The sequence below is a fragment of the Myxine glutinosa genome, chromosome 4, assembly GCF_964187855.1.
Source record: "Myxine glutinosa chromosome 4, kmMyxGlut1.1, whole genome shotgun sequence".
Classification (NCBI taxonomy): Eukaryota; Metazoa; Chordata; class Myxini; order Myxiniformes; family Myxinidae; genus Myxine; species Myxine glutinosa.
The window spans coordinates 200,553,382-200,677,854 of record NC_136264.1 but is presented as its reverse complement, the minus strand read 5'-3'; the positions used below and the strand labels follow the sequence as shown (position 1 = coordinate 200,677,854).

The following is a 124,473-nucleotide window of genomic DNA, read 5'->3' as shown; positions in this document are numbered from 1 at the left end:
ACGGGTCCGATATACTTGAAACTTGCCAGGTATATTGCTGGGGACCCGAGGATGTGCCTTTTCAAGGTTTCATATTAATCGGACAAGTAGTTACCGAGCTATGGCGATTTCTTTACCAAACTCCGCAAGCCGTTCGCTTTGGACCAAACCATTGCATGTAAATAGAGGGGGGGGATTGTCACCGTACTCGCAAGCCGTTCGCTTTGAACCAAACCATTTCATGTAAATAGAGGGGGGGGATTGTCACCGTACTCGCAAGCCGTTCGCTTTGGACCAAACCATTTCATGTAAATAGAGGGGGGGGGATTGTCACCGTACTCGCAGGCCGTTCGCTTTGGACCAAACCATTTCATGTAAATAGAGGGGGGGGATATAATTTTAGATATATATATAGTACGGGCATGCCCTAGTCTATCTATAATTCCAGTAATCTCTGTGTTTGTGTGTGTGTGTGTGTATGTGTGTATGTCTGTGTGTTTGTCTGTGACCGCTGTTTCTCGACAACCACGGGTCCGATATACTTGAAACTTGCCAGGTATATTGCTGGGGACCCGAGGATGTGCCTTTTCAAGGTTTGAAATTAATCGGACAAGTAGTTACCGAGCTATGGCGATTTAGCCGTTCGCCGTTCGCTTTGGCGTTGCGAATGGACCAAACCATTTCATGTAAATAGAGGGGGGGGGGGGGGGTTCTGTGGTCGTTGCGAATGGACCAAACCATTTCATGTAAATAGAGGGGGGGGATTGTCACCGTACTCGCAAGCCGTTCGCTTTGGCTTTGCGAATGGACCAAACCATTTCATGTAAATAGAGGGGGGGGATATAATTTTAGATATATATATAGTACGGGCATGCCCTAGTCTATCTATAATTCCAGTAATCTCTGTGTGTTTGTTTGTCTGTGACCGCTGTTTCTCGACAACCACGGGTCCGATATACTTTAAACTTGCCAGGTATATTGCTGGGGACCCGAGGATGTGCCTTTTCAAGGTTTCATATTAATCGGACAAGTAGTTACCGAGCTATGTCCAAAAAACGATTCAACCAATCAGAGAGCAGCGAGCTATCACGTGTGCCGAACGTGCCGAACAGACTCTGCCTCGGACGGCACATTTGAGAGCGTATTCATTTATTTCATGTTGGCAAACTATGTTGGCGTTAAACTATGTTTTAAAACTAATTAAAACTAATTTGCGATTCTTTCGCTTTCCTGCGCGTTTGTGCACGCTATGGCGATTTCTTTACCAAACTCCGCAAGCCGTTCGCTTTGGACCAAACCATTTCATGTAAATAGAGGGGGGGGGGGATTGTCACCGTACTCGCAAGCCGTTCGCTTTGGACCAAACCATTTCATGTAAATAGAGGGGGGGGATTGTCACCGTACTCGCAAGCCGTTCGCTTTGGACCAAACCATTTCATGTAAATAGAGGGGGGGGATTGTCACCGTACTCGCAAGCCGTTCGCTTTGGACCAAACCATTTCATGTAAATAGAGGGGGGGGATTGTCACCGTACTCGCAAGCCGTTCGCTTTGGACCAAACCATTTCATGTAAATAGAGGGGGGGATATAATTTTAGATATATATATAGTACGGGCATGCCCTAGTATTATAAATGCAGGTAGATATGCCAGGTGGGTCACAAAAGTAAACAAAACAGGGGCTTCGCCCACGGACTAATTGCTTAAACTTCGACATTTTCTACAAAAGCACCTGACGTCGTGTGTGTGTGGAGATGTGCGTGCATGAAGGAGATGTGTGTGTGTGTGTGTGTGTGTGTGTGTGTGTGTGTGTGTGTGTGTGTGTGCGCGCATGTGTGTGTGTGTGTTTGTGTGTGTGTGTGTGTGTGTGTGTGTGTGTGTGTGTGTGTGTGTGTGTGTGTGTGAAGGAGATATGTGTGTGCGTGAAGGAGATGTGTGTGTGTGTGTGTGTGTGTGTGTGTGTGTGTGTGTGTGTGTGTGTGTGTGTGTGTGTGTGTGTGTGTGTGTGTGTGTGTGAAGGAGATATGTGTGTGTGTGTGTAGACGTGCGTGCGTGAAGGAGATATGTATGTGTGTGTGTGTGGAGATGTGCGTGCGTGAAGGAGATATGTATGTGTGTGTGTGTGTGGAGATGTGCGTGCGTGAAGGATATATGTATGTATGTGTGTGTGTGTGTGTGTGTGTGTGTGTGTGTGTGTGTGTGTGTGGAGATGTGCATGCGTGAAGGAGATGTGTGTGTGTGTGTGTGTGTGTGTGTGTGTGTGTGTGTGTGTGTGTGTGTGTGTGTGTGTAGATGTGCGTGCGTGAAGGCGATGTGTGTGTGTGTGTGTGTGTGTGTGTGTGTAGATGTGCGTGCGTGAAGGAGATATGTATGTGTGTGTGTGTGTAGATGTGCGTGCGTGAAGGAGATATGTGTGTGTGTGCGTGCGTGTGTGTGTGTTTGTGTAGATGTGCGTGCGTGAAGGAGATATGTGTGTGTATGTGTGTGTGTGTGTGTGTAGATGTGCATGCGTGAATGATGTGTGTGTGTGTGTGTGTGTGTGTGTGTGTGTGTGTGTGTGTGTGTGTGTGTGTGTGTGTGTGCGCGTGAAGGAGATGTGTGTGTGTGTGTGTGTGTGTGTGTGTGTAGATGTGCGTGCGTGAAGGATATGTGTGTGTGTGTGTGTGTGTGTGTGTGTGTGTGTGTGTGTTTCTACAGGAGATGGGACCAGTGAGATATGACTCAGCGGGTTCATAATGGACCGCATTCTCCACCAAAAACATTTCAATCCCATAAAAGGAAGTCATTTACCACACTGCAGCTTGAAATAAATAACTGACAAAGTTTAATTCGATATGTTCACTTGAATGATTTTGCTGCAATCATTCACAAAAGAGATTGGTTGTGGGAGAGAAGTGTAAAACATGGAGAGAAATAGCAATGACTATGAAAACAGAAAATAAAGCATTTTTTGCAATTCATGTAACATGTAGCATGACGTGACCATTTAGCAAAAGGACTATGAGCGACAAAGAAACAGCCATGTTAACTCTGACCCAAACACCGACCAATGACTTGTCTTGCTCAATCTACTTACTACGTTTCAGTCAAGCATCGGTCACATTTCAATATGATACTTTCAGCACATAATGTACAAATTCTAGACAAGGAACTCGAACCTGTTGTTGTTTGAGAATGGATGCCGGCAGTCTAATATTTCCCACCATGAGAAGGTTAACATTTCGCAAAAGGGATTCACACACAGGTGTAAGCAGATACACGAGTCCTTGTTCGACATCGATCCCACGTATCAAACCTGTACACAAAGGGAAAGAGTATTTTGACTCGCGGATCGAGGTGAAGCTCAATGATAATTGGTTTATCACAGAGCCGAGCCGGATGGGATTACCACCCTCTCCGATTTATCCTTCAGTATAAAACAGGCAATATTAATTAATACCACGCTTTCTTTCTTTCCTTGTTCCTTCCTTCTGAGAGGCAAACTCAAAATTGGTTCCATCCCAGCAAGTAATTTGAACAAACAAAAATAAAATCGACTGCATTTAATTACATGAAGGTCCACATCACCATAGCATCTTGTTAACTTCAAGTTATCCCAAAAAGCCTCCCCATGATGTGTGTGTTCTTCCAGTAACCCAGCCGGCCCTCCTGCTCCTGCCTCAACGTTCAAAATCCAGGATGACTGCACACCTCGACCCTTTTAATCCCCGCACCTCCCGTCTATGGAACTGCCTTCCAGAGACTATTTTTTTCTCTCTCCCTCCCTCCCTCCCTCCCTTTTTTTCTCTCTCTCTCTCTCCCTCCCTCCCTCCCTTTTTTTTCTCTCTCCCTCCCTCCCTCCCTTTTTTTTCTCTCTCCCTCCCTCCCTCCCTTTTTTTCTCTCTCTCTCCCTCCCTCCCTCCCTTTTTTTTTCTCTCTCTCTCCCTCCCTCCCTCCCTCCCTTTTTTTTCTCTCTCCCTCCCTCCCTCCCTGTTTTTTCTCTCTCCCTCCCTCCCTCCCTGTTTTTTCTCTCTCCCTCCCTCCCTCCCTCCCTTTTTTTTTCTCTCTCCCTCCCTCCCTCCCTGTTTTTTCTCTCTCCCTCCCTCCCTCCCTCCCTGTTTTTTCTCTCTCCCTCCCTCCCTTTTTTTCTCCCTTCCTCCCTCCCTCCCTTTTTTTCTCCCTTCCTCCCTCCCTCCCTTTTTTTCTCCCTTCCTCCCTCCCTCCCTTTTTTTTTCTCCCTTCCTCCCTCCCTCCCTTTTTTTCTCCCTTCCTCCCTCCCTCCCTTTTTTTCTCCCTTCCTCCCTCCCTCCCTTTTTTTCTCCCTTCCTCCCTCCCTCCCTTTTTTTCTCCCTTCCTCCCTCCCTCCCTTTTTTTCTCCCTTCCTCCCTCCCTCCCTTTTTTTCTCCCTTTCTCTCTCCCTCCCTTTTTTTCTCCCTCCCTTGGTTGTACCCAATTGCTTCCTTGCTACCCCACTGTCAAGTTATCCTTGCTCTTGCTCGAGCCTCACTCTTGAAGAGAAAACAAAAGTCATTTTCCAGCATTGTCCAGTCACATGGATATCCAATACGATCTTCTATCGGACCAAACCTCTCGCCGCATGCCGGAGACTAGATCACAACTGTTATTGTTTCTGCAAACTACATAACTGTTCTTTCACCAGTTGTTTTTCCACTGCTATTAGTAGAGTCCAGGATTCGCCGATCATTGCTACGGTTTCTGCTTGATGACAAACGTACCAGTTCCTTCACCACCTGTTTTCACTACCATTAGCTTTGGGTTATGCCCATTAATTAAATAAACTTATTATACTGGGCATGTGGACTTACTAGCAGGATATCCATAATGATTAGATTTTAATGAAGATCTCGATCAAATAATTTTTTAAGTGATCCTTCACCATTTAGAGATGATGCAGAAAAAAGATATATGGCATGATATCTCAAAGGTTGTGGACACATTTGGATGAAACTTGGTGGCTAGGTTGGGTGGGTGACAAGGAAGAACCGATTCAATTTTGGTGAAAATTATTCCAATCCAGATCCGGATCAGATAATTTTGTAAGTGATTATTCACCATTGAGTGATAGGACTAAAACCGATATACAGTAAACCCGAAAATATCACGGGTTTCGACCAATCGCGGTGTTTGAGCTGAGACGAGTCATTGTTTGCGTCCGTGTGTACGATTGCCTACCATTACGAGCCTTTTGTTGTTTCTCGCGCACTGTTAATTGTAGTAATCAGGCCAACAAAGCTTAGTTTAAACGATGAACAGCACAATTGGGAAACACATTCAATGTGCTATTAAAGCACTCTTAAGAATGAATAATCATCAAACCGGAAATGACATACGAAAATCCTGTCATCCCAGATCTACAAGATCTAGTAGCCTCACAACAGTTAGTAATGGTGCCCAAAATGTAAAATTATGGACAAAATTAATTTTGCCAAAAGGCAGAGAAAGGTTATGACATTGTGTGAAAGAATCGAGTTGTTAGATACGTTCGCAAGAGATGAAAGTGCGGTATCTGTGGGCCGCCACTATGGGATCAATGAATAGACTGTGCAGTGAACGCGAGTCAAATATCCGTGCAAGTGTTCCCTCCAGCAAAGTGCAAAAGGCTCATTCCAGTCCTGTGATCCCCATATTGAAAGGATGGAAAAAGCGCTTAATGTTTGAATCGAGGAGCGAAGAGAAAAAGTGTTTTTGAGCGGACCGGTGATTCGGGAGCAACCATTGCGGACTAACAAACGTTTCCACGAGGCACCCGGGGGCTGAAGGCTCGGGTTCAACCATGACACCGAGCAAAACTACCCACCACAACTCACGAAACTCATCAAGATGAAGGGATTTATGCCAGAGCAGGTTTTCAACGCAAAACAGATGGGATTTTTCTGGCAGAGAACACCATGTTGTACCTTCTTGTCCAAAGGGAGGGCGGGGAGGGGAGGTCTGCTCCAGGGTTCAAGGTGGCTCATGATCGTGTTACCTTTCCATGTGGCAATGCAGCAGGTGGCTTTGTGGTGCTAACGATGATCCAACAGCCATCATCATCCCAAGCTCAGTTTTGTGTTTTCTATTTACGGCAGAATACTACGTAATATGTTTACCCTCACTGACCTCGCTGTTTTGTAAAAATCACCTCAGCGTTTTTTAATATATTTAAAACGTAAAACTCTTGTGTTTTTGTTTATTCTTATACCGTATTTATTTTATTTATACGTTTATTTGAATGTTAACATGCTTTGTATATACAGTATATATATACAGTATATATATATATATATATATATATATATATATATATATATATACACAGTATATTACATGTTTATGTCAATGGTGATATGTTTATTTCTAGCTGCCACTGATTTTCCAGGAAACAAGTCCAGGAACCAAACACACGTTTTCCCATTGGCCCTTGGTATCCACCATTGTGTTTTTTTCAGGAACTTAACTCCCACGACATTGGAAGGTTTACTGTCTAGCACGAGATCTCAAAAAGTTATGGACGGATTTGGACGAAACTTGGTGGACAGGTTATGTGCGTGACAAGAACAAATTGATTCGATTTTGAATACGGACCCGGATATGATAATTTTTTAATTTTTAGGTGATTCTTCACCATTGAGTGATTGGGCCAAAAACGATATATGTAGCATGATATTTCAAAAGGCTGTGAACCACTTGTGACAAAACGAGGTGGACGAGTTGTTTAGGCGACAAGAACAAACCGATTAGATTTTGGTTCAGGTCCGAATCCAGATCTGGCCTACACAACAACAACAACAACAACATGCATTTTAAAGGCCATTTCCCCTACTAGAGCGGGGGGTTAGCCTTGCGGTCCCCATGACAATCTTCTCCATTTTGCCCTATTTTCTGCATCTCCCCTTGTTAACCCCCTTGCCCGCATTTCTTCTTCCACCATCTTTAGCCAAGTCTTTCTCGGTCTTCCCCGTCCTCTACTTCCTTCTACATTCATTTCCATCACTCTTCTCAACCAGTCACTTTCATCCTTCCTCAACACATGACCAAACCATCTCAACCTGTTCCTCTTCCTCTTCACATCGGGTGCAAAACGTAAACTGTTCAGACTGGTGGAGGTATGCTCTCTAACGAGTGCCGTTCTAATATTTTAAATGTTTTTTATTTATTTGCAAAGCATCGTTTCACTTGCCAAGTGAACAAATAATGCCATGAAGCAACCCAACTCACCAAGTCCAAAACTAATGCAGGTTGGCGTCTCCTCAAGCAGTAGAGGACCTCCCTGCACATCTTGATCTAAATGGCAAAGGCCAACGAGAGCAAGGTCCAGTGCATACAATATGTGTGGTGGAGGGACGTCGCAGTGAGCAATGTGCAATGCGATGTCAGCCAGCTTTACCTGCAGTGAACAGACCACACAAAATCACAACACAAAACAAAAATAAACACAAAAACGATGTAGATAATGCACGTTACACAGAGTACAAGTTCAGTTTGTGCAGTACCTTAGGCCATTGTTAGGAAATGCTATCTTGCTCCCTCCACTGCTCTTTAAAAATAAACATGCTAAATGTGAAAATGATTACATATGGATTACTCACACAACACCACTGACGAGCGGGGGGGGTATGCTGGATACACATAGAATATTCCAAACTCATCATATTTGAAACAATATTTAATTCACACGGAATAAGTGTTTACCACACCAAACCACTTCGAAACACAGAAGCAGAGACACCAAACTCATCACCATGACATCGCAAGTGTAAAAAAAAAAAATTTGTTAAAAATTTGTTCATGGTGACGGCGATAGCTCGCCAACTGTTCGCGAAGGACACCATGGGATCTTTAACATCTACCAACTAACACCAGAAGATGGGACACCCAGCTTACAGTCCATCCGAGGGACAGTGCACACATGGATGGATCGCCCTACCTGCAAAACACCAGGATGGCAATTTATAGCTGGGTCGAGATTCCAACCAAGGTTAGACAGCTCAGAGGCGAGTGCACATACCTCTAGCTAAGTGATCCTGTCAGCCAAATGCAATAATAGATTGATTATGGATTACTTACACAATACCATTAATAATAGTGGAAGGCTGTATTTGGATTCTCATGTACCATACTATGTTACAGAGCGGTGGTGCTGCAGAAGCAGTTTCTTGGCAAGGGTTATACTGGGTGGTTTGCCATTGTCTTCACAGTGTCATTTGTCCGTGCTCCATCCTTTGAAGTGCTCGAGTGACAAACAAGCAAGCAGCACGTACCAATTTTAAAAAGTTGTTGGAACGACTCAGCCGGGGTTTGATCCACCGACCTCCCAGACTCAGAGGACACTCTACTCATTACACCAGGTAGGCTATAGTGTATACACAAAGAGCATCCAGAAACTCTTCATATTTTGAAGAATAAAGAACAGTTCTCTGTTCTACAGATGCTACATTCATGAATTATACGTTTCTGATGAACAAAACTTCAAAGTAGAATGTTTTGTCTTTTCTATCAGTTTTCGTGATAGTATTAGAAAGAAGTCATAAACATATTAGTTTATTTTATTTATTTTTTTGATCAGGATATGACCAAGTGTTCAATTTACTCCCAGTCCGTGTGATCAGTAATATATATTCTTCCATTTCAGAACAAGTCGCTGTATGGCCGAGTGAACACGAGCGGGAAACCCCCGTTACAGACCAATTTCATCTCATTCCTCACTTTGAAATGAAGGGAATCCCAATATTGTGTGCTGAATCTCAGTTAGGTCAAAGAAAGAAAGAAAAGAAAAAAACAGTGAAACTAACAAACGCATTTTTAACATAAAAAACATCGACTTGTCTTCGTCGGCTCCTAGACATACGGAATTATTTTGTCACCAGTAAATAGATTCCAGAAACTTGGGCGGATTGGAGAGGGAGGGCCAAAAGTGCAAAGGGAATACAACCTGATGAGAGGCAATAATGAAAATAAATAAATAAATAAATAAATAAAGATAGATAATGCAGAGCTTACCAAACTGTCTGCAATTAGAAAGCAGCAGGCCTTGTGCTTCTGCTCCTTTGTGGGAGTTGCCAATGATGCCCTATTTGATACTTCTGATTCTTCCCTCATGATCATCAACAGAAGATGATCATCAACAAGGCGTTATCAAATGGCATCAACCATCAGGGTGTGTAGAACTATTTTGGAATCAAGACCAAAGGCAGATGGCAAATGGAACCACTGTTGCATTCACAGGGAATGGTCACAGACAGTAGGCCTAAGATGGTCGGAATTGTGGCCTGGCGATAGCTTCGTCCAGCAGGTGGAATCCAACCAAGTCAGCGACGTGTGTCATCAGGAGTGGGCGGTCAAACCAACAGATGTGCCAGACAGAAGTGGTGAGCTAACAGTGTTTACAGCTCAAGCAAAGCCGTGATTAAGAGCTGCAGGCCCGCACAGCGACAAGCTAGCGTTATCAGGTAAAAGCCATGGGAAAGAGGCCTGAACAGTTGCACAGTCATCAATCAGCAAGTTTAAGTTTTTAAGTCCAAAATCGAAGTCGAGCAAGCACAAAGTATTGACCTTCGCCCGCCAAGAAGTGTGCGTCAAGTATGAAGATCGAAACCACATCTTCAATACAACATATGGACATTATACCAGTCAATACCAGAGGAAACATTTAAGCGGCTACCCTGATTACAAGCGAATTACAAACCAGAGCTTAAACCAGAACGGCACTCTTCGACATCGTGACGTCAACTGAAATGCCTCCACACATATTATTACATCATTATACATATTTGTCCCAAGTTTGATTTAAATCCCTTCAGCTGTTCTTAAGTATCACATCTTTACCTGACATGACCTCTGACATTTGACACCGAAATCTAATCATTTCATCTTTGCATCATAATATATACTATTACATGTGTGGGGGTAGGTAATGAAATACCTTAGTCGAGATAAAATTGCATAGATTAGCGTGCCCCGAATGGCGCGAAGGAAAATAATCTTCATGTATCTAAGTTAGGCCGAATGTCCGGTAAGATCGTATATGTGTCTCCATACGAGAGGTGGAGCTATGCTAATTAGGTAGGGCTTAAGAATAATCCCCAGTGTGTAATTGCCCCTGTGGTGTTTCCCTTTGTTCTTATAAAATTCACTCGGCCAGCCATGCAATCGCCACATTGCCACAACCACACCGACAAGCCCGACAGAAACCCAGCACATTGGCCAATCAGCCAGGGAGCCCCGCCCCCGAACATTCTTAAAGGGTGGACAAGAATGGCTGTGAGGTCATGCCCCAAATGAGGATTGGTTGAGGAACAATGGGGTGATTGGATCACGCTTGGTGATTGGAGCGAGCGTGACGTCAGAGGGAACAATGGAGAATGGAAGAAGAAAAGCGAAGGGATCGCAATTGTTCTCGTTCTCTCTCTCTCGTTCTCTCTCTCTCGTGGGATTAGTGCCGAGCGGCGGCCTTTTTAATCGCCCTCTCTAGTGGTTCTGTCTTGGTCGGAGGCGGTCTCTCTCTTGCTCTCTAGCCCTCTTCATGCCTCGTCGCCGACGAGGGAGGATGCGATCATGTTGCGCTTCGTGCTGGGTGTGCCTGAGAGATGGCTGGAGCTCGGTGCAGCCGAACGTGCAGGACCGAGGGAGGCAATCCGACCCGCTGCCTCGCGCGGGCAACTGGCTGCGGCGTGACTTCGAGCCATCGTGCGTTTTCCCGTGCAGTGACTCGGGGGGCGGGGGAGGGTGACCCATTCGATGACCACCAGGTTTGAGGGCTGTTTGAGGGCGCCAGGCTGAGTACCGGCCAACGCACCACACAAACACATTTTCTTTTATTTATTTCTCCCTGTGTCTGTATACGAGTCCATGGGGAGGGTCCCTCATTTAGGAATTTAGCTTACCTTTCTTTCCTTGTTACTTTGCATTATTTTAATAAACCCTGTATTTATTGCATTTGGTTGTCGTGCCTGTCTTGTTCGTTTTTGTGTTCGTGGGTTCGGATAAACCCCCGTCGCGTCCGTCCGTTCAGCATCACCACGGGACCTCCGTTTCCCTCGTGCGCCATACAAAGGAATCGCCAGAGATTTGGCTCATATGCCTCGGAGTTGAGGCTCGTTTGGTCATGCGTCGCCCTGAGGTCTTCACTACAGGGTCGACACGACAATACTGATACCAAGTTCAAAATCCCATCACTGGTTCACATGTTAGCTGGGGGTTTTTTTTTTGTATACTAGGTTGAGGCTCATGGAAGAGCTAACACATAGAACATATAATAAAGGGTGTGGGAGAAAAGAGGAGGAGAGGGAAGTACAACAACAGTAGAGAACAGGGACATCGGGACATCTGTGGAAGGGAGAGGGCTGGTGCGGGGTACACGGGATAAAAAAGATGGACACGACAAGGACTTTCAGGAAAGAAAACGGAATTTGAAGGAGGTGGATTTCGGGTGGATCAACGGGGATAGAAAAGATCAAGGTTTTGGATGGAGAAAGATATGAGAAGGTGCTGAACAGATGTTTTAAAGACCTGGAGGGAGGAGAGGGATTGAAGAGAGTGTGGGAGTTTGTTCCAGCGGGGGGAAAAAGAGGAATGAAAGAGTGAAGGTGAGTGAAAGAGTGAAACAGGAACTCAGGTTCATGAAATGGATGACTTCCTTGTTGAAGAGGGCCAAAAGGTGAGACCCAAAAGCTTGAGTGACAGAACTTCTTGGAGTGGATTGCTGAGAAAGTAGATGGGAGGGTTTTCCAGACGGTCTTTACGGAGAGACATCGTGAGTGTGAAACATCAGTAACAGAATTTTTACCGAACGGAACTTCTGACTTTTGATCTCTTGGTCCCACAATCAAATCAGTTCATCTTTGCATCATTACACAAACTTGTACCAATTTGACTTGGATCTCTTCAGCTGTTCTTAAGTTATTGCGTTAACGAAAACCTATCACGGACCGACAGACGGATGCACAGGTGGAGGGACAGACAGCTCTCTTCAGCTGTTCTTAAGTTATTGCGGTAACGAAAACCTATCACGGACCGACAGACGGATGCACAGGTGGAGGGACAGACAGCCAAATGGACACCCTGGAAAAACTAATTGGGGGTATGGAGAGGGGGGGGGGGGCGGTTGGGGGGAGGTTGTTAACTTGCCTATACCTAGAACATAATGTAACCAGTGGTTTTCAATTGTATCAAAAATGACTTGGATGTGTTAGAAACAGGAACTCAGGTTCATGTTCCCCAAAATAAAGTTTCCTTGTTTAATTAAAGCCTCTTACACCCCTTACCTCTTCCTCCACCAAACCCCAAACTTAATACTTCCTATGCATAAAATAAAAGATAACTTTGGCCTTCATACGAGTTTTCAAATGCAAGAAATCTAGGAAGGAGTGTGTGTGTGTGTGTGTGTGTGTGTGTGTGTGTGTGTGTGTGTGTGTGTGTGTGTGTGTGTGTGTGTGTGTGTGTGTGCGCGCGCATTGAGGCCTTCACCTGGTATGGAGGTAAACAATAGGCGAGCAGTGGTTGAGGTGGAAGGGATGGTGGCAGAAGCTGGCTCAGGTATGACACGACAGCAAGGTCTCGATAAACCGAGCTTGGCTGCAGCCTGCCGACAACAATCACAAGGCTGGCAGTGACAAAATATCAAGCATTTAAATCAATGTGAACCTGCAAAGGGTGTGGGGTGAATTGCGGAGAATTCTGGAGCCATATATTTTTTTGTAGCCAAAGTGGAGGCTAGTGGAAGAGCTAGGCTGCTAGAACATGGAATGGACCCAGACATAACAGAACAAAAAACAACAGTAGAAAGAGAGGGGAGGGGGGGGGGGTAATCTATCAACAGCAGAGTAGAGGGAAATAATAGAGGGAGATTCAGACAAAAAAGGGATGTGAGGAAGAATGAGGGATAGGGAAGAACACAGGGGTGAACAAGATGGATACAGCTGGAAACTGTCAGGAAGGAATATCTGATAATTATTTATTAACTTGTTTTAATCCAACTTTTGAAAAGATCCGTATTGCTCATTGATTTTGGCCTTCACAGTTGTTTATATCCGCATTTCTGTAATGTTTTGCACCAATTTATTTTTTGAAATTCTCCTTCCCCAGCATTTCATGCTCTCCTAACGTGTTCTATCACCCCAAATACTTTGATTAGCCTCCGCATGACCCACATGATGACAGAAGTTTCACTGCGAGAGAAAGAGCTGGTGACGTTCAGAAGTCGGTGCTCCGATTGTGGTTCCATCTCAAAGTTCACAGAAACTGGAGCGCGATGTGTAATCCAGCCCTCAGCCGATTGTAGAAAAGAAGATGAAATAGCATTCATGGGTGAGCTGAAAGATAATCCAGCAAGCTGGATCACATGCGTTGGCCTGACAATCCGGCAAATATCCGCTAGCACCATAAGACCTGGCCCTGTCACAGCAGAAACACATCATACCATGAGCGTTAGCAATTTTGTGGCACCACTTAATACAGAAAGTTTATTTAATGAAAATGAAGGTGGAAATTTAATCTGAGAATCTGGAAAAAATCTGTGAATTTCATGAAAATCGGAGAAACCTTTGCTCATATAGATTGTCTTTTGCATGCATGTTGGGATATTTTGATCTCGTGCATTCTGCCTCGGCTGGTTAGGCATATCCATTTAACCTCTTACTCGCACAACAGCTCGTTATTCTTTCCCCCCATCATCTCTCACTATCCCCACATATTTCCACCCTTGCTCCACTCCTTCTTTGTACTTCCTATACAAAGAATAAAAAGCCCTCTTACCACATATTTTGATAGTCCGTTTCATGCTTTGTTGGTCACGTGTCTGCCACGTCTGCTTCCTCATTCCCTACCCTTTTCATTCTGTCACATTCGTCCTTTGGACCTTTGTTTCCATTACTTCCCCCAATTGCTGGGTGTCCCATTTGTTGGCATTAGTTTGTGAACATTAAAGATTGCACGGTATATGAATGAATGAATGAATGAATGAATGAATGAATGAATGATCGTTTTAAGGCCATTTTCCCCGCTTGAGCGTGGTTCCCTGTTTGAGGCAATGTTTTTATGGCCGGATGCCCTTCCTGACACACGGTATCATTCACAAAATGTAGGTGTGTTATCACTGGCACGATGAACAATTTCCAAATTCCTGTGCTGACTACCACTGGGGTAGGCGAAGGCAAACCGCCCATAGCAATCCTTGCCAGGAGGTGGACTGCTTTAGCAGCACTAAATATCTGCCTTCGGGCAGAACACCAGAATGAAATAATGTTTATCTTACGATTTATCCATCGTGCTTGCCTTTATCACCTTGAAAAATCATCCTCCCCCCATCCCATTTCAGTTATTGGAGCTTTATCCCTTCTATGTTTACTCCATCATTCACAACAACGTTTTGAGCTGCAATGGATAAAAAATACATGAGTGAAAAACATAAAACCTATATAGTAGGAAGAACCGAAAGTAATAAATAATAGCATTAGAAAAATGCTCACCTTTCACCCAGCCATTAGTATTCACCAACAGGGGACAGGCAGGGTGGGCCCTCATTTCTTCCATGACCAGACGTATGGCTGCTACATAACGATCCAAATCATGATCAGGTGACACATCACCATAGTAGACTGCACAGAGTGGTGCTGCCTGATGTGTAAATGGTGGACCTGTATAAGTAAGAATGGTATTGAAAGATAAATTGTGAAAGGATGGCAAGCTAAAGAACAACGTGCTGAGGGGAAACTAGGGATGGCAGAACAATACAATTATTGGACAACAAGCATATGAAACAAGAAGAAGAAGACATAAAATGTCATAGCCCCTGCCGTGGTTTCAGTTATTTTGCTGTACAGAATTAAAGGCCGTCAGTCAGCCATCTTTGGTCGGACGACAAAACAAAATCTTCTCCATATGTATCGTCATGTCTTGTCTTTGTGCCAAGTTTGAACAAAATCGGACCATGCATGTCCGATAAATTGTTGGAGACACGTTTAAGTAACAAAATGGCCACCAGTCGGCCATCTTGGATCTGACCCAAAACAAAATGACATGCGTATGCAAGCCATAATTCATTATCTGTGTGCCAAGTTTGAACAACATCAGCAATTGCAGGTCCAATAAATAGTTGAGGATGTGTTCAACATCGGGTTTTTTACAACTAAAATGGCCGCCAGTCGGCCATCTTTTTTTCTTTTTCTTTTTTGTATATGAGATCGAGGCTCGTGAAAGAGCTAACATCAATCACAAAAAAAGACATACGGACGCACAAAACATACAATAAAGGCAGCGGAAGACAAGATGGGGGGGGGGGGGGGGGAGAGAGGGAAACACACAAGTATAACAGCAGAGAACAGGGACAACTGAAGATCTATGGGAGGGAGAGCGCTTTGGGGGAGGAGGCATGGGAAGGCGGGGGAGCGGGGTGGGAAAGGTATAAAACACATGGACACTGCTAGAACTTCCAGGAAAGAAAGAAGTCGGGATTTCAAAAAAAAAAGTGGATCTGGGGTGAATTAACGGGGGTAGAAGAGACCAAGGTTTTGGATGGGGGAAGATAAGAGATGGTGGAAATCTTTGATCGTATTTCAAAATAAAATGATGTGCATATGCATACCATCATGCATTGTCTTTGTGCCAAGTATGAACAAAATTGGTCCATATATCTCAGAGACATGGTTGCCGGCGCACCGATGGAGGACGAGATCAAATCCATGAGCCCCCGTTTCGACTAAGTCCAACGGGGGCTGATAACTACAAGGCCGAGGTCATTCTTTGTATTACAGAGAAATAACTAGAAGAGGACTCAGCAGAGTGCATACCTCTGGCAGGCTGAACAGGTTACGTTTTGTATCCCACTGATTGAATGGATCTGGATCCGGACCTAAACCACAATTGAACATACGTATGAGAACGGTGAATTGCCCCATGTTTACAATACGAATACGTCATGCACAAGGATCAATCCTCATGTTCTAGTTCCATCAAGTTGTGTCTGACTTCTGATGACATTCATGATCAGGTTTCTCCAAACATCCCTATTTTGCTTTGTTTCCTGACGCTCTGGCAGAGACAGCTTGGTGGCAGCCTTTACCCCACCCATCCAGCAGATACACGTTCTGCCTCTTCCTCTTCTCCACTCAACCATACCCACGTATGGTTGATTTGCCAGACTTTCGTTTTCTGCATGCATGATGTGTCCAAAGTATAACAGTTTCTGTTTCAGCATCAGTGCTTCTAATGTGCTCTTCATGTTCAGGGACGTAAAATTGTTAAAGAATCTGCTTAAATGTAGAGGATCGCTATGTCTTAAAATTAAAGATTTGGAGGGAGGTAGATTTGGTGTGATTGGTGATTTAAATCTTTATTTTTTTGAAAAAGCCTCGTCAGCTGTGGTTAACTGGATGAAAAAAAACCAAGCTTCATGGGAATGTCAATCAAGAGAATTGCTGCCTGCCCTTCCAGACATTACAGATAGTGGACAAAAAATATGTAAACACCATGATACATGGGATCATACAATGTATGGGGCCACCAAACATCCATGACCAGCTTGTGAAACATGCAAATCTCTTCCTGGCAGTCCACTCATCATTCATGTATGTGTTTGTATTATATTTAAAAAAAAAATTTAAAAATAAAAAATAAAATAAAAATAATATATAGTCATGTGAAAAAGTAAGTACACCCCATGTAAAGTTTTCACTTTTTCAATATATTTCAACATACAGCAATTTGGTCTTCATTTCAACAATATTGATAGATAAAGGTGATATAATATCACAAATATCATGAAACATTTACATTTTGTAGTCCATTGTCCAGGTGAAGAGGAAGATGTGGAAGAGGAAGAAGAAGAAGAGGAAGACGTTCAAGGAGTGGCAGAAGGCGAAGGGTATGGGAGCAGAAAAGGCAGAGCATGAAAGTTATAAGGCGGCCAGGAAGGCTGCAGGGAAAGAGGTAGCAAAGGCACGGGAGGCATGTAGGAAAATTTCGGAGAGCGCTTGGATTCGGAAGAGGGTCAGAAAGCAGTATTCAGGATTGCAGGGCAGATAGCGAGAGAGAGGTGTGATGTGATGGGGGTGAGTTGCTTGAAGGATGAAGTGGGACCAATATTTGTGGACCCAGATGGAATTAAAGGAAGATGGAAGAGATATATGGAAATACTGTTGAATGCAGAGAATGAATGGGATGGCAACATAGAGAGTAACCCAGTTTTAGGACCGGCAGAGAAGATAACCGAGAAGGAAGTTGAGGAAGCGATAAAAGCAATGAAGAGCAGAAAAGCTGGAGGGCCGACGGGAGTTGTGGGAGATATGTTGAAGGCAGCGGGAAATTGGGGTGTGAAGAGAATGACAGAGATCTGCAATCTGGTGGTGAAAGAAGGCCGCATTCCAGTGGACTGGGAACTGAGTACCCTCGTCCCTCTATACAAGGGGAAAGGTGACCCTCTGAAATGTGGCTCGTATCGAGCGATAAAGCTATTGGAGCATGGAATGAAGGTATTGGAAAGGGTGTTGGAGAGGAGGATAAGGAAGAAAGTGAAGATTGACGAAATGCACTTTGGATTTATGCCAGGAAGAGGAACGACAGATGCGCTTTTTATTGTGAGGCAGTTGCAGGAGAAGTATATGGAGAAGAGGAAGAAGTTGTTTCTTGGGTTTGTAAATCTGGAGAAAGCATTCGATAGGGTTCCACGTGAAGTAGTGACATGGGCATTGAGGAAGTTAGGAGTGGAGGAATGGTTGATCAGAGTCGTGATGGCAATGTACAAAAGAGCGCCCACAGCTGTAAGGACGAAGGACGGGAACAGTGGTGAGTTTGAGGTGAAGGTGGGAGTGCATCAAGGGTCGGTACTAAGTCCACCACTATTTGTAGCTGTGATGGATGTAGTGAAATCGTATTCGTACTGAACCCGGGGTGATGCTCGCTGCTCGTTGACACCGCCAGGGGCGTGACTATAAGACCCGCTGCTGCGGACGGTGCTCCGAGACTTCTCCTGTGACACGTTACATCTGGTAGACTCGCTAACGGTACGCCAGCATAGAATATTCAGCTTGCTTGCATTGAATGTTATGAATGGTCCCATGTGATGCCACATCGTATACTTATTGCATTTCCTGCATTACAGGATGATGTCATGATCTAAATGGAATTAAACCACAAGTTGGACTAAAGTTGTGTGGACCTGATTGGTTTTCCACAACACTTAATTCCATTTATATCTACCGACATGGCTGGCAACAAGACGCTGGCGGTTGCCGTATTCTGCACCGACCCGCAAGCCCCGGATGGTGGCTTGCAACTGAAGCACTGGCTCAGAACATTGGAGAATCATTTCGAGGAGCCTGAGACCGCGCCGACGGCTGCCGCGAAGCTAGCAACGCTTCATTCAAAAATCGACTACAAGGTGTACAATTCCATCGCTCAATTCGCGACGTATGACCTCTCGATCGCGGAGCTCAAACGGCTGTACATAAAGGAAAAAAGCCCGGTGTATGCACGATATTTGCTGCTAACGCGACGTCAGCAACCCAACGAGGCGATGGACCACTACGCCCAGGAGCTCCGACAGCTCTTGCTGGACAGCATCAAGGAGCCACGGACTCCCGCGCAGTCTCAGGATGATCTTCTTTTAGATGCCTTTATTGCAGGGGTCTCCTCCCAGGAACTAAGGCTCAAGCTCCTAGAGAAGACCGACCTGACCTTCGCTACGGCACTCGAGCAAGGGAAAGTATACACCGAAGCGCGGATGCAATCGAACACCTATGATCGCACGCGCCTCTTGGCGGGCACTACACTACACGCCCGGCCGGAGAGTGCTACCGCCGAGGACGCGGACCTGCTCGCGGAACTCCGGGATGTTCCGGAGGAAGACCCAGTCCTGACGGCTGCCGCTACGGCCAGACCCAAGGCCTTACGCGGGGCCGCATGCTTTTTCTGTGGGGGGCCACGTCATGCCCGGCCCGTGTGTCCGGCACGAGACGCTATATGCCATTTGTGCTCGCAAAAGGGACATTACGCGAAAGTGTGCAGGAAAACGGCACGCGGCTCGCGGCTCATTGAATCGCGCGGTCGCGGTCGCGGCGACCTTGAATGGGCTCATTGCGGAGCCTGCGAGCCGAGCCCGAAACCAGGCGCCTTACCCGTCTTCGAAGGGGAGGGCCCCTCTCTGCGGGCCCCTGGGCGCTCAGACGTCCTTGGCGGGCGTCACCGGACAGCCACCACAGTCTCATCCTCAATCGGGCACGAAGTACGTGTCCTTGACCAAACTCCGGGCCACGCAAGGGGCTTTGAAGCCTCGCCAAGCCCCAGCGGAACGTTCTCGTCGTGTCGTCCACGAGCTAACGGTGGCCCTCACCCCGGAAAAGGCGATTTCGAATACTACGGAGGCCTTTTCCTGCCAAAAGTGTCAAAAGGCGTTCTCAAATACTACGGAGGCCTTTTCCCGTCAGAATTGTCAGATTTTGAATCGCGAAACACCGGAATGCTTGGGAAAGCCCTCTGATGGCATTAATGGATTCCCCATGGACAACGCATACTCCGGCCACGACCGCAAAACTGCTGCTGGCATAGGATCCACCCGCGAGGATTGTCCGACCCATTCGGGGGGTTCAGTCCCACTCCCAGCAGCCTCGTCTGGCCTGGCTCAAGCCCTTATTCCCCTCATGGTCGAAGGCCATTGTGTTCGGGCCTTGGTGGATACAGGGTCTACGGATAGTTTTATCGACCAGCGACTTGTGCTCAGGCATGGATGGCGGATCTGGAGGTCTACGAGACGGATCTTCATGGCTTCCCAGGGGCTTCGACTCAGCACGAAGGGGGAATGCCGATTGAAACTCGTGCTAAAGGGACGGGTTTTTCCTGATGTACACCTTATGGTTTTACCCGCTTTATGTGCTGATATTCTGTTAGGACACGATTTTCTTAAACTGCATGGACGTCTGGTAATGGAGTTTGGTGGGCCTGACACGCTTGTTGTGGGGGCGGACGACACGCTTGTTGTGGGGGCGGACGACGCGCTTGCGGTGTGCGCCCTAGCGAAAATGGACATCCAGCCGCTTTCGCTGTTCCCCAATCTAACCTCCGACTGTACCCCTGTTGCGGTGAAATCACGGCGCTACTCTCGCGCAGACATGCAATTCATTGCGGACGAAACGGCTCAGCTCTTGAAAGACGGCATCATAGAACCTAGCAGGTCGCCGTGGCGCGCCCAGGTCTTGGTGGTGCGCAGCGAGGCCCACCGCAGACGCATGGTAATCGACTATTCCCAAACGATTAACCGCTTTACACAGCTGGATGCCTACCCCCTTCCGGGGATGGACGCGCTGGTGCAACAGGTGTCCCAGTATTCGGTCGATAGCACTCTCGATCTCCGTAGTGCGTACCACCAGATCCCTATCTCTAGGGCGGATCGTATCTATACCGTTTTTGAGTCGGGGCAGCGGTTGTACCAATTTACGCGATTGCCTTTTGGGGTAACGAACGGGGTCGCTTGTTTCTAGAGGGCCATGGATGACCTCATTGCGCGGGAGCACTTAACCGATGTTTTCGTCTACCTCGATAATCTTACGGTTTGTGGATATGACCAAGGGCACCATGATGCTAATCTGAAGCGCTTCCTTGAGGTCGCGCAGAGGTATCACTTAACTATGAACGAGGATAAGTGCCAATACTCCCTACGCACGATAGATCTTCTGGGGTACACCGTGACCCATGGCTCTGTCGCTCCGGATAAGGAGCGTCTGCGACCTTTGCTTGACATGGCCCCTCCCTGTGATCGGGCGTCCCTGAAGCGCGCCCTCGGGCTATTCGCCCATTACTCCAAATGGGTGCAAAAGTTCTCCGCGAAACTTCGCCCCCTCGTGGCCTGCGACACCTTCCCACTGAGTCCGGCCGCATTGGCGGCCTTTGAAGGCCTTAAGGCCGACATCGCCCGAGCCGCCGTGGCGACAATCGACGAGAGCGGATCTTTCGTCCTCGAAAGTGACGCCTCGGATCAGGCCATCGCGGCGACCCTCTCCCAAGGGGGGCGTCCCGTGGCTTTCTTTTCACGGACTCTTACCACCGCTGAGCGGAGACACTCGTCCGTCGAAAAGGAAGCGTATGCGATCGTCGAGTCTATTTGGTGATGGCGCCCGTACTTACTCGGGCGGAGCTTCCAAATCATCACGGACCAGCAAAGCGTGGCGTTCATGTACGACACCTTACACGCCCAGCGCATTAAGAATGAGAAAATCACTCGCTGGCATATCGAACTCGCCGACTTCTGTTACACCATCAAATATCGCCCGGGGAAGGATAACCGGGCCGCCGATGCCTTATCATGACCGGCTACATGCGCGGGTATCACCTCTTTGGAGGGCCTACGTGTGCTGCATGCCACTGCGGGCCATCCCGGCGTAACGCGTTTCGCTCATTTTGTGCGGCGTGGCAATCTCCCATACTCGATTGACGATATCCGCCGTATCTGTCGCGACTGCGCTATCTGCGCGGAAATCAAACCGCGTTTCTATAACCCTCCCATGGGGACTCTGGTTAAGGCTACGCGACCGTGGGAACGCTTGGCGATGGATTTCAAGGGCCCATTGCCGGTGTCGAGCGGCTCTCGCTATCTGCTCACTATCGTCGATGAGTACTCGCGATTCGCCTTTGCTTATACGTGCGCGGACATGACTGCTGCCACGGTGATGCGATGCTTACAGAACTTGTTCTCAATGTTCGGGTACCCGGCCTATGTCCATACCGACCGGGGTGCGGTCTTCTTGTCTCAGGAGGTGCGCGGCTATCTGCTCCAAAATAACATTGCTTCTAGTTACACCACGCCGTACAGACCCCAGGCTAATGGGCAGATCGAACGCTTCAACGGGATTATCTGGAGGGCCGTCATGCTCAACCTCCGGACCCTCGGCCGGGGCCTCGATAAATGGGCTTGGTCGCTACCTGCGGCGTTGAACTCGATCAGGGCTCTCCTGTGTATGGCAACCAACCAAACTCCCCACGAGCGACTTTTCCACCACCCCAGGAGCACGGGGTGTATACGGTCTTTGCCCAGTTGGCTCGCTGGGCCCGGGCCGGCCTACCTTAAACGGGCGGTTCGCGCGAGCAAATACGACCCTCTAGTGGACAAAGTGCAGATTCTCCAGGCTAATCCTGAGCATGCTCGTGTGATGACGGCTGATGGCCGTGAGACTACTGTCTCCGTCCGTCACCTTGCCCCTTGCGGGGTCGCCGACCTGAGTAGGGAATCGGACGGACCGAACGAACCCATCTATGAGACTATGGCCTCTCCCGACGCTCCCATCGCCGAAAGTCTACCGACTCTCCCCTCGCCGGGTCTACCTGGGCCCGACGACTTGGAGTTACCCCCTTCGTCACCCGACCCTGATGGCGCCTCCGACGCCGGGGACACAGGGATACGTGATGCCGTACCCGGGGAATTTCGGACGCGTGCTGGCAGAGAAATCCGCCGCCCGGCCCGATACGGTTGGGTCGACTGATGTTCCACACCCTGTTCGTGCTGACGCTCGCTCGCTTCTAGCCGCACCGCCGTATAATTCTGACGGGGGAGAGAATGTAGTGAAATCGTATTCGTACTGAACCCGGGGTGATGCTCGCTGCTCGTTGACACCGCTAGGGGCGTGACTATAAGACCCGCTGCTGCGGACGGTGCTCCGAGACTTCTCCTGTGACACGTTACATCTGGTAGACTCGCTAACGGTACGCCAGCATAGAATATTCAGCTTGCTTGCATTGAATGTTATGAATGGTCCCATGTGATGCCACATCGTATACTTATTGCATTTCCTGCATTACAGGATGATGTCATGATCTAAATGGAATTAAACCACAAGTTGGACTAAAGTTGTGTGGACCTGATTGGTTTTCCACAACAATGGAGGTGCTGGCTCAGAACGTAAAGGAGGGTCTACGGTGGGAGTTGTTGTATGCAGATGATCTGGTATTGATTGCAGAAAGTATGGATGGACTGAAGGAGAAGATGAACAAGTGGAAGGAATGTATGGAGACAAAAGGTCTGAAGGTGAATATCGGAAAAACGAAGGTGATGGCAAGTGGTAAAGCATGTGGTGAGCTGGAAAGAACTGGGAAGTGGCCGTGTGCTGTGTGCAGGAAGGGTGTCGGAGTAAATTCCATTCAATGTACAATGTGCGCTGAGTGGGTTCATCAAAAATGTAGTGGTTTAAGAGTGTCATAAACCAGTGTGGCAGCTACATTCAAGTGTAAGGTGTGCACAGAGGGAGCTGCAGATGGAGGAAATGTTGAGTTGGATCTTGGAGATGGCGTGAAGCTGGAAGGTGTGAAAACATTTTGTTACCTTGGAGACATGCTGAATGGAGAAGGTGGATCAGACTCGGCAACAGTTGCTCGAGTGAGGTGTGCATGGAAGAAGTTTCGGGAACTGAGTGGCGTGCTGACGAGGAGGGGAGTGTCATTGAAGCTGAAGGGAAAGGTGTATGCTGCATGTGTGAGAAGTGTTATGATTTATGGGAGTGAGACATGGGTAATGAATGTAGAGCAGCAACGAAGGCTGGGAAGGGTGGAAATGCTAATGGTTCGGTGGATGTGTGGAGTATCGTTGAGAGAGAGGAAGACAAATGATGAATTGCGAAAGATGATGGGAATAGAGCCTGTGATGGATGCTGTGAAGAGAAACAGGTTGAGATGGTTTGGTCATGTGTTGAGGAAGGATGAAAGTGACTGGTTGAAAAGAGTGATGGGAATGAATGTAGAAGGAAGTAGAGGACGGGGAAGACCGAGAAAGACTTGGCTAAAGATGGTCGAAGAAGAAATGCGGGCAAGGGGGTTAACAAGGGGAGATGCAGAAAATAGGGCAAAATGGAGAACATTGTCATGGGGACCGCAAGGCTAACCCCCGCTCTTGCAGGGAAAATGGCCTTAAAATGCCTGTTGTTGTTGTTGTAGTAGTCCATTGTACAGGTGGAGATCGGTTTCTGAGGTTTGGGACATGGAATGTAGGGACAATGACAGGAAGATCAGGAGAAGTGGTGGAAGTATTGGTCAGAAGAAGAGTGGACGTATGTTGTGTGCAAGAGACGAGATGGAAGGGAAGTGGTGTGAGAATGGTGAAGGGTAGGCAGGGACAGAAATACAAGTTTATGTGGCAAGGGTGCCTGGAGGGCGTGAATGGTGTTGGTGTCCTGTTTTCTGAGGAGTTTGTAGACAGTGTGGTGAGTGTGACTAGAGTGAGTGATAGGTTGATGATGGTGAAAATGATGATTGGAAAGCTCTTGGTGAACGTCATCTCAGGATATGCTCTGCAGGTTGGTCGAAGCGATGAAGAGAAGGACATGTTCTGGTGTGCGATAGAGAAGCTGATGGAAAACGTGAAATATGAGGAAGTTGTTGTGGTAGGAGGAGACCTAAATGGACATGTGGGAATGAGTATGGATGGTTTTGATGGAGTTCATGGGGGTTACGGATATGGTGTGAGAAATGGAGAAGGTGAAAGGATTTTGGAGTTTGCTGATGGAGCTGATTTGTTGATTTGTAATACTCAGTTCTAGAAAGAGGATAATAAGCTTGTTACATACACGTCAGGTGGGTCGACGACAACCGTCGACTACCTGATGGTGCGTAGGCGAGATAGGGGGCACCTCCGGGACACAAAGGTGATCCCGGGGGAGGAGGCTGTTTCACAGCACCACTTGGTTGTCTGCGACATAAGGGTGAAAGGTGCGAGGAGAGCTCGGCGGGTGAAGTACCAACCGAGAATGAAGGTGTGGACGTTGAAAGAGGTGACAGTAAGGGAGGCATTAAAAGAGAATCTGAGTAGGGTCGAGGATGATGTGGTTGAGCTTGAAAGTGGTTGGATGTCAATGAAAGCTAGTCTGTTGGGAGCCGTTGGTGAGGTATGTGGATGGACAAAAGGACCACCGAGGCACTCGGAAACATGGTGGTGGGATGATGAAGTTGGAAAGAGGATTGACAAGAAGAGGAAGAAGTTCAAGGAGTGGCAGAAGGCGAAGGGTAGGGAGCAGAAACAGCAGAGCATGAAAGTTATAAGGCAGCCAGGAAGGCTGCAAAGAAAGAGGTAGCAAAGGCGCAGAAAGCATGTAGGAAAATGTTCGGAGAACGCTTGGATTCGGAAGAGGGTCAGAAAGCAGTATTCAGGATTGCAAAGCAGATAGCGAAAGAGAGGTGTGATGTGATGGGGGTGAGTTGCTTGAAGGATGAAGTGGGACAAATCGTTGTCGACCCAGATGGAATTAAAGGAAGATGGAAAAGATATATGGAAATGCTGTTGAATACAGAGAATGAATGGGATGGCAACATAGAGAGTAACCCAGTTTTAGGACCGGCAGAGAAGATAACTGAGAAGGAAGTTGAGGAAGCGATAAAAGCAATAAAAAAAAAAACCCACCGTTTAGAGGCCATTTTTCCCCGCAAAGCGGAGGTTGGCCTTTTCGGGGACCGTGGTTGTTGTTGTTTTTTGGTCCCCTTTTTGAAACAATGTTTTACGGCCGGATGCCCTTCCTGCCGCCAACCCTGTTTGTCGCCTTTTTTACGATAAACAGGGAATTACCAGTGTACTGGTACTCAATTTGCTGACCTCGGAAGGATGACAGGCTGAGTCAACCCCCCTGGCGTTAATTCAGCGATCGACCGGGATTCGAACCCAGGATCCTTGGATCTTAAGCTGGCACCCTAGCCGCTAGCCCAACACCCCTAGCCGCTAGCCCAACACCGCTAGCCCAACACGATAAAAGCAATGAAGGGCAGAAAAGCGGGAGGGCCGACGGGAGTTGTGGGAGATATGTTGAAGCCAGCAGGAAGTTGGGGTGTGAAGAGAATGACAGAGATCTGTAATCTGGTGGTGAAAGAAGGCCGCATTCCAGTAGTTTGTGAACTGAGTACCCTCGTCCCTCTATACAAGGGGAAAGGTGACCCTCTGGAGTGTGGCTCGTACCAAGCGATAAAGTTATTGGAGCATGGAATGAAGGTATTGGAAAGGGTGTTGGAGAGGAGGATAAGGAAGAAAGTGAAGATCGACGAAATGCAGTTTGGATTTATGCCAGGAAGAGGAACGACAGACGCACTTTTCATTGTGAGGCAGTTGCAGGAGAAGTACATGGAGAAGAGGAAGAAGTTGTTTCTTGGGTTTGTTGATCTGGAGAAAGCATTCGATAGGGTTCCACGCAAAGTATTGACATGGGCATTGAGGAAGTTAGGAGTGGAGGAATGGTTGATCAGAATAGTGATGGCAATGTACAAAAGAGCGCGCACAGCTGTAAGGACGAAGGACGGGAACAGTGGTGAGTTTGAGGTGAAGGTGGAGTGCATCAGGGGCCGGTACTAAGTCCACTACTATTTGTAGCTGTAATGGAGGTGCTGGCTCAGAACGTAAAGGAGGGTTTACCGTGGGAGTTGTTGTATGCAGATGATCTGGTGTTGATTGTGGAAAGTATGGATGGACTGAAGGAAAAGATGAACAAGTGGAAGGAATGTATGGAGACAAAAGGTCTGAAGGTGAATATCGAAAAGACGAAGGTGATGGCAAGTGGTAAAGCATGTGGTGAGGTGGAAAGACCTGGGAAGTGGCCCTGTGCTGTGTGTAGGAAGGGTGTCGGAGTGAACTCCATTCAATGTACAATGTGCGCTGAGTGGGTTCATCAAAAATGTAGTGGTCTGAGGGTCATTAACCAGTGTGGCAGCTACATTCAAATGTAAGGTGTGCACAGAGGGAGCTGCAGATGGAGGAAATGTTGAGTTGGATCTTGGAGACGGCGTGAAGCTGGAAGGTGTGAAAACATTTTGCTACCTCAGAGACATTCTGAAACGGAGAAGGTGGATCAGACTCGGCAACGGTTGCTCGAGTGAGATGTGCATGGAAGAAGTTTCGGGAACTGAGTGGCGTGCTGATGATGAGGGGAGTGTCGTTGAAGCTGAAGGGAAAGGTGTATGCTGCATGTGTGAGAAGTGTTATGATTTATGGGAGCGAGACATGGGTAATGAACGTAGAGCAGCAACGAAGGTTGGAAAGGGTGGAAATGCGAATGGTTCGACGGATGTGCGGAGTATCGTTGAGAGAGAGGAAGACAAATGATGAATTGCGAAAGATGATGGGAATAGAGCCTGTGATTGATGCTGTGAAGAGGAACAGGTTGAGATGGTTTGGTCATGTGTTGAGGAAGGATGAAAGTGACTGGTTGAGAAGAATGATGGAAATGAATGTAGAAGGAAGGAGAGGACGGGGAAGACCGAGAAAGACTTGGCTAAAGATGGTGGAAGACGAAATGTGGGCAAGGGGGTTAACAAGGAGAGATGCAGAAAATAGGGCAAAATGGAGAAGATTGTCATGGGGACCGCAAGGCTAACCCCCGCTCTAGTAGGGAAAATGGCCTTTAAAATGCATGTTGTATGCAGCTATTTGATCTTCATTTCAACAATATTGATAGATAAAGGTGATATAATATAACAAATATCATGAAACATTTACATTTTGTAGTCCATTGTATAATTTAAATAAACATAAATGCAAATTTCGCATGTGGAAAAAGTAAGCACACCCTTGGCTCTAATAGATGGTATTGCCCCCTTTGGCAGAAACAACCTCAAGTAGGCGTTTCTTAAAACTGTCTACGAGTCTCTGACATCAACTGGGAGAAATTTTTGCCCACTCCTCCAGCAGAATTCTTTCAGCTGTGCGATGTTTGAGGGGTTTCCTGCATGCACAGCTCGTTTCAAATCCCCCCACAACATTTCGATGGGATTTAGATCCGGGCTTTGACTTGGCCATTCCAGAACCCTCCATTTCTTTCTTTTCAGCCATTCCTTGGTGGATTTACTGGTATGTTTAGGGTCATTGTCATGTTGCAAGGTCCACCTTCGGTTGAGCTTCAACTTTCCGACAGATGGCCTCACATTATCCTCAAGCACCCACTGCTACAATGAAGAATTCATAGTGGATTCTATGATGGTGAGCTGCCCAGGCACTGACGCAGTGAAGCTGCCCCAAACCATAATATTTCCACCACCGTGTGGTATCAGGTTCTTGTGGTCAAATGCTGTCTTTCGTTTTCGCCAAACATGTCTTTTGGTACTGTGGCCAAATAGCTCTCCCTTTGACTCATCTGCCCATTGCACATTGTTCCAGAAGTGCTGGTCTTTGCCTTGGTGTTCATTGGCAAACTTTCGTCTTGCCCTGATGTTCTTTCTGGACAGCAAAGGTTTCCTCCTGGCACACCTCCCATGTACATCAAATTTGTGCAGCCTCTTTCTAATGGTAGACTCGTGCACTTTGACATCAACAGTGGCAAGAGCTACCTGTAGGTCCCGTGATGACATTCTGGGGTCCTTAGAGACTTCTTTCAGCATCTTGCGGTCAACTCTCGGGCTGAACTTGCTGGGGCGGCCTGGCCTGAACAAGTTGGCAGTTGTTTGGAATCTTCTCCACTTGTAGATGATCTTCCGGACAGTCGAATGATTGATTTCAAATTGTTTGGGGATCTTTTAAAATCCCTTCCCAGACTCGTAGGCATCTATAACCTTCTTTCTGAAGGCCTCAGAAAGCTCTTTTGATCTAGGCATGGTGACGCCATACACACTTCAACAACAAAGAGCAAACCAAACTAAATGTCTCAGGTTTAAATGAGACAGGTTCCTCCAAGATCCTCTCTATCGATGTTCTCATCATGTGCACCTGAGCTGGTGCACCTGATTCTAATTTTAGGTATTTGAAGTAGTGATAAATGTAGGGGTGTACTTACGTTTTCCACATGCGAAATTTGCATTTATGTTTATTTAAATTATACAATGGACTACAAAATGTAAATGTTTCATGATATTTGTTATATTATATCACCTTTATCTATCAATATTGTTGAAATGAAGATCAAATAGCTGTATGTTGAAATATGTTGAAAAAGTCAAAACTTTACATGGGGTGTCCTTACTTTTTCACGTGACTGTATAGCAGTGGAGGAATGCGACATGGTCTCATGAGTCATCTTTCACAATGTTCTTGACGAATGGGTGTGTGCACGTGTGGCGACAGCCCAGGGAGCTCTACAATCCCGAGTGTCTGGATCCAACAGTAAAATGTTCTGGTGGTTCCATAATGGTGTGGGGTACGTTTTCCTGGCTTGGTCTGGGTTCATTCATCTATCTATAATTCCAGTAATCTCTGTGTGTGTGTGTGTGTGTCTGTCTGTGTGTTTGTCTGTGACCGCTGTTTCTCGACAACCACGGGTCCGATATACTTGAAACTTGCCAGGTATATTGCTGGGGACCCGAGGATGTGCCTTTTCAAGGTTTCATATTAATCGGACAATTACTTACCGAGCGATGTCCAAAAAACGCTTCAACCAATCAGAGAGCAGCGAACTAGCGCGTGTGCCGAACGTGGCGGACACACTCTGCCTCGGATGGCACATTTGAGAGCGTATTCATTTATTTCACGTTTGCAAACTATGTTGGCGCTATGTTGGCGTTAAACGATGTTTTAAAACTAATAAAAACGAATTTGCGATTCATTCGCTTTCCTGCGCGTTTGTGTACGCGATGGCGATTTCTTTACCAAACTCCGGAAGCCGTTCGCTTTGGACCGAACCATTTCATGTAAATAGAGGGGGGGGTTCTGTGGTCGTTGCGAATGGACCAAACCATTCATGTAAATAGAGGGGGGGGATTGTCACTGTACTCGCAAGCCGTTCGCCGTTCGCTTTGGCGTTGCGAATGGACCAAACCATTTCATGTAAATAGAGGGGGGGGATATAATTTTAGATAGATATATAGTACGGGCATATATATAGTACGGGCATGCCCTAGTCTATCTATAATTCCAGCAATCTCTGTGTGTCTGTCTGTGTGTCTGTGTGTCTGTGACCGCTGTTTCTCGACAACCACGGGTCCGATATACTTGAAACTTGCCAGGTATATTGCTGGGGACCCGAGGATGTGCCTTTTCAAGGTTTGTAATTAATCGGACAATTACTTACCGAGCTATGTCCAAAAAACGATTCAACCAATCAGAGGGCAGCGAGCTATCACGTGTGCCGAACGTGGCGATCGGACTCTGCCTCGGACGGCACATTTGACAGCGTATTCATTTATTTCACGTTGGAAAACTATGTTGCCGTTAAACTATGTTTTAAAACGAATTCAAACTGCGATTAAATTAAAACGATTCATCGTAACTGCGATTTGCGAACTTCCGGACAGTGACGACTGTCCGGCAGCACGCTTTCCGGCAGCCAATCACAGAACGCTTTGTTGCGTAGGCGTGGCCGATGTGAGACGAGCGGAGCTGAGCGCGTTACGAGCTGACCCTGACCGCCATTACGGTACGGTTCGTAATTCGATTTCTTCCGGAGAAAATAATAATTTCTCGATTTCATATGCGCATTATTTCTCCCAATTCAGTCAGAGCGAAGGGCGGAAGCGAAGAGCGTTGTTTTTTTTGTTTACGGGCGGGGTAGAGCGTACGGGTAGCGTTTTTTTTTTTTTTGGCAAGGAACGGGCACCCACGTACGGGCAATGCCCTAGTTCCATTAGAATGCAGAGTTGATGCAGTAGTGATATTAGTCCATGGGCTGAGTCGGGTTTACATGCACCGCCCCCACAACTTAACTTCCCGGGTATGTCCATGTACCCCCCACCCTAGGAGTTAGGAAAAACCATGTTAACAGAAAAAAAACTCATTCCCAAGGTACCTCCCACGCATATTTTGATGTTACCCCCCCTGTGTCAGTGATTTCCGAAAATTAGGGGTAGGCGAAATTCAAATGGCCATAACGTTTTACCTAGTCATCCTATGGTTGCATATGACCTCTCAAAATGTTTGTCCTGGGACACTCTTTACAATGATATGTGTTATATGCAAATGAGGTCACTAATGAAGTCACCAGAGGTCAAACTATGAGGGAATGAGTTTTTTTTCTGTTAACATGGTTTTTAGTCCATGGGCTGAGTAGGGTTTACATGCACCGCCCCCACAACTTAACTTCCCGGGTATGTCCATGTACCCCCCACCCTAGGAGTTAGGAAAAACCATGTTAACAGAAAAAAAAACTCATTCCCAAGGTACCTCCCACGCATATTTTGATGTTACCCCCCCCCTGTGTCAGTGATTTCCGAAAATTAGGGGTAGGCGAAATTCAAATGGCCATAACGTTTTACCTAGTCATCCTATGGTTGCATATGACCTCTCAAAATGTTTGTCCTGGGACACTCTTTACAATGATATGTGTTATATGCAAATGAGGTCACTAATGAAGTCACCAGAGGTCAAACTATGAGGGAATGAGTTTTTTTTCTGTTAACATGGTTTTTCCTAACCCCTAGGGTGGGGGGTACATGGACATACCCGGGAAGTTAAGTTGTGGGGGGGGTGCATGTAAACCCTACTCAGCCCACGGACTATATGTTATCCTCCTGAGTGATAATCTGCCACCCATGATGTAGCATTTGTTCCCTACTGGGAGGGGTGTCCTTTTGGGTGACTATACTCCAGTCCACCGGGCATGTTTTGTCACCGGTTGTTTTGAGGAGCACAAGGATGAAGCTACCCATCCTCCATGGCCCTACCAATCACCGGACCTCAATCCCATAAAGCATTTGTGGAACCGTCTCTGGAGAGACAACTAACGAATCTCTGGAGAGGGGTTCCACCTCCATCAATCCGACATGAAATGGATGACTTCCTTGTTGAAGAATGGTGCCACATTCACGCAGAAGAGTTTCAGACCCCTGTTGTCTCCATGCCATGTCATATCCATGCTGTCCTGGATGCACATGATGGCCCAATGCCCTACTAAGTAACATTCTGCGGGTGTTTCCTTTTTGTTGTCCACTACCTGCACCTTGTGGTATTTTATTAGGAATGACAGTATGAAAACAAAAATTTGGGAAGGAGGGAGCCTGGATGCTCTGGAACAAAAATTGAACAAGAGGAGGGGTTTGCTCACAAAACTTTTGTATTGGAGAGAATGTTATAGGTTGTGTTTTGTAGAGAGTGAATCCTTATATTTGGAGGGATTTGATTGTGGCACAGACCAGAGGAGTCCCAGAGATGACTCGCTATAACCTGGCAGAGGTGAAGGTAGAGAAAAACCCAATTAGAACGGCACTCAGTAGAACACATACCTCCACCAGGCTGAACAGTTTACATTTTGTATCACACAGATAGGCCGGATCTAGATCCGGACATGAACCAAATAGAATTGGCTTGTTCTTGTCATATAACCAGCTCATCCACTAAGTTTTGTCATAACTCATCCACATTTTGAGACATCGGCTTATATATCGTTTTTGGACCTATCTCTCAATGGTGAAGAATCACTTAAGAATTATTATCAAATCTGGATACCTCCAGATTATTATCAAATCTGGATACTAACCCCTCCATCCCCTCCCTTACCTCAAACGGCTACACAGCCGACTCCGCACGTGAAAAAGCTGAATGCCTCAACTCTGTGTTTGTCTCTAAATCTTGTGTCCCAAACCCATCCCTCTCTGTACCCACCATATGCAGTCGTACCCAGCTGCTCCTGGACTCCGTGTCCTTTCCTCCTGACAAGGTGGAAAAGTTTCTGTCAACCCTCGACTCTGATTCTGCAACTGGACCTGACGGCATCAGCCCACGGGTCCTAAAATCCTGTTCTTCCGCTCTTTCACTCCCTCTCTCTGTTCTCTTCACCCTCTCTGTTGCTCAAGGTCAACTGCCATCTGCTTGGAAATCAGCTAAAATCACCGCTTTGCACAAAAAAGGTGCAAAAACAGATCCTAGCTACTACAGACCAATCAGCCTTCTCCCAATTATCAGCAAAGTCATGGAATCCATCATTGCTTCGGATATGAAATCTTTCCTCTTCTCCAATGGCTTGATCTCTGATCATCAATTTGGTTTCAGACCAGGTCACTCTACTCTGGACATGCTGCTTCTGCTGTCTCAGCAATGGATGGAGGTCCTCAATGCCAAACAGGAAATTAGAGCTGTCTCCCTCGACATATCACGTGCCTTCGATACGGTCTGGCACCCCGCTCTGCTCACCAAACTCTCCTCCTTTGGTATCCATGGAAATCTCCACGCATGGCTGGCGGACTTCCTCTCTAGTCGTAGTCAACGTGTGGCCCTGAATGGGTTTCTCTCATCTCCTCTTCCTGTTCAGGCTGGAGTTCCCCAAGGCAGTGTTCTGGGCCCTGTGCTTTTTCTGGTCTTTTTCAATGATCTTTCTGACTCTCTTGAAAATCCTCTCTATCTCTTTGTTGATGACTTCACTCTCTGCCGCTCCATTCCTCATCCCTCAGATCGGCAATCTGCAGCCTCCTCACTCTCTGCAGACCTGGACAAAATCACAGACTGGGCAAACAAGTGGAACATGTCTTTCAATCCTGACAAATCTCACACTCTTACGATGTCTCTCCGAAAAGACCGACTGGACAACCCTCCCATCTACTTTCTGAATAATCCTCTCCAAGAAGTTCTGTCACTCAAGCTTTTGGGTCTCACTATCTGCCATGATCTTTCCTGGGAAAACCACATTTCTAAGCTGGCCTCCAAAGCCAGTCGCCGACTGGGCATCCTCCGTCGTGCGAAGTCCTTCCTTGGCACACCTGAGCTCCTCACCACATACAAGGCTTTCATCCGCAGCTCAATGGAGTACTGCTCTCCCCTCTGGGCTGGTGCTCCTGCCTCACACCTAGCTCGTCTTCACGCTGTTGAAACCAAAGCGTTCAGAATCATTGGCATCTCCCGCGATGAAGCTATCTCCGAGGGCCTTTCCCTTAATCACCGCAGGCAGGTTGGTGGTCTTTCCGTCTTCTACTGACTCCTCTCCGGCCTTGCTCCCCCAGCTCTCTCTGGGCTCTGTCCCCCAAATATTCCTGCAGATCGCACAAGATCTGCCTGCAACCCTCTTATGGTTAAACTGCCAAAATCAAGACTCTCTGCTCACCTTCACTCCTTCATTCCTCTTTTATCCCGCCTCTGGAACAAACTCCCTCACTCTCTTCAATCCCACTCCTCCCTCCAGGTCTTTAAAACGGCTGTTCACCACCATCTCTTATCTTCCCCAATCCAAAACCTTGATCTTTTCTACCCCTGCTAATTTCACCCCAAATCCACTTTTTTGAGGTGACTTTTGACTTCTTTCCTGGAAGTCCTTGGTGTCCTTGCATTTTATACCTATCCTGCCTCCCCCCAGGCCCTCTCCCTCCAAAAACATCTCCCGATGTCCCTGCTCTCAAATGTTGTGTTTGTGTGCTTCCTCCCCATCTCTCCCCATCTTGTCGACCGCTCCCCTTTTTATATACTTTGTTTGCTTGTTTGTTTGATTTGTTTGTTTGATAAATGTTAGCTCTTTCACGAGACTCGACTCTGTATACAAAAAAAAAAAAAAAATCCAGATCTTCACCAAAATTGAATCAGTTCATCCTCGTCACACACCCAACCCATCCACCAAGTTTTGTCCAAATCCATAACTTTTTGAGATATCCAGCTCACAAACAGACAGGAGTGAAAACATAACCTCTACCCACCCTCAGTACCAGAGGTAATAATCCCACAAATAATCTAAACAAGAAGACATCATGCGGAGCACGATACTTGCAAAATCCGCCCCCGCCCCCCCCCCCCCCCCAAGAAAAAAAGAATTCCATTGATACAGCAAATTGTCCATTTCATCAAGATTAAAATTGACAATCTTGATCAAAGCTCGGGTCAATAGGAAGAAAAGTGACGATTTTTCAGATGAAAAATGATTTTGGAAGGTTGACCTTGAGTTGACCTTTGACCTTAAAAATAGTTAGTTTCCCTATTTAGTGACTCAATGTGCAAATGCTGTTTAATTTTCAAGTCAATCGGATGAAAATTGAGGATTTTAGAAATTTGGCCTATGTTGACCTTTTGACCTTTTGACCCCAAAAACAATAGGCTTCTTGCTTTTGACCAACTCTACCGTTTGGTGAAGTTTTGTGAAGATCGGTTGAAAATTGTGACCCGTAGGCCGGTGACAAACAAACAGACAGACAGACGGACAGAACCACAAACGCAACCGACCAATATACTTGAAAAATCTTCGATTTTGCAAGTAATAAACATTTGTAAAGTAACCCTGACAGGATTGGGAGCAAATAATGAAAAATATTCCAAGTTTCCCACTTTACTAATAGTACAGTAGTGTATGCCGTTTGGAGTGGAGGAAACTCCAACATAAAACAAATAGGCCACTCTCGTGCACCATGTGGTATAAAATGCGAGTGAATGTCAGAAGGAAGAATTGTGGCAAATTTGGAGATTAAAAAAGACAGCAGGGGGGAAGGAGGTGCTGTACGAGAACATGCAAAGCAAAGAGAAAAACAAAAAAGACTCACCCAATAGTGGCTTTGTTACTGCATGCAGGGACACGAATCCCGGAGGCATAAACTCGGTCTGTCCAACGTCACACTCCAAGTGGTACAAACAGGGCAAGCTGAATACAAATCAAAATGAACACTTCAAAACTATAGCTCGCAATGAGCACATTTCATCCTGGAGAACAACGCATGATGCCAGAAGAAATGGATGCTAACTTAAATTTGATAGCTTTAAAGAAAACAAAGAGTATTACCTTCTATAACTACCACTCATACAATGAATGGAGTTTTCACCTAATTTATTTACAAATACTCAACTTATGACCAACCATGCACCAAAACCACAATTCCACACCACCAGCCTTCCTGCTTGCCATATTAGTCTTACTGGTTCAGTAGTGTGTTCATGAGGCATCGAATCAACGTGGACTTTCCAATATTCCTCTTCCCACACACAAGCACCACTGGAGAAACCGCTCCACCTGTTAATAGGTTGAGGCAAAAGGTCAATCTTGTCCAGATACTCAGCTCTTCCAACAGGCTAAATACCAAGTAACTTGTGTTCGTGGAATTACGTGTGCATACACAGGGGATCATGGGAAACCCATTCACATAGTTTGTAGATTTTGTTACTGCTACTCACCAGCTAAATGCCAAATGCATTCTCACATCGAAAAGACTATGTCGATCGATTTAAAAAAATAACCTTTCATCTGAAATAGATGTGTAACTGGAAAGGAGAACAGTTAAATAATGGAGATACACCCAATGATGTGTTAAAGACAAACTTTTGAAAGGGATACTGGGATACATTTGTTGAGTATCTGTCCAGATTTACATTTTGAAATAAGGATAAATATCAGATACAATTAATCTGATAAAATGAAGCCATAGTTAAAAATGCATGTGGAAAGAGCGTTTCGTAATGCAGCCATGATGGCGGTTCCCCCAAGCTCAGTGGCTGGCTGGTTGTCTCATATGACAGGAGGAACCAAGTAATGCTCTAGAAATGTTCATATAAAGGGACACCATTTGATTCATACAGCTGCATGAAGAAGTAATTGTATTTTATTTGCCAGATGTAGGGTGCCCCTTTGTATGAACTTTTCTAGAGCATTACTTGGTTCCTCCTCAGAACACAAGGGTAGTCCAGCATGCACACCAGATGTTTTGAATGCCCCTTATTTTGTATTGTTTGGCATTTTCTACAAGCTATGGAACGTCCCTTCTTTTCTATACTTTGCCACATGGCACATACCCTTCCAATTCATTAGACTATTATCTATGACTGTGCCAAATTTCATGCTTGTATGTATAAACCCACAATTGTTACACCTATCTGCCTGACTAAATATGACCCTACTGCAAAGCCGCAATGAGCTGGCGAAGCCAAAGCCTCTATTGAACTTTTTCGCAATTGTTTATGCATACTACCACATCCGCAAGATGGCGGCCTCCATGGAGCGATTTGGTGCGTCAAAGCTTCGAAATTCTCAAAGGATCCAGAAAAATCTGGCTTTTCAACATAATATGCGTTCATTCACAACACCGGCTTCGCTGGCTAAAAGGGGCCTTTTCTATGCCCCTGGCATTTTTCCCATGTAAGTAAGAGTTTGTTTTGTGGGAGTGCAAAGGGGAAGCAAATAATGATAGCAGAAGAAGTAAAAGCCAGAGAAGATGACCTTAACAGCTTACCTAGAGCAGCCTGCAGTACGGTTGCGATAGCATCTTTGGAGCTCGGATGCATCGTGACTCCACATGTGCTTGGCAAAACCCAAGCATCAACACCATACAACTGAACAACATTATTCACCTGCACATATTCCACCACAGAAAGGCAACCCAAACTGCACATGTGAGGATTCCTTGAAAACTGACAGGTAATGAAGACAAGTCATTTAGCAAGTTAAAATCAATGACCATTCCAATGTGCCACACATCTCTTCACTCATAATGCCAAACACATGTAAACTTTAAGCAATCTGTGCCAACATCACTTGTGGTAACCACATTTCATCCCAAAAGAGAAATACAAAATGCTGTTGTGCAGAAAAATCAAACTGCTTTGCTATTCCATGCTCAAGCATCATCAAGTTGGCAAATTGTTGTGCGGGTGTGGGGTGCTTGTCGAGGTGGTCACGGGGTGGTGGCGCTGGGACACAGGGTTAGTAAGCATGGCAGAGGCAAGGGAATGTGACAGGAGGGGACACGGGGAAGCTGCAGGATGCTCTATCCTGGGTCGCAATGAATGGGTGTGAAAATCTTTAATTTTATACTGCTCTATCTTTTTACCTGTAACGGTGCTGCAGGTCTAAATGAGCACCGCATGTTTTTTTTATTCATACAGCTGCATGAAGAAGTAAATGTATTATAGGGTGCAGGCTAAGAGGGGCGAAATAATTTATAACTAAGGACATGCGCAGAACTCCGTGCAGGGATTTCGACCTAAGTTCCGAGCATTATGAACCAAGATGAAAACACCAAACAGGCCAACAAACACCAAAACAAAAAGAGGAAAATGCAGCGAAATAACACAATTCCTTTTGAAAAATATCTTATTATTTGTTACTACGTTTTGTCACACACCTTGTTTGGGCTGAAAAGCTTCGGTACAATAGCAGAGGTCACCAGAGTGGTTACCAAATGAGAAGCCAGCTTTTCCAGCAGCAGGACAGAGTTGCATGAAGGGATATCAGCTGCGCACAAATGCATGCATTACACATGCAGGCATAATGATACAGGGTACAAGATGATATAGGAAGTTGATCCCAGGTGGAAAGGGAATTGCATTCAAAAAGGGACTATTGTATATTCATAGGACAAATGCAAAAAATATAGGAAGGGGAGAGAGAAGAAGGGTTGGCAGTGGGGGAATGGGTGAGAAAAAGCATTGAATGAAAAAAACCAGAGGGGGGATAGGGAAGGCACACTGTTGTATAGGTATAGTTTCCTCCTCTCAAATGCAGGAATAAACAAGAAAGAGCAATCAGATTACAAACCCTCGGCCAGGATGTATTTTCAGTGTTTTTTTAAGGCTTTTGTGTTAAAGCAAATATGGCGGCTGAACCACGTGACCGATGACGTCATCCTTATTTTTCTCCATTAATTTATTCCTAGATTATGCTCAAGAAATTTAATCTTCATCGGATGAAGTTTTGTACTTGTCAAATTATGACGTCATAATGGAGGCACCTATGACATCATCATTAACAGATGTTATTCCACATGGAGAGTTATTTACAATGAGCCATGTCTCAAAATTTCCTATGCAGTGCTTTCAGAGATAGAGAGGTGCAAATGTTTTCGGTTTTTCCAAGATGGCGGCCAAACCACGTGACCGATGAGGTCATCATTATTTTTTTCCTCCACCAGCTGATGCCTACATGGCGCTCAAGAAATTTCATCTTGATCGGATGAAGTTTTGTACTTGTCAAATTATGACATCATAATGGAGGCACCTATGACATCATCATTAACATATGTTATTCCCTATGGAGAGTTCTTTACAATGAGCCATGTCTCCATTTTTTTTATGCAGCACTTTTGGAGATATAGAGGTGCAAAGTTTTTCGGTTTTTCCAAGATGGCGCCCATACCACGTGACCCATGACGTCATGATGATCATTAAAAATATATCTACAGGAGGAGTTGCACCTATGGTGAAAATTTCCTGTCAATCAGACCAACGCTTGCAGAGAAAATCATATTTCTTCTGTGCGGACAGACAGACAGACAGACAGACAGACAAACGGACTCAAATGCAATACCTTCTCCTCTGGCGAGGGTAATTATTGTACTCATTCAAGATACAGATCAAGCCATTATGGAACACAGTGATGGAAAGACATCTCAACGGGAGCAGAACCATGATGGAGAATCCTTGAGCACACCTATTTTGTGCTCATTGAGCTACATGATGGCTGAGACTCTAGAGGTATGCACACTCACTCTGAGCCGTCTAGCCTGGGTTCGGATTCCGTCCCACCTACAAACTGTCAACCCGGTGTTTCACAGGCAGGTTGATTCATCAATGTCTAGGTGGGCAATCGCCGGCACCATGAACAAATTACAAATTCCTGCCCTAACCTCTAGAGGGCACTACATCAGTGGCACAGCTGCACCCTCAGCCAATGATGCTACCTCACAACCTGGTACTGCATATGAACGAAGAAGAAGAGGAAGTGCTCATCAATTGTGATTCATCACATACTGTGTCTACTGCATTTCAGAACATCACGTTATCATATAATTCAGCAACACAAAATGTGAAAAAATTGGTAAATTTGGTTATGTAAAGTTTTGAGCAATTTCCATACGATACAATAATGGCAGTATTTTATTGTTAAGGCCAGCTAAGTGTTTAAAAGAAGGTGATTGCACATGACAACTCAGTGCGCACTTCCTGAATGGTGATTAGCATCCAAGTGCTAGGTCCAGAGCGGTCACACTGGTTGAGAGATGGAAGAGCACGTCAGCGACCTATTTGCAACCAAACATGGTGGGATCTTTTAGTACAGCGGATAACAACAATTGTGCATTTTATGAGAAAAGCATGAAATTTCTAACATAGTTAGTGCATACCATAGGGTTTATTTTCAGATGTGGAGGGAAGTCAGATTTGACCTCTGAGGACCGTGAGAGGTCAAATCCAAAATGGCCGCAAGTCCACCGAGTCTAATGTTCAAACGCGCTTAATTCTGGAACCAAATAGTGTGGAAAAACATTATAGGTATCATTTCCAACTAAATTGCGGATGCTCCTGATGAGCTGTGGGTTGCCTTTGGTGTCGGGTCAAGCTTTCGGTACATAGCTGTTCACGAAATGGTTGCCACATTGAATCCAACACAGTCTGACTCTCCCAATCTTTCACGCTTTTACCAGGTGTGATACTGTATCTGCATTCGCTGGCAGAGGAAATAAGACTGCTTGGGAAACTTGGAAGTCTTTCTTAGAGGTGAAGGATGCTTTCAATGAACTCCGAGGCATGCCAAGTGAGGTCAGTGCAGGCTCAATGTTACTGCTGGAGCGATTTGTGGTGCTGATGTACGACCGAACCAGTGAGAGCACGGAAGTGAATGATGCCAGGAAACAGCTCTTCACACAGAAGTGTAGAACTCTAGAGAACATTCCTCCAACCCAGGCAGCACTCAAGCAGCACATCAAGCGCACTTGCTACCAGGCCAACTGTTGGAACCAGGCATTGGTCATGGATCCAGAGATGCCAGAGCCATCTGACTGGGGCTGGACAAAAGAGACAACTGGGTGGCAGCCTCTTTGGAGCACTCTCCCTGAAGCATCAAAATCGTGCCAAAATCGATCCACTGTGGCTGCAAGAAAGGGTGCACTGGACGCTGCAAGTGCCAAAGCTGCACTCAAGTGCACTGCACTGTGCTTCTGTTCTGGAGACTGTTAGATTTTGATCATTACCAATTTTCATCATTGCACTTGATTTAATGTAAGCTTTTGTGGACATACTTGGTTAACTACAGTTATTTTTTCAGAGGTTATTGCATCATTCCTTGCAGTGTAAACTTTTTTTCATCATTTCTGGTCTTTGGGTGTTCTGTACCTATCCATGGACCTGAAAAAATAAAGTTTTAAAAGTTCAAATGAACTTTTTCCAATAGCAGTTCCAACTGCAGTATCATAAAAATAGATATTTAACGTAATTTGACCTTGACCTAAATGCATGTCCTTGAGTTCTGGCGATCTCAAAAGTATCACCAAATGAATGGGCATCCCCAATTTAGTTGGAAATGACACCTTTCATGTTTTTCTACACTGTTTGGTTCCAAAATTAAGCGCGTTAGAACATTAGACCCGGTGGACTGGCGGCCATTTTGGATTTGACCTCTCACGGTCCTCAGAGGTCAAATCTGACTTCCCTCCACATCTGAAAATAAACCTTATGGTATATACTAACTATGCTAGAAATTTCATGCTTTTCTCAAAAAATGCACAATTTGTTAAAATATGAGAGCTTATCCGCTGTACTATTTACAGCACACTCTAAATTATGGTAAAGTCGAAACGGGAACGGGTAATATGGTGTGTTATGGTGGAGGAGACACATCACCCAACTTGCAGTTAATTTAAAATGAGTTCAATTTGGGCGAAGGCAAGTTGTTGAGGTGAAGACATGAGGCGAAGGCAAGTTGTTTCAGGGCAACTGCCTCAGCACAAGATTCAGTGTACCATGGACGGGAGGAAGGGTATGACAACTAAAGACGAGATGGGATAAATCTGTGCATGAGAGAGCAGTTTGCTTTGGAAGAATTCCTAGGAAGAGTTGATGTCAGAGGCAGTCGAGATGGGAGACCAGTCCAGATGATTGATGGCTGCTTGAAGACTGTGCCAGTCAGCCTGAGTGAAATGCAATTTGAAATATTTTCTACCCCCATTAATACACCCCAAATCCACCTCTTTCAATCTTTGACATCATTCCTGAAATTCTTAGTAGTGTCAATTTGTTTTATACCATGTACCCCTTCCCTCCCCTTTTCTCCCCAGCCCTCTCCCTTCCACAGATCTCCCGATGTCTCTGTTCTCTACTGTTGTGCTTGTGTGCTTCCGTCTCTCTCCCACATCTTGTCTCCCGCTCCCTTTATTATGATTTTTTGTGTTTAATGTGCTAATGTGTGTTTAATGTGATAGCTCTTACACAATCTTGATCTTGTATACAAACTAGAACAACGTGACTGTGTTGCCAATATGCCTCCGCATAGTCCCACAACGGATAGATGTCATCACTCTGCAAATGTATGGGTAGGGGATCACATTTGTGAAGTTTCGTGTTGATCGGATAAGGTTCGTTTTTCTATCCAAGATGGCTGCCAAACCACGTGACCTATGACATCATCATTTCCAAACTATATGCAAGTGCTGTTAGTTGATATTTGTAAAATTTCACATCGATAGGGTGAGCGGTTTCAGATATAATTATTTAATATTTTCCTTCATCCAATATGGCTGCCAAACCATGTGACCTATGATGTCATAAATTTAATATTTCAATACAAATGGGTCATAGATCATGTGCATGAAATTTCAGAGTTTTAGGATAAGGAATTCGATTAAAACATTTTTGGCTGGTATACCACTTCAGCTATAACTTCATCATTATCATGCTTTTGTTCCCCATTGGGAGTACTTGACAATGTGCCAAGTTTCAAATTTTTCCATTCAGCGGTTTCCGATAAATATATATTTTAATTATTTGCTTTTAATCCAAGGTGGCTGCCATACCAGATGACCTACGACGTCACATTTATCATAAAAACATTCTGCATGGGTGTGACTCCCACCCTGAAAGTTTCGTCTCAATCGGACATATAGTTGCTGAGAACAACGAGGTTTAGCCCATACGGACGTACGTACGTACGTACGGACGAACGGACAACCCGAAAACATAATGCCTCCATAAAACATAAAATAAAAACAAAGCATAAATGTGGAGGAAGACACACCAACAGCAGGGTAAAGGCTGAAGTACCCAAGTGTCCACTTGGGAGGAAAAATGTGGCATGGGAAAGAATGACATCAAGTGAAGGTGAACGAGCTGGATACAAACTCAAACACAGCAAAAAGAGGAAGGGACAACAGGGGATGAAACAGCAATGAACCACCTTTAGAGGCCATTTTTCCCCGCAGAGCAGGGGTTGGCCTTTTTCAGGCACCTTGATCCCCTTTTTGAAGCAAAGTTCTGCAGCCGGATGCCCTTCCTGCCGCCAACCCTGTTAGTCGCCTCTTGCGACACACAGGGAATTACCAGTGAAATGGCACTCAATTCGCCAACCTCGGAAGGATGACAGGCCGAGTCAACCCCCCTGGCGTTAATTCACCGATCGACTGGGATTCGAACCCAGGACCCTAGGATCCCAAGCCGGCACCCTAACCGCTAAACCAACACCAGGCTATGAAACAGCAATGGAAAAAAAAAACGAAAAGGAAGGTGAGGGAGGGAGGGCAGGGGACACAATAACCTCTGAAGGAAGGGGATGGCATGGAGAGGGTTAATGCGGGAAGGAAAATCAGGAGCATGGATTGGGAATAACCTCGTTAGGTAGTGAGTGGCCATCTTGAAGTCCTGGAGGAAAGGATAAGATTGAACCGATTGAGGAAGTTGGTTCAAACAGGCAGGCGGATATACAATAGAATACTGACAGTCTTATTGGACACACACTGCTCAAAACTTCCTGTCAATTGACCCAGATGAGTCGTATTGGCTTAGCGGTTAGGGTGCCGGCTTGGGATCCTAGGATCCTGGGTTTGAATCCTGGTCGATCGCTGAATTAATGCCAGGGGGGTTGACTCAGCCTGTCATCCTTCCGAGGTCGGCAAATTGAGTACCAGCTTGCTGGGATGAATGATCACGGTGTGTACCCCGATTTAGAATAGGTACACTGTATCCCTGTGCATCGTAGGAGCGTGACCAAGGGTTGGCGTCAGGAAGGGCATCCGGCCATAAAAACATTGCCTCAAACAGGGAACCATGATTGTCATGGGGCCCACAAGGCTAACCCCCGCTCTAGCGGGGAAAATGGCCTTAAAACGATCATTCATTCATTCATCATACTAAAATACGCAACTTGGTGAGTATATGTCTGCCTGACTCTCTGTTTTTCTGACCGAGATACATTCGGTTGTTACGTATCCAATCTCAACCAAACTTGACTTGAGGACCAAGGGCCACTCGATGGATCTTGTAGAAACTTAATTTGACCCCTCCCCAAGGGGGTTTTCCATCTTGGATAAAATCCGTGTTAATGTGTATCAATAGCTTATCATGGCATTTTGTGGGGCAAACCTATCAGAGGTAATAAAACAAACATTATAAACCACAAGCATCTATGATTACCTGTTTAAACAGTTGCTTCTTCTACTTTCAACAATCTTTATTAACCCACCTTTTCTTGTGGGATCTTGTGGAGATTGGCCCGAGTCTTCACAAACTGTCTCTGATGTTCGACTAGTTATGGCAGGAATTTGTGATTTGTTCATGGTGCTGGCCATAGCTAGCCTACTCTTCACAACGTGGGATCTTGAACGTCCATCGGCGAATGCAGGCAGACGGGAAGCCCGTTTAACATCCATCCCGAGGGACGGCACACACATTGATGAATCACCCTACTCGTGAAACACCGGGATGACAGTTTATAGCTGGCTCAGGAATCAAACGCAAGCCAGACAGCTTAGAGGAGAGTGTGCGTACATCTAGGCCGAGGCCATCCTGCCAGCCCCTTTTTAAAGCAGTCGCTACTGCTGTTTAACACCAAACTGAAATAAATTTGAGGAATCCCAACATCCTCTCGAGGCATTTTATGCTTATCGCATCCACCACAGACCAACGGACCCAAGCCTAGATCTACTGTAATCTATATACCCCAGAGACGATAACAACATAACCCTTCCTGCTGCTCCCATAGGGAGTGGGTATACTCGTACAATAAGTGCACATTCTACAATATCGGGCTGTCCTGAAGGTGTTGCCTGGTGTTGGCTTAGCGGTTAGGGTGCCGGCTTGGGATCCTAGGATCCTGGGTTCGAATCCCGGTCGATCGCTGAATTAACGCCAGGGGGGTTGACTCAGCCTGTCATCCTTCCGAGGTCGGCAAATTGAGCACCAGCTTGCTGGGATGAATGATCAGGGTGTGTACCCCGATTTGGAATAGGTACACTGTATCCCTGCGCATCGTAAGAGCGTGACCAAGGGTTGGTGTCAGGAAGGGCATCCGGCCATAAAAACATTGCCTCAAACAGGGAACCATGATTGTCATGGGGCCCGCAAGGCTAACTCCCGCTCTAGCGGGGAAAATGGCCTTTAAACGATCATTCATTCATTCATATTCCTGAAGGTGCAATAAGTGAATTGGCAAAAGTGTATCAATGTATAGGAAACGGAAAGTGGTTTCGGCCAACATTACGGCTATGCCCTAGCAGAGATGCCTTTCCATCAGCATTATCCACAACGGCTTGGGCTGCATCTCCATCAAATCAATCGATATAAACTTTGGCAAAAAAATAAATCCATCCTTTTCACTTTTTTGGCTTCATATATTTCGTGAACCTGAAGTTGGAAATTCTGACGGGTAGTTCGTGCGCCAGGCACTCCCGCCAAGTCGGTGCACTTGTACGTCCACTCAGACGATGCTGCCTGGCGCCAGCTCGCACGGCTCGCCTTCCCCACATAGAGAGTTTGTTCCCAGCAGAGCTTACTATATGGATACAAAATAACTTGGGCTAGAGAAAAGCAAAGAGTAGGTATCCCTTACCTTTATGTAAATAAGTGGTAACAAATTTGGGAAGCGGCGAGGAATCTGGCGTCAAGCACACATTTTGAAATGTTTCAGACAACGGTGGCAAGGCTTGCAGGGTCAGAGCACTGTGTGTCGTCGGGGAGTAAATGGGTATCGCAGGACATCCTGGAGTCATCTCATATTCCAGGACACATGCACGACCAGAAAGACAGCGAGCCCATAGGCACCCGAGGATCGTCAAACCCTGCGAACATGCACAACATACACAAACACACATTTGTTCCATTTCAATAACATTCCAAATTTGCTTCTTCAGACAGTTTACGAGACATGTCATTGTCACACGTTATTTACGAGTAACTGTTGAAGGTGGTGTATTGTGGTCAGCACGTTGATAATGCTTGCATACCTTCGATTGGATAGGCAACCAATTGCATACTCACACTTTATAACGTTCGTTGAGGCTTGATGCTAAATGTAGAGTAAAAAAGTAACAAGTTAATGAAAAATGTCGATGTTACACCTTGTGGAAATATCACGAGTGATTGGAGAAATTTGAGCTGCTTTTGGATATGGATACATCTCCCAGATGCACCAACAATATCCACATGGATTAGACAATACTGTCCAGTGCATTTTTCTCTCTCCATCTGGAATCGAATCCCGATATAGAATAGTCTTGGATTTACTTTCAGTGAAAGTTTGTGAGCTGTCACAAGTCACAGAGCACAGAGGAAGAGGGCGAAAGAGAGAGGAAGAAGAAGCTGGTCACTATTTGTCATTCTCTGTTGGGTGTCGTGTTGGTATGTTCGAGTATCACTGTGTTACATATCAGAACTTAGGAATAACTTCAAGTGTTTGTTATTCTTTCACGGCTGAACCGCAGCGCAGCGAGGCCCCAACTTTTTGATGTATGTACTTCAGAATCTGGGCAAGGTTTTAAGCTACCGCACATAAGCCTTAACGGCCATTCTGAAGCCACCGAAGGCCACTATAAAATGTATGTTGGGAAGTGGGGTAAGGCAGCGCTGCCACCGGCCCACAGGGAAAAGGTAACCACAACGAGGCCAATAACTCCATCACTTCTCAATGTCCGACATCCTGAAACCACCACCAGGAAAAGCTCACCCGGCCAGGCAGCGCTGGTGCTGGCAAGCCTATTTGTTTATGGTGCTGGAAAGGTCGCCCACTCTTTGCGAAGGACACCATGAGATTTTTAACATCCACCAACTAATTCCGGCAGACGGGGCGCCCAGTTTAACGTCCACCAGAGGGACGGCACACACATTGATGAATCATTTTGCCTGTGACACCAGGATGGCAGTTTATAGCTGGGTCGGCAATCAAAAATAAGACTGGACACGTTAAAGCGAGTGTGCGTACCTCAAGGCCATCATCCAACAGACCGAGGGCATTGGTTCCACAGGTGAGAGAAAAGAGGGAATGAATGAGTGGAGGTGAGCGGTGATTTTGGATTTTGGGAGTTTCACTCGGACGTGGATTACAAGAAAAACCATGTGCACCCTGCACACGACGTCGTGATTGCTCGTGGCATCACGATTAGAGCGTCTGCTCTGAATCTCGGAGGTCGGCTGTTCGATTGTGGAGCTGACAGAGTCAAACCAAAGACTAAAAATTGTACGTGTGGCTTCCTTGATGGACACTCAGCATTTAGAGGATTGGGCATGGACATATCCCATTGGTTGGCATCCATGGGGAGGAGGAAATTCTTCCATAATTACCCAGCTGTGTGTGGAGGAAGAACTGATGTGTCATCAAAAAAAAAACATGGCGTCACTGGCACCCAGAGTGCTCAGGAAAGTGACATCACTTCCTCAAGCTCGGTCGCTGCTTGTCTGAAGTAAAACCCCACGTTGTCTCATGCATTTGTCTATGGTGTCGCACCTGTTTTACGACCCTTTGTCCCTGCAAAATGTTGTTGTTTTTTTTAATCACAGTCCTGTATAATGAACAATTCGTTCCATATTGAATCATCAAAAGTATACAAGCGTTAACATCAAACTGAACGTACATGCCGCATAACAAGTAACAGTCACTCATTAACAAGTTGTGACAATATCGCATTATTTTACTCCACCAACTCCAACCAAGTCCTAATATAATCCATGCACACATCATACGAGGATCACTTGTCCCAAACTGCTCTCCTACCTCCACCTCCACTACCACATTGGGAACATGTCTTAAAAGTTTGTCTAACACTGCGTTCCTCGCATGGGCTTCTCCGCAATCTGGTTAAAAAAAATAATCCAAGTCGAGATCGACAAATCATTCATCTGCTCTGTCATTTCCCAATTCCTGGACAAAATGGAGGAAGAAAAGAAGAACCACCAACATTGAGTGTCTTCAGAAACGTGGAGCTGCCAAGGTAGGTTTCCTTGGCTGGAGCCAGAGGGTACAATCGTGGACAGGTAACCGCTCCGACACAGACCTAACCACAATCAATACTCAGAGTCATACCTTACCACCAGGCACCACCTGCCTTTCTGCTCTTCACGAACCTGGTGCACAGTAATTAGCATAAAACCACTTGGATGTCTCTCCGCCCGCATCAAGCATACCTGTCCAGGTTCCACCGAAATGAGACACCACTCTTCATCAGATGCAAGCACTTTGTACCCAACAGGCGATGTCAGAAGTCTCAGGACCCTTTCATTTGGCACGTCTTCCCCTGCAGTGTTGTCTCCATCGCTTTGGCAAGCCTTGTGCTGCGGCCTGACCAGGCTTCGACTTCGAGGCAGAACACGAGCCCGAGCAGCAGTCCCGACACGGGCACGGACACGAGCCCGAGCAGCAGTCCGGACACGGACACCGACACGGGCACGGACACGACCTCCCGGCCTAGCAATAGCATTACCAGAAGCGCAAAGTCTCGTCACCGCTCTGCGAAGGATTTTAAAACGAGTTTTTCTTCTCAGCATCGCCATGACTCGGAATTCCGAGCAGCCTCTTCGGACAAACTGTGCACGTAAAACACCCATGGATGGACTAAACGCAAAACACGCGACACGCGAATCAATACAATAACGGATTATGAATGAAAGTTGGAACTCTGTGCTCTGGGACGACACGCATGCGCAACAACCAACAACACTGTGCCGTTCACCGTTCAATTCCGCTCAGCAGATTCGGGCTGAGGCCTTAAAATTACTTATATCAATCCAGTGAGGAGCACCGGGCGCGTGCACCAAAACCTCCCTTCCGCCAAAAACGATCGGTCTTTTCCACATGTTATATTGAGGTGTATATAACGGAAAATGTGGACTCGAATGTGGGAAACTGTCTCGTGAAGTAAATTTTTCGAAAGATTTCCACTGTAAAGACTAAATATATAATAAGGTGAGTAAACCTACATAATATTGTATAACGTCTCAAAAATTAAAACGTAAAATCTGCAACGATTCCATTAGAGAAAATTCTTAAACGATTTAATTTATTCATGTTTTTGAAGTATATTAATACATTGTGCCAAAAGTCGGGGTATTCTAGTTACTCAACGTCGGTGAAAAACATGGATAGGTATTTTATGTATAGTTTCTGTTATTGTCATTTTAATATCCCGATTGAACAATCAACAACAACAACTAGAGCGGTACGGTACTCAGTGGAGAGCATACTCCGCCTGGATGGCCATATCACTGAATGGTGAAAAATCACTTAAAAAATTATACTAGCTGGATCCGGATCCGGATCTTCACCAAAATTTAATCTATTTCTCCTTGACACACACACAACCTGTCCAACAAGTTTCGTCCAAATCCGTCCATAACTTTTTGAGATATCCTGCTATGTATCGTTTTTGGACCCATCTCCCAATGGTGAAGAATCCCTTAAAAATTAAATAATACTCATATCCGAATTCCATAATATTCAGATCTTCACCAAAATCGAATCGATTAGACCTTGTCAGACACCCAACCGGTCCACCAAGTTTCGTCCAAATCCGTCCATAACTTTTTGAGATATCCTGCTATCGTGTGGCGGACACAAGCAAGGTACACGAATTCAGCGCACCAGCAGGTGGCCGGAACGGAACGTCCAGGCGGGGAACTGTAATGCATGCCCCGCCTATCGACCGATCGGCCACGCCCGGGGACGAGGCGTGGCCTCGGCACATATATGCGGGCTCCAAGCTCGGGCCCGCCCAGTGCTGCAGTTCGAGCTTTTATAATAAAGACTTGGTTTTATCAAACGCGTTGTGGCCTACCTCTTTGGCAAGCAAGTTGTGTGCGCAGCACCACACTTCACTGGTGGCCCCGATTGGTTCAGCCATTGCTGACCACCGAACGCGCCATGGCCAACAACGCTGTCGGGGTAAAACTCCCAGAGTTTTGGGAAGCACAGGCCGATGTGTGGTTCGTGCAGGCCGAAGCGCAATTCCAGCTTCGAGGCATAACGGCGGACGAGACCCGTTACTACCACGTGCACGTCGACTTGGTGGGACCTCTGCCCCCCTCGCGAGGGTTCACCCACCTCCTCACCATGGTCGACCGCACCACACGCTGGCCGGAGGCCGTCCCATTGGCGGCGACGTCTGCGGCTGAGGTGGCGCAAGCCTTTATCGCCACTTGGCTTGCCCGCCACATCTCGTCCGACCGTGGCCCCCAGTTCACCTCGGAGCTCTGGGCCGCGGTGGCGCAAGGACTCGGGGTGAAGCTACACCACACCACGGCCTACCACCCCCAGGCCAATGGCCTGTGCGAGCGCTTTCATCGCTCCATGAAGGCCGCGCTCCGGGCCAGCCTCTGCGATGGCGGCTGGGTCGACAGACTCCCCTGGGTCCTGCTGGGCCCCAGGACGGCGCCCAAGGACGACCTGCGCGCGTCCTCGGCAGAGCTGGTCTTCGGGCAACCACTGCGGGTACCGGGTGAATTTATCCCCGACTCCACGGCTCGTTGGTCCGCGGCACAACAGCGCTCCGCCCTTCAGGAGACCGCCCGGAGGTTCGCCCCGGTGCCAACGGCACACCACGGTTGCCCGCCTTCCCACTTCGCCCCGGAGCTCCGCACGGCAAAGTACGTGTTCATCCGGCACGACGCTTACCGGGCACCGCTAAGGCCCCCGTACGACGGGCCCTCCCGCGTGTTGGAGGCCGGGGACAAGTTTTTCACGGTCGACATCGGCGGTGCCCCGGATCGCATTTCCGTGGACCGCCTCAAGCCGGCCCACCTCGATCCGGACCACCCCCCGCCAGCGGCTCTGCCTCCACATCGAGGCCGCCCCCCGGCGGTCGGACCCCCGGCACCGCGTCGAGGCCGCCCCCTGGCGGTCGGACCCCCGGCACCCCCCAGACCGGCACCCATCGCCAGGGGGCGTTTCGGCCGGGTCATCCGGCTTCCCCGCAAACTCACCCTTCAGGTGCGCGGGAATTCTGGGGGGGCGCGTGTGGCGGACACAAGCAAGGTACACGAATTCAGCGCACCAGCAGGTGGCGCGAACGTCCAGGCGGGGAACTGGAATGCATGCCCCGCCTATCGACCGATCGGCCACGCCCGGGGACGAGGCGTGGCCTCGGCACATATATGCGGGCTCCAAGCGACGGCCCGCCCAGTGCTGCAGTTCGAGCTTTTATAATAAAGACCTGGTTTTATCAAACGCGTTGTGGCCAAAGACCAAAAAATATCCCAACTCTTTGGCAAGCAAGTTTTGTGCGCAGCACCACACTTCAGATAGGTATTTTATGTATAGTTTCTGTTATTGTCATTTTAATATCCCGATTGAACAATCAACAACAACAACTAGAGCGGTACGGTACTCAGTGGATAGCAGACTTCCGCCTGGATGGCCATATCACTGAATGGTGAAGAATCACTTTAAAAATTATACTAGCTGGATCCGGATCCGGATCTTCACCAAAATTTAATCTATTGCTCCTTGACACACACACAACCTGTCCAACAAGTTTCGTCCAAATCCATTCATAACTTTTTGAGATATCCTGCTATGTATCGTTTTTGGCCCGATCTCCCAATGGTGAAGAATCACTTAAAAATTAAATAATACTCATGTCCGAATTCCATAATATTCAGATCTTCACCAAAATCGAATCGATTAGTCCTTGTCACACACCCAACCGGTCCACCAAGTTTCGTCCAAATCCGTCCATAACTTTTTGAGATATCCTGCTATGTATCGTTTTTGGTCCGATCTCCCAATGGTGAAGAATCACTTTTTAAAATTCTAGTAGCCGGATCCGGATCTTCACCAAAATCGAATCATTTCGTCCTTGTCACATACGCTACATCTCTGCCAAATTTCATCCGAATCCGTCCACAACTTTTTGAGATATTTTGTTCACAAACAAACGGACAAACAAACAGACAGACAGGGGTGAAAACATCACCTCCATCCACCTTTGGTGGCAGAGGTAACAACAACAACCCATTCAATGCTTTGGTGTTGTTATATATGTACAAATATACTGAGTTAGACATTGAGAGGGTAGGGGACATGTATGCAAAAACACATCCCCGAAAAATCTTATCCATGAATCCACTATCTGATTAAATAGATTTCATCAGACAATCGCAGTGACGTCACGCATCAACTTTATTGCCGTAATCGACCATATGAAACTGTGTGTGTGTGTGTGTGTGTGTGTGTGTGTGTGTGTGTGTGTGTGTGTGTGTGTGTGTGTGTGTGTGTGTGTGTGTGTGTGTGTGTGTGTGTGTCCCTTCATAAGGGTAGTTTTTAAAGGCTTTGAGTTTAGGAGGGATTTGAGTAGGGGGGGGGTTAAGGGGCAATCTTTGAACACGACTGTTTGTCCAGTGTCCACCTGGTAAAAGACTCTGAGTACATATAAGACCCAGAAGACCCAAAAGACCCTGAAGACTGTTTAAGACCCAAAAGACAATGAAGACTCAAAATACCAAAAAGACCTTAAAGACACAGAAGACCCAAAATACCCAAAAGACTGAAAAGACCCAAAAGACTGAAAAGACCCTGAAGACCCAACGGACCCAAAATATCCCGAAGACCCAAAAGACCCCGAAGACCCAAAATACCCAAAAACCCAGAAGACCCCTAGGACCCAGAAGACACCCAAGGACTCTGAAGACCCAAAAGACCCCAAATACCCAAAATACCGCAAAGACCCAAAATATCCCACCAAAGACCGAAAATATCCAACCAAAGACCCAAAATATCCCACCAAAGACCCCAAAGACCTAAAATACCCAAAGACCCAAAAATATCCCAAAGACCCTGAAGACCCCAAGGACTCAAATGACCCAGAGGACTTAAAAGACTGAAAAGACCCTGAAGACCCAAAATACACCAAAGACCCTTAAAAGACCGTTAAACACCCAAAATACCCCAAATACCCTGAAGACCCCAAATACATAAAAATACCCCAAAGATCCTTAAACACCATGCAGACCCAAAATATGCCAAATACCCTTAAAGACCCTGAAGACCCCCAAGGACTCAAATGACCCAGAGGACTTAAAAGACTGAAAAGACCCTGAAAACCCAAAATACCCCAAAGACCCCAAGACCCTTAAAAACCCAAAAGACCACACAAACCCAAAAGACCCTGAAGACCCAAAATTCCCCAAAGACCCACAAAGACCCTGAATACCCCCAAAGACCCTTAAAGACCCAAAATACCACAAAGACCCAAAATACCCTGAAGACTGTTAAAGACCCAAAAGACCATGACTACCCAAAATACACCAAAGACCCAAAACACCCCAAATAGCTTGAAATACCCCTAAGACCGAAAAAAATCTTAAAGACCCCGAAGACTGAAAAGACCCAAAATACCCAAAGCCCTTTAAAGACCCCAAATACCCCAAAAAAACCTGAAGACCACAAAGATCGAAAAGACTGAAAAGACCCTGAAGACCCAAATACTTCAAAGACCCTTAAATACCCGAAAGACCCCAAAGACCCAAACAATCCAAAAAACCAAAAAGTCCCCAAAGACCCTTAAATACCCCGAGAACCCAATGGACCCCAAAGATCCAAATTACCCCTGAGATCCAAAATACCCCCAAATACCCTTAAATACCCCAAAAATCCAGAACGAGGACCCAAAATACTCAAATGACTCCAAAGACCTAGATGACCCAAAATAATAAAATGACCCAAAATATGCCGATGAACCAGAAGATCCAAAATACACAAAAGACGCTGAAGACCCTAAAGACCCCAGAGGGCCCAAATGACCCAGAGGACACAAAAGACCCCAAGGACTCCGAGTAATTATGCCTCTTACATTGGAATTGTAGACGGTGGCTTGCAAACTGAGCCTCAAGGTCGGTGTACAGAAGCGGTATTTTTAAAATCACAATAAATACAAGGCACAGGGAGGTGAAATTTGCTACACGTGATGTGCAATGCGCGCAGAGTAAAACGAGTGTTCATTTACGTCTGTAGGAAGTCTAATAAATAAAGATGATAGTGAGGGAGCTGCGCTCCAACGCGAGTCGAAAGAAGTGACGCGACCAAAGACGGAATTCGTCCGAGTTGCTTTATTAAAACAAAACACGTAAAGGTGGGCGCGATTCGGAAAATTTTAAGTCCGCTTACCGCTTATCCGCTCCGCCAGCCCGTGTAGTCCGATTCGCTTATCCGCTTCAGCGGCCGAAAATCTTAGTCCGCTTACCGCTTATCCGCTTATCCGCTTCGATTCGATTTTTTAAAAGCGCTTCGACGTTTTTAAAGCGATTTTTGACGTTTCTAAAGGGAATTTAATGCTTTTTAAGCCTAAATAGCCATTTCTAACTACTACAAAGACAAACAAAGCTTTTAAGATCAAAAATATACATTTTTATTTAAATAAAATTTATTCAAAATTTATTGAAATAAAGTTTTCCACTCGACTCTACTCTACTCTACAGTTAATTTAAATATAATTTTAATATATGCAAGTTACATTAAAGAAAAATCAATTTGCCCGTCCTTTCTTTGACAAGAGAGTCTACTAGTCAACAGACTAGCAGTCTGTTGACTAGTCCTCGTCTTCCTCCTCCACCTCGTGGGCCTTCTTGAGGATTTGGAGGTTGCCCTTCATGAAGACGAGGGTCTGCTGCCGCCGTCGAGGGCCGCCTTGAGGTCGTTGTGCTGGGCATCGTGGTACCTCTGGTAGTGCACCTGCAAGTTTGAACTTGATCCGGGCTGGGCTTTGAGTGTCTTTGAGCACTTGGTGCACGTGGCTTTGCTGTCCACGACCTTGAAGAAGGGGGCGATGTGCCTCCACTTCTGGCTGAGGCTGGAATTGTCTGTGTCCATTGTCACGTTGATCTCAGCCGACTCGATTGAGTCCAGCGACATCCTGCTCTCGCTGCGCGCGAGCTGAGGGGTCAGGGCGCAGATCTCCTGACTGTCCTCCACGTCCCCCATCATGTTGACCGCCGGGTTGTGGAGTGGATGTCGCTGTGCTGGGACTGCTGGTTTGCGTCGCTCGTGTGCCTGTCCCTGGCACTGCCGCTGGGCTGGAGAGTCAGAAATCTCTCCATCTTGACGTTATTGCCGCTCTAGCGTCCAATAAAATATTCAGTTTTCACTTATTATTCACTTAAATAAATATTCACAATTCTAGAGTAACGGCTCAGGCTAACAGCTGATTTGGCGAATCGCGATGCGCTTTAATTTTTCGGTAGGCCGCTTACGCTTATCCGCTTCGGTTTCCGGGGGTTGTTCCGATTCGCTTATCCGCTTCGAAAACGTTAGTCCGCTGCAGCGGATAAGCGGACAAGCGGACTTTCGAAGCGGACCGCCCACCTTTGCAAAACAGCTCAGGTATTCTGACAAAAGCCCGTTTATCGGGCAGCAATATATATACACATTTATGTCGGGAAGTTTGCCCGGCAAAAGCTATACCGGGCATGCCCGGGTATCAAGGGCGAGCCTTGGAAAGGCGAGTCTGGACCTGCCCGGGCGTGTTTGGCTGCGGCCTGGCAAGTCGAGGCTGGGCGTGCCCGGGCGCTCTGGGCGAGCCCTGGAAAGGCGATAGCGGGCATGCCCGGACGCTCTGGGCGAGCCCTGGAAAGGCGATAGCGGGCATGCCCGGACGCTCTGGGCGAGCCCTGGAAAGGCGATAGCGGGCATGCCCGGACGCTCTGGGCGAGCCCTGGAAAGGCGATAGCGGGCATGCCCGGACGCTCTGGGCGAGCCCTGGAAAGGCGAGAGCGGGCATGCCCGGGAAAGACCAGACCGGGCGTGCCCGGGAGGTTCGGGCGTGCCCGGGAACAGTGAGTCCGGGCATGCCCGGGAGAGGCGAGTCTGGCCGTGTTCTGGCCGGTGCAAGGCGATTGTGTGCATCCAGCGGTAACCGCTACAATAGAAGCACTCCTGACACTAGGCCCAGACTTCAGACTGTGGCATGCTCACGTAGCTGTACCGTCAAAAACTGTTCCAAATGTAGACGGTGGCTTGCAAACCGAGCCACAAGGGTGGTGTACAGAAACGTTTTTTTGAATCTCGACCCAGCTATAAACTTTAATCCTGGTGTTTTACCGACTCCGTCACTCTGATGGACTTTAAACAGGGTGTCCCATCACCGATACATTAGTTGGTGGATATTAAAGATCCCACGGTGTTCTTCACGAAGAGTCGGCAAGCTATTGCCAGCACCATGGACAAATTACAAATTCCTGCCCTAACTTTAGTCAAACGGCACCCTTGACCAGCCGGTTTGTCAAAGCCCTGAGCTAAACTCTCCTCGGCCGACCTTGTAATAATGTGGGCCTTCAAATAAAGCATAATGTGATCTTTCACCGGCCATGACTCTTCAATCACGTTAAGATTAATTAGTGCTGAAGATAATTGTTTTTTTTCCCATTGATGTCATCATTGTTTTTTCTCTCCACCAATTTATCCCTACATGACGCTCAATAAATTTCATCTAGATGGGATGAAGTTTTGTACTTGTCAAATTATGACGTCATAATGGAGGCACCTATGACATCATCATTAACATATGTTATTCCCCATGTAGAGTTCTTTACAATGAGCCATGTCTCAATTTTTTATATTCAGTACTTTTGGAGATATAGAAGTGCAAAGTTTTTGGGTTTTTCCAAGATGGCGCCCTACCATGTGACCTATGACGTCATAATTATCAATAAAAAATTATACAGTTGGAGTTGCAGCTATGGTGAAAATTTCCTGTCAATCAGACCAACGGTTGCAGCCAAAATCATATTTATTCTGTGCGGACAAACAAACAGACAAACAAACAAACACAAATGAAAAATCATTCATGGAGCGACACTTGGCAAAAGAGAAGTAAGTATAATGGCATTCAGTAGAGCATCCTTTTGACCTCACAAATTAATTGGTGGTTGAATAATGTGACCTGATATGCAAATCGTCTTCATATTAAGTTAATCGGATGAAAACTGACAATTTTAGAAATTTGGCCTATGTTGACCTTTTGGCCTATGTTGACCTCAAACATAGTTGGTGGTTGGTTTCACTAATCTGATATGCAAAGCTCATTCAATTTCCAAGTCAATCGGATGAAAATTGAGGATTTTAGAGATTTGAAAAAAGTGGTTGACCTTTGGCCTATGTTGACCTTTTGGCCTATGTTGATCTCCAAAATAGTTGGTGGTTGAATTCCGTTAGCTGATATGTTAATCCTATTCAAATTTCAAGTCAATCGGATGAAAATTAAGGATTTTAGAGTGGTTGACTTTTGGACTATGTTGACCTTTTGACCTTAAAAATATATAGGATTTTGTCGGACCATGAACTCTACCATTTGGTGAAGTTTCGTGAAGATCGGTTTAAAATTGTGACCTATAGGCAAGTATAAGTGAGCGGACCGGCAAAAAAACAACACACAAACACACACACACACACACACACACACACACACACACACACACACAAAATGGAGTGATCAACATACTTGGCAAAAAAGTAACAAACAGACAGACAAACAGATTCAAATACAATGCCCTCTCCTCTGGCGAGGGTAATTACCGGAGAGGCCCGGGCCACTCGACGTACCTTGGTCCCCAGGGCAGTGACCCCCCCCCCCCTACCCTCCTCTCATCGGCCCTGGGCCCACATCATCCCGATTGTGTATAGTTTAAATTGGTTTCCATATCAACACAATGTAAATTGTTACTTTGTGGAATGGCTTTTTCGTTTGTTTACATAAAGGCTCATGGAGGAGCGAGAGCGGGAATGAAATGGGAGAAACATCAACAGCAGGTTCGAGGTGAGAATGAGATCCAATGGGAGGGGAGGACAACTTGGGGGTGAAACCCAGACAAGCTGCACACAAGGTGAATGAAATACAACACAGCAAGAAGAGGAGCAAACAAACAAGGAGAAAACCAAGTTTTACCATAAATACCATTGACGATAGTAACACGAGATAAAATATAAACACGAAAGTCTCAGATCAAAAAACAATCCAGGAATCTCCAGACTACTTTGTAGAAAGGTTTTGAATTCATTCCAACACATTTTAAAGGATACCAAATGTATGGCGGCCATGGCAACTTCCGGCCAAATCACGTGGCGTCATGGTATCGCCTCAATAATGGTACAAGGCTTCATCCTTTCTTTTTTATATATCCTGGGGCTGGGGGGTGTGTGTGTTCAGTTACCATATCTCTTGGAGAGTGTTCGTCAGGTGGTTTAAGCACTCAAGCTAGCACTCCATTCAAAACCGTTGATAAGGAACTGCTGGCTTGACAAGCACTAGCTTGATAACTTGCTTGGTAATGGTAACTTCCTTGATAAGGGAACCCACCAATGGCGCACAGCTTCAAGCTGCACATCATCCTTTGCAAAATAAATCCCAATAAACCCCAATAAACCCCAGAAACCCATTACCCAATAAATACCAACAAGCATGCCCTGTTTCGCAGCTCAACCAATGAGGGGAAAGGAAAGGCGGGATTAACACGGTGATTGACAGCTGTGAGGTGATAAGTAGGGCTTGACACTTTGTTTACTCTGCTATCTGCTTTGTTGCAGCATCGTTGCAAATCCCGATCTGCTTGTGAAACGAAATCTGTGGTTCTTTATTTCCATCTCGTTGCGTTTTTGAGCCTCCATTTGCTTCGTTCGTGTATCGACGGCGCGTGTGCGTTGCTTGGCATTTGTTCGTATCGATTCTTTCGTCTGTGTCCCGATCTCGTTGTACACGTAGCGGCCATGTCGTTTTTTGCCGCAAGTCGTGGCCTAGCGAGGCGCCTCCTGCTAAAACAACGGGCTCTGTGCACGGAGTCGCAAGCACTTCCAGTGAGCGTCGAACCCAGGGCCGCCGTCGAGCCCCCGCGAGCAAAGCCGAGCCGCAAGACGACGCAGGCTGGACGGCAGGACATCAAGTCGTACCTGTGGGCACGTTACACTGACGCGAAGAAACTCGTTACAGGTGCGAAGCTTTTCTCGGCACTTTGTTATTATTCCCAAACTTTTTGGGGGGGGGGGGGGGAACGGGGGGTATTCGCATTGCATAGCTAAAGCGTTATGGTGGAACGGATCGGTGGTGGAAGGCAGCAATGGGACCGAGGGGAGGGGATGGGAGGGGCGGAACATTTTGGAAGGGGAGGGGTGTCTGAGTGGGGTGGGGGTTTCAGTGGTGATTTGGGAAGGGGGGTTGGAGGTGGGTTGTTTGGAGGGAGGGGGGGGCCGGTGAAAGGTGTTCGAAGGGAAGGTCTGAGAGGTGGCGCAGGGTCTGCGAAGGGAAGATCTGGGAGAGGCGGAGGGTCTGGGAAGGGAACGTCTGGGAGGTGGCGGAGGGTCTGGGAAGGGAAGATCTGGGAGGGGGCGGAGGGTCTGGGAAGGGAACGTTTGGGAGGTGGTGGAGGGTCTGGGAAGGGAAGATCTGGGAGGAGGCGGAGGGTCTGGGAAGGGAACGTCTGGAAGGGGGCGGAGGGTCTGGGAAGGGAACGTCTGGAAGGGGGCGGAGGGTCTGCGAAGGGAAGATCTGGGAGGGGGCGGAGGGTCTGGGAAGGGAACGTCTGGGAGGTGGCAGAGGGTCTGGCAAGGGAAAGTCTGGGAGGGGCCGGAGGGTCTGGGAAGGGAACGTCTGGGAGGGGCGGAGGGTCTGGGAAGGGAACGTCTGGGAGGGGTGGAGGGTCTGGAAAGGGAAAGTCTGGGAGGGGCGGAGGGTCTGGGAAGGGAACGTCTGGGAGGTGGCGGAGGGTCTGGGAAGGGAAAGTCTGGGAGGGGGTGGAGGGTCTGGGAAGGGAACGTCTGGGAGGGGCGGAGGGTCTGGGAAGGGAACGTCTGGGAGGGGCGGAGGGTCTGGGAAGGGAACGTCTGGGGGGTGGCGGAGGGTCTGGGAAGGGAAGATCTGGGAGGTGGCGGAGGGTCTGGGAAAGGAACGTCTGGGAGGTGGCGGGGGCTCTGGGAAGGGAACGTCTGGGAGGTGGCGGAGGGTCTGGGAAGGGAAGATCTGGGAGGTGGCGGAGGGTCTGGGAAGGGAACGTCTGGGAGGTGGCGGAGGGTCTGGGAAGGGAAAGTCTGGGAGGGGCCGGAGGGTCTTGGAAGGGAACATCTGGGAGGGGGTGGAGGGTCTGGGAAGGGAACGTCTGGGAAGGAGAAGGGTGATCTGTGAGGGGGGGATTGGAGGTGGGTGCCCCTCACCACAGGTGAGGAAATTTTGGAATTTTATCCTCAAATGTGTATATTATAACTATAAGACACGAGTTTATGCAAAATTAAAGCAGAATAATCACGTTTTCCCTGATTAATTGGTTGTTGTTTTTTACATGCAATTCCTGAATATGTTTTGGACTTTACATCGTACAACATATGATGTAATGAGTGAAATATAAACTCAAAATAGAATATAAACCTAGACCTGGCCATGCCAAACTCTCCAATGCAGACTTTAGGTGTATCTACTGCAATGACCTCATGTCATGGGATGCTTGGGGTCTCGCACTAAGATCTTGGTAGGTCGTTCTCTTCGCTTTGGCCCACAGATTATGTGTGTGCATCTACTGTGCATGCAGCTAACAATGTTTTGCTCTGAGTTACATCATGTCGATCAACCAATGAGAAACATCCTACGTTTTGCGGATCAGTAATGCATTTGTCATTTGCTTCCATTTAGTCCCTTACCTGGAGGGGACTATCGGTTTGCTCTCTGTCCGTCCGTCCCACCTGTCGTTTTTATGGACTTTTTACCATACCCGTTAACATATTCAACTGAAACTTGGTACATGGCTTTATTATGACAAGTTGCAGAAGAAGTTTGAGTTTCAGGGCATTTCACAAATTTTTCAGAGTTCCGCCCTTTTTGCTTGGAACATGAACATCCATTGGGACCGTTAGGGGACGTGCATTGCAAAGCAATTCTCCCTCTGAATATTAGTTCCCGCCAATCCAAATGAGATTACCTGAACGATTCAAGTGCAGTAATTCACCAGACTTGCTAGATGTGATCAGCACATGCCACGAAGGTGCGAGAGCAGTCTCCCTTGGGTGGGGTCAAAAGGTCAAGTCTTGAAAAATGCAATTACGGGCACATTTTAAATTGAAACTTTGTATATACAATTAACATTGGGAGACGCATAAGATATCTAACGGTTTTTTTTGGGGATTTGACCCCAGTTCATGCCCCAAGGCTGGGGACTTGGGGTCACAGGGGTCTAAATGTAAAAATAAATAACTCTAAATTTGATAGGTCATTCATGGTGGAGATTTTTATCATCTTTCATCGACCACTACCCATCCCCATCCACTCCATGGCCACCCTGCAGTGTCATTCCATAAGAGTGATGGAATGTGAACAATGTTTTTTATCTTCAAAAAGAGAACTGAAGATTTGAATCGGAGGTGAAATTGTTGTGAAATGGTGATTCACGCGAACGATGTAATTGAATTGAAGTGGAATGGATCTGGTTCCCTTGACGTCAATGAATCGGGTTTGGAAGCCGTTTTGTGCGAACGTTTCACATTTGTTGTAAACTTTTTGGCATTCCCTCACACCTAGCTCGGCTTCCCGCTGTAGAACCCAAAGTTTTCAAAATCATTGGAATCTCCCGCGATGAAGCCGATTCTGAGGGCATTTCACTCACTCACCGCAGGCAGGTTGGTGGTCTTTCTGTCTTCTACCGACTCCTCTCCGGCCTTGCTCCCCCTGCTGTCTGTGCTCTGTCCCCCAAGTATTCCTACAGGTCGCACAAGATCTGCCAGCAACCCTCTTATGGTGAAACTGCCAAAATCAAGACTCACTACTCACCTTCACTCTTTCATTCCTCTTTATCCCCCTTTATCCCCCTTCAACCCCCTCCCCTTTCATTCCCCCCGCCCCCACCTTCCACCTCCTGCCCTCTCCCATCCACAGATCTACCGATGTCTCCCTGTTCTCTACTGTTGATGTACTTCCCTCTCCCTCCCCCTCTTGTCTCCCGTGCCCTTTATTATGTTTAATGCCATTTGTTTTATGCGATTTATGTGTTAGTTGTTACAAGAGCCTCGACTTTGTATTCAAAAAATTATAAATTTAAACCTTGGTATCATTTTCCATAAAATTGAAATTTAGTGCGAATGTTTAATAAAAACCAGACAAAGATTTTGTTGTACCACTGTAAACCCTCAGTTATGATCGTTTTCTTTTAAAAGTGCAAAATCAACTACAAGTGAAAAGATGAACTGATTTGATTTTGGCATCAAAGGTCAGAGGTCATGTCAGGTAAAAATGTGATACTTGAGAACAGCTGAAGGGATTTAAATCAAACTTGGTCCAAGTATGTATAATGATGTAATAATGTGGGCGAAGGCATATCGGTCAACGCGTCGACATTGAAGAGTGCCGTTCTAGTTTCTCTATACAAAGCCGAGTCTAATGGAAGAGCAAGAAAACGGAATGGATCAAAACACAGCAGAGCAAAAGGAACAGTAGAGAGGAGGAAACACCAAAAGCAGGGTGGAAGGACAAAGTAGCGGGAGATTTGGACAAACAAGGAAGGTGGGGAGGAATGAGGGATAGGACCCATGGGATGGACAAGATGGACACAGAAGGAACTAGAACAGCACTTGGTAGAGCGCATACCGCTCCCAGGCCGAACAGTTGCTGTTTTGTATCCCACTGATAGGCCGGATCTATATCCAGGCCTGAACCAAAATCGAATCGGTGTTTTCTTATTACCTTACCAACTCCTCCACCTAGTTTGATCAGAACTCGTCTCCAACTTTTTGAAATATCCTGCTGTGTTGTAGGCAACTGTTTGGAATATGCATTGAATGAATGAATGATCGTTTTAAGGCCATTTTCCCCGCTAGAGCGGGGGTTAGCCTTGCGGGCCCCATGACAATCATGGTTCCCTGTTTGAGGCAATGTTTTTATGGCCGGATGCCCTTCCTGACGCCAACCCTTGGTCACGCTCTTACGATGCGCAGGGATACGGTGTACCTATTCTAAGCCGGGGTACACACCGGGATCATTCATCCCAGCAAGCTGGTACTCAATTTGCCGACCTCGGAAGGATAACAGGCTGAGTCAACCCCCCTGGCATTAATTCAGCGATCGACCGGGATTCGAACCCAGGATCGGAGGATCCCAAGCCGGCACCCTAACCGCTAAGCCAACACCAGGGCTTATTTGAACGAAATTGAAACAATTGAAAGAAACCAATTATTTAATCTTATCCCATCATTTGCAGTTCCGTCAATTAGATCACGTTTTCAATCAGCAGGAATGGATTGAATCGTGTTTATACCAGAAGAGATTTTGCTGACATTATTTTTGTGAAAGATTGCCGGTTTTAATCGTTTATATTTGCTTTAAAACCCCAAACTCACTAAATAAACTTACAAACACCCAGACAAAGGAGACCCCACCCCCAGCCATTCGCCTGCCATGCCTGTAGAACCAATCGCTGATGTTTATTGGTGTCCAAGGTGCTCGTTCCGCCCTGGTTGTCAAACCCAACGACATGTTATTATCGACTGAACAACCCTGCCCCTGCCCCAGGTGTGTTGGAAATTTTACATTTATGTTTATATATATATATACTGTATATACATATATGAATATTGTAAAAAAAGATAATCTGTGTCATTGAAATATAATTCAACATTTGATCTGAAATATAAATATGAATATGAATACAAACATGAAATATAATTACCCTGGTGTTGGGCTAGCGGCTAGGGTGCCGGCTTAGGATCCTAGGATCCTGGGTTCGAATCCCGGTCGATCGCTGAATTAACGCCAGGGGGGTTGACTCAGCCTGTCATCCTTCCGAGGTCGGCAAATTGAGTACCAGTTCACTGGTAATTCCCTGTTTGTCGTTAAAGGCGGCAAAAAGGGTTGGCGTCAGGAAGGGCATCCGGCCGTAAAACATTGCTTCAAAAAGGGGACCGGAAAACAACAACAACCACGGTTCCCGAAAAAGGCCAACCCCCGCTTTGCGGGGAAAAATGGCCTCTAAAGGTGGTTTTTTTGTTTTTTTTTTGAAATATAATTAAAGAAATATCAGGATGAAAAATGCACCCTATTCAAAAGAAACACTATCGAAGTTTCGGCGATAACCGTTGTCCAAAACACACACACACACACACACACACATACACACACACAGTATATAATTTATTTTTTGGTTCTTCCAATCTGAGATTCAAGCCTCTCCCAATCTGATTTATAAGGTATTCCTTAGTCCCTGCAAACTACAAAACATCACTGGATATATGGCCAATTGAGGGGCTGACAGGATGGCCTCGACCCTAGAGGTATGGACATTCCCCTCTAACCTGTCTTACCTGGTTTTGAGTCATGACCCAGCTATAAACTGCCATCCTGGTGTTTGACAGGCACCATTGGGTGTGCCATCTCTAGGATGGACGCTAAACTGTGTGCCCCGTGTTCCGGCATTAGTTGGTGGACGTTAAATATCCCATTCATTATGTCCCTCGCGGAGACTAGCCAGCACCCTGAACAAATTAAATCCCTGCCTTAACTAACCTTTGTCAAATGTCAGGCCTGGCCAGTCAGTTCGTGAAAGACTTGGGCCAAAACTCCCCCAGGCCAATCCCACAAGGACGTGGGAATAATTGTGGTGGATAATCCAAGGGCCGGCACATGCGTTATGTTGAATTGAGTATTTGATCATTCCAGCAATTGATAAATAATAGTTGATCGTTCCAGTGAACACGAATCTCATTGTTTATGCAACTGTTGCCATCCTGCTTTGCTTCCTGTTGCCATATTTATTTTGGAGAGGTTTCCATGGTAACCTAGACATAAAAGGAAACCATTTGTCCCAACATTCCTTTGCTTTATCCACACCCTCCTAACTTGAGCTATTGGTTTACTAAAGGTAACTGCACGGTGTACATTAGTTGAAAGCATCAAACCCGACAGGTCAACTTGGTGGAAAGTTGATGACAAAATTACCCATTTTGCTGTCTTCAGAATAGTTGACAAAAGAAGATATTAATTTCAAACATTCTTTTTCCAAATTAACTATTTTTTGATGTCACACAGGTGTACAGGTGTACAGTTATTTTAAGCTAACTCTCATTTTTCAAACACATTCCTCTTCAATCCAGAAATTAATGTCCACTCTCTATATATACTTTATAAGTTTGAAGTTGAATTTAAATTTTAATGCAGCGTTACCCACCAAAGTCCGAATTATTCTCTGAAGGATTATAAAAACAAACGCAGCTATTTCCTCAGCAATCGTGACGGTCCGAAGAACTCCATGAAGACCCAGTGAATTTGATGTGTATTCAAAGGAGGAGGTGACGAAGAAAGCAAGCAATAGTATCCGTTCCAGTGACGGGAAAAGTTGAAGTTAATGTATAAATTTAAATTATTTACTGCATATAATGCAGGGGTGCAGGAGGGTCGGGGGGGAGAGGGCAGTAGAACTGCCAGGGTGGGAGGGGGCAAGAGAGCTAGCAGGTTAGGGGGAGCAGGAGAGATAGCAGGTTAGGGGGAGCAGGAGAGATAGCAGGTTAGGGGGAGCAGGAGAGATAGCAGGTTAGGGGGAGCAGGAGAGATAGCAGGTTAGGGGGAGCAGGAGAGCTAGCAGGTCAGGGGGAGCAGGACAATACACTTGTTATCAAAGTGCGATTTAAGCTTCGTAAAAACACAACAACACAATGAAGTCACTCCCCAAAAAACGTATATTTTTCTTTATGACAAACCCCTTCAAAATACACATCTCAGCTAAGCAATGGAGCAATGAAATTTTCACACAAGTCCCACACTCCAGAATCGGGGAAGAAATGGCACCCCATGACCACAACCCCGTCCGAGAGGGAGGACGCCACCTGGAGCGATGCACCCACTGGGACGTCCAGCACACCCTGATGGGCCTTCACAAAATAATCCAAACAGGGCATCACGCTGCCTCCAAAGCTTGGCCAAGTTTAGGGAGTGGGGGGGGAGTGGGGGGGGGGGGGGGGTGCACTGACTGCAAAAAAAAAAGTTCAAACAAAGTCTCCTCCCCCCACCACACCCTCCAGGGAATGCCAAAGAATTCTTCTCCCTTTCTCCAGCATCCCCAACCATTATTCCTCTGCCTCCCATCGGGTTGGCTGGAAGGAAGTCCCCGGCCCAAGTCTCACACGAATCGGCCAGAGCTTACAAACGCACCAATATTCCAATAATATACATGAACACTCGAGTGACAATTTTTTTATTTTTTTTTAAGTTCAGATTTGGTAGCCCTACTTTTGCGGGCCGGCTAGGGCAAGTCTTTCACGAGTGCACATTTGTGGTGCATCGGAGCCATTGTCTGCAGAAATATGGGGGAGGAGGGAGGGATTAAATGTTAAACTCCGATGGGGAATGAAGCAGAGCAAGTCGCTCCCCTCAGAGGGGAGGGATCTCGACAGGACAGCACAGTTCTTGCACAACTCTCGCAGTTTTGAGCTGGGAGGTGCGAGGTAGAGTTTTTGGGGGATTTGAGGTTGCCATTGAGAGGAGGTGGGAACGGGTCATGTCGAGGCACACACAGAAACACACACACACACACACACACACACACACACACACACACACACACACACACACACACACACACACACACAAACAGACACACACACACACTCAAACAGACACAAAGAAAGTGAATTTTATTTATGATTCCAGTTCGTTTTCTCTCACTCTTACACTAAAACATGCACCAAGGAAAATAACTATTTCTAAGCTATCCATTCTTAGCCGCCCCGAGAAGTAATTTCCGCAGCAATGTATTGTAAAGATTCTTTTCAGCTTTTCTGGTTAGTGTCACTCAGGGCACTTTGAAATGTCTTTACAGATATCGTCCCACCTGGTGCCTGCCATCTGCTCAATCCTTCTTCGGTGTATGTGAATAATGAGCTGTGCTTGGCTGATATCGAGGTATATGGATTTGATTATGACTACACACTTGCTGTTTACACCAACGCTGTGCACGGGCTCATTTACGAGACTGCTCGAGATGTTTTGGTGTCTCAATATCGGGTAAGGGATTTCTTCAGCATATTTCGATCGTATTTATCTACTCGTTTGTCTTTTTATTGCAATTCTAAGATGAAAATCAATTTTTTATGAAACTTTGCTTGCCTTGTGCTATATGTATAACCTAGAATAAACCATAGACTATGAGCAGAGTACCTGGCCTATTGGCGGTATTGTTCCAAGTATGCAACACGTTCTTCTGACGCATACCTTTATTAGGGCGGTGTATAGGTAACTGGCAGCCCCCTCAATCGTTTGTGAAAATAAAAAAAATAGAAAAAATAAAACGGGTGACGTGCATGATACAAAAACATGCCGACTGCTTGTAATTCAAAACACCTCATTGCACTGGAAAACGTGGGGACAGGAATACATTACAGTACTGTACTGTAGAGTGGGCACTTGTAATACCCTCTCCTACCTGGAGGCGGCAAAGAATGGGCACTTGTAATACCCTCTACTACCTGGAGGCGGCAAAGAGTGGGCACTTGTAATACCCTCTCCGACCTGGAGGCGGCAAAGAGTAGGCACTTGTAATACCCTCTCCTACCTGGAGGCGGCAAAGAGTGGGCACTTGTAATACCCTCTACTACCTGGAGGCGGCGCTACACGATACACATTTACATAGAGGATTTTTAGTCCCTCTGCTCCCCAAGACCACGGGCAAAGATAAAGCACCCCTATGCACTAATTGGGGTCATGCTGATCATATGTAGCAAGTTTGGATGGAATCAGCCCAGAACTGAGGAGGAGGTTTTGAAAACTTCTCCAAAGCTTTTGACATTAGTTTATGATCGGTCATTAAATTTGATTTGGTGGTTGATAATTGAATTGAGATGGTTGATTTAAGAACTTGTTTAAATTTTATTTTAAATTATTGCTTGGTTATATTTTATAGTATTGACTGTACACATATAATCAGTTAATGTGTAAATAGTTGTTTTATAGTGTGATTAATTTCTCCCCCCCGCCCCCCCCCCCACCCCTCCCGCTCCCTACAATCCCACCGGCCCCTCCCATCCCTTACTCACCCGTCTCGTTTGTATCACCAATATCACACGTGATTGTACTCTGACAGTATCCTGAAGCCCTAAAGGAGTACCAGTACCGACCTGACTTTGTGATCCGTGGTCTGCACTATGACCTGCAAAAGGTAAGGTGGGAATATACATAATGTGGCTTTTTCAAAAATAAAAGTCTGCTCTTCACACCTTTTATAGTCACAAAGATGAGCATTGCAGACAGGAAAAATACCAAACAAAGTGAATTGAGTACAGTGCCATTTTGTCATCCTTGTCCTTCTATCAGTTATGTTATGAAATGTACATCTTAACCATCATCGTAACTTTAACAAATTGTAATCACCTGAATCAGTCATTCATATTCCTAATGCAGTACAATGTCCAACACATGGTTGTTATGCGAAAGTTTTGATACACAATGGCAATAGCTTGGCCGTAAAGCATAATTTTTTCTTGTCTAAAAATCACTTCTATGGAAGGATGCTGAAACACTTATCTATCGGTTCTGCAACTCAAAGCAGTTCAGCAGAATCAAAACTACATGGTCCATTTTCATCCAAAACTGCACAAACATACCATTCAAAGATAATCTCGTTTGGAGTTGTCGCGATATCGGAATGTCACAAATTCGAGATTTTTCCACACTCGTGTACACGCGGTCACATGACATCGGTCGCATCAAATATACTACAATGTATCAAGGAAAAAAATGATCATTTGTAAATGTAATCCAAATTTAATTGCTTTGCGGAATTTTTTTTATCGACTATTTGCATTTGAATGGTGATGCTGAGTTTGACATCTGCTCAATTATAGGAAAGGCAGCCTAGGTTTTCCAGTGTCTATATAAAGTATAGGCATCCACCACCATCAACACACCCATGAAGCTTTGTCTCTACGTGAGCATCGTGGTACGAACAGCAATCTATGGCAGTGAGACATGGAAGATGACAGTAAATGTGGCAAAAAGGCTGGATGTCTCATCAGCTATGTCTCTGCAAGATCGTGGGCATCACATGGAAAGACGTCTCCAATGAGGACATGCTGGCACAGAGTGCACAACGACGCCTGCGTGATATTGCTATGGAGAGACATTTGAGTCTTGTCCGACGATTTCCTGAGAGGCGACCTGCGAGAGTCTTTATTGAATGGATTCCACCTCGAAGAAAAAGAGAAGGATGTCAAAAAAGACTTGGTGGAGTACCTTCAAAGAAGACTGGATTGAGGGGGAAACCACCGAGAGCACAGCTAAAGAGCTGGTTTGGAACCGGATTCAATGGAGACGATTTGTTGTTCAATGTCCCATAACAGGGACGGGAGGAGTGAACAAACTAATGAACTACCAAACATTTGAATGACCACATAAATTTGACTTTGTGATCGTAGTATGCACCTCACGTTGTAATAAATTATTCATCATCATTATTATTTGTGTCGTATTAAAGCATCATAATCCGTTGGATGGGGACACTTTTTTTTTTTTGAAATCCCGACTTCTTTCTTTCCTGGAAGTTATAGCAGTGTCCATGTGTTTTATGCCTTTTGCACCCACCTTCCCATGCCTCCTCCCCCCATGCCCTCTCCCTCCCACAGATCTTCCGTTGTCCCTGTTCTCTGCTGTTGTACTTGTGTGCTTCCCTCTCTCTCCCCATCTTGTCTCCCACTCCCTTTAGTGTATGCTTTGTGTATCCGTTTGTCCTTTTTTTGTGATTGATGTTAGCTCTTTCACGAGCCTCGATCTTGTATACAAAAACGAAACCAAAAAAACCACATTGCTGTGAAACCAAATGCAATTTTGATGTTTTTAATCCCCAAGAGCAATTGTTTAGGGGCAATTCACCTCTGGGAACCCTCGAGGTAATTCACTTTAGGTACACCTTCAATGCATTTTCGACCCGGGACCTGCATGATTTTTGTTTTGCTAAAACTGTCAACAAAAATGTATATTTGCATGACCTTTCATATATGCTTCCAATAAAGGGTAATACATATTCCTGTGTGTGTTGTGTGTGTTTTGTGTGTTGTTTTTCTTTTTGTTTTTCTTTGTTTTGGTTTGTTTTCTTTGTTTTGTTTAGGTTTGTTTTTCTTTGTGTTTTGTTTTGTTTGTTTTGTTTTTCTTTGTGCAGGATTGGGGGAAATTTGTTTTGAAAAATTTTACCCCATCACATTGCCCTGCATGATTGCTTGTTTCACTATAACTTTGTTATAAAAGTGTTTTTGCGCATGATCTTTCATATACACTTTGAATAAAGGGGAATACATACTCATGTATGTGTGTTTTGGGGTTTTTTCTTTCAGGATTGGAGGGAATATATTTTAAAAAATTGAACTCCTGGAATGCACTTGTCGGTCTTTTTGGACCGGTTTGGCAGATAGGTTGTTGTTTATTTTTTTTTAAAACAACAATAAAATGTCATTTTCTTTTTTGCATTATTTTAAATGTGTCTTTCACATCACACATTTAAAATGTGTCTTTCACATCACAAAATCACAGACTGGGCAAACAAATGGAACATGTCTTTCAATCCTGATAAATCTCACACTCTTACGATGTCTCTCCGAAAAGACCGACTGGACAGTGGACAACCCTCCCATCCACTTTCTGAATAATCCTCTCCAAGAAGTTCTGTCACTCAAGCTTTTGGGTCTCACTATTTGCCATGATCTTTCCTGGGAAAACCACATTTCAAATCTGGCCTCCAAAGCCAGTCGCCGACTGGGCATCCTCTGTCGTGCGAAGTCCTTCCTTGGCACACCTGAGCTCCTCACGACATACAAGGCTTTCATCCGCAGCTATATGGAATACTGCTCTCCCCTCTGGTCTGGTGCTCCTGCCTCACACCTAGCTCGTCTTCACGCTGTTGAAACCAAAGCGTTAAGAATCATTGGAATCTCCCGCGATGAAGCGAACTCCAAGGGCCTTTCACTCACTCACCGCAGGCAGGTTGGTGGTCTTTCCGTCTTCTACCGACTCCTCTCTGGCCTTGCCCCCCCCCCAGCTCTCTCTGGGCTCTGTCCCCCAAATATTCCTACAGGTCGCACAAGATCTGCCTGCAACCCTCTTATGGTTAAACTACCAAAATCAAGACTTTCTGCTCACCTTCACTCCTTCATTCCTCTTTTCTCCCGCCTATGGAACAAACTCCCTCACTCTCTTCAATCCCACTCCACCCTCCAGGTCTTTAAAACAGCTGTTCACCACCATCTCTTATCCTCCCCCATCCAAAACCTTGATCTTTTCTACCCCTGCTAATTTCGGTCGCCTTGTGTTTTATACCTCTCCCAACCCCCCCCCCCCCCCCTTCCCACGCCTCCTCCCCCCAAGCCCTCTCCCTCCCACACTTCTCCCTGCTCTCAAATGATGTGGTTGTGTGCTTCCCCTTCTCTCCCCATCTTGTCTTCCGCTCCCTCTTTTTGTATATTTTGTTTGTCTGGTTGATTTGTTTGTGAAATAAATGTTAGCTCTTTCACGAGCCTCGATTCAGTATACAAAAAAAAAAAAGTATTATTTTCATTTTTAAAATCATTGTTTAATTATTACATTCCCACTCTGCCTCTCCCCTTTATAGAGCCTGATAGAGCGGTGGTGTGTGTGTGTGTGTGTGTGTGTGTGTGTTTCGATGTGTTTCGATGTGTTTCGATGTGTTTCGATGTGTTTCGATGTGTTTCGATGTGTTTCGATGTGTTTCGATGTGTCCCCCACACCCTTTGACCCACAAGGCCAAACTTGGCATGAAGTGCATTCTTGGATATTTTTTTTATTTTTTTTTATACAAGATTGAGGCTCGTGTAAGAGCCAACATTAATCACAAAAAGACAAACTGACACATAAAACATATGATAAAGGGAGCGGGAGACAATATGGGGAGATAGAGAGAAGCACACAAGTATAACATTTGAGAGCAGGGACATCGGGAGATCTGTGGGAGGGAGAGAGCTTTGGGGGGGGGGGGAGAGAGCTTTGGGGGGGGGAGGGGGGAGGCATGGGAAGGGGGCTGAGGTATAAAACACATGGACACTGCAAGGACTTCCAGGAAAGAAGTTGGTATTTCAAAAAAGTGGGTCTGGGGTGAATTAGCGGGGGTAGAAAAGATCAAGGTTTTGGATTGGGGGCTGACAAGAGATGATGGTGGCGAACAGCTATTTTAAAGACCTGGAGGGAGAGTGGGATTGAATCGAGTGGGGGAGTTTGTTCCAGAGGCAGGAAAAAAGAGGAATGAAAGAGTGAAGGTGAATAGAGAGTATTGATTTTGGCAGTTTAACCATAAGAGGGTTGCAGGCAGATCTTGTGCGACCTGTAGGAATATTTGGGGGACATATCACAGACAGAACTGGGGGAGCTAGGCCGGAGAGGAGTAGGTAGAAGACAAAGACCAACAACCTACCTGCGGTGAGAGTGAAAGGTCGTCGGAGTTGGCTTCATCGCGGGATATTCCAATGATTCTGAAAGCTTTGGTTTCAACAGCGTGAAGCCGAACAGCGGATTTCAACAGCGCATTAAAGCTGCACAAAAGAAATGCTAAACTTTCTAACTTTGTTTCTACAGATTTGTTCACAACTTCTGTTCAAAAGAGCAAGTTATACATTATTAAACAGTACTGCAGATACCTGCTGGCTATTTGAATGTCAACATTATTCTTTCCATTTCCTGAAATTGTGTCAGATTAAATTGTATGGATTGATTGTATGGAGGCAAAAGGTATGAAGGTGAATATCGGAAAAACGAAGGTGATGACAAGTGGTAAAGCATGTGGTGAGGTGGAAAGAACTGGGAAGTGGCCCTGTGCTGTGTGCAGGAAGGATGTCGGAGTGAAATCCATTCTATGCACAATGTGCGCTGAGTGGGTTCATCAAAAATGTAGTGGTTTGAGAGGGTCATTAACCAGTGTGGCAGCTACATTAAAGTGTAAGGTGTGCACAGAGGGAGCTGCAGATGGAGGAAATGTTGAGTTGGATCTTGGAGACGGCGTGAAGCTGGAGGGTGTGAAAACATTTTGCTACCTAGGAGACATGCTGAATGGAGAAGGTGGATCAGACTCGTCAACGGTTGCTGGAGTGAGATGTGCATGGAAGAAGTTTCGTGAATTTAGTGGCGTGCTGATGAGGAGGGGAGTGTCATTGAAGCTGAAGGGAAAGGTGTATGCTGCATGTGTGAGAAGTGTTATTATTTATGGGAGTGAGACATGGGTAATGAACGTAGAGCAGCAACGAAGGCTGGAAAGGGTGGAAATGCGAATGGTTCGGTGGATGTGCGGAGTATCGTTGAGAGAGGGGAAGACAAATGATGAATTGCGAAAGATGATGGGAATAGAGCCTGTGATGGATGCTGTGAAGAGAAACAGTTTGAGATGGTTTGGGCATGTGTTGAGGAAGGATGAAAGTGACTGGTTGAGAAGAGTGATGGAAATGAATGTAGAAGGAAGTAGAGGATGGGGAAGAACGAGAAAGACTTGGTTAAGGTGGTGGAAGAAGAAATGCGGGCAAGGGGGTTAACAAGGGGAGATGCAGAAAATAGGGCAAGATGGAGAAGATTGTCATGGGGACCGCAAGGCTAACCCCCGCTCTAGCAGGGAAAATGGCCTTAAATTGCCTGGTTGTTGTTGTTGTTGTTGTCAGTTAAAAATAGTAAAAATCAGCTTTACACACGTTTTTGTTCAAAAACTCCGCATTCGATAAATTGCAAGATAATGTGTTCATAAGTATTGAGCGAACAGCAATTCCCCCAACTAAGTAAAAAAACAAAGTCAAATAAAAAGTCCCCCACCCCACCCTCTTTAATGCATAAGAACGTTGTGAAACTGTTATTGTAAAGTGTCAGTGGTAATGAGACTGCACATGATTTGTCTGGCAGGGCCTGCTTCTGAAGATCGATGCTTTCCATCACATCCAGCAGGGGTCTGTCTACCGGTAAGAGATGGCACATCTTTGACTTACCATAACAAAATGAATCACAAGCTGCATAGAGCATTTTTTTTAGTATGTGCAAAAAGAGAATGTGGTGGTTGGGGTGGGTAGGTGTGTGTCACGTCACAGAGTTACACTGGAACGGCACTCGGTAGAGCGCATACCTCCGCCAGGCTGAACGGTTTATGTTTTGTATCCCACAGATAGGCCGGATCTGCATCCTGGCCTTTACAAAACTCCAATCGGCTTGTTTGTGTCACCTACTTATTCATCCACTTACTCATCTACATACTAGTCATCCACCAAGTTTTGTCATAACCCATCCATCATTTTTGTGATTAATGTGCTGTACTGTATATTGTTTTGGCCCCGTCTCAATGGTGAAGAATCACTTGTGTCTCGATCCGGATCTTCTCCAAAATCGAATCAATTCGTCATTGTTAAACACCCAATCTGTCCACCAAATTTCGTCTAAATGCATCCATAACTTTTTGAGGTATCCTGCTCACAGATGGATAGACAGGTGAAAACACAACATCTGCACACCTTTTGGTGGCAGAGGTAACGACACATGTTCAGCTAATATGAAGTGTTCTATCTAATCCAGGGGTCAGGAACCTTTTTGACTGGGAGAGCCATAAAAGCCAAATATTTCTAAATATATTTCATTGAGAGCCATATAGTATTTTTAACGTATAATAAATTAAATATGTCTTACTTTTAATGCGACTTCTGGTGCTGCATGGTTTTGCTGATGGCCTTGTAGTCTGGTTCATACGTGGTGAGGTTGAGCTTCATGCAGGCGTTGAGGCTTCCATCAGTTAAACGTGAGCGTAGGTTGGTCTTAATGTTCCTCATATGCGAGAATGACTGCTCACATGCATATGTAGAGCCAAACATGGTCAATACGGCAATACTCACACACTGCATTGTGTGGTATGTCACAGGAAGCTCGTCCTGTGACACATCTTCTTCAAAACTTCTTCAAAACTTTATCTTCAAAACTAATTTCTGTTTACTTTAAAATGACACAGTATTATTAAGAAATATCAAGTATTTTAAAATCAGTTCCAAACTGATTTTTTTTTTTTTTTTTTTCAACTCAAAATTGTCTGGGAGCCATATGCCGTCACCGGAAGAGCCATATATGGCTCGCGAGCCATAGGTTCCCGACCGCTGATCTAATCCATTAAATTGATGATTCATTGTCAGGTGTTCCTCATCATCAACATCAGATGATGTTCCTCTCTACACATCGTGTGAGCTTGATACAGGTTGGCTAGCCTTTCATTGGAAGATCACCATATAATTGTTTCTGCATAAAAGGAACAACATTGAGTGAAATATCTTGCATCACTCAATTTTCAAAGCATGGTATCTGAAGCACAATCAACAAGTACAGGGAAACATAATCTGCAATTGACAAACCAGGACTGGAAGACCCAAAAAGTTGTTCAACAAGGATGAGCAATACTTAAAGATAATATCCTTAAGGGACAGAAAGAAGACAAACATTAAATTGACAACAGAGCTGGCAGAAGGCTCAGATGTCTTTATCCATCCATCAATGGTACAAAGGTCACTTTTGAAATCAGGACTTGCCTGTATGACGTACGAACGATTCCGTCTGTGTAAATGTAATTTGGCAGGGGGTTGCCTAATGATGGATTAAGTGTATAAATGAGCAACGTATTCCTGCGGAAATCGTTCTACATTTGTCAAATCTTTTCAGTCGCAATGCATCAAGTTTTGAAATCATGTATTCTTCACTACCAGCATTCTCTAATCGTTTCACATCACTTTCCAGTGGTTACTCACCAGTTCCCGATGATGAAGTTCAGGATCTCTACGGAGGAACGCATGTCCGTTTGCACCAAATGACAGATTTTTACGGAAAGGTAAGCAATTTCATTAGTTTGGGACATTTACAGCATATTTCATTCCAGGATATCGAATTGACCTTTGACATCTGTTAATGCTTATATCTACGAGGATGGATACAATTTGGTGGCCCCACGACGAGGATTGCACTCAGTTGTTTGCCTTTGTCTTCCCAGTGGTTGTTGCTGCAGGATTTTGTAATTTGTTCAGAATTCCAGCAATAACTCTCCCACTCTTTGTGAATAACACCGTGGGATCTTTAACGCCCAGCAGCAAATGCTAGCAGACGGATCCCCAGCTTGACATCCATCCGAGGGATGGTGGTCATTGTTTTGCAAAGTCCTGCCGACAAAACACATATCTTACATTTTAACATTATTGAGAAATGATATTCATTGCTACCAGTAATAGTAGTGATGGTGGGTTAGTAGTTTTTCCCACCTAAATCGTTGAAACTTAACAAAAATATAGACAAGTCAGGAGACAACGATGGTTCACGAGCAATCGGTATTCAATGACAAAGGTCAAAACCGACATTGAAAATATATAAATAGGAATGTATTATCTGTTATGAGACTAGTTAGCTACACAATACCGAAAATTTGGTTCAATTCCGACAACTTTGAAAATTTGACCTTTGTGACCTTGAAATGTCAAAACGAAGGTTACTGACCTTGAAATGAGATAGAAAATAATGTATAATCAGTTATGAAGTTAGTTAGCTACACAATACCGAAAATTTGGTTCGATTTCGACAACTTTGAAAATTTGACCTTTGTGATATGAAATGTCAAAACAAAGGTTACTGACCTTGAAAGGAGAGAAAATAATGTATAATCAGTTATGAGGTTAGTTAGCTACACAATACCGAAAATTTGGTTCGATTCCGCCAACTTTGAAAATTTGACCTTTGTGACCTTGAAATGTCAAACCGAAGGTTACTGACCTTGAAATGAGAGAAAATAATGTATAATCAGTATGAGGTTAGTTAGCTACACAATACCGAAAATTCGGTTCGATTCCGACAACTTTGAAAATTTGACCTTTGTGACCTTGAAATGTCAAAACGAAGGTTACTGACCTTGAAATAAGATAGAAAATAATGTATAATCAGTATGAGGTTAGTTAGCTACACAATACCGAAAATTCGGTTCGATTCCGACAACCTTGAAACTTTGACCTTTGTGACCTTCAAAGGTCAAAGGTCTAGGATTCTGAAATTTGTTGGAAAACTTGTATTTCATGATGTATGTGATAATATAAGATCATGTACGACATTTCACCCTATCAGGAAGCGAACAATGTAGTAAAACCATCAAAAATCTACTTTTCTAAATTTCGTGCCCTTATGACCTTGACCTTGGGGCGAAAATGAAAGATCGAGCTCCGTGGGGCTAGACACATGACATCGGCCTAACCAAATACCGAAACCCCTGTCAGATTCCACCAACTCCCTCGGTGAAGATGTAGCTTGAACTCGATTACCCCCTAAAAAGACATCTTTTTCGGGCATGGCTCCGCCCACAATGGGCGCAATACGCCCACTCTACACAGGACACAACTAGATCATGATATCAACCTCCCACCCAAGTTTCATCAAGATCGGATGATATCATCGGGTAGTTATGCTGCGGACAGACAGACAGACATACACACACACAGACACACACACACACACACACAGACAGACGCACACACATGACGAATATAGTGGGCACTTGATAACTCGTGAACCAATATTCTTCCTTTATTTTTCATGCCTCTGCCAAGGAAGTTGCCGGAGGATTAATGTTTTCGGGTTGTCAGTCTCGCCGTGCGTCCGTGATAGGTTTTCGCTACCATGATAACTTAAGAACGGCTGAAGGGATCTCAGTAAAACTTGATAAAAGTATGTACTATGATGTGAAGATGAATTGATTAGATTATGGAGTCAAGAGGTCAAAGGCCAGAGGTCATGTTAGGTAAAAATCCTGTTACCGTGATAACTCGTGAACCAGTGATGGGATTTTGACCTAAGTTGGTACAAGTGTCCATTATGATGCAAAGGTGAAGCGATTTGATTTTGGGGTCAAGAGGTCAAAGATCAGAGGCCATGTTGGGTCAAAATCCTCTATAACTTGTGAATGAGTGATGGGATTTTGACCAAACATGGTTCAAGTATGAACTATGATGCAAATGTAAAGCGTTGTGATTTTTTGATCAAAAGGTCAGAGGTCATGTTAGGTAAATAAAACATTGTGATCAATTTTGGACTAGGTAACAGCATTTAAACCGAACCTGGCACGAGTATGCCGTTTGATGCAAAGATGAACCAATTAGAATGTGATGTCATAAGGCCAAAGGTCAGAGGTCACATTAAAACTGTGGTATAACTGTTACTGATACCAATGGAAACGGAATTTGAACGAAACTAAGTACTGTAACATGTGCTATGATGCTAGATATATACTGATTAGATGTTGGGGTTAAAAGGTCTGAGGTTTTAGGTCTAAAGTCTAAGGTTAGAGTCGGGTAAAGACTAGACGTGGGCGGGTGGAGGCATATCGGTCGACGTCGCGACATCAAATTATGTCTAGTTTTTCACAATTACCATGTTATTTCTGATACAAGGAATTTGTTTCGAGTTTAACTTATTCGATTTGATTTGATCCTAACCGCTAAGCCAACGCCAGGCTCATTCATTCATTCAATGCGAAGTTTTTGAGTTGGGTTATTTATTTAATTTCTCTTTGCAGGGTACATGCATGAAGCAATTCATGGACGTATTTTCTCTTGCTGAGATGACGCTTCTTTCAACTGCCAATGATTACTTTGTGGTCAACGGCATTGACTATGATCCAATACATCTCTTTAAAGATGTCACGGTAAATTATATCTTGTCATCTCTTGTGGTGTGCTTTTGTTTCCTATTTCCAGCAATACCTCACATCCTTTACAACAGACACATGGACTATGAAACATCCATCAATTAATGCTGGCAGACAGGGCGTACCCAGTTTGGTATCGTTACGAGGGGATCTGATAGAGATGTTTCAGATAATGAAGGGTATACAGAAAATGAATGCAGAAGGGTTTTTTCAGAATGGGCAGTGATAGGACAAGGGGTCACAGCCTTAGGGTAAAGAAGAGGAGAGTTAAGATGGTAGTCGGCAAGGGTCTTCCACTGAGAGAGTAGTTCATACCTGAAATGGTCTCCCTGGAACAGTAGTGACAGCAGAAACAGTAGATAAGTTTACATTGGAGTTAGATAGGTCTTATAACTAAAAAGTTATTTTTAAAAATACATCTATACACAGTATGTCATCCAATTGATGTCCCTCTGTGGCCAACTGTTCTTGCCACTCACCCAGGACTCTTAAATATTTGATTATTGTTGGAGCACAGGCACAGTGGGCCAAATGGCCTCCTCTGTGAAAGTTCCTTGTGAATGAAAGGGTCAGTTATGTGGTTCGTGAGGCTCATTTATATTCGGCTGTGGGAGGTTCATTGTACTGATTTGAAAATACGCTGATATACCGGCTCTGCCTTCCTTCACACTGCTCGTGGTGTGCAAATTTTTACCTCGCTTCTTTACTTTAATCGGACTATCGCTGTATAATTTGATGAAAATGTATTCATCTCTAATGTGGGACAGCCCCAAGCAGTGTGTGAAAATTCAACTTCCTCCTATTCATTATCCTTGAGATATTAGATAATCATCATCCATAGATCGAAAGTTGAAAACTTTCTACTTGAACCGAAGAACCTTTTTTTTCTTCTTCAGTTGAAGTAAAAGTTGTGTGTGTGTGTGTGTCTTTGTGTGTGTGTGTGTGTCTTTGTGTGTGTGTGTGTCTTTGTGTGTGTGTCTTTGTGTGTGTGTCTTTGTGTGTGTGTCTTTGTGTGTGTGTGTTTATGTTTCTGTTTCTGTGCGTTTCTGTTTCTGTGTTTCTGTTTCTGTGTGTTTCTGTTTCTGTGTGTTTATGTTTCTGTGTGTTTCTGTTTCTGTGTGTTTCTGTTTCTGTGTGTTTCTGTTTCTGTGTGTTTCTGTTTCTGTGTGTTTCTGTTTCTGTGTGTTTCTGTTTCTGTGTGTTTCTGTTTCTGTGTGTTTCTGTTTCTGTGTGTTTCTGTTTCTGTGTGTTTCTGTTTCTGTGTTTCTGTTTCTGTGTGTTTCTGTTTCTGTGTTTCTGTTTCTGTGTTTCTGTTTCTGTGTTTCTATTTCTGTGTGTTTCTGTTTCTGTGTGTGTGTGTGTGTGTGTGTGTGTGTGTGTGTGTGTGTGTGTGTGTCTGTCTGTCTGTCTGTCTTTGTGTGTCTTTGTGTGTTTGTCTGTGTGTGTGTGTTTCTGTTTCTGTGTGTTTGTGTTTGTTTGAGCGGTTTACACGAGTAGCCCTTTGGTTCCATCACAAATTTCCCCGATGGCATTAACAATGAACCCCACAATGTGTGTGTGTCGTTGGTGTCACATCTGGACCAGACGAGAGAGTGAAGGGGGGAATACCTATTCCCTCAAGCTCATTAATCATCCAGTTGAGTCATGTGACAATCCATTAGAGATATCATTATACTGATTGATTTTCCAGATTATGTGCTATTATTCCAAGTAACAATTGATGATTTTACAATTCGTTTTCCTTTACGCAATTGTATACGAGAATAATTCAAGATAATTTTTACGAAAAGTTATGATGAAGGAACCAGATCAAACTACCTTGCATTTAATCGCACTATGCCATGTGTCCTTTCTTGCAGGATGCAATCCGAGATGTACACGTAAAGGGCCTGTTGTACAGAATTATAGAAAAAGACTTGGGTGAGTGAGATAGGCCACAACACACCTCACTGAGTTTCTTTTTGATTTTTACATTGGCATGAAATGTTTTATTTGAAAGGTTATGGCGGTTGTTGGGTTTGCATGTGCCCATGCTCAGTCATTGCTATGACGAGAGTGAAAATTATCATTTTAAACAAATATGACTCGTCGATCACTAAAAGGAGAAGCGTTCGTCCATGCGTGTATCCCTCTGCTGCACTTTATTCGAAATGTTTCCTGCTGTCGTAGAATAATAAAAAAAATGGTACGATTGAAAACATGAATAATCGATTTACTTGGAACAAAAATTTGTCGGATTAATATCATTTGCCCAGCAACCAAAGAAATGAAGACGTAAGAAGACGAAATGAAGACGTAATTACCCCACACATGCAAAATGAAAAGCAGGATTAAGCAATTGGTTCTCTTCTGTCTGTCCATCTGTCTACAAACGTCAGTTTATGATCGAGGAACAATTTGATGAATTGAATGTTATATTTTCAGCACGATTGGTCACATGAATCAGAAAACGAACCTGTAGTTTAACAGTTACAAAACCAACCGTTACAGAAAGCAGATATTCCTCCGCCCACATTATTACATCATCATAATATACATATCTGCACCAAGTTTGATTTAAATCCCATCGGCTGTTCAAGTATCGCATTTTTACCTGACAGGACCTCGGACCTTTGACCTTTGATGCCGAAATCTAATCAGTTCATCTTTACATCATAATACATACTTGTACCAAGTTTGGTCAAAATCCCATCACTGGTTCACAAGTTAGCGCAGAAACATAATTATTACCTGATGGGACCTCTGACCTTTGACATCTCGACCCCATAATCTAATCAGTTTATCTTTACATCATTATACATACTAGGGCATGCCCGTACTATATATAAGCTAGGACGTGCCCGTACGTGGGTGCCCGTTCCTTGCCAAAAAAAAAAAAAAAAAAAAATTTGTGTAGGGGTGTGTGTGTGTAAACATCCTAGGGCGTGCCCGTACGTGGGTGCAAAAAAACATGCGTGCAAACAACAACAACAAAAAAAAACTTTGAAACCACGTGGCAGTAACGACCACAGAACCCCCCCCCTCTATTTACATGCAATGGTTTGGTCCAAAGCGAACGGTTTGGTCCATTCGATGTGATTCGATGATTCGATGTGAATGGTTTGGTCCATTCGCAACGACCACAGAACCCCCCCCCCTCTATTTACATGAATGGTTTGGTCCATTCGCAAAGCCAAAGCGAACGACCACAGAACCCCCCCCCCCCTCTATTTACATGAATGGTTTGGTCCATTCGCAAAGCCAAAGCGAACGACCACAGAACCCCCCCCCCCCCCCTCTATTTACATGAATGGTTTGGTCCATTCGCAACGCCAAAGCGAACGGCGAACGGCTAAATCGCCATAGCTCGGTAAGTACTTGTCCGATTAATTTCAAACCTTGAAAAGGCACATCCTCGGGTCCCCAGCAATATACCTGGCAAGTTTCAAGTATATCGGACCCGTGGTTGTCGAGAAACAGCGGTCACAGACACACAGACACACAGACACACAGACACACAGACACACAGACACACAGACACACAGACACACAGAGATTGCTGGAATTATAGATAGATGTGCACCAAGTTTGACTTCGTTCCCTTCAGCCATTCTTAAGTTATCGTGATGATGAAAACCTATTAGACTCTGATCTTTGACCTCTTGACCCTAAAATCAAATCGGTTCATCGTTGCATTCTAATATGTACTTGTACCAACTTTGATCCAAATCCCCTCACTGGTTCACAAGTTATCGCGGCAATAGCATTTTTAAGGTGTATAAGGTGGTGTGTAAGACACTGCATCAATGGCGGAATTCTTCCGAAAAGATTTTAACTACAACCTTTAAAATGTTTATTTTATTGAAATTATATTATATACTTGAACACTGCAGAACACAAATCCTCTTTTTAGCACTTTTGAAACCCTCCTTTTAGGCGTACTTTGAGAAAATATTACAGCATTTTACGTCATTACGACCGATCAAATTTGCCGCTCGAAGACTCCACCCATGTCCTTGTTGTCGTTGGGGTTTTTTAAACTAATGCCTGATCTATAATATAAAAGGAGCTCGGTCTCAGCGTGCGTGCCTGCCTGCATCCATCCGTTCGTCTACCAACAATTGTCTTTTAGGGGATTTATACACTACATATGCACACCATCAATTCTGATTGCCATCTTTTTATCAATGAGATGCTCACCAATCTGCAAACAGCATGGTATAGTTGAGTAAGGTGAGGAAAGATGGGCCGGTTTCAATTTACATTAAGACAAAAACTTCCTCCTCCATCTTCTTCTTCACATATAATAATAGTGAGTCTCATTCAATCCTGTTTCATATCAATTCGATTTAGAAAACACTTGCCATATTCAATATTTTTCTTTTAACATTTACATTTTATTAATGTAACAGTAATACATCTCCCTATCAAATATTATTTCTGATTATACACCACCTTTTAAAGCATCACAAAGCAGGTCGCTCTACTTGCAATACAGGTGAGAAAAAGACACGAACACAAAGCAGCTGATATTTAAATTTATCCGCCCGGCTTTTAAAGGATGATAGTTAATTTTTATTTATTTTCTCTGTAAACATGTCGGTAAAAATACCATCTATTTATTACATAAGCAAAAATGGCAGAATTTCCCTCTCCCCTCTGCACTGTATTCTCCATACAGCTGTGGTCAAAAATCTTGGTCTTATATTCTAGTTATTTGTTACTTGGAGGCAGTAATACACCCACAGAAATTGAAGTTGACTGCCAATGGTCATGACGCAAAATTGCGACTCCAAGGCCTGAACAACAACATGTTTTGCTGAATGTAGCTGCTGTTGATATTCTGTGGAAAATTTTAACATGGAATGTAATATGGAAGGTTTCAATGTATACTTAGACGTTTGGTATCATGCCATTCAATTTCCAGAAACGTACTTGCTTCGTGGAGATGATACGGATGCATACCTCTGCAAGCTGGTGGCAGAGAAGAAGAAGCTCTTCCTCATGACAAACAGCCCCTTCACCTTTGTGTGAGTTTGAGTACCAGTCCACCTACGCAGGTGCAATAGGTCTGTGTCGTGCTGCAAGTGTAGTCGATAAGAAACAAGTTGTGGGCCGAGGTAGAAAAAGTGTTAAAGTACTTTTGCTGCACCCTCAGTCTAAATTCATTTTAAATTCTCAAATGAGATATTTACCATGATGAAAAATATTACCAGCTCAATTACTTTGCAATTCAACACGAACAAGGCCTTCAGCAGGGAAGATATCGGTGTGTTTATTCAAATGTTGAATGCACTCCCCGAAGGGCAGAGTGAGAGACTCAAACACGCTGCTTTGTGCTTCTACTGTCCATTTCATTCTTGCTGAACTTGTAGAAAACACCAGTTATGTCACGTTTGTTGATGCCGAAATAATTACAAATTATGCATCCATGATGGAATAGCTTGAGACGTGAATGAGACATTTCTGCAAGTGTTGAAATTTTGAAACATCTCAGATTTTAACAGTGAGTTGTCGATCTCAAGTACTCCAAGGGAATCGAGAGCGATGTAGTTCGATGTAATCGATAACGAGCAACAGAATATCAGAAAGAATTGGGCTAGTCGGCCTTTTCACGAGTGTATTCGTCCAAATGAATGCTCTCGGTCACCTTGTTACTTTTTTCTAACCACAGGGACAAAGGTATGACATATATGATGGGTCCTGACTGGAAGGACCTGTTTGATGTGGTCATCGTGCAAGCTGACAAACCTACATTTTTCACAGATGGAGCAAAGTTAGTACATTGCATGAGTGATGATGCTTTACATACCGATTGGGAACAGTTTTGATGTTTCACATTGATAAGATGTGTCGATACCTCGTATAATTATTTTTCTCTCTCCAATGGTATTTTCTCACTTTTAAGTAGAGTGAGTGGTGTCACACTTCCATATTTCATTTTCTTCCATCTGTTGGCTTTGCACATTTGAATTTAACTGTATTTTTAACTTGGAATATCACAGCCTCTAGAATCGAAGAACTGGGTAGCCGAATTAAGGAGACTTCATGTATTGGAGACATGAGGCACAAAAGAATTGAGTTGTACAGTCAGCCTGGATTTTGTATGCTCTCGGACCCCGACATTTGCTTGGGATACGTTCCTGGAGAATGCTGCAAATGTCGAATCCGCGAATGTGGGGGCATTGGCTGAATGGGAAAAGGGGGATAGGTTCCCGGGTGTTCATTATTATTCATAAAGGAAAATCAAAAATCCTGTGGAAAAACTGTGAATACGCCTCCGAAAAGCCACAAATACACGAAGCACAGGGCTTCGAATGGTCGAAGCAGGTCAGAAAAACCACGAATAAAAAAAAAAGAAGAATGTTGAATCGAGTGGTTGCGCGTCTAAGCGGCTTTATGCGTGACGTGATGTGGGTGGAAGATGCTTTTAGAACTGTAATGTGCACAGCTGGTGGGAAATGATTTATTGGTGGCTGGAAGTGGTTTTATGCGTGACACGTGGAAGATGCTTTTTGAAGTGTCATTTGCCTGGCTGGTGGGAGATGTTTTTTTTTTTGTTTTTTTTGCACCCATGAAATACTATGAATACTTGGGGGCACAGGGCCGTGAATGTTGAAGCAGATTGCATTAAGTGTAGGGAGGAGAGTGGGGGCACCTTGAACATAGGGGCAACTTGAACCACAGACATCAATTCCCTTAGTATAACTCCCTTCACATAGATGTCCCGAGTGTATGATCACCTCGTGGCAAGTCGATAAATTACTTGGCAATATAAAGAAACAGACCAATGATCTACCTGCAATGTGAAAGCAGCAGACCTTATGCTTCAGCTTCATCATGGGAGATTTTGATAATGTTGAGAGCTTTAGAGTCCACATAATCCAATTGAGATAGACGGGATGCTGGGACGCCAGCACAGAGTGGACAGTCGTGTACCTTTGAGCTACAGGGAAAAGCTTTGTAGATTATGAGTACAGTATTGATTTTTCACGGAAGGACAGCGAATAATGACTCGCAAAGCTGGCCTCCAAAGCCAGCCGCAGACTGGGCGTTCCCCGTCATTCCGAGTCATTGCATGGAAAAATCAAAACTCGAAGTTTACTGCAAAACTGACACACTTCTTTCTCCCATTTTTCGAACCGTCCTTTTGCGGTTGTTCAATCCCACTCTTTTCTGCAGGCCTTCAAACAACCTTTGCACAAAATCTCACGTCATCCCCCATCCATGGCGACAACCTTTTCTCTCCCATAAACCTGACCTCACCCAGTTCCTCTTCGTTGTCGGTCTATATGGGTCAAAATGGCTGCTACTGCAATTAGCCAGCTCTTAATTAAGATGGTGGTCGTCTGCCTCCCTTGCCTGGTTTGGTCCTAACAGCTGTTTATCAAAATCAGCACTACCTATATCTTCATCACCCGAGAGAAAACAACAATTATTTTTGAACAATTTTGCACACAAATGTTTGACGCTCTTTCACGTAAAAAAATTTTTTACTCGGTAATGGAAAATATTTACTTAAAACATCCAACAAAACTAGTTGTACCAAATTGAAACTTTCCAAATCAACCGAACTACAGTGCAGTGTAAAAGTTTGGGTTATTTTCCCTTTTGTGGTGCTATTCCCCATGAAACATTTGTGGGAAGTTAGAGGTGTGCAATATTGGTAGATAATAATTCAAATTTCTGTGAAAGTCAATTTTACATCACAGTTACCTTTTCAAAGTTTAAATATATAAAATAATTCATGAAATTGAAAAAGTTATTTTTGTTTCACATATATCATGTACTACTATTTACCACAGTTATAGCGTCCACTTACCACAAATAAAATATAAAGAAAACTTTTTGTGGATTTTTGTACAGCATATAATAATAAATTATTATAGTTGCAAATTAGTCAATATGTGAAATTCGTTTTCATTAGCTTGTTTCTTTCCTTTGGAAGTCTTTGAGTGGGTTCAGAATACAATCAACAAAGCAATTTTCAACAGAACAACATGTGAAGATTCAAACTCTGTGAGAAGAAGGACACATTGTTAAGAAAATAACAAAAAAGCTAAATATGTCCTACAATGGTGTGAGGTACAATTTGCAATGTCTGAAAGAACCTGGTTTGGTGCCTGGAACCTGGAATAAGGTGAAAACCCTGGCATATGCAAGGGGGCAACCCCAAGATTGGGTGACTGAACAATGGAATCGGGTAGCCTGGTGTTGAAGGAGCTGGGGCTCCCACGTCGATCGGAAGAATGGACGCGACAAAAAGCTAGAATTCATCCGAGTTGCTTTAATGAAATCAAACACTCAGGCACACTGAAAACCCGTTTATCGGGCAGCAATATATATACCAATTATCCCGGAGCGTTTGCCCAGGCCTGGCGCCAGGGGGCGTGGCCCAGCGTCCTGGCTGCGGCCTGGCAAGTTGAGGGCGAGCCTGCCCGGGCGTCCTGGACGAGCCCGGCATGGTGATCGCTCCGCGTCCTTGATAGGTGCAAGGCGATTGTGAAAACCCAGCGGCAGCCGCTACACACGTCCCCCCAGAATCGACTTGCACCGGCAGGGTCAATTTGAGGGGGGTCCTGATGACCCGGCCGAAGCGACCCCTGGCGGGTCGTGGGAGGGGGTCCGGTGAGGTGGTGGGCGGTCGAGTGGGGGGCACCGTGGACGGGGGGCGGCCTCGCCGCGGCGGAAGGGCCACCCGTGGTGGGTGGTCGACGTCCACGTGCGCCGGCTTGAGGCGGTCCACCGCAATCCGGTCCGACCTGCCGCCGATGTCGATGACGAACGACTTGTCGTCCCGTCGCAGCACCCGGAAGGGCCCGTCGTACGGCGGCTGGAGTGGCCACCGATGTGCGTCGTGACGCACAAAAACATACTCCGCTGTGCGGAGTGCTGGGTGGACGTAGGACTGGGGGTCACCGTGGCGGGATGTTGGCACGGGGGCAAACCGTCGGGCGGCCTCCTGGAGGTCCGAGCGCTGGTGAGCTGCGGACCAGGGACTGGTAGCGTCGGGCACGAATTCGCCCGGGACGCGTAGCGCCTGGCCATAGACAAGCTCGGCGGTGGATGCCTGGAGGTCCTCCTTGGGGGCCGTGCGAAGGCCCAAAAGGACCCACGGCAGCCGGTCGGCCCAACCGCCGTCTTGAAGGCCGGCCATGAGCGCGGCCTTCATGGAGCAGTGGAATCGCTCGCACAACCCGTTTGCTTGGGGGTGGTAGGCCGTAGTACGGTGGAGCTTGACCCCCAGGTTGCGGGCGACCGCGCCCCACAGCTCGGAGGTGAACTGTGGTCCGCGGTCTGACGAGATGTCCGCCGGTGCGCCGAAGCGGGCGACCCAGGTGGCGATGAAAGCCTGCGCCACGTCGGCGGTGGTGGTGGAGACGAGGGGAACGGCCTCCGGCCACCTGGTGGTCCTGTCCACCATGGTGAGCAGGTGTGTGAACCCCCGTGACGGGGGGAGGGGGCCCACCAGATCCACGTTGACGTGGTCGAAACGTCGTTCGGGCACGGTGAAAGGTGCCAGCGGGGCCTGGGTGTGTCGGTGGACCTTGGCCCGTTGGCAGGCCGTGCAGGTGCTGGTCCAATCGCGGACGTCCCGACGAAGGCCGTGCCAGACGAAACGCGCCGACACCAGCTTCTGGGAAGCTTTCCGGCCCGGGTGGGAAAGGCCGTGGAGGGAGGCGAAGATGCGGCGTTGCCAGGTGACGGGCACGATGGGGCGAGGCTGGCCTTGGGAGACGTCGCAGAGCAGGACAGTGTCCGCGCAGGGGATGTCGGCCAGGCGGAGGCCCGTGTCCGCCGCCCGGAGGGCTTGCACCGTGGTGTCGGTGGTTTGGTCCGCCGCCATAAGCGCAAAATCCACGCCCAGGTGGACCGCGTTCGCGCTGGCCCGGGAAAGACAGTCGGCCACGGCGTTGTTTTTGCCGGCGACGTGCCGGATGTCCGTGGTAAACTCCGACACGGCGGAGAGGTGGCGCTGTTGGCGGGCTGACCATGGCTCCGTGACCTTGGCCATGGCGTAAACCAACGGCTTGTGGTCGACGAACGCCGTGAAAGGTCGGCCCTCCAGGAGGTGGCGGAAATGGCGGACGGCCAGGTGTAGACCGAGGAGCTCCCGGTCAAACGTGCTGTATTTGAGCTCGTTCGGCCGGAGCTGCCGGCTGAAAAAAGCGAGTGGCTGCCAAACCCCGTTCACCCATTGCTCATGTACGGCGCCCACCGCGTAGTCGGAGGCATCCGTGGTGAGGGCGATGGGAGCGTTGAGCACCGGGTGAGCGAGCAGTGTTGCGTCGGCGAGGGCCCGCTTTGAGCGTTGGAAGGCCGCATCCATTGCTGCGGACCAGGCGATGTCGTGCTTGGCCGGCTTGCCCCGGAGGGCTTCGTAGAGGGGCCGCATGAGTTGAGCAGCGCGGGGCACGAAGCGGTGATAAAAATTCACCATTCCCAGGAATTCCTGCAGGGCCTTTATGGTGCGGGGACGCGGGAACGTGGTGATGGCCTCGACCTTGGTTGGCAGCGGCACGGCCCCGTTCTTGGTGATGTGGTGGCCCAAAAAATCAATGGCCGTCGTGCCGAAGTGGCATTTGGCCGGGTTGACGATGAGGCCGTGCTCGCTGAGGCGCCCGAACAGTGTTCGGAGGTGGAGGAGGTGCTCGGCCCGGGACGTGCTGGCGACGAGGATGTCGTCCAGGTAAACGAAAAGGAACGGCAGGTCACGCAGCACACCGTCCATCAAGCGCTGGAACGCCTGAGCCGCGTTCTTGAGACCAAACGGCATCCGCAAGAATTCGAATAAGCCGAACGGCGTGATGACTGCCATTTTAGGGACGTCGGCCGCCCTGACAGGTACCTGGTGATATCCCCGTATGAGATCAATTTTCGAAAAAATGACCCGTCCCGCCAGACGGGCGGAGAAGTCTTGGATATGCGGGATCGGGTACCTGTCGGGGGTGGTAGCGTCATTGAGACGGCGGTAGTCGCCACACGGGCGCCATCCACCCCCCGGCTTTGGCACGATGTGCAGTGGCGAGGCCCACGCGCTATCGGAGCGCCGCACGATGCCGAGGTGCTCCAACGCGTCGAATTCGGCCTTCGCTACGGCGAGCTTGGCTGGGTCGAGGCGGCGGGCCCTGGCGTAGACCGGCGGGCCCGTGGTTGGTATGTGGTGCTCGATCCCATGCCGTACTGCGACGGCCGAAAACGTCGGCCGCGTGAGGGCCGGGAACTCCGTGAGCAGGCGAGCAAACTCGTTCGCCGCCGGGACGGTGCATGCCAGCTCGGTCGGCGCGGAGCTGCTCAATGTGCATACCAGGGAGCTGAAGGTTTCAGCGTTGATTAAACAACGCCGTTGGACGTCCACCAGCAGTCCGTGTGCGCAGAGGAAGTCGGCGCCTAGCAGAGCCATGGGCACGTTGGCGGTTACAAACGTCCAAGCAAAGCGTTGGCCGCCGAAGCAGAGGGTGACGTTGCGCGGGCCGAAGGTGCGGATAGTCGATCCGTTGGCCGCAACCAAGGAGGGGCCGCAAACCGCGGATTGCCTGTCCTGGTCGGAGGCGGGTATGACGCTCAGTTGGGCGCCGGTGTCGCACAGGAAGCGCCGTCCGGACGCTTTATCCGTGATGAACAGTAAGTTGCCCGTGTGGCCGGCGCTCATGGCTGGTAATGAACGCCGGCCCGGCCGTTTCCCGGCCTGCCGAAGGTGCACGGGGGTCGGCATGTCCGGGCCTTCTGTCCGAACCTGGCATGATAGTAACACCACGCTTGGTCAGGTGGAGGCCTCGGTCGTCGTGCTGGAGGTGGTCGGCTCGGTAGAGCGGCCGCCAATTGCGTCGGCAGTTCGGCCGTCGACCGTGCCGGGTGCTCGGGCGCCATGGGTGTTGCGTCGGACGGCAGTGGGTCCCATGTCGCCGCTGCAATGCGCTGTCCTGCGGCGGAGATCTTGTCGGCTTCTCTGGCAAGGGCCCGGGGATCTGTGATCGTCGTGCTTGCCAGGGCGAGGCGTACTGGGTTAGGCAGCTGACGGAGGAACAGCTCCCGGAACAGGAATGCCGGAGAGTGCTCGCCGAGCAGTGAAAGCATGTAGTCCATTCGCTCGGAAGGGCGCGTGTCGCCGAGCTCAGGCAGTTTGAGCAGGCGCCGTGCGCGTTCCGCCGATGGGAGGGCGAAAGCATCGAGGAGCAGCTTCTTAATCGCGCCGTATTTGTCAGCGGCTGGCGGGCTTTCGAGGAGGCTCAGGGTGCGGGCCGCGGTAGCCGACCCGAGCGCAGCTACCACATGGTGGAAGCGGGTGTCGTCGGCCGTGACGCCTCGCAGGGCGAACAGGGACTCCGCCTGCGCGAACCAAACCGCCGCGTGAGCCTCCCAGAAGGTCGGCAGTTTAAGGGCGACTGCCGTGTCCATGTCGATAGGTCACCAATGAAGGAGCTGGGGCTCCCACGTCGATCGGAAGAATGGACGCGACAAAAAGCTAGAATTCATCCGAGTTGCTTTAATGAAATCAAACACTCAGGCACACTGAAAACCCGTTTATCGGGCAGCAATATATATACCAATTATCCCGGAGCGTTTGCCCAGGCCCGGCGCCAGGGGGCGTGGCCCAGCGTCCTGTCTGCGGCCTGGCAAGTTGAGGGCGAGCCTGCCCGGGCATGCCCGGGCATGCCCGGGCGTCCCGACCGAGGCCTGGCAAGTTGAGCGCGGGCCTGCCCGGGCGTCCTGGACGAGCCCGGCATGGTGATCGCTCCGCGTCCTTGATAGGTGCAAGGCGATTGTGAAAACCCAGCGGCAGCCGCTACAGTGTGATGAATCGAATTTTGATCCATCCACAACTTTTCGATAAATTCTGCTCATAGACAGACGGGTGAAAACATAACCGCCACCCACCTCCATTGGTGTAGGAAATAAACATGTAAAATCCATGTAAATCAGCTTTATAATGAAGTCTCCTGCTGCGTTGAAGCAGATGAAATGTTCCGTAGCAGATGTAACGCTAAAGCAGAATAACCGTTGCTGCTCCAATTTGTCTAAATTCCCCCCCTCCCCCAACCCCCCATTCCTCCCCTATTAATCTCTTGAATAGATTCCCTTTGTAATCTGTCAATTTTTCTTTTTTAAACTATTCTCCAGTTCCGAAAACCAAAGTTAACATTTGTATGGCAAGTCAATTTGATAGGTAAACCCACAGATATATTTTACCCTTTACAAATTGATTCATCCCAAAGTTAAAAGTAACGGAGAACTCTGCTGCGTAGTCTGAAATCAAAATGCTTTGGATCATTTATTCCTTCCTAGATCATTGTCCAATGAGAATAACACCCTCTTGGTTCTCTGTTGATGTAGACTGTGTTGCTATTTTCAGACCTTTTCGGAGAATGGACGAGAGAGGGAATCTGCTTTGGGAGAAAACTGATCGATTCGAAAAGGGACAGGTGTATCAGCAGGTGAAAAATTAATTGGAGAGGGAAGAGTCCTCCATGAGCTTTGGATCACTGTAAAAAAAAAAAACATTAATAAATAAATAAATTTTTGTTTTCCCCCTTCCTTTTACCTTTCTTCACATAATTTCCCTTGTTATGACATGTGCGACATTCCTTCCCTCTATACCTTTTGTTGTCCCTCATCCCTTGCCTTTGGCGTTACGTTCCACAGGGAAATTTGTACGAGTTTCTACAACTCACAGGATGGGTTGGCTCAGGAGTTCTTTACTTTGGGGACCACATCTACAGTGATCTGGCCGTACGTCTACCCGATGCTTCTCCCTCGCATCCAATTAATTGCACATTTAAATAATGACCTGACATTTCTTTCTCCGTCTCCTCTGACTTTAGTTCACATTCATCAAAAACTATTGAGAGCCACTTGCATCATGCCGGTCACGTTTTGGCTTGGATCTGACTTGGCAGGGTTATCTGCCGTTTTCAGGACCTGACCCTGCGGCACGGTTGGCGTACCGGGGCTGTCATCCCAGAGCTGGAGAGTGAGATAAGCATAATCAATGGCCCTCAGTACTCGTATACACTCACGTGGCTCCAGTCCCTCACTGGCATTTTGGAGAGAATGCAGGTAACGTGATATGATGTTTACAATCCGTGTCATTATCGTGTTTCCTGGTGAAAGTGTGAAAACGTGATTGGCAGCGTTTATTGTTTGTTGAGAGAATGATATGTGGGTGAATGTTTATTCTTGTTTTTCACCTTTTATTGTCTATATCGTCCATCTTCATTCCTTCATACTCGTTTCCTCCACCCCCACCTTCCCCCCCCCCCCCCCCCCCCACACAACCTCCACCCTCGTTTTCTTCCTATTTACTTTTTCAACTCTCTCTCTCTCTCTCTCAACTATTCCCAGACTCTCCCTCTCAATTTCTGGCCTGGTTTGTAATTTACTTTACTCCCATCTTATTTTTCTTTGCATACAAAGTCGAGGCTTGCGGAAGAGTTAGAACTCCAAATGGATCAGGATGCAACAAGAAAAAAAGAAACAGTACAAAGGGAGAGCGAGTACCAACAAACAAAAAACAACAACATGCATTTTAAGGCCATTTTACCTGCTAGAGCGGGGGTTAGCCTTGCGGTCCCCATGACAATGTTCTCCATTTTGCCATATTTTCTGCATCTCCCCTTGTTAACCCCCTTGCCCACATTTCTTCTACCACTACCTTTAGCCAAGTCTTTATCAGTCTTCCCCATCCTCTACTTCCTTCTACATTAATTTCCATCACTCTTCTCAACCAGTCACTTTCATCCTTCCTCAATACATCCTCTTATCAACCTTCCTCAACACATGACCAAACCATCTCAACCTGTTCCTCTTCACAGCATCCATCACAGGCTCTATTCCCATCATCTTTCGCAATTCATCATTTGTCTTCCTCTCTCTCAACGATACTCCACACATCCACCGAACCATTCGCATTTCCACCCTTTCCAACCTTTGTTGCTGCTCTACGTTCATTACCCATGTCTCGCTCCCATAAATCATAACACTTCTCACACATGCAGCATACGCCTTTCCCTTCAGCTTCAATGACACTCCCTTCCTCGTCAGCACGCCTCTCAGTTCCCGAAACTTCTTCCATGCACATCTCACTCGAGCAACCGTTGCCGAGTCTGATCCACCTTCTCCATTCAGCATGTCTCCGAGGTAACAAAATGTTTTCACACCTTCCAGCTTCACGCCGTCTCCCAGATCCAAGTCAACATTTCCCCCATCTGAAGCTCCCTCTGTGCACACCTTACACTTGAATGTAGCTGCCACACTGGTTAATAACCCTGGTTAATGACCCTAAAGAGGGAGTACCAACAACAGGTTTGGAAGACGAAATAGAGGGAGACTTGGACAAATGAAGGGCAGGGGTGGATGCATGGGATGAACAAGATGGCTACAGAGGGAAAAACTGAAAATTTGGAAGGAGGTGGACTTGGGAGGGGCTGGGGGGGGGGGGGGGAGTGTGAAAGGGGAGGGGCAGGGTTGGTTTGTGATTATTAAAGGTCACAGAGCTCACCAATCTAAAAAGAGCAGTAGCTGAAGTCTTCACCTCGCCCCTTTCACAAAATTGAAGCTTGTGTAAGAGTAAGGCAAAAGTGTGGGGAGTGGGGTGCGGGAGGAGGTTGGAGTGGATGAAACAACTGCCGAGAGACGCAGCTGCTGTCTGCCTAGGCCCTAGCGAATGCATGAAGGCATCGGGGGTATTATATGACACCATGTGGAGGAGAGTGTGTCTTATGCTGGAACTGAAATGTCAGGTGTTGCCGCCAATAACCGAAGACTTCTGCCGGCTTTGACATACTAAACAGGTCTTTCGACTGTTAGGAGAGGTTGAGCTTAAAATCCACCCGCTCCCCCAATCCCCATGTTAGCCCTATTGGCCATAATGTTGCAGAGCCAGAGTGATTATCCAAGGGGTGGTTCCATCCGACACCCTCCCCCATCGGAGCTGTATCGCTAGGCCGGAATGCTGCTGCCCTGAGGTACTTTCAGCTGTAGGGATGGGCCAAAGAAATGTCCACCTGATAGGTCTAATGCCAATTTTGCATGCGAGAAGATGCTATACATCTTCAATCTACAAAAGGTATTGTCGCCCACTCCTGGAGATACAGGTGCAATTGCAAGTAGTTTCCAAGAAGCAAAAGGCATGCCCAGATCAAACCTTCAGTGTGGTCACCAAACGGTATTTCCTGGCTTTGAGTGTGAGTCATTCCAAGACAGATATGGTCTAAATACCTAAGACAGATATGGAAAGATAAGACAGGTATGGAAAGATATTGTTCATTTTCAGGTGGTTATTCTCTTGGGGGTTTGTGGTTCTTCTTCCTCTTTTGTTTTTGCATTCACTCTTTCTTATGCCTTGCATTCTCTCCGCTTTCCGCTCCCAACCTTTGTCACTGTTTTTCTTCTTTATCAGCACCCCTCCAACCCTCCTAGTTTGCACCTCCTTTCAGCTTCTCTCGTCATCGTTTTGCTCTCACCATGTGATGCGCATTTTCTGCCACAATTCTTTGTTAGATGTACCGCAGTGCAGAAGCACAAGAAGTGCTGTTGGAGTGGGTGAAGGAGAGACAGGAACTGAGGTGAGTTCGTGCAACTAGATAGAAACCAAGTTGTCGCTTTGGGTTTGCTGGCAGCGCCATCAGGATTGGCTGGTTTTAGCCAATGGTGGAGTTTTATTTATTAATTTTTTTAAACAAAATAATCATTTGGGGAGCATGTTAGTCGAGACGAATTGTAACTGTGTGTTGGAATATGGATCGGATATTGGGATATTCACCTCTCATAGCTTTGTAACGACCTAACCTGGACAACTCTCCTTTCAGGGCACAAACCAAGAATCTCTTCAACCCACACTTCGGAAGCTTATTCCGTTCCTATCACAACCCGACATACTTCTCTCGGCGCCTCTCACGTCTTGCCGACGTGTACATGACGTCCGTGCCGTGCTTGCTAAACTACGACCTCGGGTACACGTTCTTCCCACGTCGCACGCCCATGCAGCATGAAGCTCCGCTCTGGATCGACCAACTTTGCAGTGGATGCACGAAGGCCCCCTTTTTGGATGAGATGTCGAATATCCGTTAGGACTGCAGAATGAATTTCAGGAAGGATTTGGGGGAGTAAAGAAAGGAGGACATTTCCTCAAGAATGGTCCATCACTTTTCCAGGAAAGCTCAAGTCCATTGTCGATTCGTGAGCATTGCTGCTGAAGGTTTTTCAGATCGGATAAGGAATTGGCCATTCTGCCTTTTTATTTTATTTTTTGGTTGCAGAATTTGCTTCAGCAAAGATCTTAAAAATAAGCAATGCTGCAACACGTCGCCATTCGTTTCAGTACTCGGTGTTTCACTTAAATCCCGGCCCTTCCGCTTAAAATGGTTCATACCAGTTACAATCGCTCTGCCCCCCCGTATCTTTGTAAATGAAGAGTGGGGGGAAACGGGGCAACAAAAGTGGTGGTTTGGAACCATCAGGGTTGCAGAAAGCCAACGCCATGCAATACAGCTGTTTGGGTTTGAGGAAATGCATGAAGCAGGCCTGCACGCACCTGATTGGAGCGCACAAACAATCAGCTTTTATTATTATTTTCCGCTTCGTTTTAATTCTTTAATACCTTTGCCAATTTTTGCACAGTCGTGTTCTTCTTCTGTAAAATAATGAATGGCATTTCCCCACAGAAAGTTTTACGTGTAACAGTTTTTATGACACTACGTAGATGAGGTGAGAGCTTGGTGTTCCAGGTGAACGACGCATGACGACGGGTGCTTCGTTGCAGGAAGCGATCGACTGCGATCTTACGAATCGCTCTGGAGAGCAGAGCTATCGTGTTCCATTGGTCAGTTTTTTTTTGTTTGGTCAAAAATCCAAAAAATCAGTTTGGTCAAATCCATGCTTTGGTCAGTTTTTTGCTTTCGGTTGATTTGGTCTTTAGTTTCCATTTACCATTTAGACCATTCCGATCAAGGTTGTCTGGGCTCCCTGGAATTTTTTTGGGCAGGTGATCAATATTTTGAAGTTGTCGATTGACCATTTAAACGGGCTTGCTTTGCACATTCGCCTCACGGTCGTGAAGAGAACCCGGCCTGGTCAAAGCACTTCATTCATTGTCGATTACACTTTCGAATTATGGAAACAGGTATTCACAGGTGACGGAACAGGCCTTTAGGCAAGTTTGTGTTTTCAAGTGAACATCTCAACATGATTGGTTGATTTTGCCACTATCAGACCTCCATCTGCTCAACATTCTGATCGATAAACCCTGGATTTCCAATCAGGACCTGCCACCAACATATGTGCTTGGGGTGAAATTCTTTCCATGATTGTTCAAGGCTTGCAATTCGTAGATTGCACATTCTGAGTGGGAATACTTGTGCACAGATACCTTTTTGATATGTGAATGTCTGTGGCCCTTAGTTTTGAGCAGTTTTAAGGTGAAGTGTGTGGGGCTGAAGAGAGAAATTGTTGCAATCGTAAGTTGCAGGTATCGTCGTCGTGTTGCGAGTCAAATATTTTTTACTTCCTGCTGCTTCTCTGGTGCTATGTGAAACCTTTGACTCCTTTCAAGTGTTTTTATGTCGTTTAGTTTAGATTGGCATGTAGTTTTTACTTTAAATTGAGAATCCTTTGGCATTAACTTTTCAAGAATTGTTAGTTTTCTTTTGAGGTGGTTTTGAGGTGACGCGTGCGTGTGCATATTTACTCCCAATTGTTATTCTATGATACCTCGTGCGGAAATGAAAGGTAGCACAGATTTGAACTTGACTTAAAAAGAGCAATCACTTCCACGCAACACACCTTGTCCTGAGGATCCACAGGTCTCGTGATTTTGCTGATGCGCAGAGTGGTTACCGCCTTGTTACATATACAAGTATGGCTGTACATTTTGAGCCCTACCCGCATGTACCCCACACTGGAGCTGCATTGAAAAGTAACCTGCGTGGCCCCACAGCCGCTGCGGCCTTCCCTTGTGCCAAACCACTTTCCATTTCACCCTATTGTGCCACTCTCCTGCCCTCTTTCTTCCTTTATCCTCCCTTCTCAGATGGCTCGCAGGTATGCAAACTCGTATAAGAGTCGTCTCGTCTGGGTTCGAATCTCAACCCAGCTATAAATGGTCAAACTGGTGTTTCAAATGCTGGACGAGACTCGACAAGTGTCGAACCTCGGATGGACAGACATAAATCCGGGTGTCCCACATATTTGCATCACTTACAACAACAACAACATGCATTTTAAAGGCAATTTTCCCTGCTAGAGCGGGGGTTAGCCTTGCGGTCCCCATGACAATCTTCTCCATTTTGCCCTATTTTCTGCATCTCTCCTTGTTAACCCCCTTGCCCGCATTTCTTCTTCCACCATCTTTAGCCAAGTCTTTCTCGGTCTTCCCCGTCCTCTACTTCCTTCTACATTAATTTCCATCACTCTTCTCAACCAGTCACTTTCATCCTTCCTCAACACATGACCAAACCATCTCAACCTGTTCCTCTTCACAGCATCAATCACAGGCAATATTCCCATCATCTTTCGCAATTCATCATTTGTCTTCCTCTCTCTCAACGATACTCCGCACATCCATCGAACCATTCGCATTTGCATCACTTGGTGGAAGGTAAACATTCCACGGTGTCGTTCGTGAAGAGTAGGCGAGTTATCGTCGGCACCCTGAACACGTTACATATTCCATCTCTAACATACAGGGGGCACTGCACCAGTGGCACAGCTGTGCTCACTGCGGTGGTGCAAGCAGAAAGCCATGCACTGCATGTAAATGAATAGACCCCCCCCCCCTCACACAACCCCAACACGTATGTAATTGATGGCCTAAATTAATAATGCACTTGTATTTAAAACACATTTTGATGGAGGAGGCCTCTTGGTCCCCTTCAGGTATACCCGGAAGTGTTCTTTTGGCTTCCTTTTTCTGAAATTCAAATTTTATTCCAATTATGGGGCTCTTCATATATGCAGTTAACTCCAGTACCTGCTCACATTAGCGTTGGAATCTTTATAGATGCATAACATGGCGATGCTGTATTTACAAACGTGCTTTTGGTTTTAATCCTTTCAGTAGGATTGATATGTTACTGAATTTGATGTTTTTAAATCCCCTACTTTTAGCGGAGTTCCTATGACGAGGCAGATTTATCGTGGTTTGAACGATTTCATTTTCTGAATGCAGTTCCTACCTGCCCTTTTTTTTGGATTTGGAATGGCAGGTAGTCAGACCGTTTCTGATTACAGACCTTATCAGTGTTTGGGTGCCATTTTTGCCCTCGAGTTGGTTTTATTGCCTTGTACCTTAGCCTTTGTATTGAGATAAAAGGGTAATAAAGAGTAGTACTTGTGCGATGAACTTGTGTTCGGTAATTGTTTTTTGAGAGTTTTGAAGTTGCACAGGAGAATTCCAAATGGGAAGACGTGGGGAGCGAGAGCTGCAAAGAATCGGTCCACCAGCAGCTAACTGTATGGAGAACCGCTGCGGTGAATGATGAGCCTGTGGCAGAGCAAAAGACCTCGAATACGAGTAGGTGATAACCTTAAGGGTGGTGATGGCAGACAAATGTTTCATTGCGTACAGGCAGGAGACACCTAAGAGCGTCTGCAGTTTGTACAGTAAATGGCACTTTGATATTTCAGACTTTAGAGACATGTTTTTGTCCCCAAGCAAAAACCACTCCGAGTCCGGTGCAGGACGAACCTTCAGATGAACCGATTCCAAAAGTTCAACGTGACCATTCTTCTCGATTACTTGTGATGTCACTGCTCAAGCCCTTTCTCCGCTCCCGATTGTCACCAGCCTACCACCTAAATTGTCTCCCCATGTTCCGATCTCAATGCAGCTTTTACCCAACTTACCAGTCGGATGTGTTGGCTCGAGTGACGGATCGTTTGAACCAGCCTTAGAGTGCAGACGTGCCACACACATGTTCAAACCACCTCGATGTTGGCAGTCAATGCAGGTGATGGAGAAAATTAGATAAATAATGCAATTCCACCTGCTGGCCTCACAAAACATTCCTTAAGTCGCCCATCGATGTAACTTTAATGGATCTAGATGGTATTCATAGAATACTTACCCTGTGCAGTCAACTTGGTGTGAGAAAACTCTTCTGTTTGTGAACGTTTGTTTTTTTGATCCAATATGGCTGCCAGACCAGGTGAGCGATGACATCATAAATTTATATTTTCTAATATAATTGTTGCACAGATCATGCTCAATAAATTTCACAACTGATCAGACAAAGTGTTGTCCCTATCGAATTATGACGTCATAATTATGGCACCAATGACGTCATCGTTAACACCTATTCCCCATATGGAGTTCTTTACAATGAGCCATGTTTCAATTTTTCCCATGGAGTGGTTTTGGAGATATAGAGGTGCAACATTTTTCGGTTTTTCCAAGATGGCGCCGGTAACACGTGACCTATGACGTCATGATTATCATTAAAATATTCTAAAGGAGGAGGCGTTCCTATGGTAAAATTTCATATCAATCGGACCAACGATTGCCGAGAAAATGAATTTTTTTTAATGTTGACACGGCACACTGTACTTTACTGAAATGCAGACACGCACGTACGTACGCACGTACCTGAATGCTTAACCCAGCCTTTCGCTTCGCGAGTGCAGGTTAATTATGACAAAGCAATATTTCCCAACTGCACGCACAAAAGCTTCTACCATTTGTTTTGCGATACATAGACAAGTTCAACATTTATGGATAAAATAAGTTTTTACGTGATTTGGGTTTGAAGCAATACCTTTTGGTTTAAGAATGAGGTTCAATCCACCTGGTAAAGGATGCGTGTTGCTTCCTCCACTTATGAATGAGTGATTTTTAAAACTGTGGAAAGATATTGGAAAATCGAAGAAGAGCAGATGTAAGATGGTCCCAAGTTCTGAACAAGTAGGAAATGGGGTTTATTAAACTTTACAAACTTGTCTTGGTGAACTTGATAGTTTGTATGAAAGGAAGATAAAATTTATGAAGCCAATATGGGTTAAAGAACTTTATGTAAGGCATTGATCTTCCTGTGACGTCACCATGAGTCAAAGATTACAAAAATGGATGAGGGAGCTGTGTTTGCTAAATTTGTGGAAACCAAGTTTAAAGCAATGTAAAATATTGTCGTGTGCCTGCCCTCTGGTGAACACCACAGGGTGACACGGCTGACCAAACGAGCGTTACTCCAAGGCGTTCAATCCAAAATGACGGTATTCATTGTATGTGAGGAAAAGGAGGATGATGAACATACCTGGACGGCTTCCACCCAACTTCTTCGCACCTGGATAAATGAATTCCAAGCCGACACAGGATTAAAATGTACAAAAATACCGCCTTTATTAAAGAAAATGCCGGTAACAAAGAATACATGATAAAACTAAATTCCTAATTGGAGCGCTCCCATACAGACCTGAATACAGAAAGGGGAATATAAAAGAATGAAAGTAAAAAAATGTGTGTTGTTTCGTGGGCATTTAGCTCCAAGCTGCTCTTGAACCTCGCCAGAAATCATCAAAGATCGTCACAGGCCTCCACGTCCTTGCGCGCGAAACCGCAGGCTGCACTCCGTTGGGTGCCTACCAGGCCTCGCCACGCGGTCCGCTCACTACTGGCTTCGTGCGGGAAGCAAACAGGTCTTGGCGCACAGCTCGCTCTTCCAGCTGCGCTTATCCTCACGGTCTCGCCAAACGATGCGAGCCAACCATGAGAAGACAAAGAGGAGTGATGTCGGGACACGACCGTTCGTCGTCAAAGCCAGGACTCGAGGACGGAGAAGAGGAGAGCAGAAATCAAGAGGAGAGAATGAAGCCAAGAGTGCAAAATGTCGGGGAGACGGCCGCTCGCCACCAAACCCAGTGCATGCGAGGACATCGAGGGGAAGAGAAAATCGTGGCGTCTCAAGGAATGTGCTTCGCTCAAGAGCTCGAAAATGTCGGCCAGAGCGCTCCTTTATAGTCAAGGCTCTGACGTCATCCTACGATGTCTCCACCAATCCCTTTTTACCAGTCTTTTGCACCAATCAATCCCAGACCAATCACTGCTCTTCGGGGCGTGGCTCCACGGACCTTTTGTGCATGTGTGCTCACCAGGTCGATGTTATCCGCGGTAGTGCTCAATGTCCTGTTTCCGGTTGGTTTTTATTTAGTGTCATAAATGGCCGATTTCATGGCTAGGTGTGTGTGCTGCTGGTGTCATAAGGAACAGAGGGAAAATAACAGAGGCCATTACATACAGGGGATTTACCATTAATCCCTAACTAATTAACATAGCCCACCCCTCATGATGGGAACAAAGATACGCTCTTCGGCGACATGGTCGACCAGAACCATACTTATGATACATGAGGGTTTCTTCTTCTTCTTCATGACAGTCAGAGCACACCACGTATGCAATTCTACCTGGACTGAGGTTTTGCCTACCCCCTCCCCCCACAAACGTAACAATATAATTATAGCATGAAAAGTTGTCCAGTCATGGGTAAATGTTGGGAGCTGGGAGAATGCCAAAGAAATGGTTTTATTTTATGTTTGAAGAGGATGAGTGGTCCAAGTGGAGTTGCCACACACATACATCGAGATTTACACTTCCAGGAGTTGAGGTGAGAGAAACAGCCACTGAGCTTGGTGGAAGTGGTGTCACTTCCTGGGGCATTCTGGGTACCATTAACACCACAACAATGGGAAGAGGGGCTGGAGTGGTTTAACAGGTGGAGAAAAGATCGTGGTTTGGGATTGAGGATGATCTGAGATGGTGGTGAACAACTGTCTTAAAGACCTGGAGGGAAGAAGGGGATTGAAGAGAACATGGAAGTTGGTTCCAGAGGTGGGGGAAAAAAGAAAAATGAGTGGAGGTGAGCAGTGGTTCTGGATTTTGGGAGTTTCACAAGTCAGAGGTTGATGGTGGACCATGTGTGCCCGACAGAAACTTGGGGGGACAAATCATGGAGGACAGAGGGTGCAAGAGCAGAAAGAAGGCGGACCTGTCTTTGATGGGAAAGTGATCGGCCCATTGTCTCAGCTTCACTGCGGGAGATTCCAATAATCTTGAAGGTCTTGGTTGCCACAACATCAAAATGAGCAGGATGTGAGGCAGGGGAGCCAGGGAGAGCAGTACTCCATCAATCTGTGGACAAAGGCCTTGTAGGTGGATAGGAGTTCAGGTTTGCAAAAGATGGACTTTGTATGACGGAGGATGTCCAATCAGCAACTAGCTTTGGAGGCCAACTTTGAAGTATTTTTTGTCCAAGAAAGATCATGACAGAGTGAGACCCAAGAGTTTGAATGACTGAACGTCTTCTGGAGGGTTGTTACGCAAAGTAGATGGGAGGGTGTGCGGTGCGGTCTTTACTGAGAGAGGGGGTGGGATTTCTCAGGATTGAAAGGCAACATATTCCAAGTGTTTGACAAGTTTTTGATTTTGTGAAGGACTGAAGAGGGAAGAGCTTGCAACCACCTGTCTATCCTGAAGGATGAGGTATGTCACTGCAGATGGTGGAATTAATCAGCAAAGAGGATTTCCAGAAAGGTCATTGAAGATCAGGAATAGGACTAAGCCCAGAAACCTGCCTTGGGGCACTCCAGCCTTGAAAAGGACATGAGAACAAAGGATTCCAGATTCCATTGAAAGACATGTTGGCCAAGAGTGGAGTTAGATTTGGATGCCACAGGCATAAAGTTATCAAGCTCAGACGTAGACTCAACAGCTCAAACGCGGACAAATCTGTCAGACAGAGGGTTTGTGACCAAGGTTTGGGTTCTGTCCGACAGGGTCAACTGTTCATGGGTCTCTCTATCTGAGGGTTGTTCGTTACTAAGGTGTGGGTTCTGTCAGACAGAGAGAGGGTCAACTGTTCATGGGTCTCACTATCTGAGGGTTGTTCGTTACCAAGGTGTGGGTGTACTGAAAAGGACAGCTGGCTTTGACGGTCACTGCAAGATAAATAAGTACAGATACATTCAAAGTACATCGCCCCCATGCCAAATAAATAAACATACCCACCAGCGCACAGCATGGCGATGCTGCCGTGCAGCACAAAGAAACGGTATTGGGAGGGAAAATGAATGAATGATCGTTTTAAGGCCATTTTCCCCGCTACAGCAGGGGTTAGCCTTGCGGGCCCCATGACAATCATGGTTCCCTGTTTGAGGCAATATTTTTATGGCCGGATGCCCTTCCTGACGCCAGAGGAGAGGAGGGAGGGAGAGGTGTACAATAAATTGATTAACTGTGTAATTAAAATAAATAAATAATAATCGTAAAACAATGAATATCTTAATTGGCTAATAGCATATGCATACCTCAACCACCAGTGTTTCATTCGAAGCTGTAACTTGTTGAAAAATAATTAAATAATTAATTAGTCGAAAAAATAAACGATTAATGGATAATCAATAAATAAATCGATTAATCCATAAATCAAAAATATCCTTTTAGCCACATCACTTGGTCACTGTCGTGTCCAAATATCAGCTTCCTAGCTCAAAAGGTGCTTGAGATATGAAAATAAATAAATAAGAATCATTAAATAATTAATGAATTGGCTAAGAGAATACTTAAACCACCACCGTTTCATCCGAATCTGTAACTTAAAAAAATAATTAATTAATCGAATAATTAAATGGTTAATTGATTAATCAATAAATTAAAAATACCCTTTAGAGCCAAATCACTTGGTCATTTTCGTGTCCAAATAGCTTCGTATCTCAAAAGGTGCTTGAGATATTGCCCAGATGAGAAAGAAATTGTTAATAAATCTTAATAATGTTAATAAAGTACCTAATAAATCGATAGCAATTAATTGATTAATCAAAAAATAAATTTAAAAAATGTACTTAGATTAATGAACAGGATTAAATAATTAAATTGATATACAGTCACGTGAAAAAGTAAGTACACTCCATGTAAAGTTTTGACTTTTTCAACATATTTCAACATACAGCTATTTGATCTTCATTTCAACAATATTGATAGATAAAGGTGATATAATATAACAAATATCATGAAACATTTACATTTTGTAGTCCATTGCATAATTTAAATAAACATAAATGCAAATTTCGCATGTGGAAAAAGTAAGTACACCCTTGGCTCTAATAGGTGGTATTACCCCCTTTGGCAGAAACAACCTCAAGTAGGCGTTTCTTATAACTGTCTACCAGTCTCTGACATCGACTGGGAGAATTTTTTGCCCACTCCTCCATGCAGAATTGTTTCACCTGTGATGTTTGAGGGGTTTCTTGCATGCACAGCTCGTTTCAAATCCCCCCAAAACATCTCGATGGGATTTAGATCCGGGCTTTGACTTGGCCATTCCAGAACCCTCCATTTCTTTCTTTTCAGCCTTTCCTTGGTGGATTTACTGGTATGTTTAGGGTCATTGTCATGTTGCAAGGTCCACCTTCGGTTGAGCTTCAACTTTTCGACAGATGGCCGGCCTCACATTATCCTCAAACACCCTCTGGTACAATGAAGAATTCATAGTGGATTCGATGATGGTGAGCTGCCCAGGCCCTGATGCAGCAAAGCTGCCCCAAACAATAATATTTCCACCACCATGCTTTACAGTTGGTATCAGGTTCTTTTGGTCAAATGCTGTCTTTGGTTTTCGCCAAACATATCTTCTGGTACTGTGGCCAAATAGCTCTACCTTTGACATCTGTCCAGAGCACATTGTTCCAGAAGTGCTGGACTTTGCCGAGGTGTTCATTGGCAAACTTTAGTCTTGCCCTGATGTTCTTTCTGGACAGCAACGGTTTCCTCCTGGCACACCTCCCATGTAGATCAAATTTGTGCAGCCTCTTTCTGATAGTAGACTCGTGCACTTTGACATCAACAGTAGCAAGAGCTACCTGTCGGTCCCGTGATGACATTCTGGGGCTCTTAGAGACGTATTTCAGCATCTTGCGGTCTGCTCTCAGGCTGAACTTGCTGGGGCGGCCTGGCCTGAACAAGTTGGCAGTTGTTTGGAATCTTCTCCACTTGTAGATGATCTTCCGGACAGTCGAATGATTGATTTCAAATTGTTTGGAGATCTTTTTAAATCCCTTCCCAGACTCGTCGGCATCTACAACCTTCTTTCTGAAGGCCTCGGAGAGCTCTTTTGATCTGGGCATGGTGACGCCGCACACTTCAACAACAAAGAGCAAACCAAACTAAATGTCTGAGGTTTAAATAAGACAGGTTCCTCCAAGATCCTCTCTAACGATGTTCTAATCATTTGCCCCTGAGCTGGTGCACCTGATTCTAATTTTAGGTATTTGAAGTAGTGATAAATGTGAGGGTGTACTTACTTTTTCCACATGCGAAATTTGCATTAATGTTTATTTAAATTATACAATTGACTACAAAATGTAAATGTTTCATGATATTTGTTATATTATATCACCTTTATCAATATTGTTGAAATGAAGATCAAATAGCTGTATGTTGAAATATGTTGAAAAAGTCAAAACTTTACATGGGGTGTACTTACTTATTCACGTGACTGTATGTGGGAAAATGATTTAATCCTGTTCATTAATCTAATTGCTTCACTACACCGCCAGTGGTGTCTATAATAGAGGACATGGATTTGTCCCCCCCCCCCCTCATTGGAGGAAGACCCCCTTGTGATGAGGCCGTCAGTGCTCCTATGGTTGGCAACGAGTGCCCCGGAAGCATTGATGGAAAGAGAATGGCAATCATATGTGTGGGAAAATTGCATGTGGGAAAATTGCATGTGGGAAAAATGTCAGGGTCGCCCAGATAGCTGAGATGGCAGAGCACTGGTACAGTTTTCCAGAGGACCTGGGTTTGATTCCTGGTCTAGGCGTGTTATGTTCCCACATATAAGTTTAAAAAATATATACGGCGCTGCCCTTTACGTTGTGTCCTGATCCGCTTATTGTGTCCCAACTCTTCCACGAGCAGAGACCATGAATAAGCGAGAGAAATGTGACTGCGTCGCCAATATGTCTCCGCGTAGTCCCTGCAGGTGACAACGGGCAGATGCCCTCGTTGACTATCCTAAAAATAAAGTTTGATTAAAATCCCTTCAGGGGTTTCAGAGAAGGGTTTTTTTTTATTTTAAATATCAGCTTTCAAGCTAATATGGCTGCCCAACCACGTGACAAATGGCATCATAATTTTCAAACTAAATGCAACAATTGTATTAGATGACATTTGTAAAGTTTCGTATCGATAGGGTAAGCGGTTTCTGAGATATAATTATTTAATATTTTTTCCTCAATCCAATATGGCTGCCATACCATGTGACTGATGACGTTTTCCTGATCAACTTTTAATCGCCAGGCGTAATCGATCACACGTGTAACGTTGATCGCTTTGGTGGTTTGGGAGATGTTTTTAATGTTTTAGGTTGAATCCAATATGGCTGCCATACCATGTGACGTATATGTCATAAATTTAATATTTCAATACAAATGGGTCATTGATCAAGTGCATGCAATTTCAGATTTTTAGGATAAAGCATTCGATTAAAATATTTATGGTTGGTATACCACAATTGAGTACCAGCTCACTGGTAAGTCCCTGTTTGTCGTAAAATGCGGCAAAAAGGGTTGGCGGCAGGAAGGGCATCCAGCCGTAAAACATTGCTTCAAAAGGGGACCGAAAAACAACAACAACCACGGTTCCCGAAAAAGGCCAACCCCCGCTTTGCGGGGAAAAATGGCCTCTAAAGGTGGTTTTTATACCACTTCACCAATGATGTCATCATTGTCATGCTTTTGTTCCCCATTGGGAGTACCTGACAATCTAAAAAGTTTCAAATTTTTCCATTCAGCGGTTTCCAAGAAAGAATTTTTTAATTATTGGCATTTAATCCAAGTCGGCTGCCTATGCTCACATACAGAAAGACAGGGGTGAAAACAATCTCTCGGGCCATTTGCAGAGAACAGTCTCAGCGCCGACGAGTCTAGCAGTTCACTCGGGCAAACTGGCAAGGGCTGAAAGGAGCAATCGCACTTCAGGAGTCGACTCCCTTATCCCTGATGATAATTCAGCCTGGGAATTCTTCCACAGAAACATGCTCCCTCTTATGCGCAGATTCATCCCATCTCGTCATCAGTTACCTTGCGCATTCTCCAACCATTGGTAGCTACACTGAATCCTGTGGTGATGCAGTTGCTGTAAAAACTAGCATTCTCCTCCTAAAAAGCAAATCCAACTGAAGAACACGTCAGATTGTTCCACAAAGCTCACACCAAGTGTGTCTACTCTCTGGAGAGCCAGAAAACAACATCTATCCAATCTCAAAAATGACCTTTCAAACTTGTCTCTCTCCTCTAAAATCTGGTGGCACCTTGTCAAGTCTGTCTTTGGTGTTTGCTCCCTCCATGCTCTTGCACATTCTCTCTCTCTCTCTCTGCTCATTTCACCACATCGTTTGCCCTGGCTCATCTTCCATCTGCTTGGATATCAGCCATCATCAATGCACTCCATCAAGGTTGAAAAACTGAACCCCTTAACTACAAACATCATCTTAATTCCAATCATCAGAAAAGTCATGGAATCCATCAACGCAGTAGACATGAAATCCTTCCTATTCTCCAACAACCTCACCTCAGATCACCAATTCGGATTTAGACCAGGTAACGAACTCTACATTGGACATGCTGCTTCTTCTCAGCCATCAATGGATGAAGTTCTCAATGTCAGACATGACATCAGGCACGTCTCTGGACATATCTGGTGCTCTCAATAGTCTGGTATCCCACCTTGCTCGACAAACTCTTGCTGTGGCATCCATGGCCAACTCCACACATGGCTTACTGACTTCCTCTACTCTCATAACCAACGTGTGGCTCTCAACAGAATATTTATCTCCTCTCCCTGTCAAGGCTGGAGTACCCCAAGGCAGTGTTCTGGGCCCATTCCTATTCCTGATCTTCATCAATGATCTGACTCGATGGGCATCCTCCATCGTACAAAGTCCTTCCTTTGCACACCGAAACTCCTATCCACGTGCAAGGCCTTTGTCCGTAGGTTGATAGAGTACAGTTGTCCCCTCTAGGCTGGCTCCCCTGCCTCACATCCTGCTCCGCTTTACGCAGTGGAAACAGTCTTTCAAGATCATTGGAATCTCCCACACTGAAGCGGAGCCTGTGGGCCTAACCCTTCTCCATCACAGACAGGTTGCTGGTCTCCGTCTTCTACCATCTACTCCCTTGGACAAAAAAAAGTTAGGGAACCACTGATTTAGGAGGACATAGCATGAAGGACGGACAGTTACAATACCCTCCCCCTTTCCCCGTTGTTTTTTTTCAAAAAGTGTGTGGATAATTCAATAAAAACAAAAGATGCACTGAACTTTGTGCGTCGATTTCAAGATTTCAAGGTAGGGCCTTCCAAGATTTAGAAACAAAGAATCTGAATTGGAAGGCCATGCTTTGGAGAATGTTGCAACTTATCCTTGTGTTGTCAAACAAAAAGACTCTCGGAGAACGGACAATTTCAACAATGTAAGGTTTTACTGTTTTGTAAAATGATGTACAGTCATTTCAATTTTACACAGGAATTATACAAGGTTTGCCACATCCATCAAATTTCACTGAAAAAGTCGAGGGGGTTGAGAAGGTAAGAAGGCCGTGGCAGCAAAGAATGTAGTGGTGGGGTGCATGGAAGAGGTACTGTGGGGTTCACCCCCCAAGAAGAAGGATGTGTTCAAGAGAGGGGGGGACAGGAACATATGGTTCAGACATGGAAGGAAAGTCAACGATGTAGGATGTAGACACAGTCATGTGATGTGGGCATGCTCATCTCAAGCCTGGGAGAGAGAGAGGAGGAGAGGGAGAGGAGGGAGGAGAGGGAGGAGAGGAAGTGGAGGAGAGGGGGAGGAGGAGAGGAGGAGAGGAGGAGAGGGGGAGAGAGGGAGAGAGGGAGAGAGAGAGAGAGAGAAAGAGAGAAAGAGAGAGAAAGAGAGAGAAAAAGAGGTATTTGCCGCCTGAACAAAAACGTATATTTGACACGTCTCTACAGCACCGTTGGAACAGGCAGTGGGAAAGTGGGAATGGGTCCGAGGGTTGGTGGGATTTTTAAAAGTTAGAAAAGGCAAATGCATCAAAACAACATTGTAAAAGCCATACAAGAAGCCTGATTGGCAAACGACATAACTAGTTCCAACGAATTGAATTTTAGCACCAGCATCACTGACCCTGGTGAACTTCGCCTAATGTGGATCAGCACCTTACCAGGAATAACAAGTCTGTGTCATGGACCAACATCACACAGCAATCCGAAATAAGTCAACTTCAAACGGAACCTGAAAATTCTCACATTTTCATGCGAAACAAACATTAATTACCTGCACAGAACAGAACAGGTTCGCGCAGGCCACGTTCACCTGAGCCTGACATTTCAGATTCTCACAAAAGGCTTGTAACGATTGTCCGAACAGGTGAGAACAATGGTTTTTGTCCAGAGTGAAGATTGGGAATTAACCAAAAAAAAGTGGAGAATGCAAACTTGTGCAACATCAACGGATTCCTCGATCCAAATCCGTACGTACTCATACCTTGCGGTGCTCGATCGTCCTCAGCAGTCACATTGTGAGAAGCTAACGTGAACAGAATACGATGTGCATACGAGGACCTCACACTATGGACATGTCAGAGGAATGCTGGTGGAGTTATTCCCTCTCTCCATCTCTAGAAGCCATGGGGATCACACATCACCGCTCCACCCAAAACAAGCTAAGAAAAGCAAGCAGAAACTAGGGGACAAAGAGATTAAAATTCCCACCAGTTGTCAAATATTTAAAAGCAATAAATAAATTACAAACTTCAAATCTGTTCCCATTCCAACCTCAACAATTTACCGCAAGTCTCCTCAACAATTTACCGCAATAGTCTCCTCAACAATTTACCACAATAGTCTCCTCAACAATTTATCGCAATAGTCTCCTCAACAATTTACCGCAATCGTCTCCTCAACAATTTACCGCAATCGTCTCCTCAACAATTTACCGCAATAGTCTCCTCAACAATTTACCGCAATAGTCTCCTCAACAATTTACCGCAATAGTCTCCTCAACAATTTACAATTGTCTCCTCAACAATTTACCGCAATAGTCTCATCAACAATTTACCGCAATTGTCTCCTCAACAATTTACCGCAATAGTCTCCTCAACAGTTTACCGCAATTGTCTCCTCAACAATTTACCGCAATTGTCTCCTTCACCCAATTGTAATTTTCCATTTGAATGGGGACCCATCTAACAAATAAATATTCAATTCCGCACATGTTACACAGGCCAAATACACAGCACACAACATGCACACAGCCCTTACAAACACCGATCTCACATCTACCAAAAAAAACCCCAAAAAACACTCTGCTTCAGAGGCCACGCATCTCCACGACGACCAATGGGCTGCACCGGTCACGGAACAGGAAGTGCGAGCACCACCACACGGGTCCTCAATAAGGGGCAACAAAAATGAATGAATACGAATTATAAATTTTGTTACGTTGTTCTGTCATTCTGAGTAGATGGAAAATGCAATTTATATTTGTGTACAACATTTTGTTAGCCTGTTATTGTTGATGGAAAAATAATCCTAAACTGTTTCTTGGGTGGAAAAGCATGGGAAGGGGACAGGAGGAATAGAGGGCGTCAACAAGACAAGCATGTCCTTAAACCAAAAATGCCAAAAACTGTTGTGGTAGATACTGTCAGGAACATCGGACTTGAATGCAATGTTTCGCTGTCAAACTATTTTTAATACAACCTTCAAGTCATTGATGCATCGTCCAAAAGATGGCCAGATGCACCCCTTAGAACACTATAGGGGTAACGGATATACGATGTGGGCGATGCAGGGCGGATGGCAGAAGCGGTTGTGCTTAGTGAAGTGCTCCGAGAAGGTCCTGGCAGGTGAATCCGGAAGAAATGAGCAAATATCGACCGTTTTGTCGGACGGTCAGATGGTGTTGCGAGATTTAGCGAGCACGAAAATTACACATCGAGCGTCGTGAAGTCGAATGAAAGGAAGTAGGCAAACAGCGTGGATGGCACCAAATGGAAATGATATTTAAAAAAAAATCATATATTTATACATAATCGATACTCTCATTACACCACCCTTCTGCACACTGTCCCTTGCTTACACCTCCTACAATGGCTACAGCACTCAAACTTAGAAGATACAACAGACAGAACAAAACGGATTCATATAAAATAAAAATAATAAAAAACATGAATTTTTATTTCATGAGCCACAGGAGATGAGACATGAGACATGATCCTCGAAAAGAAGTCCATTTTGGTAAAACCAAGGATAAAGACTGATATGTGAAAACTTATGAGTGAAGAAAACATGGCTGGTGTGGGGTGAGAAGAGGAGGGCAGAGGAATAGGAAGCGCAGCAAGTCATGCCTGGGGTGGTAACAGAAAAGATGATCGATAGGAGGAGAAAGGGTAGGTTAGATTGGGCAGATGGGGGGGGGGGGGGCAGGATACAAGGAATGGGACCAAAGTTCAGACCGAGATCTCGTAGGTGGTCCCACCGATCCCTGACACTTTCTTTACATTTGGGGGTCGTCGGGAAGGACTTGGACCGGTTGGAACAGCATCGTTATGAGCAGCAGAAAGCAGTGGCTGTCCATTGGCCTTGGTAAAGTTGATTTTAGAAGAGTCTTCCCTTCGGGTTTGGGAATGGGGGTAAAGAAACCATGTAAAAGGCCAAGAAAAACAAACATAATATGGAAATGGTAAGAGCTTATTCAAGTGAATATATGAACAACAACACAGGTTACTTAATGTGGGCATCTACAACTCACTTGCCAGGCCCATAGGCAATTGCATGAGCAGTCCCTGGTCCACCTAATGCTGCCGCAGAGGGTGTCGCTTTTGCTGTGCCCCCAGGCAACAAGCCCGCTCCTGCACGGCCTCCTATAGCTCCTTGCGGGACGCTGTTATTGTTAACTGCATTTCCTGCTAGGCCCGAAGGTTGTGGATGCAACCCAGGAGATGTGCGCGTCTGTCGAGAATGTGGGGGGACAATGGGACCTCCGGGAGGAAGGCTCCCTATCGATGAGCTGGAGCCTCGCATCGTGCGAGTCACTACAGATTGAGGTGTTGCTGCTGTTGCAGCGGAGAGATTTTCACGGCAGTTGTGGCCTTGATATCCACTGTGAGCAAGCTCGCGTTCCTTTTCCTCTTGCTCCCGCCGCTCTTGAATTGAAGCCATTATTTGACGAGAAAGGTTGTCGTATCGTACAGGAGAGGGATCACGAGACCTTTCCTGAACAGTCAAGGATGGCAGTGTACCTACAGCAGGGCCATCCTCTCCTCCTCCTATTCCTATTCCACCACCACCCCCACCGCCACCACCATGACGAGTCCGAGCTGACAGATACGGAGAGTGGTAACCGGTCTCTGGCTCTGCGAGTGGGGCAGCCTGCAATGCTGGGTTGCGAATCACACTATCAATGGGGCGACTCAAACCTGAAGTCACAGCACAATGTCCAACCCGGTCATGGGCCCCTTGGTGCCGGCTTTCTGAGGGCTGTGATGTGAGTTTCCCAGAAACTGGAGACCTGTGACTGGATGGTTCCTCTGCAGCAACCTTGTGCAACAACGGAGAGCGATAGTCTGGCATATCTGAGACTCTGCAAGATCCTATAGAACCCACGTCCCCTTCATTGGATACCGAAGTCTCAGTGAAGTGATGGATTGAGATCTGGGAAAACAGACAAACAAAACGATGTCAGTCAGGTCAGTCTTTGCTACTCGCCATAACATGTAACGCAGTGCTACCCGCCACATGGCCGGGCTGTCCGTGACGAAACTGACTCCCCTCACCGGGTGACTGACACACTGCAAGTTAAAAACAACACGTGGCAAAGAAGGATGAGCTCCCTTTGGGAGCCAGTAGCCATCCAATAAGGAGACGGCATCTCCTAAAAAACGTCCATGATCCGGTTGAACCGGGTCGTGGCAAATCAGGTAGCTTGCGAGGGGTCGTGGAACCCTTTGCAGAGCAAATGCTATCAAAATTAACCAACAGCAACCACAAAATTATTATTACCTGGGTCGGGATACCAGTTAGCAAATAATGCAAGTATTATTTTTTTTTCCAATAAATTCCACATTCCTGTGCCACCTTCAGTCGAACGTCAGGCATTGCTATCAGGTTCGTGAAGGACTTGAACAAAAACCGTACCTAGTGTGAATGTTGCTATATCCAGTCAATGAGTAAACTGCAAATGTGGAATCTGCGAATGTCATGGATGGAAACCCTTACGTCATTTCCTCATTCTGCTTTAAACTCAATATCTCTATATTTTTATTCCAAACCATCATTTATCATTCCAATCACAAATTAACACGATAGTATTTATATATAAAAATATAATGTTCAATCACAATATTGTATTGAAATATTATCAAACCAGCGAACTGTCATCATCTGTTCACTTCCGGATTCTGGAGCAAGATCCATGTCAATCATATTTCAAAATCATAATTATATTGAGGAATTTCTGAAACCTCCTACCTACCTTTTGACACCTGCTGGGACCCCAAAACGTTCCACAGAAGGTTATAATATTTCCTTTCAGTAAAATACGCAACTGTAATGGTTACTACATGCTGTCCCCCTGTCATGTGACCATATCCTCAGCTCTGATTGGACGTTTGTGAGGGACATACGCACATACATACATCAGATGGACAGACAAAAGTCCATCCCCGAACAGTGCCCATAGGGCTACGCCGGAAAAAAAAAAGTTGACAATAACTAGTACAGCACTCTTCGACGTCACGACCGATAAGCCTTTGCCCACATTATAACATCATCATACATACTTTACCAAGTTTGATTTAAATCCCCTTCAGCTGTTCTCAAGTATCACATTTTTACCTGACGTGAACTCGAACCTTTGATGCCGAAATCGAATCAGTTAATCTTTTCTTCATAATATATATACAGTACTTGTACCAACTTTGGTCAAAATCCCATCACTGGTTCATTCACAAGTTAGCGCAGTAACAGAATTTTTACCTGACGGACGTCTGATCTTTGACCTCTTCACCTCATAATGTAATCCATTTTTCTTTACATCATGATAATACTTGTACCAACTTTGATTTAAATCCCTTCAGCTGTTTTAAAGTTATTACATTTTTAAATTACATGACGTCTGACCTTTGACTTCTTGATCCCACAATATAATCAGTTCATCTTTGCATTATACCCGGTGTGTACCCCAGTTTAGAATAGGTACACCGTATCCCTGCGTGTCGTAAGAGGCGAATAAAAGGGTTGGCGTCAGGAAGGGCATCCGGCCATGAAAACATCGCCTCAAAAAGAGAACCATGACAATTACAACTACATATGGGCACGGTACAGCCCGAAGTACCCCGTGGGGGACCTCACTCCCTCTCGTCAAAACTCAAGGCGGGGAACCCGATCGAAGCAAGGGTGGAAATCACTCCATTTATGACGACGAAACGTTTGATGCCCGACGTGGAAATCGGTTTCTGAGGTTTGGGACATGGAATGTAGGGACAATGACAGGGAGATCAGGAGAAGTGGTGGAAGTATTGGTCAGAAGAAGAGTGGACATATGTTGTTGTGTGCAGGAGACGAGATGGAAGGGAAGTGGTGTGAGAATGGTGAAGGGTAGGCAGGGACAGAAATACAAGTTTGTGTGGCAAGGATGCCCAGAAGGCGTGAATTGTGTTGGTGTCGTGTTTTCTGAGGAGTTTGTAGACAGTGTGGTGAGTGTGACTAGAGTGAGTGAAAGGTTGATGATGGTGAAAATGATGATTGGAAAGCTCTTGGTGAACGTCATCTCGGGATATGCTCCACAGGTTGGTCGGAGCGATGAAGAGAAGAACAAGTTCTGGTGTGCAATAGAGAAGCTGATGGAAAACGTGAAAGATGAGGAAGTTGTTGTGGTAGGAGGAGACCTAAATGGACATGTGGGAAGGAGTATGAGGGAGTTCATGGGGGTTATGGATATGGTGTGAGAAATTGAGAAGGTGAAAGGATTTTGGAGTTTGCTGATGGAGCTGATTTGTTGATTTGTAATACTCAGTTCCAGAAAGAGGATAATAAGCTCGTTACAAACACGTCAGGTGGGTCGACGACAACCGTTGACTACCTGCTGGTGCAGAGGCGAGATAGGGGGCACCTCCGGGACACAAAGGTGATCCCGGGGGAGGAGGCTGTTTCACAGCACCACTTGGTTGTCTGCGACATAAGGGTGAAAGGTGCGAGGAGAGCTCGGCGGGTGAAGTACCAACCGAGAATGAAGGTGTGGAGGTTGAAGGAGGTGACAGTAAGGGAGACATTAAAAGAGAGGCTGAGTAGGGTGGAGGATGATGTGGTTGAGCTTGAAAGTGGTTGGATGTCAATAAAAGATAGTCTGTTGGGAGCCGTTGGTGAGGTATGTGGATGGACAAAAGGACCACCGAGGCACTCGGAAACATGGTGGTGGGATGATGAAGTTGGAAAGAAGATTGACGAGAAGAGGAAGAAGTTCAAGGAGTGGCAGAAGGCGAAGGGTATGGGGGCAGAAAAGGCAGAGCGTGAAAGTTATAAGGCAGCCAAGAAGGCTGCAAAGAATGAGGTAGCAAAGGCGCAGGAGGCATGTAGGAAAATGTTCGGAGAACGCTTGGATTTGGAAGAGGGTCAGAGAGCGGTATTCGGGATTGCAAAGCAGATCGCGAAAGAGAGGTGTGATGTGATGGGGGTGAGTTGCTTGAAGGATGAAGTGGGACAAATCGTTGTGGACCCAGATGGAGTTAAAGGAAGATGGAAGAGATATATGGAAATGCTGTTGAATACCGAGAATGAATGGGATGGCAACATAGAGAGTAACCCAGTTTTAGGACCGGCAGAGAAGATAACCGAGAAGGAAGGTGAGGAAGCGATAAAAGCAATGAAGAGTAGAAAAGCGGGAGGGCCGACGGGAGTTGTGGGAGATATGTTGAAGGCAGCGGGGAACTGGGGTGTGAAGGGAATGACAGAGATCTGCAATCTGGTGGTGAAAGAAGGCCGCATTCCAGTGGATTGGGAACTGAGTACCCTCATCCCTCTATACAAGGGGAAAGGTGACCCTCTGGACTGTGGCTCGTATCGAGTGATAAAGTTATTGGAGCATGGAATGAATGTATTGGAAAGGGTGTTGGAGAGGAGGATAAGGAAGAAAGTGAAGATTGACGAAATGTAGTTTGGATTTATGCCAGGAAGAGGAACGACAGACACACTTTTTATTGTGAGGCAGTTGCAGGAGAAGTACATGGAGAAGAGGAAGAAGTTGTTTCTTGGGTTTGTTGATCTGGAGAAAGCATTCGATAGGGTTCCACGTGAAGTAGTGACATGGGCATTGAGGAAGTTAGGAGTGGAGGAATGGTTGATCAGAGTAGTGATGGCAATGTACAAAAGAGCGTGCACAGCTGTAAGGACGAAGGACGGGAACAGTGGTGAGTTTGAGGTGAAAGTGGGAGTACATCATGGGTCGGTACTAAGTCCACTACTATTTGTAGCTGTGATGGAGGTGCTGGCTCGGAACGTAAAGGAGGGTTTACCGTGGGAGTTGTTGTATGCAGATGATCTGGTGTTGATTGCAGAAAGTATGGATGGACTGAAGGAAAAGATGAACAAGTGAAAGGAATGTATGGAGACAAAAGGTCTGAAGGTGAATATCGGAAAAACGAAGGTGATGGCAAGTGGTAAAGCATGTGGTGAGGTGGAAAGAACTGGGAAGTGGCCGTGTGGTGTGTGCAGGAAGGGTGTCGGAGTGAATTCCATTCAATGTACAATGTGCGCTGAGTGGGTTCATCAAAAATGTAGTGGTTTGAGAGGGTCATTAACCAGTGTGGCAGCTACATTCAAGTGTAAGGTGTGCACAGAGGGAGCTGCAGATGCAGGAAATGTTGAGTTGGATCTTGGAGACGGCGTGAAGCTGGAAGGTGTGAAAACATTTTGTTACCTAGGAGACATGCTGAATGGAGAAGGTGGATCAGACTCGGCAATGGTTGCTAGAGTGAGATGTGCATGGAAGAAGTTTCGGGAACTGAGTGGCATGCTCACGAGGAGGGGAGTGTCGTTGAAGCTGAAGGGAAAGGTGCATGCTGCATGTGTGAGAAGTGTTATGATTTATGGGAGCGAGACATGGGTAACGAACGTAGAGCGGCAACGAAGGCTGGAAAGGGTGGAAATCCGAATGGTTCGGTGGATGCAGAAAATGAGACGCAGAAAATAGGGCAAAATGGAGAAGATCGTCATGGGGACCGCAAGGCTAACCCCCGCTCTTGCAGGGAAAATGGCCTTAAAATGCCTGTTGTGTTGTTGTTGTATCTTTGCATTATAATACAGTCGGACCCCGCTATTTGCGGTTCCAATATTCGCGGGTTCCGCGTATTCGCGGTTGATAAAATGTGACCTGTTTCTCTATTCGTGGAAAAGTGTCCCGCAAATTTGCGGGTTTTTCCTATTCGCAGCCGTGTTCCGCTAAATTGCGTTTTCTTTTTTCCTATTCGTGGCCCTGTTCCCCGCGAATTCGCGGTTTTTCAGGGGTGCAAAAAAAAATTTCACGAACCGTTGGCTTGACATACGGTATTTATAAAACCCATCTTTTCCCAGGCATGCATAAAGCAGCTGGACATGCGCAAAAAAAACATCTACGAGCCGCGAGCATGACCTGCTTATACATTCACTGCTGTGTGCTTTGCGTTTTCATGGCTTTCGCGGTTGCAAATTTTAGCAGCACTATAAGCATGCTTCATCGGATATCCTACCAGATGTGTAAAGAAGTCAACCCTACAAATTATAGAATGAAAAACGCTTCATTAAATCTACAATTGATATTAGCAGATCGGCTCAATACGGCATCATCCGATAACATCCCCGACAAAAAATATCCAGGGTATTCACCCCTCCTGCATCTACCCACAATGCTCGCATTCCTACATACACAGACTGTGTCCTGGATCTTGATCATTCTTCTCGTCCTGTTGCTTTGACCTGCATTTTTGACCCTCGCCCTGCTCATCGTTCAAGCATGGCTCCCAAGCGCAAGACCAGTGCCGGAGATGTGTTGACTACCAAGAGGCAGAAGAAAGTGATGAGCCAGAGCCAGAAAGTGGAGCTGCTTGACCGGCTTTCGAGAGGAGAGAGTGCAGCCTCTGTGGGCAGGCATTATGGCGTCAACGACTCCACCGTTCGCTACATACGGAAGAACGAGAAGGTGATTCATGAGTATTTCAGCGAGCGTTGTATTGAGTACAAAGGTGGTCACCCATGTCCGGGATGTCCACATAGAAAGGATGGAGAAGGCTCTCAACATATGGATCGAGGACAACACACAAAAGAGTATGCCTTTGAGTGGACCACTCATTCGTGAAAAGGCCAAACAAATTTACGATCATCTGTCTGGCGCGGGTGGTGCCAGCACGAGTGATGCATCGAGTGATGATGGTACAAGCAGTACTGCAACTTCATTCACGGCAAGCATGGGATGGTTCCATCGTTTCAAGGAGCGGTACTGTCTCAAAAATGTGAAGCTCACTGGGGGAGCGTGCCTCCGCGGACCACGAGGTGGCAAAAGCGTTCCCTGCTCAACTCGCAAGGCTCATTGAAGAGAAGGGATACCTCCCAGAGCAGGTGTTCATGGCTGACGAGACTGGCCTCTTCTGGAAAAAGATGCCCACGAGTACTTTCATCTCGAAGCGTGAGGAGACAGCATCAGGATTCAAGGATGCCAATGATCCTGGAAGGCAAATGCAACTGAAGACAACCTCAGATCATTCCACAAAGCTCACAACAAGTGTGTCTACTCTCAGGAGAGCCAGAAAATAACATTTGTCCAATCTCAAGAATGAGCTTTCAAAATAGTCTCCCTCTTAAAAAACCTGGTGGTGCTTTGTAAAGGTGGCGCCTTGCCAAGACTTGCAACTTCTGCCCTCTACGTGCTTTGTCCCCCTCAGGTATCTGCAGGACGCACGTGGTCCAGCAGCAACCCACTCCTAGGGAAACTGTCTAAATCCAGAACCACAGCTTACCTCCAATCATTTATTACTCTTTTTCCAGCCTGTGTAGTCACCATCCATTCTCTCATCAATCTCATTCTTCCCTCCAGATCTTCAAAACAGCTGTTCACCACCATTTCAAGTCATCCCCCACTCAAAACCATGATCTTTTTTTCTACACCAGTTAAACCACCCCCAACCCATGCCCAACTTTTTGCTCATCTTGTCCACCCTTTGCATTTTCCCATATTTCTCATTGTTATCTGCATCCTGTTATTGTCATCTCCTTCTATTTTCTCCCTCCGCCCTGTTCCCCTTTTCTCCTGCTGTGTCCCTTTGTTTGTCTGATATGTTATGCGTCATAGCTCCTCCACGAGCCGAGACCATGTAGTAAAAAAAAAAAATCCCCCCTCCTCACCCCCCATTCAAAGAATGCCCCCACATTTGTGGATTCGGCATTTTCCAGGAACATATCCCCCGCGAATGTTGAGGTCCGACAGTATTGTAAAGGGCAGGGACTTGTAATGCCCTCCCACCTGAAACAGCCACCTTCGGTGGCGGAGGTAATAACTTGTGAAGGCGGGGAAAAGCATTTCAATGAAAATATTGCTTAACTTGTGAGCACAAGTATGAAAACACAGGAATCCAAACCAAACTTTGTATTGAGCGCTGCTGATGGGATGTAAAACCGTGATATTGCGACAATCTGTGAAAGGTCAAAAATAAATAAAAACTCTGCCAACTTTTTCTTGTAAACTTCAATATCTTCAGATTTCAATATGAGTTCATCTGTGCTATATTTTTGAAATCCTTGGGGTTTGGAGATTATAATACCAAGTTGAGTTGAGGCATGCGGGATTTTGAAATCATGACCATTAAGAACTGCAGAGTAAGAATCAACATGGCGACCGTATAGTATAGAAATAATTGTGAGTTGAGTCAGGCAAACTGTCCAACCAATGGATGAAACTCAGACGCAAGCACAGCTCATTTTTATAGTCATGTATAGATGGTGAGAGGAGAGTGAAGATCCTTGTGCGTTTGTGCCATCACGTTTCACTTTCGGAAGAGTTAGCACAAAAGGATGACCTCCAGCTGCTTTTCACTGCACTTACATCTTGGTGTCCGGCGCACAACCTGCCCTAGAGAAAAAGCGCCACTGAGGTCTTGCTGACACTATCACGCCATGGCCTGAGTTTCAATGTGCTGAAGTACCTGCACGGGTTTTTCCTCCTTGGATAAATGCGAGGAAAGTGGACGGTGGACAAGACGGTGGACAAGACGACGGACAGATACCACATTTCCCCACATGAGGTTTTGGACAACTGCTGGGCTCTTGGAAGCTGAAGGCCGCATTGGACTTGACGGTAGAGAATCGAAAGGAGGCCGTCTAATCTGCTCGCCTCACGCATGTTGTGTCTTCGACGCGCGGTGTTCGACACCGCCATTTTGGACCACTTCCCGCATGAGTGGCTACCCCAGTTTCAACAGCCGCCAAGCTCCTGAAAGTACTCTTTGGGACGCCAAGCTAAGTGCCGGCTGAAGGGGTTTATTTTCATTTTATCTTTCCCTTGACACCGCACTCCCCCCCCCCCCCCCCACCCCCCAGAATTTCCATGTTTTAAACGTTTCCCGGTGTGTACCCTGGATAAGAATAGGTACACCGTATCCCTGCGTGTCGTAAAAGACGACTAAGAGGGTTGGCGTCAGGAAGGGCATCCGGCCATAAAAACATTGCCTCAAAAAGGGAACCATGACAATTACAACTACATATGGGCAGGGTACAGCCCGAAGTGGAGATCGGTTTCTGAGGTTTGGGACATGGAATGTAGGGACAATGACAGGGAGATCAGGAGAAGTGGTGGAAGTATTGGTCAGAAGAAGAGTAGACATATGTTGTGTGCAAGAGACGAGATGGAAGGGAAGTGGTGTGAGAATGGTGAAGGGTAGGCAGGGATAGAAATACAAGTTTGTGTGGCAAGGGTGCCTGGAGGGCATGAATGGTGTTGGTGTCCTGTTTTCTGAGGAGTTTGTAGACAGTGTGGTGAGTGTGACTAGAGTGAGTGATAGGTTGATGATGGTGAAAATGATGATTGGAAAGCTCTTGGTGAACGTCATCTCGGGATATGCTCCGCAGGTTGGTCGAAGCGATGAAGAAAAGGACAAGTTCTGGTGTGCGATAGAGAAGCTGATGGAAAACGTGAAAGATGAGGAAGTTGTTGTGGTCGGAGGAGACCTAAATGGACATGTGGGAAGGAGTATGGACGGTTTTGACGGAGTTCATGGGGGTTACGGATATGGTGTGAGAAATGGAGAAGGTGAAAGGATTTTGGAGTTTGCTGATGGAGCTGATTTGTTGATTTGTAATACTCAATTCCAGAAAGAGGATAATAAGCTTGTTACATACACGTCAGGTGGGTCGACGACAACCGTTGACGACCTGATGGTGCGTAGGCGAGATAGGGGGCACCTCCGGGACACAAAGGTGATCCCGGGGGAGGAGGCCGTTTCACAGCACCACTTGGTTTTCTGCGACATAAGGGTGAAAGGTGCGAGGAGAGCTCGGCGGGTAAAGTACCAACCGAGAATGAAGGTGTGGAGGTTGAAAGAGGTGACAGTAAGGGAGGCATTAAAAGAGAGGCTGAGTAGGGTCGAGGATGATGTGGTTGAGCTTGAAAGTGGTTGGATGTCAATGAAAGCTAGTCTGTTGGGAGCCGTTGGTGAGGTATGTGGATGGACAAAAGGACCACCGAGGCACTCGGAAACATGGTGGTGGGATGATGAAGTTGGAAAGAGGATTGACGTGAAGAGGAAGAAGTTCAAGGAGTGGCAGAAGGCGAAGGGTACGGGAGCAGAAACAGCAGAGCATGAAAGTTATAAGGCAGCCAGGAAGGCTGCAAAGAAAGAGGTAGCAAAGGCGAAGGAGGCATGTAGGAAAATGTTCGGAGAACGCTTGGATTCGGAAGAGGGTCAGAGAGCGGTATTCAGGATTGCAAAGCAGATAGCAAAAGAGAGGTGTGATGTGATGGGGGTGAGTTGCTTGAATGATGAAGTGGGACAAATCGTTGTTGACCCAGATGGAATTAAAGGAAGATGGAAAAGATATATGGAAATGCTGTTGAATACAGAGAATGAATGGGATGGCAACATAGAGAGTAACCCAGTTTTAGGACCGGCAGAGAAGATAACTGAGAAGGAAGTTGAAGAAGCGATAAAAGCAATTAAGGGTAGAAAAGCGGGAGGGCCAACGGGAGTTGTGGGAGATATGTTGAAGGCAGCAGGAAGTTGGGGTGTGAAGAGAATGACAGAGATCTGTAATCTGGTGGTGAAAGAAGGCCGCATTTCAGTGGATTGGGAACTGAGTATCCTCGTCCCTCTATACAAGGGGAAAGGTGACCCTCTGGAGTGTGGCTCGTACCGAGCGATAAAGTTATTGGAGCATGGAATGAAAGTCTTGGAAAGGGTGTTGGAGAGGAGGATAAGGAAGAAAGTGAAGATCGACGAAATGCAGTTTGGATTCATGCCAGGAAGAGGAACGACAGACGCGCTTTTCATTGTGAGGCAATTGCAGGAGAAGTACATGGAGAAGAGGAAGAAGTTGTTTCTTGGGTTTGTTGATCTGGAGAAAGCATTCGATAGGGTTCCACGCAAAGTATTGACATGGGCATTGAGGAAGTTAGGAGTGGAGGAATGGTTGATCAGAGTAGTGATGGCAATGTACAAAAGAGCGCGCACAGCTGTAAGGACGAAGGACGGGAACAGTGGTGAGTTTGAGGTGAAGGTGGGAGTGCATCAGGGGTCGGTACTAAGTCCACTACTATTTGTAGCTGTGATGGAGGTGCTGGCTCAGAACGTAAAGGAGGGTTTACCGTGGGAGTTGTTGTATGCAGATGATCTGGTGTTGATTGCGGAAAGTATGGATGGACTGAAGGAAAAGATGAACACGTGGAAGGAATGTATGGAGACAAAAGGTCTGAAGGTGAATATCGGAAAGACGAAGGTGATGGCAAGTGGTAAAGCATGTGGTGAGGTGGAAAGAACTGGGAAGTGGCCCTGTGCTGTGTGTCGGAAGGGTGTCGGAGTGAACTCCATTCAATGTACAATGTGCGCTGAGTGGGTTCATAAAAAATGTAGTGGTCTGAGAGGGTCATTAACCAGTGCGGCAGCTACATTCAAGTGTAAGGTGTGCACAGAGGGAGCTGCAGATGGAGGAGATGTTGAGTTGGATCTTGGAGACGGCGTGAAGCTGGAAGGTGTGAAAACATTTTGCTACCTCGGAGACATGCTGAATGGAGAAGGTGGATCAGACTCGGCAACGGTTGCTCGAGTGAGATGTGCATGGAAGAAGTTTCGGGAACTGAGTGGCGTGCTGATGATGAGGGGAGTGTCGTTGAAGCTGAAGGGAAAGGTGTATGCTGCATGTGTGAGAAGTGTTATGATTTATGGGAGCGAGACATGGGTAATGAACGTAGAGCAGCAACGAAGGTTGGAAAGGGTGGAAATGCGAATGGTTCGACGGATGTGCGGAGTATCGTTGAGAGAGAGGAAGACAAATGATGAATTGCGAAAGATGATGGGAATAGAGCCTGTGCTTGATGGTGTGAAGAGGAACAGGTTGAGATGGTTTGGTCATGTGTTGAGGAAGGATGAAAGTGACTGGTTGAGAAGAGTGATGGAAATGAATGTAGAAGGAAGCAGTGGACGGGGAAGACCGAGAAAGACTTGGCTAAAGATGGTGGAAGAAGAAATGCGGGCAAGGGGGTTAACAAGGAGAGATGCAGAAAATAGGGCAAAATGGAGAAGATTGTCATGGGGACCGCAAGGCTAACCCCCGCTCTAGCAGGGAAAATGGCCTTTTAAAATGTATGTTGTTGTTGTTGTTGTTGACCATTAAGAACTGCATATTCAATTTCACCAAAGACTTTTCAGTTTGGAGGT

At 45.9% G+C, this 124,473-nt stretch overlaps 3 protein-coding genes across 4 annotated transcripts in view; 1 reads left to right on the top strand and 2 right to left on the bottom strand.

Annotated features, from left to right (window-relative positions):
- Window positions 1-2,786: 2,786 nt before the first annotated feature.
- NOL9 (nucleolar protein 9) lies at window positions 2,787-58,283 on the bottom strand. Of its 2 annotated transcripts, none has more exons than XM_078776912.1 (11): window positions 48,094-48,622; window positions 45,527-45,755; window positions 37,842-37,951; window positions 36,951-37,068; window positions 35,644-35,737; window positions 35,274-35,371; window positions 14,423-14,590; window positions 13,106-13,349; window positions 12,423-12,537; window positions 7,176-7,344; window positions 2,787-3,273 (listed from the first exon to the last, which is right to left on the bottom strand). In XM_078776912.1, the coding sequence occupies exons 1-11, from the start codon at window positions 48,511-48,513 to the stop codon at window positions 3,083-3,085; spliced, it is 1,956 nt and encodes a 651-aa protein (XP_078633038.1). In that variant the 5' UTR covers window positions 48,514-48,622; the 3' UTR covers window positions 2,787-3,082. The 2 variants fall into 2 exon arrangements, with proteins under 2 accessions (XP_078633038.1, XP_078633037.1); XM_078776911.1 differs by lacking the exon at window positions 48,094-48,622 and adding an exon at window positions 58,102-58,283 and having other exon boundaries at window positions 2,975-3,273.
- Window positions 58,284-58,392: 109 nt separating this feature from the next.
- On the top strand, window positions 58,393-98,899 carry LOC137425630 (5'-nucleotidase domain-containing protein 2). The gene is made up of 15 exons (XM_068114235.2): window positions 58,393-58,874; window positions 66,727-66,911; window positions 67,987-68,061; window positions 73,782-73,837; window positions 75,642-75,732; window positions 78,451-78,579; window positions 80,442-80,502; window positions 83,489-83,591; window positions 84,236-84,337; window positions 91,916-91,997; window positions 92,206-92,292; window positions 92,479-92,619; window positions 95,062-95,126; window positions 95,370-97,820; window positions 98,323-98,899. The coding sequence occupies exons 1-14, from the start codon at window positions 58,655-58,657 to the stop codon at window positions 95,629-95,631; spliced, it is 1,659 nt and encodes a 552-aa protein (XP_067970336.1). The 5' UTR covers window positions 58,393-58,654; the 3' UTR covers window positions 95,632-97,820; window positions 98,323-98,899.
- A 10,102-nt stretch (window positions 98,900-109,001) lies between these two features.
- The window catches only part of LOC137425629 (palmitoyltransferase ZDHHC5), a 264,857-nt gene continuing 249,385 nt past the window's right edge, over window positions 109,002-124,473 (bottom strand). Inside the window, exons 10-11 of the mRNA XM_068114234.2 lie at window positions 112,335-113,236; window positions 109,002-112,195 (exon numbers count right to left, since the gene is read on the bottom strand). Of these exons, the coding sequence (XP_067970335.2) occupies window positions 112,033-112,195; window positions 112,335-113,236 (1,065 nt within the window). The 3' untranslated portion in view covers window positions 109,002-112,032. The remainder of the gene's footprint in view (window positions 112,196-112,334; window positions 113,237-124,473) is intronic.

Coding starts and splice junctions, on each gene's coding strand:
- NOL9 (XM_078776912.1), bottom strand. CDS start 48,513: ATGGGTGTTTTACGTGCACAGTTTGTCCGAAGAGGCTGCTCGGAATTC. Junction 35,738..36,950: donor CGTACTGCAGGCTGCTCTAG/GTAAGCTGTTAA, acceptor ACCTATTAACAG/GTGGAGCGGTTTCTCCAGTG. Junction 13,350..14,422: donor TACTAATGGCTGGGTGAAAG/GTGAGCATTTTT, acceptor CTGCTGTGACAG/GGCCAGGTCTTATGGTGCTA.
- LOC137425630 (XM_068114235.2), top strand. CDS start 58,655: ATGTCGTTTTTTGCCGCAAGTCGTGGCCTAGCGAGGCGCCTCCTGCTA. Junction 75,733..78,450: donor TGACAGATTTTTACGGAAAG/GTAAGCAATTTC, acceptor TTCTCTTTGCAG/GGTACATGCATGAAGCAATT. Junction 92,293..92,478: donor ACATCTACAGTGATCTGGCC/GTACGTCTACCC, acceptor TGCCGTTTTCAG/GACCTGACCCTGCGGCACGG.